This window comes from Ipomoea nil, unplaced genomic scaffold (genome assembly GCF_001879475.1).
Source record: "Ipomoea nil cultivar Tokyo-kokei standard unplaced genomic scaffold, Asagao_1.1 scaffold0805, whole genome shotgun sequence".
Classification (NCBI taxonomy): domain Eukaryota; kingdom Viridiplantae; phylum Streptophyta; class Magnoliopsida; order Solanales; family Convolvulaceae; genus Ipomoea; species Ipomoea nil.
In genome coordinates this window covers 1,559,627-1,702,259 of record NW_017617233.1, presented here as the reverse complement: position 1 = coordinate 1,702,259, position 142,633 = coordinate 1,559,627, and the positions used below count along the sequence as shown (strand labels likewise).

The 142,633-nt window shown below is 34.4% G+C and overlaps 16 protein-coding genes and 1 non-coding gene across 28 annotated transcripts; 10 read left to right on the top strand and 7 right to left on the bottom strand.

Moving 5' to 3' along the window:
* The first annotated feature begins 1,762 nt into the window (after positions 1–1,762).
* On the top strand, positions 1,763–4,820 carry LOC109177902 (protein BASIC PENTACYSTEINE6-like). The gene is made up of 3 exons (XM_019327390.1): positions 1,763–1,885; positions 3,435–3,477; positions 3,580–4,820. The coding sequence occupies exons 2-3, from the start codon at positions 3,472–3,474 to the stop codon at positions 4,474–4,476; spliced, it is 903 nt and encodes a 300-aa protein (XP_019182935.1). The 5' UTR covers positions 1,763–1,885; positions 3,435–3,471; the 3' UTR covers positions 4,477–4,820.
* A 163-nt stretch (positions 4,821–4,983) lies between these two features.
* Positions 4,984–6,990, bottom strand: LOC109177905 (peptidyl-prolyl cis-trans isomerase Pin1-like). Of its 5 annotated transcripts, none has more exons than XM_019327393.1 (3): positions 6,577–6,988; positions 6,335–6,390; positions 5,873–6,201 (listed from the first exon to the last, which is right to left on the bottom strand). In XM_019327393.1, exons 1-2 carry the CDS (start codon positions 6,905–6,907, stop codon positions 6,335–6,337), a joined length of 387 nt encoding a protein of 128 aa, XP_019182938.1. In that variant the 5' UTR covers positions 6,908–6,988; the 3' UTR covers positions 5,873–6,201. The 5 variants fall into 5 exon arrangements, with proteins under 5 accessions (XP_019182937.1, XP_019182938.1, XP_019182939.1 ...); XM_019327394.1 differs by having other exon boundaries at positions 5,873–6,161; XM_019327392.1 differs by lacking the exons at positions 5,873–6,201; positions 6,335–6,390 and adding an exon at positions 4,984–5,241 and having other exon boundaries at positions 6,577–6,984.
* A 2,320-nt stretch (positions 6,991–9,310) lies between these two features.
* Positions 9,311–12,213, top strand: LOC109177505 (small nuclear ribonucleoprotein SmD3b-like). The gene is made up of 5 exons (XM_019326873.1): positions 9,311–9,586; positions 11,232–11,284; positions 11,361–11,427; positions 11,504–11,560; positions 11,903–12,213. Exons 1-5 carry the CDS (start codon positions 9,428–9,430, stop codon positions 11,963–11,965), a joined length of 399 nt encoding a protein of 132 aa, XP_019182418.1. The 5' UTR covers positions 9,311–9,427; the 3' UTR covers positions 11,966–12,213.
* A 9,193-nt stretch (positions 12,214–21,406) lies between these two features.
* On the bottom strand, positions 21,407–22,461 carry LOC109177631 (auxin-responsive protein SAUR50-like). Its single transcript, XM_019327047.1, has one exon. The coding sequence runs from the start codon at positions 22,122–22,124 to the stop codon at positions 21,807–21,809; it is 318 nt and encodes a 105-aa protein (XP_019182592.1). The 5' UTR covers positions 22,125–22,461; the 3' UTR covers positions 21,407–21,806.
* A 7,115-nt stretch (positions 22,462–29,576) lies between these two features.
* LOC109177953 (golgin candidate 5-like) lies at positions 29,577–32,557 on the bottom strand. 2 transcript variants are annotated; one of them, XM_019327467.1, is made up of 3 exons: positions 32,427–32,557; positions 30,638–31,507; positions 29,577–30,003 (listed from the first exon to the last, which is right to left on the bottom strand). In XM_019327467.1, exons 2-3 carry the CDS (start codon positions 31,495–31,497, stop codon positions 29,829–29,831), a joined length of 1,035 nt encoding a protein of 344 aa, XP_019183012.1. In that variant the 5' UTR covers positions 31,498–31,507; positions 32,427–32,557; the 3' UTR covers positions 29,577–29,828. The 2 variants fall into 2 exon arrangements, with proteins under 2 accessions (XP_019183012.1, XP_019183011.1); XM_019327466.1 differs by having other exon boundaries at positions 30,638–31,511; positions 32,427–32,556.
* Positions 32,558–33,034: 477 nt separating this feature from the next.
* Positions 33,035–34,541, top strand: LOC109177561. Its single transcript, XM_019326948.1, has 2 exons — positions 33,035–33,400; positions 34,407–34,541. Exons 1-2 carry the CDS (start codon positions 33,035–33,037, stop codon positions 34,539–34,541), a joined length of 501 nt encoding a protein of 166 aa, XP_019182493.1.
* Positions 34,542–38,668: 4,127 nt separating this feature from the next.
* On the bottom strand, positions 38,669–39,661 carry LOC109177560. The gene has a single exon (XM_019326947.1). The coding sequence runs from the start codon at positions 39,659–39,661 to the stop codon at positions 38,669–38,671; it is 993 nt and encodes a 330-aa protein (XP_019182492.1).
* A 2,708-nt stretch (positions 39,662–42,369) lies between these two features.
* LOC109177943 (uncharacterized RNA-binding protein C17H9.04c) lies at positions 42,370–45,738 on the top strand. 2 transcript variants are annotated; one of them, XM_019327449.1, is made up of 7 exons: positions 42,370–42,713; positions 43,346–43,770; positions 43,880–43,946; positions 44,218–44,288; positions 44,376–44,545; positions 44,989–45,069; positions 45,349–45,738. In XM_019327449.1, exons 1-7 carry the CDS (start codon positions 42,503–42,505, stop codon positions 45,395–45,397), a joined length of 1,074 nt encoding a protein of 357 aa, XP_019182994.1. In that variant the 5' UTR covers positions 42,370–42,502; the 3' UTR covers positions 45,398–45,738. The 2 variants fall into 2 exon arrangements, with proteins under 2 accessions (XP_019182994.1, XP_019182995.1); XM_019327450.1 differs by having other exon boundaries at positions 42,387–42,713; positions 43,015–43,770.
* Positions 45,739–47,018: 1,280 nt separating this feature from the next.
* On the top strand, positions 47,019–50,623 carry LOC109177939. Of its 4 annotated transcripts, XM_019327446.1 has the most exons (7): positions 47,019–47,487; positions 47,655–47,706; positions 47,863–48,494; positions 49,110–49,195; positions 49,458–49,768; positions 49,856–49,927; positions 50,002–50,623. In XM_019327446.1, exons 1-7 carry the CDS (start codon positions 47,301–47,303, stop codon positions 50,321–50,323), a joined length of 1,662 nt encoding a protein of 553 aa, XP_019182991.1. In that variant the 5' UTR covers positions 47,019–47,300; the 3' UTR covers positions 50,324–50,623. The 4 variants fall into 4 exon arrangements, with proteins under 4 accessions (XP_019182991.1, XP_019182990.1, XP_019182988.1 ...); XM_019327445.1 differs by having other exon boundaries at positions 47,019–47,472; positions 47,655–48,494; XM_019327443.1 differs by having other exon boundaries at positions 47,655–48,494.
* Positions 50,624–60,863: 10,240 nt separating this feature from the next.
* LOC109177776 (WD repeat-containing protein 82-B) lies at positions 60,864–72,787 on the bottom strand. 2 transcript variants are annotated; one of them, XM_019327230.1, is made up of 12 exons: positions 72,634–72,787; positions 72,451–72,542; positions 71,872–71,972; positions 71,518–71,618; positions 71,379–71,445; positions 71,183–71,282; positions 70,995–71,108; positions 70,751–70,888; positions 70,564–70,648; positions 68,530–68,579; positions 68,338–68,453; positions 60,864–60,926 (listed from the first exon to the last, which is right to left on the bottom strand). In XM_019327230.1, the coding sequence occupies exons 1-12, from the start codon at positions 72,638–72,640 to the stop codon at positions 60,899–60,901; spliced, it is 999 nt and encodes a 332-aa protein (XP_019182775.1). In that variant the 5' UTR covers positions 72,641–72,787; the 3' UTR covers positions 60,864–60,898. The 2 variants fall into 2 exon arrangements, with proteins under 2 accessions (XP_019182775.1, XP_019182774.1); XM_019327229.1 differs by lacking the exon at positions 60,864–60,926 and having other exon boundaries at positions 67,855–68,453; positions 72,634–72,783.
* LOC109177778 lies at positions 65,411–66,613 on the top strand. Of its 2 annotated transcripts, none has more exons than XR_002053634.1 (2): positions 65,411–65,708; positions 66,208–66,613. XR_002053634.1 is itself a non-coding variant. In XM_019327233.1 (2 exons), exons 1-2 carry the CDS (start codon positions 65,507–65,509, stop codon positions 66,458–66,460), a joined length of 423 nt encoding a protein of 140 aa, XP_019182778.1. In that variant the 5' UTR covers positions 65,411–65,506; the 3' UTR covers positions 66,461–66,613. The 2 variants fall into 2 exon arrangements, 1 of the variants encoding a protein (XP_019182778.1); XM_019327233.1 differs by having other exon boundaries at positions 65,411–65,676.
* A 3,244-nt stretch (positions 72,788–76,031) lies between the features above and the next one.
* Positions 76,032–77,647, bottom strand: LOC109177775. The gene is made up of 3 exons (XM_019327228.1): positions 77,439–77,647; positions 76,837–77,243; positions 76,032–76,736 (listed from the first exon to the last, which is right to left on the bottom strand). Exons 1-3 carry the CDS (start codon positions 77,533–77,535, stop codon positions 76,203–76,205), a joined length of 1,038 nt encoding a protein of 345 aa, XP_019182773.1. The 5' UTR covers positions 77,536–77,647; the 3' UTR covers positions 76,032–76,202.
* Positions 77,648–80,228: 2,581 nt separating this feature from the next.
* LOC109177773 (naringenin,2-oxoglutarate 3-dioxygenase-like) lies at positions 80,229–83,251 on the top strand. Its single transcript, XM_019327227.1, has 3 exons — positions 80,229–80,646; positions 81,713–82,141; positions 82,864–83,251. The coding sequence occupies exons 1-3, from the start codon at positions 80,281–80,283 to the stop codon at positions 83,152–83,154; spliced, it is 1,086 nt and encodes a 361-aa protein (XP_019182772.1). The 5' UTR covers positions 80,229–80,280; the 3' UTR covers positions 83,155–83,251.
* A 10,467-nt stretch (positions 83,252–93,718) lies between these two features.
* LOC109177772 (calcium-dependent protein kinase 28-like) lies at positions 93,719–99,301 on the top strand. Its single transcript, XM_019327226.1, has 12 exons — positions 93,719–94,493; positions 95,174–95,304; positions 95,404–95,445; positions 95,573–95,684; positions 95,763–95,841; positions 96,031–96,200; positions 96,363–96,489; positions 96,868–96,983; positions 97,107–97,214; positions 97,356–97,418; positions 98,089–98,262; positions 98,729–99,301. Exons 1-12 carry the CDS (start codon positions 94,074–94,076, stop codon positions 98,888–98,890), a joined length of 1,704 nt encoding a protein of 567 aa, XP_019182771.1. The 5' UTR covers positions 93,719–94,073; the 3' UTR covers positions 98,891–99,301.
* A 262-nt stretch (positions 99,302–99,563) lies between these two features.
* Positions 99,564–99,636, bottom strand: TRNAE-CUC. The gene has a single exon. It is a non-coding gene; the product is annotated as a tRNA-Glu (tRNA).
* A 6,611-nt stretch (positions 99,637–106,247) lies between these two features.
* On the top strand, positions 106,248–107,075 carry LOC109177777 (chaperone protein dnaJ 11, chloroplastic-like). The gene has a single exon (XM_019327231.1). The coding sequence runs from the start codon at positions 106,412–106,414 to the stop codon at positions 106,955–106,957; it is 546 nt and encodes a 181-aa protein (XP_019182776.1). The 5' UTR covers positions 106,248–106,411; the 3' UTR covers positions 106,958–107,075.
* A 30,120-nt stretch (positions 107,076–137,195) lies between these two features.
* On the top strand, positions 137,196–139,659 carry LOC109177921. The gene has a single exon (XM_019327416.1). It carries the CDS (start codon positions 137,394–137,396, stop codon positions 139,248–139,250), a length of 1,857 nt encoding a protein of 618 aa, XP_019182961.1. The 5' UTR covers positions 137,196–137,393; the 3' UTR covers positions 139,251–139,659.
* Positions 139,660–142,633: the final 2,974 nt, after the last annotated feature.

Below are 142,633 nucleotides of genomic sequence, written 5' to 3'. Positions count from 1 at the left end.
CGAACCCCCTTTCAAAAGAAACAAAAATGAACTTTAAATTTGAAACAGGGATATACCTACGGGCATGCACACGCTCGTGTCTAGAGATGGGCAGTCTTATGGGCGTGGCGCAACCCATGTATAGAGGCGGGCAAGCAGTCTCATGCCCGTGGGACTACTTGTCCGATCCGGATTCCTTCCCTACTGCTTTGAGGCGCTCCTAGCCTTCTCTGATGGGTTCCTTAGCTCCAAACTCAACTAGAAATGCTCAAAACTCTTCAATTCCTTATTTGTGAGTGAATGCGCCTAGGAACAATAATCACACAAATAAGCTTCAATCCATACATGTGTTGGGGCATTTCATGCACAAAATGTGTTAAGTAAGGGGGTAAAATTATGGATAATAAAGCACTTATCATCCATAATTCTCCAAGGACAAACACTGCTAGGGTCATTAGCTTCCTCTCATAATGTCGAGCGCCTCTTTCGGCCACTGAACGAAAGGTCTTCCATTATGCACCATCCTAGAACAAGGGGATAACCTCCACACATTCCGAGCGATTGAGCACCACACCAAGGCATGGTCTATCGTCTCGCCCACCTCCTAGCAACATGGGCATCCCGTGTCAACCTCAACTACTCTGGAGCGAAGGTTCAACTTAACCGAGAGAATACACCTCGTCGACCCTCCATAAGAAGATCTTCAACCTTAGCGGAATCTCCAAGTTCCAGGGCATACTCCAATCATTGAAAACACCACAAAATGGACTACAGTTATCCCATGGGGTGCTTGTAGTCATCTTTGACTGAATATTGGCCTCTGGGATATGTTTCTTAGTACCAAACATTCTCTTGCATAGGGTTGATTGGGATCTTCAATATCTGCTCGATTTCCCGTGACTCCAACATGTCTCTCAAGAGGTCGATATCCTAGGTCTCACCATATGGCCCAAAGAAGGAGGCCACCGAAACATCCTCGAGCTGGGCATGCGTCACAATTTCCACCCACGGATTTGCAACATCAAGTAACCACGGCGTCCCCCACACTCGAGTCGTTGTTCCCTTACCAATACGTCTTTCCAGCATGTCGCACAGAAGCTGTTGCCCTACCATGACACTCCTCTAATAGTAGTTGGGGTCACTGCCAATGGAGACCTTCAGAAAGGTTGTGTTGGCATAGTATTTGGCCTTGAGAACTCTTGCCACTAGAGCGTTGGGTGCGTCAAGAAGTCGCCAGCTTTGTTTGGCAACGAAAGTAATGTTGAAGTTGTGTATGTCCTTGAAACCCAACCCACCCACCTTTTTCGGAGTGCATAACTGATCCCCAAGCAAACCAATGAATGCCCTCGTTACCAGTTCCCCCACCCTCTACCAATAATTGTTTATAATCCTTTCGGGGTCCTATTATAAAATTAAATATTATTAAAGTGTATTGCTATATGCATTTAGTGCATACAGCAGACAAATATTCAAGTATTGAACCATCTGTCTGTATCTCATCTCTCGTGGAGGACCAATCCAAAGTACTGGATTCTCATTTCGTCGGAGCCTAACAACGGATCCACTGCCCTAAACACATTCACTGGACATCGTTTTATCTCATTTAGAAAAAAATAAAAATAAACACTTTACTTCTTACTTGGGTCGGGTGCTTCTTATTTGGGTCGACCACTCGGCCCGATACAAACATGCAGTATAGTATAGACTTAAAGATAATATTATAATTAGGGTTTAATCACAACACGTGGTGTTATTTAAAATTTAAAAAAAATAATAAAAAAAATCCAGCGTCTTTCAGACAAAAAATACGCTTCTCTCGCATCGAATCTCTCGACTCTGCTTTGCTTCTAATCCAAAGTCCAAACTCTCTCTCGCTGAGCTCCCTTCAGCTCTCTCCTCCCTCTCGGTAAGCTCTGTATCCTTCACTCTGAAACGGCATTTTCCCGATCCGTGTTTGCTCCTTTTCATTTTTTTCCGATTTCGGTCTGGATTTGAGTATGTACGAATGTGTTTGTGTTCGTATGTAATTTGTTTTGTCCGGTTTATAGACACTAGATTCCGATCGATCTCGCATGCTTACCTGAAATGATCTCTGTTGGCTTGGTCTGTTCCGATCTCCGATTACTCTTCTTCTTAACACCAAGGTTTTGAGAATTTGAGCTAAAACGAGAAGAAATGAGTTTTGTTAGTGAAGGTTAATCTTAAACTTGGTAGATGTGAAAATGTGTGTTTGGATTCAGCTCCATAGCTCTTAGAAGTGGGGAGAACTACTATTTCCCCTTTTCTTCTTGCTCTTAATTTGCTTGGTTCTGTCTTTTTGGCAAATGAAGTTGTTGCTGCTGCTTGGAACAATGGACATAATATGGGTAAAGCTCATAATTGCTTGTGTGTAAGTGTACACTAGTTATTATTTGTGCAGATATGGTAGATTAAGGTATCTAAGTAATGAAGAGTAACTTCATCTCTAGCCAAATTTAGTGCAAAGCCATAGCATAGATTCAGGTCAGCCACAGCATAGATTCGGGTTTTTAAGTAATTGATATTTGTTTGATATCTTGCCAAATTTAGAGTAAAGCCTTATCTTGAACGGTTGAGGATCAAACATCAGCTTTCTAACCAAGTTTAAGTCTTGCCGGCACAGTCAGCCTTGTATTAGATGCCTACTGGGAAATCGGGAAATGGAGATAGCTGGTTTGGGTGAGATCTGATAGAGGTTCACATGATGAGAGTTGGGTAGAAGAACCGAAGGAGAGTAGTCTACTTGTCTATTCTACTAAAGTTTCAGTGAAATCAATGTTAGCTATTGACTACTTCTCTATGATTACTGAACTGGGAAAAAATGGTGTGAAGCATGACATAATTGTCCATGCTTTACGAACACAACTGATTCTTACAGCCCAAATGACAGATGTGGATGACTTAATAATGGCAATGGCGAAATATCTTTCATTTTCCATCCATTGATATTTCTGGTATCGTCATACTTTTGTGCTTGAAATATGGAGATCTCTCCAGTTTCAACTGAAAAGGTGGAGACTAAAATCCCTGAAGAGAAAAGAAGCCATAGGTCCAATGAAGTAGTTTAGAATGCTTAGGAATGTTGGGTGCTAAGATCGGTGCCTGTTAGCTGTGTCCTCCATTACTCGTTATTGGTACAGAAGGAAAGATTCATTTTTTATCATCCAATAGTTGAGTTTGCTTCATCTAATTATTTCCACAAATCTTGTGCCTCCTGAGTAGTAATCAAGAACAATTGGTTGAATTCAGTGCTCAGTGTTATACGGTGAATTGTTTGTAAAAGGTTGTTAAATGTTCAAGATCGTGCTACTTTACTTGTAACATAAAAGAAGTCTGGTGTGCATTCCTAAGTGGACCAAGTTTCTATTCTAATCATATGGAGCTGGGAGCTATAATTTAAGGAGTATTTAAAATGTTTTTTTTTTCTTCTTCTGCAGGAACAGCCAAATCTTAGATGGATTTCCCATCCCATTAATGATGGTATAACCTTGTCCTTCTTTTTACTATGTGAAACTCAAACTCTTAATTTTATTTTATTTTATTTAACACCTGAAATACACTAACTTTTTGCTTTAATCAAAGGACCACAACAACTTGACTATAAAGGCATATATGGCCATCATGGCCGAGAGGGATGCTGCCATCCGAGAGCGGAACATGGCTCTTGAGGAGAGGAAGAGGGCTTTTGCTGAGAGAGACATGGCAATGCTGCAGAGGGATGCTGCAATTGCAGAGTGCAATGCAGCAATACAGGAACGCGATGAGGCCATTTCTGCCCTTCATTTGCAAGAGAGCTCGATGAATGAACACAATTTTGTTCCCGAGTCACCAGGAAATAGAATAGTAAGTGAAGCAAAGCATATTCATTACCAGCAGCAGATGCATCACATGATTGACAGTACTGCTTACGATCCAGCTGAAACTCTCGCAATTGACCCCGCAAGAGTTGCTGATCTTACTAATGAAAATGCCAAGCCTAGGAGGGTAAGACAAACAAAAGAAAGCAAACCAATGTCAGCCAAGAGGCCAAGGGCTGGTAAAAGAACAGCAGAGAGTTTGAATAGGCAGGTAATTTCTACATCTGATGATTGCAGTAATGGGAATGATTTGGACAATGATGAGGAAAGGAATAAGCAGCATGAGACATGGAAAGAGAATTTGGGTTTGAACCAAATTAATTTTGACGAGTCTGCAATGCCAGTTCCTGTTTGCTCCTGTACTGGAACACCCCAGCCATGCTACAAATGGGGAAGTGGTGGGTGGCAATCAGCTTGTTGCACGACTTCCATATCCATGTACCCACTACCACTAGTATCAAACAAGCGCTATTCCCGAGTTGGTGGCAGAAAGATGAGTGGTGGTGCCTTCAGTAAATTGCTGAATCGCCTTGCTGCTGAGGGTTATGACCTCTCTGTTCCTCTTGATCTGAAGGACCACTGGGCTAAGCATGGCACTAATCGGTACAGCACAATAAAATAGCACATGAACAACAGATTATGGCATTGTGCTGGAAGAATCCATAGATTGTCTGGTGCAAAGAAACTATACTGCTTATAGATGATGATGATGATGATGATAAGCTGCAAAGAATTTTTGAGATTTTCTGTGCTCCAAAGACAAGGTTGGCCTCTCAGAACACTTACATTTGATATTCTCCTGGTATTGTTGTATTTTATTTCGGGCATACTGAATACTGTAAAAATATAACCTTGATAGTATATCAAGTAATTAAAGAAATGAACATGGAGATATTCCTGATATGTTATAATTACAGAATATGAATATAGAGATACTCTCTATGAACTTCAAAATGTACCTTTGAAGAGTATAACTAGCTTAGTCTCTGCTGCCCTGTGCTTTTTATTATTATTATTATTTTATATTTTAATATGGAGTATTATTTTTATAGAATTTTAGCTTACGACATTTATTATAATCGTGTAGCTATAAACTAAAATAAATAATTGACATTTAGTAATATAGCTGTTAGTGTAGGCATAAAACTTAGAAGGTTTCCTGTATTAAAATCAAATATCATATCTATGTCTTTCTTAATGTGTTTGATAAATGATAAACAAACTATTACTTCACCATGTCACTGAAGCATATGGCTCATCCATCAACCTGTTCTCATGATAATGTGAGAACCGCTATCAGTATCCACAATGTCACTTATCTCACCAACCTTTAGCGCATATGTTGCAGCTTCAAAAGGTTTCTGCATCTGACCCCTCCCAAATTTACCTGCATAGAAATAGTGAAGAATGTTATGCGTGAATCATTAATGATGAAGACCACTTGGTCTCTACAATTCTGCAAATTATGAATGTCATACAAATATATATATGTATGCAAACTAAATCGTCTGAGGACCTAATGGAAGGCATTTGACTTAAGAAATTCGATTATACTTACTGCGTGATCGGTATATAATACTGAAAGCAAAAAAGGATTTAAGTGGTAACAACATTCAGCATCCAAAGATGAAAAATACATTGATACAAACACAGACATATGCACACATGACATGTGTTAAGTTGCCAACTCAGAAAATATATGAATTGAATGTTCTTTGTTTTTTTCCTAGAGGACATTTAACTAGATGAGTTTAGTCTTGCTATAAAATCCCTCTAGATTGTGTATTATGCTCCATACCTTACTTTTCACTGTCATGCACAGGGCTGAAATCAGCATCTTAGATGCGAAATATAGTTCAGCATCAAATAAACCAAATGAGCATTCAAGATTCACCTTTACTTTTCGAAGTATTGTTCTTGAAAAAAAAAACAGTAAATAAAGGAGCCTGCTCAATAGCTTATCTTCTAAAATTAAGACAGGAGTCTTTAAAAACATTGGCAACAATTCTTTTATACAATAAGAACATTGCATAATAGCTTCATTGTTATTAAGTCACAAGATAACTGCACCCTATACAATAGTATTCTTTCCTTTGGTTACACCAAATACTGATTCAACAATGCCAATAAGAATGACTAAGTTGGGGTGAGCCACTGTAATGCTCCAGAGTGAATTATCTAGGTGCTGAAGTGGAGAGTGTGTGAATTAAGCGGGAAGAATTTGAAGAAGGAAAGAGCCACTGAGAGAAATTGCTAGCAATGACTAATGCATTTGTTGATTGTCCTTTGATTTTATTTTGGCAGTTTCTGAAAGGCAAATATCCCATTTTAGCAATGTTTAGAACATCTGAACATGGATTCTCCAAAAAAAAAAAAAAGAACATCTGAACATGGCATAACATCTTTCAACACAATAGTAGTATAGGCAACAAGCAGTATAGGCAAAAAGCAATTCCAGGAAGGTTTCAGCATTTTATTACCTAAGAGATGTACAAAAAGCAACAGCATAAATCAAGTTCGACAATCATAAATTTGTCTGCAGTTTCCAGAAGATTATACACGCAATCCAGCTTACAGCTCCTAATTTCGCTAATTTATTCGCTCTTCTGAGTATAAACACACACATAATGCGCGAATGAAAAGACAGAGCATGTGCATAAAAAGAAGCGAAATTCATGCAGATATTGAAAGCGATTGGAGTAAGTTAGTGAAGGTTACAGACCGAGATCGCCGCCGCGCTTGGCGGAACTGCAATCGGAGTAGCGGGAGGCTATGTCCTTGAAGTCGGCCTTGCCGGAGACGAGGTCTTCGCGAAGGGATTTGAGCTGAGCAACGGCGTCTTCTCTGGTCCTTTTGCAGATGGCGTGTCCTTCCGGATCTTTCCACGACGCCTTGCGACGCGAGCCCTGATGCTTTATCAGTACGTGCGAAGCCCTAACCTTGTCGCCGGAACCGGAGGACGACGACATCTCGGTCTTCCTCTTGACCTTCTCCGCTCGATCCGTAGACGTCACCGAATCATTCTTCCTCTTCCGATCTGAATCCGTTTTCATAGATGGTGTTGAGTTTTTGAGCGTTCACTTCGTCTGAGGCAGTCTTCTTTTTTCCCTCCACAAAATGACGCTGTTAGTTGAGTTCCTTTACCTTCAGCACTACGGAATTACGGATTACTGGAAACAATTCTTTTCTTTTGCTTCCCTTATTCATTCTCAAGCACTACTATTAATAATCATTTCCATTCCACCCTAGTATCAAATATATTAAATACTTTCATCAAAACCCATTACAATTATCAAGTATTTGATATCCATTCCGATTCCGATTCCGATTCCGATTCCGATTCTTATATGCGAACCAAACACACCCTTATTTTCACCTAGAAATTAGGAATTAAGTCAATAGAATATGATTTTCTTCTTTTTCTAAATATTGCCTACTAAATTATTGAGTTAAGTATATGTAGAATATGATTCTTCTCCCAAATGTAAAATATGATTCTTGATTTTATAATTGATAGAGAATATTCTTCAAGTACATCTCTTTCTACACACCGTACATATGCTCGATATACGGTCAGGTCACAGATAGAAACTAGGACCGACCTTTCCCTGACCTTAGGCATGATATTCCCGACCTAAGCGCTATAACCAATCTAGCTAAAGATTGCAGTAACGTTCCGTTACTTAGGGACCGACCCCGATCAGTTCAGATCGGAACAACCATCTCGAACAAGGCTACTTGAGAATTTGGACTTTGATTTCATGTTTTAACCCAGTTTCATCTTAGTGAACGATTAGAAATCTAAGCGCATATGGCTACCTAGGCGTTGTTCCCGAGCCCACCAGCTACATGTGCGACATTTGGCAATCATGCTGAGAGCTCGGCATGTGTCTCCTTCCCACCGCTATAAATACCATTTAATGCTAATTTGGGGGGGGGGGGGGGGGGGGGGGGGTGTTACTTTTGGCCTCTTTCACCTACTACATTATAGCTCGTAACTCTCTGATCTTGTGCTATTAACCGAGCTAGGGATTAAAACCAACAAGCTGACTAATTTAGGATCTCCTTACAATCCGACCCTAATATTCATACGTATTAGTGAATACCTCTGTATTTGCCACATCAATAATTTATCAAGTCATTTGGTATTATGCATTGGAATGGCTCAAACCAATAAGGTTAATAAACAGCTCTTACGGGAAGTCAAACTTAAAACATTATGGTTTTAAATTATCAATTTGGTGTTTTCAATTTTTTTTTTTATCAATTTGGTTATAATTGTCCGATTTTTTTATATAATAAATGACATTTAATTATCTATTACTTTTTAAATCATACTCCTTACCACAAAATGTGAAATTTCCTTGGCCCAAGGTTCTCACACCCCGGACGACAAGATCTAAAGTAAATCACATTGACTCAACTGCTCGTTAGGTGAAATTACCAAGTGCCCACAAAACCTTACATTAGGTTAAACTCTCATATTGTGATTGTAAAGGATTGATCTAGTGATCTTATATCATTGTCTACAATTTACTACTCATTATAAACCAATTGAACTACATGTATGGGCTAGTAAATCATACTCATATTTGGCTATTGTGATATTTATTACACACGGGACGGACTCATAAAATCTAATGAGTATAGGTGAAGTTTAAATGACATTAGAAATGTCCATGACAAAATATAAAAAAAACACTCATAATAATGTTCAAATGCAAAATACATTATAAATTATAACATAATGTTTTTGATAGACTAAATGATAGTTAGGAGCGAAAAACATTTTAAAATGCTATAAAAATATTTATAACAAAATATGAAACATAATCAATTAGATAAAACAATTTGAATAGAAAAGACACTATATTCATAAATATTTTTTAATTTTAATTTCTTTTAATTAGATAAACTTTAAATTTTTCTAAATTAATTTGAACACAATGAAGTTTAATATAAATTTATATACTACATTAATTAAATGATATGATTCATCAAAAGTAGAGTAAAAAATATTTAATTTATCTTGTGAAGAAATGAAAGAAGTAAAGTAAAAAGGAAAAGCTAAGGGCAAGTGCTACTAGCAGGTAAGATTCAAACCTATGACATAGGTTATTTAACATTAAGTTTAGAATTTCAACCAACTAAACTACTCAAATATTTGATAATTTATACATAAATATAGATTAATATATATAAGTTAATGTTATATGTGCATATATATACATATTATATATACATATATATATAAGGGGGTGGGATAGATGAAGGGGGCAGCTGTTCCCACTCGGGTCCGCCCTTGCTTTCATGATGTATAGTTTATTAGGGGTTATTATGTTAATTTTCAGACTCGAGAGATTTAAACATAATTAAACCCAAAACAAGGGGTGTTGTGTAATTTTCAATAATTCATGTGCAAAATTATAAATTAAGAAAATAGAAAACAGTTCGATAAATTTATCCATCGGTAAAACGGCGCAAATTGACGTCGTCCCTGACTTGCTCGCTCACAGGCTTACAGCACTAGGTTTTTCTCTCGGAGTAAAAGTCCCGGCGAAAGAGCAGTGACGATGAGTAGGAGCTTGGGGATCCCGGTGAAGCTTCTCCACGAGGCGACGGGGCACATTGTGACGGTGGAGATGAAGAGCGGCGAGCTCTACAGAGGAAGCATGGTGGAGTGCGAGGACAACTGGAATTGCCAGCTCGAGAGCATCACTTACACAGCTAAAGTACACTTCCATCTTATCTGCTTTTAATCTTTCGATATTTATTCTGTTATTGCCTTTCAATGAGTGCTTCTTGTTTGATGGAGTATTCTTAAACCCTAAACCCTACATAATTTTTTATTTTATTTTTTGTTTGTAATTTGTGAGCTTCGAATTCTGCATCATTTCCGATATCAGCTTAATATGTTCTGTTTGGAATGCGGATGTTAGAAACTAAATTACTATACATTATCTGTAATTTTGATTTTTGAATAAAAGTTTACAAGTCAGATATAAGAAGCTTTAAGGGATAAAGTCTAACTGTAATTGCTCCATATGAGTGTCGGGACTAAATTTTAATATCATGCAGAATACTAGTGGAATTGCTCAACCACAAACAACCTTAGGGTGCTACAAGTTTCAACCTTGTTAGAGATTGAAAAATAAATGAATTCAGTTACTAACAAAGAAGCAGAGCTTAGGGATAACAAATTCTCTTATCAAAAGTTTAGGGAAAACATTATAATTCCACAGTTTTTAATCCAGGGGTGTCTGGCACAAGGATTTTAGTTGGAAAAGATTTTTAATGTTATGAGGAAATATCTGTGAAGTTTCTAGTGTATGTCTCAGATCATTGTTTGTGTGGACAATCTACATTCTTAGGGTTTTAAAACCGTTGCTGATGGGATAGAAAAAATGTAATTCATCAAGTGCTTGTTTTGTTGATTGTAATTTATAGTTTTATAACTTGGTTTTGGATGCAAACCCCTAGGATAGTTATCAATGACCTAGCACCTTTTTTAGGAACAACCTTGTCTCCCACAAATCAAAGGAGAAGAACAATATACCAAGCAATCAACAATGGAGTTTGCATGAGATAGGCAAGAAGAGATGGGTGTTTTAAGGCAAATTAAAAAGAAACAAAATCTTTATTCATCATTCAATAAGCCAAAAGATCCAAAAACAATACAAATTTAGGGTATTTATAGGCATACTTACCCTAGTTAGGAATAAATAAATAAGCTAATTACTAACAAAGCAACTTAAACACTCACTGTGCATGAGCAGAAACTTTACACTTGGTTTTGACCATGATAACTTGTGAATCTTTTCAAACTCAAAACATGAAAGTCATAGAGGATTCTCCAAGCTTTTCTATAGAGTTTTGAATCACCTCAATCCGACTTCACATGAGAGAGATATGACCAAAATATTGACACGTGCAAATTTTCTTTCAAATTTGGCAAGTAGCAGGTCTAAACTCTTCCATTTTAGCAAGTGTTGTCTTTTAGAGATTTTGCACCTCTAACCATGGTTGGACAGCATCTCCTTCTATTAAATTCTCTTCCTTCAAGCCCAATTGCACATTTGCACATAATTAAATTATACAACTGGTTCTTCATTGGGCTTACTAGACTTGTTTTCCACTTGGGCCAAGTCTTTGGGCTCTTCTTTAATAATTTTTTATCCAAGAGAATCCATCTTGAATATAAAAGAACTTGATCCAACTTGGGCTACTTGCCCCTCATCAGTAAACTGGTCTGTTATGTAGCCTGAGTGGATTAATCCCTTAAGTTTCGTTCACATAGTGAACTTTCATGACTTGCAAAGATGTTTGATATGTAGTATCTATCTAAATGTAAAGTAATCCTTGGATTCAAAATTGCAGGATGGAAGAGTTTCACAACTTGAGCATGTTTTTATTCGAGGCAGCAAAGTCAGGTGATAATCATTATTTTCCAGACTTGTTTAATTGCGCTTAAGAGAATTTATTCTTAATGGTATTGATGTTTACCAGGTTCATGATAATTCCTGATATGCTTAAGAATGCTCCTATGTTCAAGCGTCTAGAAGCTAAAATCAAGGTACTTTCATCATCAACCTTGTTTACTTGCCTTTTTTTTTACCGGGTTGCTAATGTTTGGTTTTCCTCTTTTGCAGGGCAAAGGTACATCACTTGGAGTTGGACGGGGACGTGCTATTGCTATGCGGGCCAAAGTGAGTGATGAATTTTTTTAGTCTTTTCTAATTAGTACTATGACTGTGTTGTTTTCATGGGTAACTATGTGATTATATGAAACAATCCCTTTAGTGTGAAACTAGATAAAATAGTCACATCGGATACTAGCAGTTTCTAATGACCCTTTATGGCCTGATTGGCTGGTGCTAGTTATAATGAGTTGACTCTAAAACTGTTTGTTAGCATGAAGCTGAAATAATGTAACTTAAAAAATTAGAGGTGGTATATTCTTGCTAAAATAATTGTTGCATTTAGATCTCTTTTCATCAGACCTTTCTTCTCTACCCAATGTGGCTTACAATTTTGCTTCTTGTTTCCAGGCACAGGCCGCTGGTCGTGGTGCTGCACCTGGCAGAGGTGTTGTGCCACCTGTAAGGAGGTGACCGCACTAAAGTGGATTTGATTTGCTCTGTTTTTAGTGTTGTGTATCTACTGTAATCTTTGTGTTGGAATTTACTTAGTTTTGTTGTTATGTGAACATAAAAAAGTTAGATATACAGTTCTAACTGATTTTCTAGTTCTAGTAACAATTGAGATATCTGGTGTGTGAGTTTTTGGATTCCTCAACCTTGACTTTTAAACGTGTAGGTTTCATTCAATTTGCAAACATCTTACATTTGCCCTCTGGTTATTCCACCATGGATTACTTCCTTTCCTTGTAAATATCTGTGATGTCATCATCTACTGAGTGAATCGTGTGAATATGTTATGTGCTAAGGTTGTAGAACATTGATCAGTTGAGCAATAAGCTAAATTATAAATATGCTCAAGCATCTATGGGTATTCAGGCTTTAGTGCCTTTTTACCACTGTAGCAGTCTGATTATATTATGTTTGAATTGGTTTCTTAGTCAAGATGCAGGAGCCATTGTCCAAGAGTTGTCAATTCAGTGCAATAGTTCATTGCTAGCTGTAGATGTTTTGCAATTAAATGAGCTCACCCTTTGACCCACTTTGCTTTATCTGGACATGCATGTAGAAGAACCAGGTAAGTGGAAAAGCTATTAATATTACTAAACATACAACATTCGGTACGAGGATCAACCCTCTCCGGGGTTTAAAGATTTGATCATTTGTCAAAAGGATCAGGTTAGTAGTGGGATGGTCGGTTCAGATTGTGTGGTGAGAACACACGAAAGCCTAGTAATAGTTCTGACTACTACAATTCAATCCACTTAATGTGCTTCATAGATTGTGTTCCTTGCCTAACGTAGGATCGCAGAGACAAAGTAGAGCAGAGAAAGGGACTGGTAGCAGTTGGTGTGGTCAAGGTGAACAGTTTCCGCCATACACAGGTATGAACCAATGCTGGATTTACATTATATGTGTTGATCATTCTTAGGCCCAATAGCGCCATGTGGAGGTTGGCAAGGGTTAAACATTTAGCATTGATTAGTGGTTATCAAGGTGTGCTAAAAAGTACCACACTGTCTTGTCTCCCTCTCCCTATTGTGCTGTAACAATCAGATAATTGAGTAATGATATACGTACTAAGGTACCCACTCCCTGTACTAGCCATTTACTCGTATTTTTCTTCAAGGTTGTTGAGTATTAGGTACCAATCAGTAGTCTACGGACTACGGTTGAGTTGGGTACATGTACATCATAAATAAACGTTGTAATTTGATGTACTGTGGGAAAATAGGATTAAGTAGTAGTACTAGAATATAGGATTAAGTAGCACTTGAAAATGAATGAATTAACTGTATGGGATTGAATGAAATTGCTTTGTTCTTCGATGGCTTAGAAGATGGTGGAGAAGGCAAGAATGCCATTTGGTATACTCCAATGAATTTTCAGCATTACACGGTTGAATATTTAACTTAAACTCAATGAGTATTGTAGTGATGATGGGATAATACTATTCGTACTTAGCGAATAAGTGACATAGCCGCGCAATCATCTTGCGTTCATGGCAGAGCAATTGGTTTGCATTTTGTTGTTGTTGATAATCCAGATTTTTCGGTGTCATCAGACTATATTCTAGATTCCATGAACTTGTCCTAGGTTCATGATAAGGTAAATCAAGTTTATCTAGCTTTGAAACTCAACACCAAACTTTACACTTTTACGCACAGAGAGTTTAATCTAAATCCAAACCCAAACTCTCAATGTTCGTGGCAGGAATCAAACTCCTTGTTTTTGGAAGTAAATTTTAAGTGAAACTTTTTATCTATTAGATTAAAGTCTTAGAGGCATTGTCTTTGCATTTTTGTGAGGCTAACTAGTACTCCATAATTGGTACTTGAATCAACCTTTGATCTAGTGGTTGAGATGAGATCTCAAAGGTTAGGAGTTGGAATGGAGCAATTTGATGCATGGTATTTTAGTCTATGCCTACAATCTTGTACCATGATAAAAGCAATTCACTATGAGATATATTAGTCATTCTTATGAAGTGACCTTTGAACTAGCAGTTGGGTTAAGATCTCATAACATCATACTTTTGAACTTCACCAAGAGTAACTATATATAAGATACATAGTACTTTTTTACAATTTAAATTTATTCCCTATTACCCCATTTGTATATTTAGATAAGTTGCTATTAATTGGTGATTTTGGTTGGTACTTCAAAGATTTAAAAAAAAAAAAAAACTAGTACTTTGTACTTGAAAAGTACAAGTAATAGAAATAAAAATACTAGATTATTTACTATTACTTTCATTCTCACTCTGATGTGATGAAACAAGGGTAGATGTAATAGTTGTTGCAACTACCCTTTGCCACCTCAAGAGTCGAAGTACAAGTGTGAGTTTTTTTTGATAATAATATACAAGTGTGAGTTAAAATATGGATTTCTTAAATAATAATAATAATAATAATAATAATTATTATTATTATTATTATTATTAATTATTATTGTTGTGGATTTTTCTGTGGTATTGATCAACATTAATACTGAAAATATATGTATAATTGTATAAACATATATGATATACCTAATTGTATCAGTATTATTAGCACATGTGCTGAAAGTATTCGGTATAACAAGAAATGTATATATGATTATATTCGGTAATCAGTAATATTGACATCTTAAAAATTCTTTTATTAAATTATTATTATTATTATTATTATTATTATTATTATTATTATTATTATCCATTGCATTTGTCTAGGCACGGAATCATATTTTCATAATTATCATCATTATGGAGAGTGATACTTTATAAAATGTGATTTGTGACAGATAATAATACATAACAATTGTCTTAATGCGGACCAGATAATTAGATTCCATTACTCAATAATACAAATTAAAGAAGGATTAGACAAAAACTACCTACGTCAATGGACACAAATAAAGTTCCTTAATCTGTTGGATTTGCATCTAATCCTACTTTTTATGATGAATTATGATCCTATGATTCTAGCTTGAGTGATTAAGCCCTCTCTGGTGCTTAATTAATCAAAATTCAAACCCCTTCACATGTGATGTTTCTCCCTATTCTAATCCATTTTTGTCTTGACCAAATATAATATTGCCCTTCAAAATACAATTATTATTATTATTTTTAATTAAAAAAGAGATAATGACTTTTTTTTTATGGCCATAAGTTATGATTACGATATATATATATATATATATATATATATATATATATATATATATATATATATAAAATCTCTTAATTATTCACGATAAAGATTTGATTTTTTAATATTTTTTTTGTTTGACTACAATTTTTTTATTTTCGAATCTCACACATCGTGACTTGAGCATAAGTGATCTTTGCTTAAGTTGGAAGAGACTCACATAATTTCATCTCCACCTCATGGCTTTAGCTGCCTAGTTGTTAAGTGATGAGTTTGGTCCTTAGAGATTAAATATGCTACTTTGTTAAGTCAGGGCCGTATTTTAAGTTTTGGTGGCCCTGTTCTAGTAAATAAATGTGGCCCTACCAAAATCATAATTTTTAAAACTAATACATGCAAGTTTCGAACCTTTGACCTCCAAGTTAAATTACAATAAATACACATTCTTACCATCTCTTCATAAAACCTTTAAAGTTTAATTGAAAACTTTTTAATTTTTATTTTTAAACTAGCTAGGTAAAAATTAAATATTGAACCTCTAAATTTTGGGGCCCCTCTAAAATTAGGGGCCCTGTGCGGTAGCCCAGCTTGCACAGCCTAAAATCCGGCCCTGTGTTAAGTATATTTCTATGACAGATTTAACCCCACAAAGACCAACTCCATTCCTTTGATATTAAACGAAAGATTAATTTTATATCTCAAATAATTTACATGACAATCACAATTAAAATATTAAATGTGGCATTTTCTCAAAAATAAAAATAAAAATCAACAAATTAAAGATGGAACCCATTTGTGTGTGAATTGTGTGGAAACCCAAAGCCATATTTGGAGGAGTTGAGTGCAATGCTCAAGGAATATACTAAAGTGGGACCCATCTTGCATGTGAAATTGAGAATTTTGTGGATCCTCATCTGGTCAATTTACTAAACCCTCACAGTATTTTCATACTCATAGATGTGTGCCTAGTTTAGTCCTATCAATGTACTTTTTTCATTTTTTTTTAAAAGTTTTTTTTAAAGTTTTTTTTTTTTTTTTTTTTTTAATTTAATGATCGAAGTTTCTCAGTTTTGACAGATTATATCTCGGACTTTATGAACCCCACCCCCTAGACCCATGAGGATAAATTGAGAGATTCAACCAGCTCTGAATTCTGAATACATTCTATACACTCTTACACATAAGAGAACCTTTTAAAAATATATAATTTTTAGTGGATAGATGAGTAATGTAGTAGTGTGTATTAATATTAATTATTGAATCTTTAATATAATTTGTTGATTAAATATCTTTTATTCCGGAGATCGATTTAAGATATTCCATTTGAAATGGATATAATAAAAGTCGACCTGGCCTCATGTCAAATAATTCTCAAGATTTACTAATTAGATAAAATTTTCATCAGCAACTAATAGATGTCAATGGGGAAGGAGGCCGGATTTTGTGAATGTGTAGAATATGCATTTGATTTGTGTCAATTACTAAAGGGAAGGCATAATAGTAAGGAGGAAATTAAACAGTGATATATATATTTTTTATGAAACTTTGGGTATATAATGTATTGGATTGTATAATCAAGTAATTAGTGAATATTTCTATTACTATTGATGAGTAAGTCCGCCATAACATTAAATTTCAAGAATATAATTAAGTACCCTATCTTATAATAAATAAAGAAAAAAGAAGCTCTCTCAAATAGATACAACCATCTTAGCATGAATGACTGTATATATTTACGGTTGGGGTTCAACCTTTTGCAAGAATGAATGACTGTATATACAACTGTAAAAGCGGAGATTAGCTATTTAATTTGATAGTTTTGAAAGTTCAAACTTTGACAATTATAAAAAGTAAGAAAGTTATTATTATCGAACTTATGACTTTCTCATTCGGGAAAGCCACTTCGTGTCACTAGATCACAAGATCATTGACTCTTGAAAAGTTTAGACAAAAACCAAATTAAATGTTTGAAATCAATTGTCAAGTTGTTATGTTTCATTCCAGGGTAATACTGAGCATGTTAACTAATTTTTCTAACATAGTTGTTCTCAACAAGCACATTTACTAGAGTTACTTTGTCCGGTGAGAAAATACCCAACAACTTTTGAATTAAGGTTGCAATGCATGACTAAGGGTTTAAAAACAAAAATTAAAATAATGTTTTTTTTTTTTTGGTCTAACTACGAGTTAAAAATTCATGACTTTGAACATAAAACTCTTGCTTGAATTGAAACGAACTCGTTCACGTCATCTCATTGAGACTCTATGTATAAATTAGAATAATGAGCTAGCGTGCCCAGTATCACTTTACTTTCTACCATACGCCGCATATATAAAACATGTTGAACGGAACAAGTTAAATTTGGTCCCCAGAGCCATAAAAATTACCATACAAAAAAACAGGTCATATATATGCATGGTCGGCTTAGGTTATGTCAGTTACTTGGCAGTGGGTGAAAAGGCATATGGGACCATCTGCCTAACGTAATAAAAATGTGTCATTTATATTGTCGTTCAAGAATACTCAAAACTTTAATTAATTTAATGCTCTTTAATAAATTTACATTACGTATTAAATTTGAACTCCAATTTCACTTGCGTACCAGCTTATACGTACTGAGCTCGTTGCTCTTTCACCTCCACTTTCTTATCTCCACATGAACAAAAAAGAAATTCAAAAAATTTAATTTTTTTTGATCGAAATTAAAAGCATATCTATATATGTGGTGGCATTGAAAAATATTAAAATGCATGCATCTGTCAACTGTCCATTGTACTACCTACGTACCTGTCAAAATGTCAAATGATTCTTTATTTATTATTATTTGTTCATGACATGTTCATGTGAATTATACGTGTTTTTACTAATGAAAAATGATATATATATATATATATATATATATATATATATATATATATATATATATATATATATATATATATATAGAGAGAGAGAGAGAGAGAGAGAGAGTAAGGTTCAAGTGCGGCGATGTCCTTAGGTGCGGCGTCACCAATAGTTCAACAAATATACACCATTAATATTAGGAAAATGCACCATAAAAATACACAAAAATTAAGTACGCGTCGCCTAAAACACACCATTAGGTGTGAGTAAAAACAACATACAGTGTTCGGAAATACACCATTGGGGTGTGATGAGTTTTTTTTTTTTTTTTTTTTTTTTTTTTTTTTTTGCATTTCATTATGGTGTGTTTTCCTTACACTGTTGGTGTATTCTGAAATTCCGTCGCACCTAAGGACATCGCCGCATTTGAACTTTTTCCTATATATATATATATATATATATATATATATATATATATATATATATATATATATATATATATATATATATATATATATATATATATATATATATATCATGATATGATAATGATGATGTCAGCGCCATGTAACCTAAGTTAACGATAATATTAACTATTGTTTTTAATTGCACCACTTTTTAAAGTACATAACTAAATTAAATAAAATAAAGATATATAAGGATTAAATTGAACAAAACACTATAATACATAAATCTCATAGATACTTTGACCGACTGCATCTTGTAAAACGAGTATATTTTACTTTGGTTGGCGTGGTGGTTCAGCACCTTGTCCCTTAAGCATGAGGTTGGGGCAACCAAAAAATATATAGGAATAAGAGTCAAATAGGCCACCCAACTGCACACCAACATGCAATTAGGCCATCCAACTCAAAAAGAATGCAATTGGGTCCTTGAACAACAAACTTATGTAATTTGACCCAAAATTTACTTGTTTACCTGAATAGAATGTTACTAATTTAAAAATAATTTTTGTAACAATAATTTTTAATAAAAATAAATATTTAAAATTAAAATAATAAAAATAAAAATTAAAAAAAAAAACCGCCGGAGACGAAGAAGTCTTCATCTCCTGGCCGGAGACGAAGTTACCTTCGTCGTCTCCGACCATGGAGACGAAGGGACCTTCGTCCCCAGGCCATGGAGGCGAAGGTCTCTTCGTCTCCATGGCCGGAGACGAAGGTACCCCATAGCCGACGATGAAGGTACCTTCGTCTCCGGTCATGGAGACGAAGAGACCTTCGCCTCCATAGCTTGGGGACGAAGGTCCCTTCGTCTCCATGGCCGGAGACGACAAAGGTAACTTCGTCTCCGGCCAGGAGACAAAGGGACCCGTCGGAGACGTAGAAGTACGGTTTCTTTCTTCTTTTTTTTTTTTTTTAATTTTTTTTAAATATTTATTTTAATTAAAATTATTGTAAAAAAAATTATTTTAAAATTTAGTAACCTCCTATTCAGGTGAACAAGTAATTTTGGGTCAAATTACATAAATTTGTGTTGTTCAGGGACCCAATTGTATTTTTTTTGAGTTGGATGGCCTAATTGCATGCTGGTGTACAGTTGAGTGGCCTATTTGACCCTTATTCCAAATATATATAAACTTTTTATGGGATGTGATTATTATGGTCCATCTATCTTACTACTAGCTAGCTAGAGTCAAGATTTTATTCTTCTTTGGTAGTTGGATCTGAGCTTCTTTTTATGGGCATAATATTTCCACAAGATTATATCATAATAGTGCATCACTTTTCCTCATAAAAGCCAAAAAAAAAAAAAAAAATCAATGACTTTTTTTTTTATTATTTATTTCTCTAATTTTCCGCTTTTTATTTTCTATTTTTAATTATTTTTCAAAATTTCTGTTTTAAATTTTTTTTTTCAATTAGTAACCGTGCTCTAATCTCTTAGTTATGACTATAGTGTAGATATTCTCTCTTAATTATTTGTGATATAAATTTAGTCACAAAGATATTAATAGAGTGATAGATTTGATCCTTATGATTCTTAATAAAACTCTTCACATTTTCACAACTAATGCTGAGGATAAAAAAAAATGGTGAGGATCAAATCCTTCACGTTACTAAGAACTTCATGCCTGAATTGATACCACAATCATAAGTGAGGAATTAAAAATAGAATAAATCAAAGCTAATTAAGTCATGAAATTTTTTTGAATATGCTGCTATATATAAGAGGTATCGAAATGGAATAAACTATTCATAAATATGTAACTAGATATTATTATTATTATTAAATGTTTAATTGTATTTTTTGTAAAAGAATTCTTTTATTAAAAAAATTAAATGTCATTTCTCAGATAAAATAACATCTAGTAGATTAATACTCCTTTCGTCCTATTTTATATGTCTGAATCAATTAACATGGATATTGAAAATGGTAAAGAAAGTATTGCAATTGATGTAAAGACATGTACCAAAAAACATATTGGTGTAGAGACACCAAACCTGGAAAGCATGCTTTCCAGTATTCTAATAATATATTAATATAATGGGATTAATGGCTAGCTCCCTTAAATCAAGTTTGGTGGTCAATTTTCATTCAAAACAATTATATATATACATAGTTAGTGAAATCTTTTGGTACCACCTTCTTAAAATGGAAAGAGTGAGTATTTTAAACGTATCAAATAGTTGAAGAAAAAGGAAACTAAAAGAAATGATTTCTTTCAAACTTGTTCTATTTTTATCATCTTTTTGCTTAATGAAACCTGAGTATGTAGGAGAAACAAAAGTTTTTTTTTTTTTTTTATAAAGGTGGAGAAACAAAAGTTTATTTTCTTTATATATCATTTTCCCTACCGTACCGATCAACACATGTGTCGTCCAACAATACATAATACAAGTATGCATGGTGAGCATGAGTATGTGCTAATAAGGCCTGATACAACCAGACATATATATCAAACACCGTCTATCTTTAAAAATATATGATTTTTTCTATGATACTGATCATCACAAGTACCAGCAGTATCTAGTACAACTATAAACAGTAAGTATGAATAATGGTCATAGAGTCTAATAGAACCAAACATATATACTATACATAGTTATACAGTGTGTGTGTGCGCGTGCGTGTGTGTATGTATATATATATATGGTCAGGTTTCTGTGCAGATCAGTCAGTACTTCCGATGCAGGCACTCACCATTAGGTACGCATAAATGCACTACAAAGCGTCGAGAAATGCACCATTAGGTGTGGTGCATTTTTTGTGTGCGGTGTATTTTGTACATTGGTGCATTTCTGAACACTGTGTGGTACATTCTTGCATATTTAATGGTAAATCTGGCTCGACTGCACGGAAAGCACTGTCCGCATTTGAACAAGTATATATATAGTCAATTATTGAAATCAATATTAGAAAAGAGAGAGAGAAAGAAGCACATGTTGATATGATGAAGCAGAGATAGAGACATAATTGTGAAAAAGGAGAGAGATGAGAATTAGTAGGATTGATAAAAGTAGGAGGTGAGAAAGGTAAGGAATTTTCGACGGGTGCAAGACAGCCACACCACTGATTGAAAACATCCTTAATCGGTACAACATAAGAGATAACATACAGAGATAGAGAAATATACAAATTTTCCGATCGGTCGGCCCCAATTAATGGGGGGTTAATTAACAAAAAATTAATTAGAAGACCATATATATATATCCACCTCTCATCGATCTTCATCCCTTAATTTGTCATATATAATGGCCGCCGTTTATCGCCATATATATTCATGGTCTCCCTGTCGTCGTCGTCGCAATGATATGATAATCCTAGCTATCTAGCTTAGAGAATTGAAGAAGCTAGATATATAGATGTTGGATCATCATCATGATCTGATGATGGAGACGACGGAGCAGAAATCGTGTTCGTCGCAGGGGATAGTGAGGCCCATATCGTGGCTGAAGCCGAACTCCTCCGCCGCTCTGTGGAGCAAGGACTGGAACTCCGGGTGGCTCAGCCACGAAATGGGGATTACGTATCGGCTCCGGTTCTCTCCGACGTAAACCACGAAGTGGCCTTTGGGGACATCATGCGGCAGCCCGGTGCCGTCGTCGTACCCATGTTGTTTCTTCCCGAAACTGGAACACCTCTTGATGATCTGCTTGATGGCCGCTGTCTGGGCCGCTGTTTTCTTCAGAGCCATTATATTATATTATATTCTGGGTTTGATAGAAGATAGATGAAAGTGGAAGAAGAAGAAGAGGAGAGTGTAAAGGTGGTGGTGGAAATGGTGGAGGTCGGAGAGGGTATTTATGAGGAGTTCTTGAAGAACAAAAACATGTGCAGTGTGGGGTTTGAGGAAGTGATTGGCTATGGATGTTTTTGGGTTAGTCATGGGTATTAGGGCATCAAGGCTCATATACCCTACTTTGTCACCTCTCCTAAAGACATTCATATGGACCACCTTAATACTTTCTCTCTCTAAAATTACCCCCCTCCCCCCTTTCAATTCACAAAATATTTGATTCATAGACAGTTCAGTTGGTTCCTGCCTCCCACCAACAGCCGACAACTAGAAGACCAATCCCTCATCCCAACAGTCAGCGCACTAAGAGGCTAGGTAGGGTTCCTGCCTCCCGCCGACAGCCAACAGCTAGAAGACTAATTCCTCATCCCAACAGTCAGCGCACTAAGAGACCAGGTAGGGGACTGGCCAAATGGTTTCTGTCTTTCTACATGGTATATTATCATATCATAATGTTGGAGTTACACCCAATGTGTGGTGGACACCACGTACAAGTCCTTACACTTAATGAATATTGAGTCGCTGTGATTTATCCTTTTTACTATCCTGTTGGGGTGGACTATGACTTGTGAGGGCCCCGAGAGCAAGAATTTTGCCTTTGGGCAGTGGGCAATTCACAAAATATTTTTAAAATCTAGTCATATCTTTGTCAATATGTAATGTATTTATTATACTTCAAATGTATGTTTAATTAATTAAGTTGGGGGCAGGTAGTTATAATTTTCTGTCTTCATTGTTATTTAAAAATGTTTCAGCCAACATGTTCAGGTGCATACATAACTTCTTTTTTAATTTCCTTTTTTTTTTTAGTATTTCTACTTTAATAATGTTTGTTAGTTGTTAACCTATGATATATTATTTTAGATTAAATCAAATTAAATATTAAAATAGAGAAAAGTACAATTTTACAAGTCACAAAATATGATCATCGAATTAGCACTCATGAAACATTATAGTATCTCTTCCTTGATTTTTGATTTTGGTATATTACAGATTGAGGGTGAAAAAGACTTTTCGTACACAAGGTTCTAAGTTTGAAAGGCCATGAGAACTGTCGATTGAGCTTCTTGGCTAGAACTAGTCAACAATCGATAATCTAGACTGATTTACAAAGGTTTTATATATATATATATATATATATATATATATATATATATATATATATATATATATATATATGTTGCATAACTGCTATAAGTGGGGGATGTGTGGCTCTTGAGCAGGTCAAAATGGGTTTAAAAATTATGGGCAGCTCTTCAATCTATCTAAATGAATTTTGTACTATATTAAATTATTAATTGATTAATTGAATGAGTGAAGATCACTAGATCAGGCTCCAGTGTGGGCTAGTCAGATATGTCATTTCATTTTGACTTGCTATTAAATTTTAATGATTTATCTTAAAAATGAATTATTATTTATACACATTCATTATTTAAATATCATCATAAAGTAAAATATGGAGTATATGATTTTTTTAAGTAAAAAATTAATATCCAATATATGATATAAAAAAAATTTCAAGTCAGGTATCTCGTGGTCATTTTTTAAAAAGAAGCTAGGTAGCAAAACTATTCTCCTTGCTAGAACTTAGAAGTGTGATTCCGATCCTCTAATTTCTAAGCATTATAAACCAACCGTTAGCAATAATTAATTGGGAAATTGTTAGATGATTGGTTTGTGGGTGAGGTTTTAGATCTAATCAATCTAATTAAATAATTAAATAAATAAAAACACATGTACTTGAAATGTCCATCCAAAGAAGTTTATATGATTACATACATTTGGTGAAACATTTTATAATATCAAGTACTAAAAATATCAACTATTATAAATAAAAAGGAAAGTGATATTTTATAATGCAATTGTAATTTTATTTTCACTATATAGATAGAGAGAGATAACGCTTATATGGGAAAGATTGATTAAGTGAAAAATAGGATTTAATCTTATTTATTGATTCAGTCCGGATCAAGAATCTAGAATGAAGATATTTAATAATAATAAAAAATGCGATGACATTATGATAATTTTATGTAAGTTAATTTTTAATTTTTTTTGTCTTTCAGTGCATTTATTTCTTCCGGTGTAAATTTTTCTTTCTTCGAGTGCACATTGTTGTGCCTTCCAGAGCACAATGGCACAATTTTGCCATGTACAAAGGATTTATGAGGATAATTACTTCAATTACACTGAAATTGAATAACTTCCCTTTTTGGTATCATAATTGCTTCGATTGCACATCTTTGTGTCTTGTAGTGCACATTGTTGCCTTCCAGAGTTCCAGTGCACATTGTTGTGTCTTCCTGTGCACAATTTTTGCCTTCGCTGATTGAATTTAGTCTTTTAATAACTATATTTCTAATGAATTTTGTGAGTTAGACATATCAAAATATACAAAGGATTTGTGAGGGTACATAATTACTTTAATAACACTAAAGTTGAATAAGTCCTTTTTTGGTATCATAATTGTTTCGATTGCACATTTTTGTGCTTTGTAGTGCACATTGTTGCCTTCTAGTGCACATCGTTGGGCCTTTCAGTACGTGTACTTTGGTGTGCCTTCTAGTGCACATTTTTTAAGATCGTAGATGTCAAATTTTATTTTAAAGAGCAGTTGATCTTGACTAAATGAATGGCTGAGATTTATGCGCATTTTTCACCTAAGAAATCTTTGCACCTGATCCTAAATAAACCATTAAACTGCACACAAAAATACAATTAGATTTTGAACTAAAAACAAAGTGTAATTTACCCCTCAAACAAGTCAAAATCGTGTATTTGACTAATTGTATCAAATAGCCATTCAACTCCTTGTAATTTAATACCCTACCTAATACGTTGAGTTGTAAGTTCAAAGATAATATATCATCTTACATGTCAACTTAAATTTAATTTTTTTTTTTCAGTATAGCTAATGAGTTATTTTTTGTATGACTTATTTGTTAAAAAAATTCAAACTACTTTTTGTTTTTGTTTTTTTTTTTCATTTTTTTCTTGCCCACCATCACCGTCTAACACCTTTGCTCCTCTAGCAAACCTTAGATTAAGTTTCGTCACAAGCAACCAGAGAAACTTCATCTCAAGTGATTGAAACGGAGTTCATCTTAAATCCGAATCAAATTTAATTGTCTATTTAACATTTTTTTCAAAATATTTAAAAAACATAAAAATAACTAAATTAAATAAACCAACACAAAAGAACATTAGAACTGACTACAAACCTATAGTCTAAGTCTTCAGATATCTGCCTTGACAACATCCAACTGAAGTTGATGTCTCATCATCACATCTAAAGGTTGGCCAAGAATAAGCCTATTACCCCATTGTCCTTTTCCATTCATAATAATAAATATTATTACTATTTCACTATGATAATAATATTTTCTTTTATTACATATAAACCCACAATAATTTTACATATATCTTTTAATTAATTCCATAAATAAAGAAGGAAAAAAAAAACTCTTAACAATAATTGAGATTAAGTGGCGGGTGGGCAGTAGTGGGCAGCGTTGGATTATGGAGAAGAAAACGAAACAGAAAACGTCGGAAACATGTCGGAAAAAGCAACCACTTTTAGTGATTCAAGTTGGTTCGTGCTCAACATTGGTTGATTTGTTTTGTTATTATTAATATTATTACTATTTATTTATTTTTTTTGAAAAAAGAACGAACTTAATTCATTGAATCCAAAACGAGAACATCATGAATAAACGGTGGAGCGGCATACGATCAGATTAAATCTTTGACCCCCAAGACCTCACTTGTATAGTCGTTGGAAGACGTAAATTGCAAGCGGTGCAGACAGTCCTCTAGTCAAACCCTAGCTGTCGTTGGAAGACGTAAATTGCGAGCAGTGCAAACAATCATTTAGTCAAACCCTAGCTTGTACACTACTACGAACAATGAGCACTCCACCTACTGACCATCTGAGCTAACCCTGAGGCTATTATTACTATTTTTCTCCCTCATGGTTCTTAACCTTAATGATCCGTTATCAACTCATCAATCATTATACTTGGATCATAAATTATATCGTAAAATAGACTAATGATATACAAGTTCATTTTTAGTGTATTATATGTTATTTTGAAAATTTTAATTTTTGTGTATTATAACTTTATTTTTAGTATACAACTAAAATGAATTTTTAGTATACTGAAAAATAAAAATTTATCCATGCTTACTGAATAATTTGCAGTCAACTCATTGTTTTGATCCACTATTTGAAATCGTACAATTGTTCCCCACCATCACAAGCTAAGATTAATTATTGTACGTACAATTTGGTTGCTTTTTGGATGGGATTATTTGAGATATTTATATTATTACTCCTAATAATAATTCTCAACTCCTATACATAAGCCACTAATTTATCATCAACCTAGCTATATGTAGGTCAAACCACCTTAATCTTCCTAAAATAATTTTTTAATATTGTAAATAGATTAATAGAATAATATAGATATCAAGAGCAAACACCAAAGTTAGGGCTCGATCAATTGTAGTAGTAGTAGTAATAATAATCTTAGTTGAGTTGGTTAAATTATTGTTAATTTGATAATTATAAGATTTTATCTAGTGGGACAATGTACTAACCTTCTTAGTTTGAGCGGTCAGTATGAACAACTTAGTCTGATTTAGGATCCTTTGCCAGTTAAAATTATAAGGCGAGCCTGACTTTTTTATAGTCATTTACCGATTAGGGTTATAAGGTGAATTTTATCAGGACATATATTTCAGTAGTGATTGTGTATTTTTTTAGTAAAATAAAAGTAATTATTAATAATTTAGTAATAAATTACATAGAGTTGAATGTAGGCTAAAAGGGTTGGGACCACTAATGATGTAAAATTTGACATGCAGCGAGTCGTAAACAATGAGTGGATCGTATTTAAAAAGTGGGTTAACAAAGTCAATGACATTAGAATATCACTAAACTAATCATGATTAAGTTTGTGGTAAAAGTCAAGTTGTATGGTTCATGTTCAATTGTTCATGGACCCTTCACCCTTTCAACGTTGCATCACTTTCGCCCTCTTCAATTTATTTTTATTTTTTATTTTTAAATTTTCATGAACTCTACCTTTCTTTTTCCACCTTTTCAGACTTCATATCAGCTAGTACACACATTTTTGGAGTCAAACATTTTTAACTTGCAGAAAGAGGGTAGAAAATCTTGGGAGGTGGCCTGGTCATATTTATTTACGCTCTAGGGATGAAAAGTGAATACGATCAACAATTAGAAATCAAACAAACTGTAAGTATATTACACTTTTAAATTAGCAAAAAATACATTGTATAGTATTTGAAAGTGCACTTTAAATGTTAAAAAAGATTACCAAAATATCACTGTAAATTTATTTTCTCTTTAGTCGTTCTATTAGGTTTGATAAAATAGACGGCGAAAATTAATTTTTAGTTTTTCTTATCATATGAACATTATATATTTAAATATTTTATTTATATAGAATTTCAGCATGATATAAAATTTCAAGTACTAAGTGTATAACCGTATATTTCAAGTACATATACGTAACATATCTACGTACCACCTTCCCTTTCTTAATCATATCATTTTTTTTCATAAAAAACCTAACCTTATCCGTTAAGGTTTAGGCTTTCTTCTTAAAACAACCAACTTGATAGGGCAGCTGCCCCGGGACGGCGGCCGACCTAGGGGAGGTGGTGGGTTGGGTGGTCCGGCCGTTTGGGGTGGGGGGGGGGGGTCTTATGTTGCAATATATAATGTAATATAAGAAGATAAATATGATTGTCTAAAATTTGAAGAACCTGCCATGTGGCCAGGCGCCAGCAAGTCAAAATCCAACAACATAAAATAAAAAATAAAAATTATAATAAATACAGATAACCCTAATCAAGTTGGTTAGACTATTGGCGTGATAATTACAAGAGTTACAAGTTTGACTCCCTTTTTTTTGAGTACTACTAACTCTGTTACAATACAGTATCTGTTTATAAACTGCATCCACTGAGGCTCGAACACACCCACAATCTCCCATATAGGAGAACAACTTAGTGCCACTAGATCACAGGGTCCTTTGGCAAACCAATTAGTTATGAACAACCTAAACTGATTTATCTCCTTGTAATTCTTTGTTGACCAGAATCACAAGACGAGATTAACACACTCTCGAGTAATAGCTGCTGGTTTCCCACGTCACCGAAAAGAAAAAAAAAGAACAATAAATATGAAAGCAGGACAAAGCAGACATATAGCAAGCAAGCTGAAAGATGAAAGAGGAATGTGTTGTTAAGTAGACAGGCTATTACTAAAAGAGAACAAGCACCACAAGAGTTGCGGCTTGACCTCTCTGGTGTCAGATGACAGGTTAAAAAAAGAATGGCATTCCCATGTTCTAAGGCCAGGAGAGCTGCCTTCTTGTGTTCTACTTTCCCTTCCCAACAACAAGTTCAGCACATCTTAGCTATATATGTCAAGAACCCACAAAAAAAAAAAAAAAAAAAAAAAAAAAAAAAAAAAAAAAAAAAAAAAAAAAAAAAAAACACAGAATATAATGAAAAAAGCAACATGGAGACTTGTACAGTTGTACAGCTCATCCATCCAGCACACCTAAACATGGTACATAGATTTTTCTCAATTCCAGTCAAGACTTCATGTTTGGTTGGCTTCATTGGGCATGCTAGAAATGGAAAGAATGGTTTAGACTGGGAAAAGTAAATGAGTGAAGAAGACAATTGGATAAGAATGTCCTCTTGTCACTGGCCTTCAATGGAATAAATGGCGTTTTCACAAGTTGATAAACCACCATTTATCTTGAACTAGCATGTGAAACCATGTTACTCTCGCTTTCACAAACTGTGTGCTGAAGAGTGAAGGCCATACAAGAATACTTGCGTCTCTATCTAGATGATAATGCATTAATGCACTAACAACGAAAGGATAGTATACGGTAATACAATGTCCTTTCAACAACGTTCAAGCAGTAGTTTACTTCGTGAAACCATTTCGGTCACTGATTAGGACAGGAAACAATTATGCAGTTTCATAGGATCCTGGTCAAGGTTTAACATCATACGGGATTCAGGGAATTAAGATGAATGCAGGCCTATCAATGTTCCAAAACGGGTTCAAGGAGGTGAATAAGTTTATTTTCACTAAAGAACTACATATTAAACAGACAGACATTCAAACTGTTACAAACTATCAAGTCTGAATATTCTAATATTTTTATAGAGCATGAAACATGATAAAAGCGAGGCGCTGAACAATCAAGCCATGCAGTCAGGGAGACTTTGCATGCAAAATCACTATTAGTGTAAGAGAATTTCAAATCAAACGTGTGCCCAAAGATGCCAAAATGATGACTTGAAACCAAACTTGATGCAACAACATTTTCTATTAGATTTAAGTACAATTGTGTCTAGTTAATGGGATTACTTCGCTCAATGAGCCAATACAGCACAATTACAGGCAATGGGTTCTCTTGGATTGTAGTCAAGAACAGAAGCCAAAACAGAATTCATCTGCTAAACTCACCTTAATCTTCTGGAAGGATAACAGGTGTTAAGGTGAGGTCAATGTGATAAAGATGGCATCTGTATAAGCATGTCAAACTAGATATTAGAAGCACTCAGTGCCATAACCTTGCATTGTTCATTCATTGCTAGGAGTTGGGCCTCTTTCTTGTCAAGTAAAGCAGTTAACTTCACATTCTCTTCCATAAGCTTCTGTACTTCGGCCTCTTTTTGCATCTTCTCACTCTCCAACTGAGTTGTTTTCTCAACCAGCCTGATTCACATCAAGCAAAAGAAACCACAAATTCGCAGAATTTGCTATCAAGAACGACATTTAAGTGACAATTGCAATTATGCTTTGTTAAAATTTTGCAAGAGAGCAAGTTGCATGCAACTAATTCTAAAGTTATCACAAGATCTGTACTAAATAATTATTCCAGAAGTAATTTTCTCTTTAGATCATTGGAAAATGCAAACACTAGCCAGTAGAATGCTATCAATATTTATTTATTTCTTCAAGCATTTCAATTGATAATGGTTACCCAACTAAAAACATAGGGAGTATGCGATAATGTGGAAATTCTACAAATAGAGTTTCCAAGGAAAAAAAGGTTATTTTAGGGCGGCTATCACATATTTCAAGTGAATATATGGCTACATCTACTCTATGCTCTATACAGATCCACTGGGAATACGATGACCCAATAATTGAATTAACTTTAAGTTCCTTAAGCTATGCATCTACTTAGTTTGTGTATCCAAGAACTACCATTAGGATACAACTTTTAACATTATGCTTTGGTTTCAGAATCAATCACACTGATTGATACTAATAAAACATAATGATATTATTAGTCAATGGTTCATGATAGACATAAATGCGTATGTGAGTGTGTGTTATAACTAACCGTTCAAAGAGCCTTTCAATTGTCTGAAACTGCTTTTCTGATGAGAGGAGTGTTTCTCTCACACTAATAAGACTATTAACATACGTCTTCAGAGATTCAAAGTCTCGCTTAACACGACAAAGCTCTTGCTCATTTTCTGCAGCTCTTTGCCTCTGTTGAGATGTTTCTTCAACTAAATCTTCAACTCTCTGGCGCATCTCATTTAAGATACAGTTTGTACCCATTGCAAATCTTTCCATCTCTTCTAACTTAATAGACATGTTTTCAATTTCGAGTGCCTTCTTTCTAATCTCTTCCTCACCTACAGTCACCTTCTTCTTCTCAACAGCAGTCTCCGATTCAGCCAGTATAACCCTCTTAACAAGATTTTCCATAACGTCTGTAACTGTCTGTACACACCTCAGTAATTCAGTAATATAAGCTCCATCTTGATCATGGAGAGAACCTTGTTCACTAGAATGTTTAATCCATGCTTCCTCATCTGAATCATCAAAAGCGGGTAGATCTACATCCCTAGACCAGCCCGGCAATGGAATGCCATTTCTGTCAACAAGTCCCGTTCCATCTAGTTGTTTGATACCACATATCATATGGGCCAAATGAGGAACAGCAAGGACTCTAGCTTTTACTTTCAAGTGTGTCATCAATGTTGCAGCAGTTCTGACTCTTCGCCAGAGAACATCTAACTCCTTCTTTCCATCTTCTTCTGAATCCTTTGTGCAATCTTTTACCTCGAAAAGTTTTGCTTGCAATGCATCCACCTCGCACTGGCTCTTTTCCATTTCTTGTTTCCAATTAATATCAGTTTCGGTCAATTCGGACTTCAGAGCTGACATATCAATACCATCCTCTCCCGCCATCCCAGCTTTTCTAGCTACAAACATGAACTTAGTAAGTTAGAATGGGCAACGAGGATAACTAGAATTACTGACAACAACAAAAACAACCAAATGAATCCAACTCGTGTGGTACTTTGAATTGCCTGGAAATTAAACTGATACAAAGTGACTCTTTAAGGTTCAAATAAAAGCTTAAAGTTCAGACCTTTAGTGCGTAATGACTTTCACATGGTATCCAACTATCCATATAATTGACATAAGAAACCGGAAAGCAATATCAGGAAAATCATCTAAGGAAGAAAATGCTCTTTACCAGATACTGATATCAACGATTTTGAAGTTTAATTCAGCAACTTCATATTTAAAGATCCAATTTCATGAGCCAGCCCGGTTATCAATATTCACTATTCGAGACTTGACCCTTTCAGTGATAATCTAACTCATACAAAACCTCAATTGTATATACAACCATCATACACATGATAAAGAAAAATGATGAAATATTACCAGTATGCTACAAGTATATAACTAGAGATGCAAATATACTACTTTCTCCTGCTGGGAAGCACACATTATGCCCAACAGCCCAAGAAACCTTTTTTAGTCCAAAGCCAACTGTGAAATTGGTCTTTAGCAGATCAAATACCAAAATTCTATGTTTAATTACTAGGAAAAAACACCAAAGCAGAAGATCATCTTTATTCTTTAGCAAATGAATGCAGGAAAAGCAACATTTAGCAGAAAATCATATCAATATTACAGTCAAAACATCAATAATAAACAATTCACACCAGAGCTTAAGCGCAATTGCAATGCCACTAGAATTGATTGAATCTCAACTATAAAAAGTAATTACAACAGGAAAAGGGAATTGATCTTGGAATAAACCGAATTAGCAACACAAGAAGAAATTTTACGAGGAAAAATGCAAATGAGAGACAGAGGGGAACCTTGTAATCTTGGATGAAACTTGGAAGCTTCCGATCGAGAAAAAGGGTATAAGAAATCCACGACGACACTGCGAGTCCAACACCGGTCGTTTGTAGAGAGAGCTCCCTAGGAGAATGATTCAAAGAAGCAGGAATTTGGTAAAGGCATGTTCTCCGATCTTTTAGGTCAGTACTTCTTCTTTTTGGATATTATATTTTACACCACATTACTTCTGTGATATTTTCAGTTTCACCCCGATAGGATTTTGGATTTGTTTGTTTATTGATCAACGTATATATTTTTTAAATGATGAAACCCATAACTATTATTAGAGTGTGCATTAAATTTTGTCAATCTTAATTAATAAAGGGCCACAAAGAGATAAATTTGCCGTAGGCTGTCCATAGTTAACTAGCTCAAACTAAGACTATATGATTTATGGAAAAGTACGGAAGATATCGATACACCCTCCATGTTCACGACTGTATTATGATGGATATGGAGATAGCGCAACAATAGCATTTTTAAAGGGGAGGTCATCAACTCTAATAGGAAGATTGCATGGGTTCTGGAAGCGGGCAAGAAAATTCAACGAGCTTTTGATCATCTGCATGATAAGAGTTCCAACATGTACAAGCGTAACACCATTAACCCTCATTGGTCCCTATCTAATGGGCATGAGTGGACACTGAACGTGGATGCTAGTGTCAAGCCTTCATCTCATAAAGCTGGTTATGGCGGCATCCTTAGAAAAGCTTATGGTGGATGGATGAGAGGTTTTATTGGAAAATCTAGCCACGGAGACGCTACTCCTGTGGAAGCCGAAGCCATTTCCAAAGGTCTCACCTGGGCTTCGAGAAACGGAATAATAGATATTGAAATCCAGTCGGATGCTGAGCGAGTCATTAACTGGGTCTTGGGTGATTTTGAGTTGAGAGACCCCATATGTGAACACGTTGAGAACATTCGTAAATGGTTGAAGGAAAGCTGGAAGGTATCCATCCGGAAGATCATTCGCGTAGCAAAACGAGTGTGCAGATGCCCTTGCAAATATATATGGGCGTGAATATGAACGTGGAATGGCGCGAGCTTGAGTGGTGCCCACATGGTATGAAAGAGATCATTGCCAACGACCGCCTTTGTGCTACTTGGTCTCGAAGTGAAAGGAACTAGTTTTCCTTCTCGGGGTATCCCACCTCCTTGTCGATAAAAAAACTAGCTCAAACTAAGGCTACATGACTTAAAGTCATCACTCTAGTGGAGGGTAATGATTCGACTCCCACCAACATCTTGGAGTTATGGTTTCTCATACTAGAGTTTTGGCCATTGGACTTTCAAAATCGGAGATTGAGCTTCATAAGTTGGTGGAAGTGCGGAGATGATTAGATGAATAACTTATGTGCAAAGTCAATGACGAAGACGAACTAGAATCTGCTTAGACAACTCGCGATATACCTGCTCTAGGGATTCTAATCCCAAAAGGTTGAATCTCTAATCTCAATGGCTCCCCACACTCAATGAGCATGTAGGATGGTGTAAATCACGGTAACTCAATGACTCAAAATATATGGCCAAATTCCAATGCGCACAAGGGGTTTGCCCATTTTAAACATAATCCACATGTTGCCGCTGTCGATTTTAAACATTGATATGTTCTCACAAAAATTGTCTACTGAACTCACATAAGATTTTTGAATGCTTAAGATTAATCTAGCGTAAGCAAGATTGCATAAATCGATAGGCATTCCTTGGGCGCGCAAGAGGCGCTTAGCACCTAGTCACCCATTTTTAAAATAATTTTTTAAAAATTTGATAATTATAAATTATTTAATACTTTAATATTTAATATTAAAATATTAACCTAAAAAATATCTAGAATTGTAAATTGTATAAAGATTTAAAGAATCAAAACATAATTCTACAAAGGCACAACTCATAAAGTTTTAATATTAAAGTAGTTGATTTTTGTTGTATTGCAAGTTTGTTATTAACCTTTGCAGACCTTAGCTCGCAGGAACAGTGAAACAAAGAGCAGTATGAAGAAGATAAAGAAAAGTGAGAAGAACAATTTTATTGCCTTGCTATGTCTCTCACTTCTGTACATGAATACAATAATATATAGAGTACAAATGTAACCTTCTCATTAAGTACAAAAACTGTTTCAGCTGTTACAAATTATCATAATAATGTCCATTAAGATTTTGATTTATAACACTCCCCCTTGGATATTATTTTGCCATAATCATGCCTCGTTAAAAACTCGCTAGAAAAACCCTGTGGGAAAAACCTAGTCGAGAAAAGAGTACACGATTTATGGATAATGCATGTGTTGCTTCGGTTGCCTCATTAAAAACCTTACACTGAGAAAACCCTGTGGGAAAAAACTCAGTTAAGGGAAAAAGAGTACAACCGTAAACCTTCTGGGTTTAGGTATAAATCATAAGAGTATGTCTTTGATCTTCTGGATCGAAGTGAATGAGTTAATCTTCTGGACTAACAATTTCATTACTTTGAAGATGTTGTTGCTCCCCCTGAAGACAACAACCTTCCTAATCTACGCATACCAATTTTATATACATACTTTTCAAAAGTAGATGTAGGTAAGGACTTAGTGAATAAATCTGCTAGATTTTCACTTGATTGGATCTTTTGGACTCGTATTTCGCCACTCTTCTGGAGTTCATGTGGATAAAAGAATTTTGGTGTAATATGTTTAGTGAGATTACCTTTAACATATCCATTACTCATTTGTGCAACACATGCTGCATTGTCCTCGTACAGGACAGTGGGGATCTTTCCATTATTCATTATTCCACATGAGTCTTGAATATTGTGTATTAATGACCTCAACCATACACATTCTTTGGAGGTCTCGTATAAGGCAATAATCTCAGAATGGTTTGAGGAGGTAGCTACTAATGTTTGTTTAACTGATTTCCATGAAATAGCAGTACCTCCAGAAAGAAACACATATCCAGTCTGAGATCTAGCATTATGCTGATTAGACATAAAGCCAGCATCCGCGTATCCCACTAATGTGGTGTCTTGGTTTCTTTTAAATAGAAGGCCAAGATCCTTTGTACCTTGCAAATATCTGAGGATATGTTTTATGCCATTCCAATGCCTTCTGGTTGGAGCAGCACTAAAACGAGCTAGCATGTTTACTGAAAATGCAATATCAGGTCTAGTGTAGTTGGCAAGGTATAGAAGTGCTCCAATGGCACTTAAGTAAGGAACTTCTGGTCCCAGAATATCCTCATTATCCTCTTTAGGTCTGTACGGGTCCTTATCAACTTCAAGTGATTGGACTACCATTGGAGTACTAAGTGGATGGGACTTATCCATGTAGAATTTTTCCAATAACTTGTCTGTGTATTTGGATTGGTGTATGAATATTCCTTCAGGGAGGTGCTCGATCTGCAGGCCGAGACAGAACTTGGTTTTTCCCAAGTCTTTCATTTCGAATTCCTCCTTAAGGCACAAGCATGCCCTCTTGACGTCCTTGCTCGTCCCTATGATGTTTATATCATCTACATAGATTGATATAATACAGAAATCATCAGTTGATTTCTTTGTAAAGATACAAGGACTAATATCTTTATTTTCATATCCTTGTTTTAAGAGGAATTCACTCAATCGACAATACCACATTCTTCCTTATTGTTTTAAGCCATATAATGACTTTTGTAGCTTTACGCTGAACATATTTTTATTTGTATTTCCTTTACATAAAGGATTTTGGATGCCCTCAGGTATTTTCATATATATGTCAGCGTCTAGTGACCCATATAAATATGCGGTCACAACATCCATTAACTGCATTTCTAAATTCATTTTTACTGCCAGCGATATTAGATAACGGAACGATGTGTCATCTAAGACAGGAGAGTAAGTTTGTTCAAAATCTATTCCGGGTCTCTGTGAGAACCCTTGAGCTACCAGTCTCGCTTTGTATCTGACCACCTCATTTTGTTCATTCCTCTTTCGTACAAATACCCATTTGGATCCTACTGGGATCACGCCTTTAGGGGTAAGTACAGGAGGACTAAACACTTTTCTTTTATTTAGCGAGTTGAGCTCAGCCTCAATTGCTTCTTTCCATTTCAACCAATCGGAGCGCTTCCGGCACTCCATTATAGTTTTTGGTTCTGGATCCAGATTATTGAAAGAAATGTGAAGAGCAATTGTAGAGGCGAATTGGTCGTCGACGACTGTTACATTTCTATTAAGATTTTCTCCTGTTTCGAAAAAGTTTATGGCAGATTCTATATTTACTTCAACCAAATCTTTCTCATTTGCTATCAAATCTTGGTGAAGGTGTTCCGTATTCCCAGTGTTAGATTTATTTGTAGCACGTGCATTTACACTAGGTATTTCGTCTTCAGGACGATTTTGGAGTAACTGTGATTGTTTATTGTTTTTAATTTTCCGCGGATTTACATCTTTTGCACCAACTGGTCTTCCACGCTTCTGGCGTCGGATAGTGTCGGTGTTATTATTTGGTCCTTTGGGGACAATTATCCTTGATGGAGCATTTTCTGCAGGAATATAGGACCTAGTTACTCTTTTATAATCAGTAAACGCATCTGGCAGATTATTTGCTAGTTTTTGCAAATTTATTATTTTCTGAACTTCAAGTTCAGTTTGACTAGTACGTGGGTCAAGATATTGAAGATCTTTTTCATCCCATGAAATTTCGTGGCATTTTTTCAAAACTGGGCTTTTCTCTCCCCCTAATGCCGGGAAATGATCTTCATCAAAAATGCAGTCAGCAAACCGTGCAGTAAACTGATCTGCTGTCATAGGCTCGAGGTATTTAATGATAGAAGGGGATTCATACCCAACATAAATACCTAATCGACGTTGCGAGCCCATTGAAGAACGATGCGGAGGTGGTATAGGTACGTAAACCACACAGCCAAAGACACGCAAATGAGAAATGTCTGGCTCATTACCACGTACAAGTTGTAGAGGGGAATAATCGTGATATGCAGTTGGCCGGAGTTGAATTAGGTTTGCAGCATGCAGCACTGCGTGTCCCCAACAATTTACTGGTAGACTGGACCGTTGCAGTAATGGTCTAGCTATTAGTTTAATTCTTTTGATAAGAGATTCAGCTAAACCATTCTGGGTGTGGACATATGGTACAGGATGTTCCACCTTAATTCCCATGGCCATACAATAATCGTCAAAAGCTGACGAAGTGAATTCACCAGCATTATCCATTCTTATGTTCTTAATAGGATAATCGGGAAATTGGGCATTCAACTTAATGATTTGGCTCATGAATTTTGCGAATGCCATATTTCGAGTGGACAACAAACACACATGTGTCCATCGGGTGGAAGCATCAATAAGGACCATAAAATATCGAAATGGTCCGGATGAAGGATTAATTGGTCCACAAATATCACCCTGTAGCCTCTGCAGGAAGACAGGTGACTCAAAATCAATCTTAGGACGTGAGGGACGAACAATAAGTTTTCCCTGTGCACATGGAACACATGTGTAATTTTTTGTAGAAAGAATGCTTGTCCTAAGAAGGTTATGTCCAGTTGAATTTGAAAGAATCCGGCCTATCATTGTTTGCCCAGGGTGACCTAAACGGTCATGCCATAGACTGAAAGAATGTGTATCTTTAAACTTCACTGCGAGTGCAACGCAGGAGTGCTGGGGCCTGATATATGAATAATACAGGCCTGAAGAAAAGGAAGGAAGTTCTTTAATTTCCTTTTTCTGGTTATTGACCGTTTTGGTCAAAACAAGGAATTCGGTATTGTTTTTAGTTTTAGTTTCTATGTGGAAACCGTTGGACCGAATATCCCTGAAACTGAGCAAAGTTCTTTTTGATTGAGGATATAGGAGGGCTGAATCAATGATCAACTTTGTTCCATTAGGAAGAATAAGTGAAGCTCTGCCGGAGCCCACAATAGGAATGTCATCATTCGCTATGGTTGAAAGGTTGCCTTTGTGTTCCTTGAACGTTTGAAAAAATCTCCGGTCTGTCAGAATAGTGTGCGTAGTCGCACAATCAACCAAGCATAGGGCTGATTCGTCTCCCATATCTCTAAAGAAAAGAATGGGTATCAAGATAATGTCTAAGAATGATCCATTGTATTTATTCAAATAGAACAGAAGTGTTCAAAGATAAAGGATCCGTTATTCATATAGGACAAAAGAGTTCAAATATAAACATGCACGCAGGCATGAAGTAAAATGGATGTTCATAAGGGAAAGAGAGAGAGAGAAAAAAATAGGAGTATCACTCCTGATCTCCATAATCAGCTAGTTCATCGCCTAGCAGGTCATCATTCCCTAAGATGAGGGCATTTGCTTCAGGCAAAGATGATTGCCCAGAATCTTTCTTCTTTTGTCCTCCTTCCTGCTGGAGCATCTTTTGGTAAGCCTCGACCAGATGCTTAGGAGTCCTGCATGTCCTAGACCAATGTCCTTTGCAACCACATTTATAACATGGCTGCGACTGACCGGAGTTCTGTTGTGACTTGTTTGGTCTATTTCTTTGAGTTTGCTTGTTCTGAGGACGGTAGTCACTACCGCTAGCTCCCCCTCTGCCACCTCGCTTTGGGCCCCTGCCACGACCTCTCCCCCTACCCCGGCCTCGACCCCGCCGATTGTTGCTCTGCTGGGTAACAGTGTGTGCTTCAGGCACAGGAGCAGCGCCAGTTGGACGCGCATTGTGATTTTGCATCAATAACTGGCTATGCTTTTCCGCCACTAGTAAATCCGTAATGAGCTCTGGATGCGTATCATATTTTGTATTCCTGTACTGCTTCTGGAGCACAAGGTCATTTGGATGGAACGTGGATAGAGTTTTTTCAATCAGATCCTCGTCCGTAATTGTTTGCTTACAGAGCTTCAATTGTGACACAATTTTGTGTAGGGCGGAGTTGTATTCAGTCACAGACTTAAAGTCTTGAAATCGGAGGTTAAGCCAATCATGTTGGGCCTGGGGGTGGACCAATGACGTCTGTTGGTCAAAGCGTGCCTTAAGAGATTTCCAGAGGACATAGGGGTCTTTTTCTGTTAAGTATTCATTCTTGAGGTCGTGGTTAAGATGGTGGCGGAGGAAAATGAGCGCTTTCGCCTTCTGGGCTGCAGTGCTCGTAGATGTCTCTTCAATGGTGTCCAGCAGTTCTGTAGATTGGAGATATATCTCAACATCAAGTGCCCAAGTGAGGAAATTGTTTCCATCGAGGGCGAGTTCAGCGAATTCTCGTTTTGCGAGAGCAGCCATTTCTACAGAAAATATTTGAATGAGGACCATAAAAAAAATGGAATGTGTGGCCTAGTTTATTTCAATAAACAAAAGGCCCAAAGAAAATATTATATATCATGCCCCAAAAAAAAATGGTCCAAATAAATTAGGGGCTTGAATGAGAAGAAAAAAAAAACGCATCTGCGTTAGGGATGGCAATTGAACCCGCCCCCGATGGGGAAAACCGTTCCCCGCCCCGACGGGGATGGGTTCGGGGATTTATTTCGGGGAACGGGGGCGGGGATGGGGGGAATTTTCCAATCCCCGCCGGGGACGGGGACGGGGACGGGGAGGGCATTTCCCGCCCCGGCCCCGACCCCGATCCCCGATCCCCGCCCCGTCCCCGAATCCCTGACTAATAATATTAATATTATATATAAATTAATATCTCTCTTGTATATATTTAATCATATTCTTGAATTTCCATGTAATTAGTATTCTAGTTTAGGTACATACATTTTATGTTCATTGTTACCGTAATACCGTACATATATCTTGTATAAATAGGCTATGTTTATTTGTTTAAATTATTATTGAACATCAATGTATTATATTCTTCATTCTCTATCTCTGCATATTCTCATGGTATTAGTAGATGATTTTTTTTTTCATCTTTGCGATTTAAGATTTTTCCTTAACAAAACTGTGTTTCTCTAGTTTTGTTAAGAATGCATATTATATTATGTGTGTTTTTTAAAATTAAAAAAAAAAAAAAAGTAAGCATGAATCAAAACGGGGCGGGGATTCCCCGTCCCCGAAAAATCCCCGCGGGGACGGGGATGGGGAATAATTCCCCATCCCCGCCGGGGAACGGGGCGGGGACGGGGAATGGGGGGACATTTCGGGGACGGGGACGGGGACCCCATTCCCCGCCCCCGCCCCGCCCCGTTGCCATCCCTAATCTGCGTTTATTTATATTGAAAAGGGAGGGGAAACCACCGCCGATTAATTAGGCAATAAAATAAAAGCCTTATTTTTCGATTAAATCGAAGGGGAAGGGTAAGCGACGAAGGGAAACGACAAAGCCTCCGCCAAGCGCCACCGTCGATCGCCATTACCGCCGGAGCGTCGAAGAACTACCGTCGGCCACCATACGAGGAGCGTCGGCCATCAAGAAACAACGCCCACTGCCGTTGATCGTTACCGCGGCCATCGTCTCCACAACATATCACCGGTCGCCGCTACCACGGAGGAAACAGCTTCGCGATCCACCGCCGATCTCCGAGAGGATCGCCGCCGCCGCGAACAAACGTCACCGCAACCAGGTATTAAGTCCGAAAAGAAAACCATATATTATCGTTTTTGGTTGATGAAAATTTCGATTTTGTTTGTAGTTCGAGAAAACAATTAAGGTTCTGAATCTATTCTCTTATTCAGCAAATCCATTCTCATATTATGGATTTTGTTTGTACTCCAATCCAAGGTTTTCCCAAAAAAATTTTTAATACGAAACATATACATATACGCAATATGTAAAAGAAATACCGAAAAAAAATATATTTTTGAGAAAATCGTAAGCATATGAGATAATATAAATACCATTTTTTGTGTGTGTATTTCGAAAAGCAGATCAAGTCAATGTAGCAGGTATCTAGACAACTATGATTAATACGGGAAAGAAAAATGTATATCATGCATTCATACCATACGAATTGTCTAAAAAGCATATAATTCAAGAAATATATCCACTGATCATAAAAATGATAGTATATGCAGTTGCATGTAGCATTTCAGGATAATGATAAAAGTTTCTAGAATGCTTTAAACGAGTATAACGTGCATTTGAATAACATAAAATTACCGTTCACCAAGTTTGAGCGTGCCGATAACGTGTTGTATTGCAAGTTTGTTATTAACCTTTGCAGACCTTAGCTCGCAGGAACAGTGAAACAAAGAGCAGTATGAAGAAGATAAAGAAAAGTGAGAAGAACAATTTTATTGCCTTGCTATGTCTCTCACTTCTGTACATGAATACAATAATATATAGAGTACAAATGTAACCTTCTCATTAAGTACAAAAACTGTTTCAGCTGTTACAAATTATCATAATAATGTCCATTAAGATTTTGATTTATAACAATTTTGAATGAAATAACTCATTTAAAAAAAAAAACCAACTAATTAGTCGCCTAGAACATTGATTACAGTGAAATTATAGCCGGATGCCCAGCGCCTAGGTGCAATTTTTGCAATAGTGACCGTAAACTTATAATATATATATAATGAATTCTATTTTTGATCATAGATTTATAGGTGGCAGTCCACTTTAAGTCTTTTTTTATCGGAACATATACTTTTTGTCCTAATATTATTGTGGCATGTTCATTTTTGATCATTTTATCAACAAAACAGTTTAAATACCATTAAATACAAGGACATCTCGATCTTCAATTATGAATTTTTCAAAAAAATAAACACAAAAAATATAGTGTGTAAACTTACTTTGTATAAGAAAGATTAAAATATATTTGTATTTAACAACATTTCAACGCCAAAAACCTTGTGATCAAGCGGCATAAAGTGATTCTCGCAATTTTAATAATTTTGTTGACGAGGGATTAAATTAATGTGTTACTTTTAAATCTAGGACAAAAATGAAATTAAGTAAAAAGAAAAAAAAAACTTTGGATAAAAAACAAACAGTTTGTCTAACTTAATTGGGTGGTTTTTGTATTTTTATAATCATTAAAAATCTGGGGCATTAGTGCATTACTGGCGAATCCCAACCCGAACCGCCCCGTCAGAGTTACATTTGGAAACCCGGCTAATACCATACAAAAACACTTCAGTTTCGTCGGAGATAGCGATAGAATACGGTTGATGGGAGGCGGCGGCGGTGGAGGTGGTAGTGGGGGAGGAGGAGGAGGAGGAGGAGGTAGAGAAGGAGATTGGGAGTGTAGCGGATGCGGGAACAGAAACTACGCCTTCAGAAGCTTCTGCAACCGATGTAAGCAGCCTCGCCTCCTGGTAGACAACAAAACTCCTCCCGATTCCAAGTGGCTCCCTCGAATTGGCGATTGGATCTGTACCGGTACTTTTCGTGCTTGTATTCATTCTTATCTTCTTCTTTTGGTATAGTTTTTGATAATTTCCGTGTCTCTCTGCACGAATTAGGGTTTAGCTCAGTAGATGATGCTATCTGCGTTTGCCATATGTGTTTTCTCAGCTCAATTTAAACCTATCGATGATATTGTGATGAACTTACTGTTATTGTGAACTTTAGTTTAATAATCCATGCGAATTATACGAAACCAATTAGAAATTATTCATCCTACTACAGTTGTCCTCCATGTTGAGTAGCAACGTGATTGGAGGTTTTATGTGTTCTGCAGATAGCAGATATATGAGAGTCCAAGAGATGAACCATTCTTGATTGGCGATATTGAAAATGTTCTCATATCCTGTTTTGGGAATATAGCTAAACTTGTTTAATGTGTAGTGAACTAAACTCTGAAGCGGGAATTAATTTCTTCATTTTAAGCCCCCGTGTTTGAGACTTTTTTTAAAATGCAAATGTCATTAGAAACTTGATTTCTGTAGGTTGAGGTTTTTCACTTTTTTCTGTGTATTGTCATATTGGATGCGGGTTGGCGTGCGTATTCTTGGATTGTTTGCTCTTCTGGCTGGGTTGTGCATGGTGTGTGTGGGGAAATGATCCAATAGGTTGCACTAACAACAACTATGCATCAAGAGAAAAGTGCAAGAAATGTGGACAACCAAAGGAGGTAGCAGCAATGCCAGCAATTTCAATCCCTGGTGCAACTCTCCCTACTCATTCGAATTATTTTTCGGGGGTACAAGGAGCATTGCAGCAAAATACACACATTGGCTTCATAGGAAATGGAGCAATCCAACAGTCACTGCCTTTGACCTCCCACTGGTCTTTAGGAGCTGGTGATAAATTTGGAAGTCAACCTGCTGATCATTATGGGGTGCATCCAGCTTCTAGATGGCCTTTGGTTGGGAATAACATTTCTGGAGTTCCATATGCAGACCAGGCCAACCAACTTCTTGCAGTTCCAAAAGGATGGCGTCATGGTGACTGGATTTGCAAATGTGGGTTCCACAATTATTCTTCTCGAGCACAGGTAAGTTAGTAAGTATATATTGATAATTATGTTGAGTTGTGGCCTACAGAAAACGTTCTGTTAGTTGTGGTTTCATAAGGTAGTGGATCTTATTCTCATTCTCTTGCAGTGTAAAAGGTGCAATGCTTCTATGCCACCAGCATCATCCTCTTCTTTTGGCAGCCCGGCAGTTACAGGTTTGGGTTCAAGTGCCTTATTCCTTTCCACTAACGCTTGTGCAAAACCTGTTCTTTTTTGGTTTTGTTTGAAACCAGAAAATTCAAAGATAGGACCTTTTCCCTCTTTGAACTTCTTGCTTCCTTCTGTTTTATTTTTTATTTTTGTATTAGTTTTCTTTCATTTACAAAATTCTATATTATAATTTTTCTATCTGCATTTCTGGAAGGACTCATCCAAGCGTTAACTGATGTCAAATGCTGTTCTCTTTTTAATTTTCTCATTGTGAAGCTCTTGGGACAAAACGTTTAGCGTCAGAAGAACTTCATGACTTGGAAAACAAGAGGCTAAATGCCGGACATGTGAGACACAGTAGTTTGGCATGACATTCGAATTGATTATGCTCAGATTCCTTTTCCTTTGACCTTTTTCTTATTTTGAACTTGTAGACATTTGGGCTGCAGCCATCATATCCAGGACTTCAGTCAATAGGGAGTTCTGGTGGAAGTCAAGTATCTGGAATGTATTCAACCTTTGGAAGTGGAAACCCAATGGTGCTTCCAAATTTGCAGGCCAACCTACAGATACTGCCTGCAGCACCCACACTCCTCGGGAAGGGGTAAAATGGGAGGCCTTTCTTATTTTAGTTTTTATGTGAACACTACCATGGAAGACCATTTAGAAACAGGAGTTTTTATTTGTATGTATGCATTTAGAATGCTTAGTTCTCTAAACATTGAATTACTTAAGAAGCAAAAGCAAGTAAAATACTTAAACTTCCCTTTTTCCTGTGTGTTGAAATATGTTTAACCAAAACTATAATTCTACTATATATGGCCAAATGCAATTTCTAAAAGAATTAAAAAAAAAAAAAAGAATTCTGTTATGGCAAACCAAAGAAGCATTTGTAACGAATAGGGATTTCTCTGAAATTATCATGTATTCATTACATGGAGAATATATGAGGACAGAATAATGCTCTCCTATGTGGCTATGTGCAGATAATATTACTAGGCATCAGTCTTTCATACTTTGGAATTAATACAGTTAATGCATTTGCAGGGCTAAGCAATGGCGTGATGGGGATTGGATGTGCACAAACTGCAATAATCACAATTATGCATCTCGATCACATTGTAATAGGTATTTCACTATGTCGAGAACCTATTTCATCTGTATATCACTGTTAAATTTCCAGGACCCCTCTAGCAACCAGAACAACTTAGGATGTAAATGACAAGATGTCAAGACATCACAGAAATACCTTGTTTATTGTTTTTGAATATGTTGTTTTCTGTTTGGATCCTTTGTCTGTTTGCTGTGTAGGCTTGTATGCTGTAATGATAGATGGAGAAGGTCCAGACCGTTTGTTTCTGGGGCGCAAGAAATTGCTGAATTTATTTATATGCTTTTTGTGTGCAGGTGCAAGACACAGAGAGACACAATCACTCAACCAGTCAGTGTTGCATAGTTCTCAGCTTTAGAATGCACTTCGTTATCTTGTGGCTTCAGGGCATATTGAGTTTTTTGCCCTCCCTTTTTCGTGTGACGCTGGAATTCAGGTTTGCGTGATTTAGGACGGAGGTAAAGGTTTTCAACCCTCGTTGTGTGATGACAGCTAGATAGGTTTTATTTCGTTGAAGAGTGAGACCCAGATTATACTGTGAGCCAGGTACAAGTATGTTATTGTTATTGTTATCAAACTACTATGTTTCAGCAATACAATATTTGCGCACTGTTGCGCTCTATTGACATGCATTCTGATTATTGTAGTTTCAATGGAAATTTATGATAAGACCTCATTTTCTTGCACAAGACAACTTGCATTTCTATTTTCTACTGCATACATATTTATTGGAACTTTGATGATACTTATTTGCATTTAAAAGTAAACAATTTAATTCTTATATTAGAATATTTGCATTATATTTATTATGAAATTTGAGTTTTAATTTGTGCATTTAGTTTCATTGTTTTGATTTTTTTTTTTTTTGAGATAGAAAATGGTATGTATCTGCAATGAGTAAATGTGATTGGTCGAGCAGGTATGTAATTGTTATATGGTGGATCAGGTTCCACCATGCGCATGATGATATAATTTGCGGCGAATATTAGTTTTGAAAAAGTCTACAGATTGTTTTGGGGGAGGGGTAGGAAAGGAGTGAAAAGGAGTGAGTTTTGGTTTATAAGGATGGGTTGAATATAGTTACTCTCAACTCATGTCCATCCTTAAATACGATATCCTATATGAATATTTTTTTTTTTTTAGCATGTTTCACTTTTAATTCTACTATTTTGACATTATCACATTTAGTTATATTTTTTTAATTTTGTCCTTATTACATTTTTTTTTATTTCTTTTTATTGCAATTAGATTTTCATTTAAAGAGGGGAAAACAATTACATGTTGAAGTAAGATGCTCGGGATGAATTTGTGAAGAACACATAAAAGTTAAGGATGTAATTAGACAAAATTTTAGAAGTAAGACTAAATGTGACAATGTAAATAAAGTATTGTCATATTATTGCTTATTCACATACTATTTTTACGTCGTTATATTTACTTCATACTCTCGACAACACAAAATCATATATGATTATTAATAAGAATTAAATTCATGCTATTTAAATAATGTTTTTGAAAGTTATCCATTTTGGCATTAATTTTTGTATTAATTATTTAATAGGAAAAATGGTTAAATAAGTGAACTTTATGTGAAAAATTAATTATATATTTAAAATTTAAAAAGTTATAATTAAATATATTAACTTGTTATTCACTGTGAATTTGGATTTTGAAGGTTAAATCAGTGACGGTAGCTATAACCCTAATTACCTAGTATCATTGATTGATAATCAGTTATTGCTTATTGAATCCAAATATATAAAGTGGTAAGTTAATGTATTTAATGACTAAATGTATAAAATGACTAGTTAATGTATTTAATTACTAAATAAATGATAAAGTTAATGTATTTAATTATAAATTTTAAAGTACACATGCTTATTTAACACTTTCTCTGTTAATTAGGAAAAGAATTCATATATCAGAGTAAAATATTTAACCCCAAAAAAAAAAAAAAAGAATTACTATAAATAAAACTTGCTATTTTAAAAAACATAACTCGAAAGGCGAAAAAAAAACCTTTGATGGCAAACATTTCCTTACCACCGACCACGATCTTTGGGTAGTTGTCTGTAAGTGTAAGCTACTTCCTGATCTACCCCTACGCCTTCCACTTAATTACGATAACATCTATCTGCCTTCCTCACTTCCTGTCTCAACAAACCTCACTTCCCTTCTGCTTACACAGTAGTAGTATCTATTTATTCGGCGACTCGCCGCCGCTTCACTGAGTGACTCATCCCCCGCCATGGCCGAGCAGTGGAGAGCCCGGAACGACGACGCTTTCTTGCTCGCCTACAGCGACGATGACCTCCGCACTGCCTGTGAGTTTCTCACTAATTGGATTCCCTTTCTCTCCCGAGGGCTGTGCCAGCCCTGTGTTCGCACTCTCTCCGATCGCATCCGATCTCTCGACCGCGGTACTTTCTCCTTCTGTATCGGGATATGTGTGAATGCGTTGATTTATCCATGCGTCCGTAAAATTTGTACGCCTATGAATACTGCACATACTTTGCTGGCTTTTGCTTGTTTTTCTTTTTGCTTTTGTAAATTAGGGTTCCTGAGAATTATTTATGTGAGTTTGTTGTGATTATTGTAGAAGATGGTGGAGGGGTAGTGCTCCCCAAGCAGCAAGAGGATGTTGCGGTTTCGACATCAGAAAATAGGGGATTGAATGGGTGTTATGATGAAAACTGTGATACTCATTCTATTGGGAGTTGGAAGGATGGTGCGGATTTCAATGATACTGTTGATATACATTCACTGGGGATTTGGAAGGACAAGCAGCAAGAGGATGTTGCGGTTTCAACATCAGAAAATAGGGGATTGAATGGGTGTTATGAAAACTGTGATACTCATTCTATTGGGAGTTGGAAGGATGGTGGGGATTGTGCGGATTTCAATGATAATGTTGATACACATTCCCTGGGGAGTTGGAAGGACGAGGCAGATGGGTCTCCAGAGCCAGTGTCTGAGGTTTCTATACAGGGAAACTCGACAGGGAGCTGGAAAGATGGGCCATCGCAGAGTTCTGGTAGGGCGTTGATGAGAGAAAAATTCGGTACCCCTGTGTTGGTTGGCAGGCGAGGAGGGGTGAAGATGTCGTGGGCTGATATGGCTCAGGAGGACGAGCTTGAGGTGGGTGAGGAGACTGTTTCAAGTTTGCAGTTGGATAATGGGAGTGGTTTGTCTTGGGAGGGAGCATCCGAGGATGAGTTCAAGCCAAAATCGAAGCTGTCAAGGGAGCAAAGAGAGTACATCCGGTTTAGTAATGTGAAGAGGAAGAAAGATTTTATATGCTTGGAGAGGATCAATGGGAAAATTGTAAACATACTCGACGGCTTGGAGCTACATACGGGTGTTTTCAGTGCTGCAGAGCAAATTAGGATAGTTGATTACGTGGAAACACTCAAAGATATGGGAAAGAACGGCCAGCTAAAAGGTTTCTTGTTCAACAATGACATTAATTTCCACATAATTGCGTTTCTAATTCTTTCCAAAAGTTTCTAATGTTCTGCATTATTAAATGCTTGAGCTTTTGTGTTGCCAAATGGTTGAAAGTCTAGTTTTATGATATGAGCATATAGTTGGTGTGCTGATGCCATTTTCAAAGATGCAAGTATCTTAATTCTTCCTTTCCGTTTATAGGTGGTCTAACTTTGCTACATTAGTGTTTATTTATTTATTTATTTATTTTACTTTTAAATTGTCTAGAAAAGTTTATTATCCTGATATAATTCCTAGGTATTAGATGATTAAAGAAATAATTTGAAACCTTGTACCAAAAGTTCATTTTGAGATTGTCAAACTGCTGAATGAGTTACAATGATCAAGTGTAACTAATACATTTATTAATTTTGATCATATTGTAACATTCTGTTTATTCACTATATTATGGAGTAGACGGTTGCTAATTGAGTAATTGTACATATGATTTTTTTTTTTTTTTTTTTTTTCTGAGGACCTGTTTGTTATTAATACAGAGTAACCCGTGTGGAGCCTTCTTCTCCTGTAAGTTTTAGTTCTGTTTCTTCACTCCAAATGTTGTTTGTCACAGATAGAACTTATACTGCACTGCATAAGGGGATAAGGGGCAAGGGGCGAGTGACTATTCAGTTTGGTTGCTGCTATGACTATGCAACGGTAAGTAATTCATCATCTGCTATTTTTTTGAGTCACGGGCTGAAATTGTGTGCCTGCAGTGACAAGAACATTACCACATGAATGTTTTGTGCTAACTTTTTCCGTTGTTTTAGTTTCCTTATCATCATTCTTTATGTGTATATTTTCTGGAAGAGGGGGAGGTGGGGATGGTGGTTTTGGTGATAGAAGGCTTTGGATTGGACTAATCACTAAAAAGAAGTTGAACATAGGTGATCCAATGATTGAATTCTGTTGATGGCAGGATCGAAATGGCAATCCCTCGGGTATCCTCAAAGACGATATTGTTGATCCTATACCTCAACTTCTGAAAGTGATGATCAAAAGGCTTGTTAAGTGGCATGTGATACCTCCAAACTGCATTCCCGACAGTTGTATTGTGAATATTTATGAAGAGGGAGATTGCATGCCACCTCATATTGAGAATCATGATTTTCTTCGCCCTTTTTGTACTGTTTCGTTCCTTAGTGAATTTGACGTGCTTTTTGGATCAAACTTAAAAGTCGTGGGTCCTGATGAATTTGACGGTCCAACTGCAATCTCCTTGCCAGTGGGGTAAGTGGTTATTCTGTGCTCTTTTTCTTGACCTCCCAAGAAATGAAAGCTCGTGAATTGGTCACTAATGGCATAATGTTCCTCCAGATCTGTTCTTGTCTTTAATGGAAAAGGAGCTGATGTGGCTAAACATTGTGTTCCAGCAGTTCCTACCAAAAGGTGCAAATTTGAACTCTTTATACCGCTATTTCAATCTTTTCACGTTTTAACCAACAAGCCAAAATTCTACACAGGATCTCAATTACTTTTAGGAGAATGGACGGATCCAAACGACCAGTTGGATATGTTCCTGATCCTGATTTGCAAGGTCTTCAGCCTCTATCATATGAAGTAGACAAATATAAGAAACCAAAGACAGTGAAACCAAGGCGTTCTATGAAGAAACAGGTGGTCAGACAAGAGGAGAGCGCAGGCAAAATAAGAAGATCAATAGAAAGGAGCTTAGAGCCCCGACACTCGGGCCAAACCCAACAATGGCATGCAAGTAGGCACAGGGTGAGGGTGGATTTGGAAAGGTCAGCCGACAATTCTTATACTCGAACAGTAAAATTTTAACCCGTCATCTCTTACAGTGAAGAGGTTATGGTGCAGTGTTGCATTAGTTTTAGGTTTGTGGTGTGGGTTGCATACTTTGCCACTGCATCATTTACATGTATACTCCATAGACATTTGGCATATTTTTTCATTGCATTCTTGCATATTATCACTGGCTGTGGCTTGCCAGTTTGATAAAAGAATGCGAAGCCACGGAAAAGGGTAATTGAAGCCTTTTGATTGATTCAGACCAATACATTGTATGAGTGTTCATCCTTCTCATTGATAATTTGAGTGCATTTTCAGTTTTTCACTGATAAACCCAAATTGTTGACATAAAACTACTGGAGACACAGATGGTGAATAGTGAGCAGTTTTGATATGTTTACTCTATCATGCCTAAGAAGCAGTATATGTTGCTAGAGTAAGTCTTGTGTGAGTGAGACTTTCTCACGTGAGACATGTAATATTTTTCTATAGGTTTATAAAAGTATTACTCCATATATTTTAATTAAGGGTCCGTTTGGAAAGTTGGAAAATGATTTCTGGAAAATGTTTTTTGGAGAATGAGTCATTTTTCAGAAAACATTTTCCTTTCCAGTGTTTGGTTGCATTTTGGAAAATTTGGTGTGTTTAGTTTATTTTCTGAAAAAATGAGTAGAATTGTATGTTTAAACATTCTGGCGGAAAATGACTTCCCCCAAATTTTGGCGGAAGTCATTTTCTGCCAAAATGGCTTCATTTTCCTTCGTTAACGGAAAACATTTTCTGTTGACTGGATTTTCCTGTTGCATCCAAACACTGAAAACTCGAAAAACATTTTTCAGAAGTCATTTTTCGAGTTTCCAAACGGATCCTAAAAGTATTTCACGTTTCATGGTGAGATGATTTTATATAAGACTTATTTTGGGGTTTCATTGTTAGAAAAGAAACTAGGAACAATGAATTTTGCATTCTTGCAACTTGCAAGGGGATATATATGTAGAAGGATTTCTTAACGTTCAAATGGTGTGCATAAGATCATATGCTTATATAAGAATCATAGATTTGTGAGCTTGAATTCCAACACCCATCTCTCAAATCCACCAATAATCTCCTCACGAGTGGCATAATTTAATTTTTAAATATCTATCTTCGACGCATCCGCCTCTTCCTATATTACACTATAGCTCATATAAAAAATTCATCACACCATTGTTGATAGGCAATTGCTTTTCACCAGTCTCTTTCCTATATTATATTGTTGTTTCGGATTTAATTTAGAAGAATTATACATTTGAGAGGTCGAAAGTAAGAATCATTGTGGGCTATAGCGAAATAAGAAAAAGAAAAAGAAAAAGAAAAACTATGTTAGTGTGTGTTTTGATGCAAATTCCGTGCAACCGTGTGCACCATGCAAAACGACGTCGTTTTGATTAAAAACGACGCCATTTGACTTTTTTAAAAGTATATATATTTTTTATTGTTGTTAATGGTGTTATGCTGTGTATAATTTGAACTATATATTCCGAATTAATAAATTATATATTCAGAATTAATAAATTATATATTTAGAATTAGTGAACTATATATCCACACCGATTACTGGTACTCTGTTTTGGCTTATGGCAGTTCGTTGCGTTTATGTATTCAGAATGAATGAACTATATATTCAAAATTAATGAACTATAATTCAGAATTAGTGAACTATATATTCAGAATTAATGAATTATATATCCAGAATTAAAGAACTATATATCCAGAATTAGTGAACTATATATCTACACCGGTTACTGGTACTATGTTTTGGCTTATGGCAGTTCACGAAAATGGTGGAAATTTCGTCGATTGGAGTTAAAAAAAAAAAAAAAAAAAAAACTATATATTCAGAATTATTAGTAAGCTATATATCCAGAATTAATTTTTTCAAAAAAATATATATCCAGAATTAATGAACTATATATCCAAAATTAGTAAACTATATATCTACACTGGTTACTGGTGCTATATGTATTCCAATCATATTATAACTCTGGTATTGTATTTATTCTGTTGTATTTTATTAATTCAAAATATTTAGTTCTCATCGTAATTACAACTATGACTGCAACGAACCCATCAAAATTTGCAGCACCTTCAAAGGAAATGATACTAAAAGAGTAAGAGCATCTCCAATCCATGACAATTTATATTCTACATCACGGCGCGTATTGCACTGTGCGCCCAGATAAAAAACGACGTCGTTTCAAAATTATTATTATTTTTTGAAATTTCGCTTACGCAGTGTTTGGTAGTTAATTTTCCTTAAAAAAATCTCATGTTTAAAAATGTACATAATGTTATACATGAATGTACATAATTATATATATGAATGTACATAATTGTATAACAAAATATACATATTGTTTTTTAAAAGATAATACACATAATCTAACATAATACATAATAAACACAAACTTTTAACATAATACACATCAACTCTTAACATAATACACAAAAATTTCCTGGTTCGGATGCACATAATTGTATAAAAAAATGTACATAATTGTATAAAAAATGTACATAATTTTATGAACAAATATACATAATTGTATGAACAAATATACATAATCACAGCAACTTCCTACCGCGCCTCCCAAAGCGACGTCGTTTTGGGAGGCGCGCGGCGCGCCGTGGTGTAGGGTATAACGATTGCCAACCCATCCAACTCCAAAACACTAAATTTTTTCAGCAAATATCACATCAGAAGGAATATTCTCACACCAAATTTTATTCATCGCCAACCCATTTACACCAAAACATCAAACTTTTACACTAAAATAATTTTATTTTTCCATTATTAGTTCAAATTTATTTAGTTTAATATAATTTAGTTCGAACTTAATTAGTTTAATATAAAATATAAATTGTAATGTAAATAATAATTTTTATTAACATTAATTTTTTTATAAAATTAATTATTTTAAAAATTGAATGTAATAATATTTTTAAAAGTTTAATTTATTCCACAATAATAATATAATATAAAACATCTAATACATTTAATTATCATAAATTATTAATTTTATTTTAATTAATATATATTCAATATTAGTCTTGTTTCGATCGTCTCAGTGAGATATTTAAAATGGTATAATTTATATTTAATAATACAAATTTTAAATATAAGTATTTAACAAAATAATAAAATTCTATATAAACAAATAACGGTCAAATTTGAAATTGTCGTTGATGAACCGTGATGCGCAGCACTGTTCATTAACGCCAAAACAAAAGGCGTTATGGCGTTTTACAGCTACACATTGGAGCAATATATTTTGTAGGGATGGAGATTTGGTGTTGAAATATGCCGTTTTGCAGCTCCGTTGGAGATGCTCTACAAAGCACCAACTCTATATGGTAAACAAAAGTACAAAACCAAAACAAGACTTAAATTAGGTGTAAATATTATTTCAAAATAAGAGTTTATTACACTAAGTTAGCTTTATTGGTGGGAAGAAATTAAACTATTTATTTTTGTAAAAATTAAATTGGATTATATCATCCAAAAACTTACCTAAACTAACTTTTCTGAGTCAAATGTAATATTAGTTGACACATAAATTATTTTTAAAACAATATTTAATCACCTACATCATTTCCCACATAATAATAATAATAATAATAATAATAATAATAATAATAATAATAATAATAATAATAATAATAATTAAACCTTTAGACATTGTAATTAGCATAAAAAGTTTATTTCAGCATAAAAATACTTCACAATTAATAAAAGATCTCATTCGGCAACAGTTTGCAGCGAGGCGAGATGGATTGGAGGTTTCTTGGCCAACTAAGATGGCAGGTTATGGGGTATGTTTGGAAAACTTAGCTGAAAGTTGAAAAGTAGCTAAAAAGCTATAGGCTAGAAGTTGAAAACTGAAAAGCTGTTAAGTTAGCTGATTATGCTTAAAAATGTTTGGTAAAATTAGCTTTTTGATATTTTGATAAATGTAAAAAGATTAAAAATGACATCTTCATAAAATTTAAATAATTTTAAATTTAAATAGGTTTGTTTACATATTAAAATTTAACATTTTGAAATGAAACTATTAGTATAATCATGATCTAGCATATCATAATAAAGTAGCAATATTGTTGTGAATCTCCTTCATCTCAAGAGAGGTCTCAGTTATATATATATATATATATATATATATATATATATATATATATATATATATATATATATATATATATATATATATATATATATATATATATGTATGTATGTATGTATGTATAAAATTAGGTTCTGGTGCGGTTAGGTTGCTCAGGTGCGGTTGTGCGGTTTAATCTGGACCATTCATCTCGCTTAGATCAACGTCCAGGATTACCAAAATTTAAAAAAAAAACACGGTGGCAATTTTGTAATTTTTGTATTTAGGTCAACATTAATGTGAGCGGTTCTGTGATTAATGTGCGTGAGTTTTGTATACAATATGCGTGAGTCTTGTGCATAAGGTGCGTGAGTTTGTGCTTAATGTGCGTGGGGTTGTGCTTAATGTGAGTAGTTAGTAAAACTTAAAGTGTGGACTTTTGTGTTTAAGGTGCGTGAGATTTGTTCTTAATGTGAGTGGAGTTTGTGCTTAATTTGCGTAGGATTTGTGCTTAATGTGCATGAGATTGTGCTTAATGTGTGTTGGATGAAGAAGCATGCAGCACGTCTAAATGACCAAAAGCGTCTACCAAAACTAAAAGCGTCTACCAAAAACGCGTCTTCTTGTCCAACAATGTGCGCGGATTTTGTACTTAATGTGCGTGAGTTTGTACTTAATGTGCGTGAGTTTTGTACTTAATGTGCGTGAGTTTGTGCTTAAGATCTAACACTTAAGGTGCGTGGCTTTCTTCCAAACACGCATTTTTTTTTAAATTTTCATTGATGTTTTTTTTTTTTAATTTTCATTGATTTGAGCCGTTGATTTAGATTTGATCTACGGCTCAGATCTAATCGCACAACCGCACGGGAAGCTATATCCGCACATGAACCCTTCCATATATATATATATATATATATATATATATATATATATATATATATATATATATATATATATATATATATATATATATATATATATATATATATATATATATATATATATATATATATATATATATATATATATATATATATATATATATATATATATATATATATATATGGGTGATCACATGTGGCCATGTTGTTAGGTGTGGTCATATGGTCAATTACAAACCATTAGATTAGATAGATCCAATGAATCACATTAATCAAGATTCTTACAGTATTTTCGCTCACATTCTCCTTCCAGTATATAGAAGAGCGCTCATATGTGGTCATGTCATTAGGTGTGACGGTGTGGTCGTATCTGTGTCGTTGAATCAATTTAATCTAATAGCAATAACTAATTCTGAGGATTAAATTGATTCAACGACACAGACACGACCACACTAAAATTCTATATATTAGTAGTGTAGAGATTTATAAAATCTTATAAAACAATAAAATCATATAAAATATTATAGAACTCATATTATTGTATAGAATTTTAGAGAAGATTTTAGAGATATATAATCATAGTTATACGATCAAGTAGATCTTTCACCGTTTATTGAAGATGTGGAATAAATATAAATAACCTCATAGACCTCATTTTGTAACAATCTAAGTGATTCAGTTACTCAAATAAAAATGAAGGAGTCACAATGATGAATAAAAAAAAAAAAATTGGAGAAGAAAAAAGGTCAAAAGGGTTTATCTTTGAAACATTACCAAATAAAATTTATAATTTATTAGCAGTTTAAAATAAAATATAAACTTCTAAATAAGTTTTTCTAAATAGAACCATGAACTAGCCCACTAAACTAGCTTGTTTTAACAACACTACCTAGTTAATATCAAAATTTTATCCACCTGTGAAGGTCCTGTAGGTTCTTTTCTTTTAATGAAGAGTGATAGAGTTGGAGGGCAACTGAGACCGTGAGTGGCAGCAGCGCTGGTTCTCTGGGAACGGCGGAAGGTACTTGCCATCATTCCATACACTACCATTGTAGATGACTGTTAATCTTCAATCAGCTGCTTTATATGCTAAATTGTGTGAATATCCTCAATCGAGAAAAGGGAAAAGACGCTGTGTACTTCTAGTCTTCTACGGTGATAGCCAAATCGAGAAAAGGGAAAAGACGTTGTGTACTAGACTATTCGCGGCAACTTGTTTAAGTTTTGATATTTAAATTAGTTCGGATAAAAAAAAGATATTGATATCTAATTAAATATGATTTATATTTTGTTTTAAATATTTTTTAATCTTGATGTATTGTGATTTAGTCAACAATATTTATAACTCGATTTTTAGGTGTTTCATTTATTTATTTATTTTACTTTTAAATTCTCTAGAAAAGTGTATTATCCTGATATAATTGCTAGGTATTAGATGGTTAAAGAAATAATTTGAAACTTTGTACCAAAAGTTCATTTTGAGATTGTCAGACTGCTGAATGAGTTACAATGATCAAGTGTAACTAATACATTTATTATTTTTGATCATATATATTGTAACATTCTGTTTATTTTAATTAAAAGTGATTGGCAGGACCCATCACTTCTTAAATTTAAATGATAAGAATTATAGATAATCCACCAATAACCTTCTCCCCAGTGGCTTAAATTTTAAATATCTTCCCTCAATTCATCCGCCTCCTATTTTAGTATAGCTCATATAAAAACTCATCACAGTATTGATGATAGAGAATTGATTTTAACTAGGCTCTTTCCGCTATTATATTGGTTTTATGATTTAACCTAGAAAAATTTTAGATTTGAGAGGCCTAAAGTAAGAATTATTGCGGGCAATACGCGAAAAAAAAAAAAGAAGAAGAAGAAAAGAAGCAAAAGAACAAAGAAATAACTCCAAGATATACAGATGAGCAATTTCCTAATCATGTTTGCTTGTTGAAATATAATGTTTTCTGTATGGTCTAAAGCAAGCGCTTAGGGCTTGGTTTAATCATTTACTTGCTTTCTTATTGTCAGTTGGTTTCATGGTATCGTAGACATATGTTTCTTTATTTTATTACTTACATTATTCTGCTTATGTTTATCGGTTGGTATATCTTTTTTAATTTTGAAAAATGCACCAATAGTGTTAGGAAAGTGCACAACAATGAAATGCACAAATACACCAAAAAAAACACAACACCCAAAATAATGCACCCTAACTCCCCACACCTAATTGTGCATTTCCGAGCACTGTGTGGTGCTTTTATGCATACATAATGGTATTTTTTTGGGTGTTGTGTACCTGATGGTGCATATTTGTGTTGTCCATAGCCATTTCCTACCATTGTTGGTGCATATTTGCATAACTATTGGTGCGGCCGCATTGACCGCACATTAAGGTGCTGTCGCATCCGAACTCTACTATATATATATATATATATATATATATATATATATATATATATATATATATATATATAGTAGTTTAGAGATTTATAAAATAATAAAATATTATAGAACTCATATTATTGTATAGAATTTTAGAGAGGATTTTAGAGATATAATCATAGTTATACGATCAAGTAGATCATATCTTCACCGTCCATTGAAGATGTGGAATAAGTATAAATAACCTCATAGACCCATTTTGTAGCAATCTAAGTGATCCACTTGCTCAAATGAAAATGAAAGAGTCGCAATGATGAATAAAAAAAAAAAAAGAATGAAAAAATGTCAAAAAGATTTATTTGTGAAACATTACCAAACAAAACTTATACTTATTAGTAACTAAAAATAAGATATAAACTTCTAAATAAGTTCTTACCAAATAGAACCATGAACTAGCACAGTAAACTAACTTGTTTTAACAATACTACCTAGTTCATATCAAGATGGCCTCCAACTCACCTCTATATATATATATATATATATATATATATATATAGAGGATAATCAACTACGATCCCGATTGATTTGTTTGTAACTTACAGCTTCAAGAGTTGAAGGCTAATCCTCCTCACAGAAATGCCTTGTTTGTAACTTTAATAATAATAGGACATAGGTTAATACATTCATTACATTCAAAAACAAAAAGGGAAAACAAAGCTATACCCAATTTCTGTGAATTTTCTTGAGCTCCATTTCACTCGGATTCATTTCATCTTTCCAGTCGCGCTTGCCTTCACCATCGTCGTCTAACTCCCTGATGAGTGATGACGTGTTCCGAGTCGCGCTTGCCTTCACCATCGTCGTCTAACTCCCTGATGAGTGATGACGTCGTCACGGCCCACACTAACCGCTTCTCCGCCCTCCAAATCTTCTTGCTCTAGGGCGTAGGACACGCGCAAAGATCTTCGTGGTGGGGCGTAGGCCACACGCAAAGACACTATTTTGAATTCTGTTTGATAATTATTAGAAAGAGAATAGCACAATGAGATAAACTAAGTTTTCATCAGATGTTCAAATGCTGATTGAGAGGATATCACCATCATGGTCCTTAGTCAAAAGTTTCCTTATATGTTATCTCTTCATCTTTTTGGTGATCCTTGGTCAATGATTCTGAGTACTCACACAAAAGATTGATGAACTCCATGGACTACATGAAAGTAATCTAAACCAAATGTAATAAACTTTCATTTTGCAAATGTATAAATTCTTTTTTTGGTTCATGATTTTTATTTAGAAATAAGGTGTATATATGTGTTTTGAATCCAATTGTATTTTGCTACTGTGGAATCCAATTGTATTATATTCAAATAGGGGCTAGAAGTGCTATAGAAACCTCGCAAATTATGCTGTGCTACACGGTACACACGGTTGCAAAAATGACGTTGTTTTGACTAAAAACGCGCATCCCACTAAAAAAAAAAAATCTGGTTCGATTCCCGGCAATAGCATTTTTTTGTGCATAATTTAAATTATATATCCACAAATTCATAACTATATATCCACAAATTTATAACTATATATCCATAGTGAATGAATAATACAAAATTCAGAATGAATGAACTAAATATCCACAATGAATAAACTAAATATCCACAATGAATGAACTAAAAATCCACAATAAATGAACAACATAATGCTGTTGAGGAAAATCGAAACTTAATTATTATTTCTTTGTGTTTTTAGTCAAAACGACGTCGTTTTGCAACCGTGTGCACCATGCATGGTGCACACGGTTGCACAGCATAACTATTGTAGAAACCTAAATTACCCAGGTTCCTCAGCTCCAAAATCCAAACCCTTTTAATTAAAGGACTCAATTTTTTTTATTTTCATTTTAGATTTAATGGTTCAATTACATTATTGCGTACAATTCAATAACTTATTTAACCCTCATTTCAAATTTAAAAATTAACCCATTTACATTAATAAATATAAATTTAAAACTTTATTAAACACAATGGCCCATTCAATTTTGAGGTTAGCATAAACCACACAAGTAAATTACAAATATTGGTTAGCATAAAACAAGTAAATTACAAATATTTATAACCGTATCATCATTATCCTTTGTTTTTTTTAAAAAATGACACCTTTCAAAAAAAAAAACATTACTAATATAATTAATAACTGAAAAAATATAATGTAACTTTTTTTTTTTTGAAAGTTACCGGCTCTATTACATTGTAGTATCTGTTCATATACTTTCTCAACCTACTGAAACACAAAGAACCAATAACGCCTCCACTGAGGCAATGAAAGTCCAACCCGGATACCATTAGACCACATAGTCTTAGTAAATATAATGTAACTTAATCCTTTATTTTTTAAAAAAAATGCATGACACTCTTTTCTTAAAAAAAAAAAAAAAAAAAAACTAATATAATTAATGCACGAAATATGTAATTCCTCCTCATCATGGATCATCCTTAGATTATATTCCTGGTTCAATATACAAATGCAAGCGTGTGAATGTGTTTGGAGGTGAAGTAGCCCCTGTAGCTGTTGGGTTGGATTTCATTACAACTCTCTAACAAGTTGTGTGATGCTCATATCGTGCAAGCGCCACAATATGACTTTGCCATTAGGGAGTGAAATCACCAGCCCTTCTCCTCCTTCTTCTTCATCACCACCTGTAAGTAGAAAATTTATGGAAAATCTATACCAATCACTATCCCTATCCATCAGAGGGTAAAATCTTGCCACATAACCCAAATCAACTCGATACTTGAAAACCCACTGAGAATAGTCATAATAACACATTGATTGGTGGTGAGGTTGTACACATAATATTCGCTTTTCACAAATAACACATTCTCATCTGATAACCCTATGCATAACAATCCGTTGCAAGAACTGAGACTTACCACAAACCTGCCATCGCACACCTCCATTAGGCGGTTTGCGATTGTTATATGTTGCCGTTTTTCATTTGGCGGCAGAGCTACAAGCTGCGGCACGACGGGGAATGGAATCTGCATTGGAGGGGGGGAACAAGAGTCCCGTGACGACGGCGGAAGAGCGACGGGAATGGAGGCGCCGGAATTTGGGGTTGGATAGGATGGAAAGCCACTGCTTGGAGACGCATTGGAGGCGCAGAAGAGACCCAGGGAAAAAAATAATAGGGGAGCATTCAGGAGAAGCTCCTATTTCCTTCCCACATAAGCAGCCAATTTTGATAAGTATGGAACCCAAAATGCATGAGGCTTTGTGCTTAAAGTGCATGAGGTTGTGTTCTTAGGGGGCGTTTGGTTCAGGTTATATAAGATAATCAAGGGAATGTGACATTCCAAAGCTCACATTCCGGTGTTTGGTTCATATTATCTCAGGGAATGTAACATTCCCAAGGAATGTCACATTCCCTCCACATAGGATTTTGAAGGGAATGTGATTCCCTTCAAAATCTTAGGTAATCTAAGATAACCTTGGTTATGTTAGTTAGTTATATATATATTTATTTATTTTTATTATGTTATGTTAGTTTATAAAATAATTTTGTTTCTCAAGTTCAAGATTTTAGTTAATATTTTAAAATCATGTGATTATATATGATACCGTTATCTTATTTATTTATTTTAATTTTTAAATTTATTAAAATATATGAAAATATGTTAAGGATATGATAGTGTGTATAAAAGATAACCCTAAACCAAACATCATTATATTACATACCCCAATTTTAACCAAACACAGGAATCTAACATTCCCAGTAATCTAACATTCCTAGCAATCTAACATTCCTTAAGGTAATCTTACATTCCGTGAACCAAACGACCCCTTAAGGTGTTTTGTTTGTGTGCTTAATGTACGTGTGTTTTGTACTTTTAAGTGCGTTAGATTAATGCTTAATGTGAGTCCACTCGCACCTGATCCCTTCTCTCTCTCTCTCTCTCTCTCTCTCTATATATATATATATATATATATATATATATATATATATATATATATATATATATATATATATATAAGTCTGCTCAAATGCGGTCGTGCTTTTCCGTGCGATCGCTTGAAAAATGCACCAATAGTGTTAACAAAAGACACAAATAGTGTTAGAAAAATGCACAACAATAAAATGCACAAATACACCCAACAAACGCACAACACACCCAAAATAATGCACCATAACTCCCCACACCTAATTGTGCATTTTCGAACACTGTGTGGTGCTTTTATGCATACTTAATAGTGTTTTTTTGGGTGATGTGTACCTAATGGTGCATATTTGTGTTGTCTATTTCCTACCATTGTTGGTGCATATTTTCATAACTATTGGTGCGACCGCACTGATCGCACATTATTTGTAGTGTAGAGATTTATAAAATCTTATAAAACAATAAAATCATATAAAATAGGGAAAATGGCACTTTTTACCCCTGAGTTATATACTTATAGCACTTTTTCCCCCTCAATTATTTAGGTAAGCACATTAGCCCCCTCAGTTATTCTAAAAGTGGTGCTTTTTCCCCCTGATATATTCAATTGACATTTATACCCTTAAAGTAAATATTTTATTTATTTTACTTCTCCAACAAATTATTGCGTATACGTAGGGATGACCACGGTTCGCTTTGAATTGAATCGGATACTATAGTAATCGAATTAATAGTTTTTGGTTATAATTCAGATCTAGAATCCAATATTTAAATGTCAATTTATTAAAATTATGTATCAAAAAAATTGAATCTTGAACCGTGAATCGGCGGTTCTGGATCCGATTCGCGATTTTGAACCGTCTTTATTTTAAAATTTTATTTTTTATTTTAAAATAGTATAAATTCAACAATATATGTATTTTATTTTTTCAGTTCGGAACATGAACCGTCCATTCTGGTTCACGATTTTAATAAACTCTAAATATCGGATTTCGATTCTAAATTGTAATTGGAATATTTCGGTTTGGTTGCTATAGTGTTTGTTTGGTTTGAACCAAATTATGGTCATAATTTGTTGGAGAAAAAAAATAAATTAAATATTTAGTTGAATGGGTAAATATGTCCATTTAACATTTCAGGGGGGAAAACAACCACTTCAATAATTTAGGGGGCAAAAATGCTATAGGTATATAACTCAGGGGGAAAAAGTGTCATTTTCCCTATAAAATATTATAGAACTCATATTATTGTATAGAATTTTAGAGAAGATTTTAGAGATATATAATCATAGTTATACGATCAAGTAGATCTTTCACCGTTTATTGAAGATGTGGAATAAGTATAAATAACTTTATAGACCTCATTTTGTAACAATCTAAGTGATCCAGTTACTCAAATAAAAATGAAGGAGTCACAATGATGAATAAAAAAAATGGAGATGAAAAAAGATCAAAAAGGTTTATTTTTGAAACATTATCAAATATAATTTATAATTTATTAGTAGTTTAAAATAAAATATAAATTTCTAAATAAGTTTGGTGAAATAGAACCATGAACTAGCCCACTAAACCATTAATATAGAGTATATCGTCGTCTATACTCTATATAGTGGAAGAAGAGGCTCTCTCTTTTCTTCAATTCCTTCTTTTCTTTTTCTTTAATTTTCAGTTTTCAGAATGCGCATCACAGCCGAAGTTCATACTGTATTTTCCCTTTCCTCCATTGAGGAGATACACACTTTTCAAGGCATACAGTTGCTCGAAGATCGCACTGGAATTTAGGCAGGAAATCAAACTGTTATATTCAATGGTAGGGTTTGGGACGATTAAATGTTTATTCGTCATATTGACGTGTTCTTGAACAGCACAGAACGAGGAATACCTGCAGCCGTTCCCGGCGCCCTTTCCCGGAGGAGGGGAACCAGCGCTCACCGTCTCAGCTCCCCCTCCAAGTCCTCCAAGAGTACCACTCACCATTAAACCAAGATTAGCTGCTGCAGGACCTTCGACCGAGGGGAATAGCTTGATTGCATATGTTAACAGAGACATGACTGTAAGACATTTTAGGGCATTCGTAGAAACGCTATATGGGCTCCGGTTGCGTTTATTCGCAGGCGATTTGGAGATGGCTGAGGATGACAGACCCATTGCAGATTATGGAGTGTTCAGAAAGAGTTCATTGTAATCTCAATGTCTACCCATTGCAGATTATGGAGTGTTCAGAAAGAGTTCATTGTAATCTCAATGTCCTTCACCCTTTGGGAATAAGAAATACGCACAATGTTAAAGCACTGTATTAATTTAAGGGACATCAATTTATGAATATTGTGTTAGTATTAATTAGGGATTGTGTCTCATAATCATGAATCCAACTCTCTTATAAAAATAATAGTAATATTTTCTTATTTTTCAAGTCACTTGACGTGCTTTCTAGAAATTTTTTTAGACAATAACTACTATTAGTAATTTTGTTTCATTTAATTGTGCAAGTTGTTTGTAAATCCATATGCTTACATTATTGTTCCATTGTAATTGTAATGCCATAACCAACTTTTCTACCCAATTGGTGAACAAGTAGTTGAAGGTTTATTGACAAACGCAAAGAAATATCAATGAATTTTGTATTTTCTCATATTCTTTGTTGCTTCACTACAATTTGACTCTTGCACAGAAGTGTACAATTTGATGTTGAGTTTTGAAATTAAATTAACTCGATTTATCCCATTGGCCTTGGAGCAAGTCCATATATAAGGGGCATTCTTAATAGTGGGCTTTTGATTTGATTTTGTAAGTTTGATTAAGAAAGAAAAAATAAGATGAAATAACAATTGTCACACAAATAGATTACAAACATTTATAACCTTATCATCATTATCCTTTTTTTTTTAAATATGACACTTTTCAACATAACCCAAATCAACTCGATACTTGAAAACCCACTGAGAATAGTCATTCTGCATTTCAAAAACATTCAACAACTGCTCATGCCTACCTATGAAATGCAAATGCCCTCCACACTCACCCAAATACTTGCACCCTCCCGGCTCATTATTTACACATGAAATACAAGGCATTGGCCTAAGCTCACAACTATCAATATTGAAGCACACAAACTCGTTCTTATAAAGATACCAATGAATTGCCCCATTCAAATAGGGGTTACAAGTGCTATACAAATCTAAACCTAAACTCCGGGGTAGTGGCGTACCCGTGTTCCTCCAAACCCTTGATTCCGAGGAAAACACCCACGCTAGATAATATCCACAAACGCACACCGGCTTGTAGTGATTGGACTTGGAAGGATCAAAAGCTATGGCAACGGTACTAACATATTTGCCCTCACTCTCTACTCCTGGAATACGATGTTGGGTTGGGGCTTCCCTCCTATGTGGTAAATAGCTCATTTTGGACCAAGCCTATTCCACCGCAATATTTGTTAGCTTGATGGAAAAGTTTGCTGACAATTGTTTGGGTTAGAGAATGGGTTATTGGGTAGAAGTCAAAGAGTGGATGTTGGGATGAAGTTGTTGGGCAAAAGTTTGCTTTGGATGAACTTGGGAAGAAATTTCCTAAGGGAACTTGGGAAGAGGTTTCCTAAGGTTTATGGGAGGAGATTTCCTAAAGATTATGGGAAGAGGTTTCCTAAGGTTGTTGGGAGGAGATTTCCTAAGGTTTATGGGAGGAAATTGATGAATTAATTAGCTTTCTTCATTTCCAATGTGGCTGCCTGCATCTATAAAAGGAGGGAAAATTCATTGTTTCCTCACCACTACATCAGACACTTCTACACATTACACATTTATTCCTTTTCTTTTCGGCAGAAGCAGTAGGCCAAAAAGAAAGAAAAAATTCAGTTTTTCTTTCTTTCTCTTTTCACGATCGTATGCAGCAGTTGAAGGAGCAACGTCTATTTCTTCTTCTTTTTGTGCTACTTTATCGTGGATTTGGGACGGCGGCGGCGTGTGTCGGCAGGTTTTGTCGCACATCTGATGAATTTGCCGTGAGTTTGCCGGAGATCTTTGGGGTACTTTTCTTCATCAAATATTTGGAGAGGTCAGTGTTTGTTCTAGGCATCATCGTTTTGGGTAAGCTCGTAATATTTGTATTTGTATTCTTTTCACCTTGTTCGTGGTGGTTGAATATTCTGAGTACGAGTTGGTATCCCTTTTAGGCCTGTGAACGTGATATATTGTATTTGGCCTAGTTGTTGTATTTGATGATTTTTATGGTGTTTGGCTCGGGTGGTAGCCAGCAACTTTGTACTCAAGATTTGGCCTAGTTGTTGTATTTGATGATTTTTAGGGTGTTTGGCTCGAGTGGTACCCAGCAACTTTGTACCCAAGATTTGTTATAGTGGAATATTGTGTTGGTGGTGGTCCGTGGTTTTTCCCCGTGGTTTTGGAGTTTTGCACGTAAATCTTGTGTCCCTTGTGTCTGTTATTTATTTTGGTTGGTTTGCACCATATCGTATTTGCGCTCTTGTCGGTCCTGTGATTTTATTTGTCACAGGTGGTGGGATTTTTCCCAACATACGATTACTACGTTGACGATTGTTATATGTTGCCGTTTTTCATTTGGCGGCAGAGCTACAAGCTGCGGCACGGCGGGGAAGGGAATCTGCATTGGAGGGGGGCAAAAGAGTCCGTCGCCGGGGAAGGGAATCTGCATTGGAGGGGGGCAAAAGAGTCCCGTGACGATGGAGGCGCCAGAATTTGGGGCTGGACTGATAGTTGGATTGCACATTAATCGCTATATGCTCACAGGATGGAAAGCCACTGCTTGGAGACGCATTGGAGGCGCAGAACAGATCTGGGGGCAATCCAAGCAGAATTTGTAATAACAAATCTTCGGCGTCCAACATCTTCATTAGAATTAGAATTCCTCAACAAAGACAAATCCTTCTAACTACAACCTTTTAATCACTCAATTAAGGTTGAAATAAGAATCCTAATTCAAATTAAATACTTGTCAAAGTCTGCCAAATGGGCCGGCTCGCAAATTATTTTATGGACTCGAATCTATAGTACACAATTTATATATAGTATTTGTGCTCAAGTGATAGCACGCCCCGAGGATCAGGCCTAAAATGGCGTGGCCCAAATACAAAGAACAAAGTCCACGAGTGAAGCTAGACGGTAGTGTTGGTCGTGTCTGTGTTGCCCCCTTTGAAGGGAGAGAATGATGCCTTATATGGTGTGCAGGGCCTTCTAGATTGTCGACAAGTGTACGACATCAACCCGCCTTCCGCATCTATCTTCCACGTGTCCCATGCATACCTCATGCCTTCACTCACGTCTCCACCCTCTCTCCCACCTTTACCACCCCTCCTTACCTCTCACTACCACCCCCAGTCAGTGAGGGCCCGATGGTGCGCCGGAGGCGCATGGTCCTCGCTAGTCACGTCATTCCATGGGGATCGGAGTCCGCTGGGTTTGTATCACTGGCCATGCGCTAGCCGGAAGGGTCAATTACTAACCCCCATGTCATACCTTATCCCACCATGCCATACCGCACCATTCCGAACACTGCAACGCACCGTCTCGCACCCCCTCGGGAGTCGGGAAGGGGGGGGGGGTGGGGGGCGCCGTTGACATGCCCGGGGGCACACCACCCCCGCTAGCCGTGCTATGGCCTGAGATGGACGGGGGGACCCGCCGCCAGCCAATGGCTGGCGGTCAAGGCTGCCCCGCCCGAAGATATCGGACTAATATATTGGCTGCCAACGGTTCTGCCCCGGAAACTTCTTTTTTCTCCTCTTTTGTACCTTTTTGGACCACCATGCCCCGGAAACTTCTTTTTTCTCCTCTTTTGTACCTTTTTGGACCACCATGCCCCTGTCTTCTTAGTCCAATAAGACTTGGGCCAACCTCCTTCCTTCACCACACCCACTTGGGTCAATACTTTACCAATAAAATGGACCCCGGAATCTCATATCCCCATCAACAATTTACATACTGATTCAAATTGTGAATATTCAATATATAAATTGTGTATTTTAACCTGAATCTACCTTGTAAGGTAGATCTGAGTCCATGGCATAGCTGTTAGTTCTTGCCAGTTAAATTTTTAAATGTGTATATCCGTATTTAATTAAAATTACGCAGTACAAATTAGATAAGAAAAATAATATATTATTTTTAGTTTCACAATTGTTTCTTACTAGTTATTTTACACATGCAATTCATAATTTATGCATTTCATGGATGTTTGACCCTAAGAGCCCAACAAGTATGTCATTGCGCAAGTGTGTAAGTGTTCACAATGTGCCTTGAGTGTTTTGAATAATTACAATCACAAGTTAATGCAGATAGTAATTGGAATAGTATAATTTAGAAACTAAACTAGCTAGAATCCTAAATATACAATCAACAAGGTAAAAGAGCTGTATTACATGACATTTTAGTACCCAAAGACTGGCTGATGAGCATATTTAGTCTCATCCATTAACCAGAGCAAATGTGCAGATGAAACTTCAAGAGTTGACTTCCAGGGGGTAAAGATCCAAGGAAAGTTGCAGCAAGAAAGGCATGTCGAAAGTCCAGCACTGTTCTCTGATGCACCATGTACTAACTATAATGGAAAGGAATATTTCTGCCATGCGCATGAGTGGTTAATGCTCGATAAAGTACCTCTCAAAAGCTGAGACCCAGGGAAAAAAATAATAGGGGAGCATTTAGGAGAAGCTCCTATTTCCTTCCCACATAAGCAGCCAATTTTGATAAGTCTGGAACCCAAAATGATAGTTCAGAAGAACCAGTAACATACATCAAGCTTCCTGGAGCCCATCTTATAACCGGAGGTTCAGAATCTGTACTCATCCAACAAGCAACCTGATAGACATGATAAACAAATATGAGCCAGAGGTTGAATATATTTATCTAAATGTCTAGGACACTGGACACGTACTTCTTTGCCACTCCGAACACTCCAAGCATAGACACTGCCATCCCCTGAACCTGTCAAGTATCAAGGGAAAAAAACTAATGTGATTTAGGGGTCTGAAAGGAATATTCTTTATTAATTTCATATTTTAAAATATAAATACTTGTGGAGATATGTGTCTGTGTGAGGAAGTTTAAGGAACCATGAAACAATCACAGACATTCAGAACCATAGTATCATACAAGGCCAACATTAGATTATATTAGTTTTCCTTTATTTCCTGGGTCCTAAGTTCCTAACCAATTTAAACAGCAAGTACAAGGTGCCAGAAACAATTGTCAATTCATCACTATATCTAGAATGGTTAGCTTATCCTGGAAAAATAACAGGTGCCTTTATCCTGGAATTGGTCATTTAAGTAATCCTTTTAAGTACAAATTTCCTAGTTTGCACACCAAATTGAATAAATGTCAAGGTTTCCTAGTAACCTTCAAACTATTACATTTATTCATAACAGATGTGTGCTTTTGATAATATTTTTGTTGCAATCAGCCAATTACATTATTTATAATATCATGTTTGTAACAGACATTGAAAAGAAATTGGAAACACATAACCTATTGGTATAACTGATTGATTAACTCTTTCTCTTTACTCTATTTCTTTTTACAATTGGCAACTCTGAGTGAGAGAATGGGTTGGCTAGTAGAATTGTCACTCGGACATAACAAGCTGGTCGGACCACTTCTTGATTTCAGGTCATTTTCTTCTTTTTTGTTCCAACATAACAAGCTAGCTGGTCTCAAATCAATGCCTTTCTTTTTTTGTTCGGCTTTGAAAGAAATGCGGACCCTTCTTCTTTTGTTCGGCTTGAAAGAAATGCGCGGCTACAGGGGCAAATACCTGAGTTGGACCCCATGTCATCCCTAACCACAGTAGGGGTCTGTCATCCAGATCTGCCGCGAATAACCCTCATCCGGAACCTAAAGGGTTTCTATATAGCCCCTTAAATATATAGCCCCTTAAATTTCTGACAGTTAAGTTCCGGTCAACCGCCACAATCAAGCAAGTTCTGTTTAGTAATGTTTTAAAAATAAACCCTTTTGACCTTTTTTCTTCTCCTATTTTCTTCATTTGCGACTCCTTCATTTTTATTTCAACTATTTTCTTTTTATTCATCATTGCGACTCCTTCATTTTCATTTTAGCAACTGGATAACTTAGATTGTTACAAAATGAGGCCTATGAGGGTATTTATACTTATTCCACATCTATTGTTACAAAATGAGGCCTATGAGGTTATTTATACTTATTCCACATCTTCAATGGACCGTGAAGATCTACTTGATTGTATGACTATGATTATATCTCTAAAATTCTATACAATAATATGAGTTCTATAATATTTTATAAGATTTTATTATTTTATAAGATTTTATAAATCTCTACACTACTAATATATATATAGAATGATTAGCTTATCCTGGAAAAATTCCAGGTGCCTTTTATCCTGGAATTAGTCATTTAAGTAATCCTTGAGTACTAATTTCCTTATTTGCACTCCTAATTCAATATATATCAAGGTTTCCTTGTATGTCCTTCTCCTGTCTTCCTCCTATCAATTTCTTGGACAACATATGGTTTCAAATATCAGCCTGCATTTTGTCTTATTTAAAAATCTTAGCTTAGAGCGAAATATTTGGCACATGATTCCCTCCTCCACTCTCTCCCTAACCCTCAATTCTAAGGGCATAATGTGACAAAGCCAAGCTGCAGAGCAAATGCACATAGGTTCATTTACTTGTACTTAAACAATGCCTTCTCAATTTCAAGGAATACATATACAAGTGCCTTTGCAGCTAATCATCATATTCATCAACACACTCAGGCTGAAGGAGGGGGAGGAGGACAAAAGGATATTCTGTATGTATGAAGATAGAGTGCCTTGACAAAAGATAGAGCAGCAACCATATGCCATATGTAGCATCACATCATATATTTAATTCGCAGAAGCAACATACATAACTGCAACCTGCAGATAAAGAAAACTGTGTATTACCTGATATAACAAACATTCCTTCTGGACTAAAAGTTGCATCCAAGGTTGAATCGGATGACACAGGCTTGACATTATATGTTGACAACTGGAACATATTTATCACTAATAAGACTCAGAAAAAGAATTGATTTCATAAAACCCACTAATGTCTAAAAGCATTTCCAAGGATTTGGAGGAAACAACTCACAAGTGTGCCACGGAATGAATCAAGGACATGAATTTTTCCGTCCGAAGTTGTCAAAAGCATAAGTTTGCCATCACTACTGAACTTGACAACATTTGCATCAGATACATCTCCACCAACTGAAAATATTTCGAATGGGCCCTTCAAGGATGTAACTTTTGACAAATTAATGAATGCTAAGAGTTCAGGTTCAGAAGCAAAATAATGTACTAGAAAATGTGAATCATTTTCGGGTTTAGTTGCAAACCTTTTCATACTTGCGTGAATCAAACATTCTTATGTATCCACCAAAAGCAATTGCAAAAACAAGCCCTTGCTCATCATAAGCAGTAGCTGGTCTTCCTTGTGTACGTAGAAGGCCCTAAGAGCAGAGAGAACATCATTTATAAGTCTCAATGTGAAAGAAGCATGGATAAGCGCTTGCTTAGTTTTTACCTGGCATTTTTCAGCTCTTTGGTCCCAGAGCATAACAGTTCGATCAAGTGAGCCAGAAATAAAGCACTCCTTTCTGGAGCACATACTAAGTGAGGCAACCCTGCAAGTCAAAGATATAGCATCCCAATTATGGTGCCTGTGTTATGTGGAGTAAATTGAAGGTTGATATACATTAATAGTTTTGTAATTCCTGCACCTGTCATGATGACCCTTGAAATACCGCAAATATTTGTTATCATGCAACGAGAGAAGCCGCAGAGATTCTGAAATCATTTTAAAATGAAGTGATTTTTGGTTTTCTACAACTTGTATACAAGACATCTAATATAACTTACCATCCCACCCATTCTTTGAAGAGTATATTACAGTTGTTGGATGGGAAGTAAAGCTAACCAGATCAACACCATACTTTTTGCTATTAATTGTCTTCAAACACCTGGCAATATAATTGAAACGAACTGAAGAATATTACACATTCGAAAAATATCAATCATCAATCACACCCAATAAAGTCAAACCACATAGTTCTCCACGTCCCGCTAATTTTAAATAAAGTTGTAAAACCTTAATAAAAATTTTGAAGCCAGACTAAAGTTTGAATTACTAAACCTATCAAACAAAATGCAGGACCAGTAGATGACAGGTAATGGTAACTTAACTTGATCAAAGCCAAAATGTAAAATTCTTACGCTGCTGTTGCAACATCATACAAACGAATGGATTCATCATCACTGGCAGTGACCAGGTAAGGTGATGTCTTATGAAAATCCATTGAACTGATTCTTCCATTCTGCATAGGGTAAGATATATCACTGGTTGCGTTAGCACTTAGCAGACATCCATAGTTCAGTAGCTCTCTTGGCATTAAAAAAACATGTCCCCCCTGTTCCATTCTATTCCTTTCCCATTATACAATGGACGCCTGGTTCCTAAATTAAGCGTATTGTTTCCCCACAACTTCAATTGTAGAGGGAAGAAAGAATCTTTGTACCATGGAGGTCCCAATAAATGCAAATTTTACACTTAAAAAAGCATAGCAAAAAGCTAAAGTTTTACTAACCAACTGAACACAAATAAACCAACATTATTACTACAATTTGAACTCAGGTGGCATTTATCTAGGGTTTCAGAAGCTAATACCAACCAGAAACTATCTATTAGAATAGCTAAATCTTTGAAATGCTAAAAGAAATAGATAAGTTTTCCGACTTCAGAATAGCTTCTTTTCTATATTGATTGATATACAAATAAATATAGAGAAAACATACATAATCGCGAAAGGTGACGCCGACTTCCATGCTCTGTAGAATCTCTTCGGTTAGTTCCAGCGAAACCTTGTCTTCCCTCTCCGGTTGTCCACCTGAGTTGCAACTCAATCACGCGTGAGGAATTAATGCTGAGATGAAACTCAAAACAGAAATTGACAGCGAAAATGTAATGTATTACAGTACCCGCCATTGCTGTTGTAGGAGGATTTTAGCAAAGATTAAGCGGGTGGAGAAGGGCAAATTATTCGTCAAGCTCCTCTTCCAGTCTTCCCTTCTAATTAACGTGAAAGCATTGAAATCAAATATTCGTTAAACCCCAAACCGTGCTGGAACATTGTGGGTCGGGTTGGGAAAATATCCTAATCCAATATTCGGGCCATGAGACATATGGAGTAAATAAATAAAATTTATCAATAATAAAATAAGAGAAAATGTTTGCACTCCAAATTTTTTTCTAATATTATCTCATGAGACTTATACTCATTGAATGTCGTAAATTGACAGACTACACATATTTTTAATTAAACACTAAAGTAATCAATTAGATAGCGCCACGTTAATAGGAAAATTAAAAAGAAATTTTAGGGCGATTATTTAGCATTACTACAAAATAAGGCATTAAATTTAATAAAAATGAACTATATATAATGGGCCAAAAAATATTTTTAAGCTGTCATTATTATTAGGTCAGGGATGGAGCCATGTCTCTTGGATTGTATCCTATTCCTATTAGTAATAGACTAATATTATTCTATATATATATTCACGAATGAGTAGAGTATTCTATTCTTGTCTTCTTCTCCACAAATTATCTACTGAACGGTGGAGTTTTCTATTCTGCTAGATTGCTAGATATGGAGGACGATTACATGCACGTGGGTCCTTTTTATTTCCTCATTATAGTGGTAGGCGTTTGTTTGTGGTTTGTATGTCTGTGTTGGTGTCTCGTCAGCAGGCCACCTACAACTGCGGCGGCGCAACCGCGCAACAGACGGGCGGGAGGGAGCACTGGCGGCAACAACGTTAATGTGGAAGCACAAGTAATTCCAGAAGTAAGGTTAAATATTAAAAGTTTCGAGGAAGGGAGCGTAAAAGGAGAAGAGAGAGGGAATGAATGCGTTATTTGTATCACTGGTTTCCAGAAAGGCGACATCTCCACCGTTCTCTGCCCATGCAACCATAAATTTCATTCAGATTGCATTACTATTTGGTTGGTACTTCATCAGACTTGCCCCATATGTAGAACTAGTACTGTTCAGCCTGTTTCATGATCTCTATCGATCACCCTATTTCTTGGACCTTTTTTGTCATTTTTTTTTTATCTATACATACTAATCAAGATTCTTTATTCCTTATTTTTAAAATTTGGAAATGTATAATTATTCCTGTCTCATTATTGATTATGTTGTGACGATTAAATGTGTTGTCGGTGTTGAACTGTTGATAATATATGTGGTTGAATAATATATTATGGTTAAATAGACTTGGCAATTATGAATACAACACGTTAACACAATACGAAATCGGACACAAAAATAACAGATTAGTGTTTAGCCTTAACATGTCCCGAGTCATTAACGGATTAACACCCTGACCCGTTTTGTTTCGTGTTTTAACGGGTCAACTCGTTTAACTCGTTAATATTATCGTGTTAACCCATTTACACAAATTTGTCATGAATGAGATTACAAAAAAAAAAAATATCATGAACATGACTAAGGATGAATTTCTTTTTTTATATATAACTTAACTTTTTTTTTTTAATATATTAATAGGGTTAATGGGTTTAAACGAGTTTTGTGTCATGTCGTGTCGATACGACCTGAACCCGAAACCTATTAACAAAATGTGTATATTGTATCAACCTATTTAATCCGTTAACAAATCATGTTCGTGTTCGTATTAAAAATTTGAACGCGTTAATGATTGAATTTAAGAGATTAACATATGTGAATTAAATAAAAATAGATTTGTGATTGTGGTAATTGGTTTGAAATTTGGAACAGTACAATTATATGGATATGGTAATACATTGATCTCTTATATGGCAATTTATAAATTTAGTGTAAGTCCAGCAGTTCATTGATTGGCGTTACATAGAAGAAGAAATAGCAAACACAAACTCCTTAATGTTCTTGTCGGAGCTTTCACCTTCATCAACAGCTTCTTTAGCCAATTGTTTCCACTTTGTAGCAGAACCCCTCTCTCCCCCTTCAATCACTTCTACCAACGATATCAGTCCTTTAGATATTTTGTTCAGTGCTCATTTAGTTAAACCATTATTGTTGAATAAATTATTATGGATAAATAAATTTATAATTTAAGGAATTTAGATGAAATAGTAAAAATTTAAAATTTTTAATTATAATGTAACCCAAGATATTAGACGATTGGTAAATACGACGTAAATATAAACTTAATATTTGAAATAAAATTTATTTATATTTTCTTCTTATATACCAAGAAAAATCAATACATCACATGCTAATATTAATGGAAATTTATATTAATTTCTACAATACAATTTCTTCAATTCTCTCTTTTGGCACACTTGCAGAGTTACAGGGAAATGGATTTACGATTCAGTGGAACTAACTGAATTCTCAGACTAAGAATCAGCCGGCCGTCAGCCCGATAAGCCGGAGCAGAACATCAGTCTGCCGGGGCTGACAACCTCCGCCGCCGTCGCCGTGGCAGCGTCATCATCATCTCCGCCGCCTCTCTCTTGATGAGCAGTGGCGGCGGACTTCTTGAAGAACTCTATGCAATCAGCTACTGCTTCACTGTGGTGAGGCTCGTAAGGGCCGTAATAATAGGCCGCCGCCAGCGGGCTCTGCTCGTAAACCGACGAGGACGACGACCTGCCGCCGCATTCCTGCTTATTGTTAGCGGCCTTGGAGAGAGCAGACAGCATGATGAGCCGTAACACGGCGTCCCGAAACCGATCGAGCAACGAGACGCGGGTTTTCCGGGTGCAGCAGCCGCCGCCGCCGCCGTTTATCCTCGACGACATGCGGCAGAAAGGGCTGCTAATCATTCTCGTCCTCGGACCTCTAGACCTCCTCGTTTCTTTGCTTTTCTCCATGATCATATGTAGTTAGTTGATATAATATGATGGGTATATATATAAATAAAGCCTGGGAATCTATAACCAAAACCTGCTGTTATTTTATTGGCGTTAAATAACTACAATCTAACCTATCTATAGTATCAAGCTCAACACGAACTTGTCACCTTCCATTTACAACAGTAACAGTGATGTTATCAAACCACACTGTACTTGCGTGAGTTAGACAATGAGTTTCATAATTATATATAAAGTCTGATTTATATTTTAGAATCTTATTGAAGTCGCAAAGTAGGATTTATTACGTGGGCACAATCAGAGATAATAATTGTGGGTTTTCATTGTCACTGAAAAGAATATTGAGAGGGTATGTGGAATTGGAGATTAGAAAATTTTGTCTGGATTGAAAGAGATACACATGCATACATGTGCCCAGTTTCAATCACCATATATATCTTAATCCATGACAACAATTACATAGTAGTTTAATGTGTAAAAGTATTGAGAAGATTCCTTGATTATAATGGTTCTTTTAATTGAGAATATAACATTTATACCAAAAGGATGGTATGCAGTAACTAAAAGTAACTAAAAGCAGACACCCCATAGAGAGGGGAGAGGAGTCACAGACAACAATCAAACAAACAAACAACAAAAAATAGGTTCTTAATAAGGGAGTTTGATTTCAGTTTTCTTCCTCAGGGAAACGGAGGTGCTTTCCTTTTGGCGTCGGCAAGCCCTTCAACCGCAGCGGTGAGGGGGCGGCCACCGCTCCATCACCGTCAGCACTCTCATCCTCCTCCTCCTCGCCTTCAAGCTCACCGTCGCTGTTGTACACGAATCGTGTATGCTTCCCTGCAAATTTAGCATTAATGCCAATCTTACTGATTCCTCTGCAAAGCTCTTCAACCAGTCCATCATCATCATCATCATCTTCTCCTCCCACCTCTTCATCATCACATTCCTCATCAACTTCTTCAACACATTCATCCTCCTCATCCTCATCATCATCTACAGTACTTGCATTCGCCTGAATCGACCAAACGGATGAAACATCATCCTCACCTGCATTTTTACTTCCTCTAATGTCCCCCTCGTATGTCAGCATTGAAGAACAATCCGATGAAACATCATCTGTTGATTTCTCAGAAAAATCCAGCAGGAGTGACCTTGTCACATTACTCTCCTCAGTTTCAGATTCTTTCTTCCCAATAATCATCTAATTTTCAAAAAGAATCAAACTTTATAACCAATAATTCAATAAAGATAGAACAAACAAACAAACAAACAAACATCTTTTCTTCAAGATTTTAGAATACCTGAGAGATGATGATTGTTTCTTCAACTGGGGAAGGGGTTACAGAAGGGAGGCCATTTTCAGAGGGGTTGAGATGAGGGGTGTTTGCAGGAGTTGGGGCAAGAAGGCACAAGGGAGAGTTAACAAAGCCTTGAAGATGAATGAGAGGCCTGTTGTGGTCCAATGAGACTTTACAGAAATCATCAGCCTCTTCTTCAACCTTCTGCAACAAGTTCTTGACTTGCCCCCTCAACAGTGCCTCCCCTGACCCAGGAGTTATCTGCCCAATGATCACCCTCTTCTTGGACACGCCTGATGATGGTGTCACCATTGCCAGCCCTATGATGGGTGAATCGTTGGTGATGTCAAACAGGGCCGACCTTTCTTTCTGCTTCCCATTCCCCTTCTTCTCAGATTCTTCAAATCTCTCTGAACCCAAAAAAAACAAGAAAGAAATTTGTAAACGAATTCAAGAATTCCCAGGAAAATCGCAAACCAAATCAAGAACTTCCCAAGTTAGAGTCTAGATTTAAGACTCTTAGACACGAATTCTAAGGTTTAGGATTAGTCTAAACTAAATTAAAAACCTAATGTATAAAAAAAGATTAAATGAAAGATACTGACTTGAAATGGGGATGGTGTTGATGGTGGTGGCAGAAGCGGCGGCGGCAGCCTTGGTCTGCGATCTGGTTACTCTTCTGGTTGATGATGGAGTCTCCATTAGAACAAACCCTTGCTTTCAGATCAAGAAGGCGACAGAAAACCAAAATTTCTAGGCCAATTTCTGACAGAAACAATAAGCGGAGAGATATGAAATGGTGAATCGAGATTGAGACGAAGGTTTTATAGGACTGATAATAGGGTTTGATTGTGCCCAAAAAAAATGACCGTTAGAGCGTGTTGGAGCCGTAAACGTCACTAGCCGTTGGAATTTGGAACGGCATAATCTTTCTAAATGGGCTTTTCATGATTGATTATGGATTAGGCCCGATATCTTGGCAAGGTTCCCCCATAAGTCAAAAATGATGGATAACAAAAATTACAATCCTTATACCGTGGACTAGGATCTACATTGCATTGTAGACTCTGATCATGTACGACGTTGTTTTTGAACTTTCATTTTGACGGCGATCATTTGTTTGTCCTTACATTTTTTTTAAACTATAAATCATGTATATTATCTTGTGTTTTGAGTTTTTGTGTCTTTGTGTTATTAAATTTTGTACCTTGAGTATGAATTACACAAGACACAAGCTATCGTTGTGAACCCACTTCGCGACTTCTGTTATGAAATTCTGTACATTAAGAGTATGAATTCTGTACTTGGAATAGATTAGTAGTTGTGTAACACACAACATATTGTGTGTTATATGTTATGAGTTTATGTCTTGTGTTGTGAAATTATGTGTCTGTAGAACATAAATTCTTTACCTAAATCAAATTTGAAAATAAATAAATATATAACATGTGTATGTGCCTTGTGTTGTGAGTTTTTGTGTTATGAAATTATACACCTTAAAATTATGAATTATGTACTTGAAATAGATTAATAGTTGTGTAATGACATGAAGAACGGGAAACTACATAATAATTTGTTAAAATCTAACACAAAGACATCGTTTCGATCCAAGGTCTGTAATGTTATGTGGACCTTGATCCACGATATAAATTGCCCACAAATTATATTGTTGATAAGAGTTTATCTAGTATTGTAGAGTTGGTCTAAAATGACGTCTTTTTATTTAAATTGGCTCTGCATTGTTTTTCTTTAATTTCGTTTAATCAACACTCAATTTTGCAATAGGTATATAATCTATTAGGAATATGTTTCTTACCCCTCCTAAATTTCCTCCATGACATGTCTTATGATTATTGGGGGCCATGAATTGGCTGATTCCACCACTTTTTAATAAAAAAAATTAAAATTAAAGTAACTAATCAAATAGTGTCATGTCATGAGAAAAATTATGAAAATTAAAAAAAAAAAGATAAATAGCATTACTCAATCTATTATTTCATTTATTTGTAAGTATATAAACTCTCAAATCTATAAATTGTCTAAAAAGAAATTCTAAATTTTCAACCATAAATGGTCGAAAACAAAAAATGAAAAGAAAATATTGTAACCATGATTGCTAGAAAGTAGAAAGTAGAAACCATGGCTTTTTGGCCAAAAAAAGTGTGAACCGGGAAAAAAAGAGTTAAAAACAAATAAATGTAAAAGTACCTCATAAGAGAAGCAAACCAAAAGAAAAAGTCTTTTTTTTTTTTTTTTCCTTTTTTCTTTTTTTCCTTCCATTTTCTTCTTTATCATTGTCTACCTTCCCAACATAAGAGAAGCAAACATTTCCAAATTTTGAATTGACTGCTAAAATTTTGCGATCACTGAAAAAGTAGTCAAAATGTCTATCCAATTTAGTGATTGGAAATTAAATTCTTGATCTTTAAGATTTTCAATTTAACTATAAATAAATTTATTGATTTCTACCTATTTTAGGCAATATACCTTCTAGAAGAGTAGACTATATCAATATATCATAATCATAATGATGGATACTCAAGTAGGGTACCTAGTCGGGACCGTCCGCTAGGCAATCGGGAAGAGAGTAGTTGATAATCAACGAAGGAGTGACTTAATTATGAAGAATAACACCTCGGGATCCACTTTAGATTTTTGGATTGATTTCCTTTTCAAATACTCCGTATTAAGAAAGATAGATAAGATCTCCTCAACTAGGAAATAAATCCTAAATTAGTTTAGAAAGGTTTCTTAAGTCCCAATTTGTTAATCTTTTCCTTTTTTTTTTTCCAACCGTCTGACTATGTATAAATACCCTTGGGGTCACACTTGTAAAGAGTTCATTTTTTACTCTAGCAATAATACTACTTCCGTGACATTCTTGCTCTCTAGCATTGTTTTTCGGGTGTGTTGGCCTGCCGACCGATTATCTCGTAGCCGTAAATCCAACACATAACAATGGAGGTATACTATACGGTTCAAAAATATTGATCTAGTAAATGAGAAATCTTATTAAAGACTTACTTCCTCTGGTAAGATGGAGTTCGATTCATGTCACAATAGGATCAATAGTGGTTTTGGGTTGGACTTTTTGTGTAAAAAATGTACCGTTTGATATTGAGTTTACTAGATTGACTTAATTTATTTACTTATAAACTTGAGGTAGGTTGATGTGATCTATGATATATTCTAGCAAAATCAATAAACTTAAATTATCCAAAAAACAATAAACAAAACAAAAGAAACAATTGTCACATCCATCTCATATTACTCGACGAGTAACACACGTGTAGGTACGTGGCTAGCAAGCTTGAAAGGTGGTTGGAGCTGCCAGTCGTCACTATAAGTAGGACCGAATTGAAACCTTAACTCCATGCTACCTAGGATTACGCATTTCCACTCCCAGGAAAAAACTACACAACACAAAAATAAAAACAATATAATATAATGAAGCCTTCAACCTTGACAGGTCTTGCGGGGGAGAAAACGCTGGGATCGAGCTTCATCCGGGACGAAGACGAGCGTCCCAAAGTGGCTTATAATCGTTTTAGCGACGAAATTCCTGTCATTTCGTTGAAGGGCATCGACGACGGCGGCGTTAATGGACGACGGAGAGGGATTTGTGCGCAGATCGTCAAGGCTTGTGAAGAATGGGGGATATTTCAGGTGGTCGATCATGGCGTTGATGCTGATTTGATCTCCCAAATGACAAGCCTTGCCACGGCGTTTTTCGCAATGCCGCCGGAGGAAAAGCTCCGTTTTGATATGTCCGGTGGCAAGAAAGGAGGCTTTGTTGTGTCCAGCCACCTACAGGTATATATGCATTCTTTATCCACATCTTTATATATATGAAAAATTCAAATGCAGCGATGTCCTTAGGTGTGGTGCTGCGGCGGAATTTTAGAATACACCAGTGTTAACAACATACATCAACAGTGTAAGGGAAACATACCACAATGAAATGTAAAAAATATCAAAAAATACACAACATATCCAAAAAAAATACATCATATAACACACCACACTCTAATGGTGTATTTCTGAACACTGATAGTGTTTTTACTCATACCTAATGATGTGTTTTTGTAGTGTATTTTCTTAACGTTGATGGTGTATATTTTTTGAACTGACGCCGCACCACTACAGCTAAGGACATCGCCGCACTTGAACCTTAATATATATATATATATATATATATATATATACTATGAAAACAAGACTTCCCGTAATGAGAATTATATATATTGTGCACAAATACTAACAATAATCAATTTAGTATATCTAAATTCATCTCCAATGAAGACACTAAGAGCATCTCCAACTAACACGGTAAAATGTCGAAGATAACAAACATGCAGACGACGCTTTCTGTGTCAACTTGCACTTTGTCCATTCAATTATATACTTTTATATAACACGTTTGGTTCATGAAATAAATTTGGAGGAAATAAGAATGTTACTCCATAGGTAATAAAATAGGCAATGAATAGAACATGAATTATATTCTATATATTCAGATCATATGAGAACCCTTTCTTTAAGTGAGAACATGCGAACTGAATTAATGCACAACAACTATTCCAGACAGTTTCGTCAAAGGTCTCCGTCCGTCATCCAAACACAGTAATAGCACGTTTTGTTTCACCTAAGACATGATTTTCATGTGAGCCAGACACACTACACACACAAGAGATTCCCCAACCTTAGAGTTGCATTAACATCTTGCTTATCAATTGTGAATGAGTTAAGTGATGACTTACGTATGTTTTTTAAGTTACCATTTCAGTAAATTGTAAATAGAACTTATGATTTTTATTTTTATTTTTGTAATGATAATGTTATATATACAAAGTGTAGTGTAAGAAATGAACATTTGTAGGGTGAGGCGGTGCAAAATTGGCGAGAAATGGTGACATATTTTTCGTACCCAAAGCAGAAGAGGGACTATTCAAGATGGCCAGACAAGCCAGAAGGGTGGACAGGTGTGACTGAGAAGTACAGTGAGAAGTTGATGGAGGTTGCAAGCAAATTGCTAGAGGTTTTATCAGAGGCAATGGGGTTAGAGAAGGAAGGGTTGAGCAAGGCATGTGTGGATATGGACCAAAAGATTGTGGTCAATTTCTATCCAAAATGCCCACAGCCTGATCTGACCTTAGGGCTAAAACGCCACACAGATCCAGGAACCATCACACTTTTGCTGCAAGATCAAGTTGGGGGTCTCCAAGCTACTAAAGATGGTGGCAAGACTTGGATCACTGTTCAGCCCATCAATGGTGCCTTTGTTGTTAACCTTGGTGACCATGGCCATGTAAGTTAATTCCCTTTTCTCAACACTAAACAATATGAAACGTGTATATTAAATAACTCTTGAATCACTAAACGGGCAACCCTAGTTAAGTTGATCAAACTGTTGTCTTATAATCACATCAGTTACAAATTCTACTCCTAACAAGAGCGACTTATTGACATTTTCAATTTGCGTCGATCAACTATTAACCACCGAAGCTGATTTACCTCCTTGTGCATCCTTTTTTTGCCCAACTACGTACCTATTCCCCTTCTTTTATTATTGGTTAGACATAAGCTTCAAATCATGTGGTTAATTGTTGTGTGTGAACAAATAATGAGGGTGTTTGGTAAATAGTTGTTAGCTGATTGGATTAGTGGGTTTGATTCATTGATAACATCAGCTGATTGTAGAAAAATGTTTGGTAAATGAGTTGTTGGTTATAGCTGATTACATGTAAAATGACTTTTTTTTTTCAAAAAACTAATTGAAAAAGCTACTTTGAACAGCTTTTAACATTTTGAAGCAATAAGTTGTCACAAAAAGCTAATTAATTAAACACTCTTATTGATTGTTTAACCAATTCAAACAGCTAATAGCTGATAAGCTAACTATATTACCAGGGTCAATATATTCATTTTGAAAAAAATGAACTGAAAAATGTAATTTCTTAACTTCAGCTAAATAGTAAACCGGAAGAAAAATGGGAGATGGACTATAAAGTAAGTTAATTGTGATCACAGTTATTGAGCAACGGAAGATTCAAGAGTGCAGATCATCAAGCTGTGGTGAACTCAAAGAGCAGCCGGTTATCGATAGCGGCGTTCCAGATTCCGGCGCCGGAGGCGAGTGTATACCCATTGAAAGTGAGGGAAGGCGAGAAGCCAATAATGGAAGAAGCAATCACATTTGCAGAGATGTATAGGAGGAAGATGAGTAAAGACATCGAGCTTGCCAGGCTAAAGAAGCAGAAAATGCTGGGTATTGGGAAACCCCACTTTCAACCCAAGCCCATTGACCAACTTCTTGTCTAGCCCTAGCCCTAGCCCGCTCCATAATTTCTCAATCGTTATATCCTACACCACGGCGCACATAGCACTGTGCGCCACGCGCCTCCCAAAATGACGTCGTTTTGGGATAGTGTTGGGAGGCGCGGTAGGAAGTTGCTGAGATTATGTGTATTTATTCACAACGTTATGTGTATTTGTTCACAACGTTATGTGTATTGGTTCATACAGTTATGTGTATTTTTTATACAATTATGTACATCTGAATCAGAAAATTTGTGTGTATTATGTTAAGAGTTGATGTTATTATGTTAAAAGTTTATGTTTATTATGTATTATGTTAGATTATGTGTATTATCTTTTAAAAAGAGTATGTATATTTTGTTATATAATTATGTACATTCATGTATAACATTATGTGTATTCTAGTATAACATTATGTACATTATTGAACAGCGGGTTTTTTTTTAAAGAAAAATTACTGCCATTCACTGGGGCGGGAAATTTCAAAAAAAAAAAATAATTAAAACGACGTCGTTTTGCATCTGGGCGCATAGTGCAACGTCCGCCGTGGTGTAGGATATAAATTGCCATAATTTCTCAATCATTATTGTGTGGATTATGTCCGTACAAATTGTATAAATCATATTTTGTATAGTGTAAAATACTGTACATAGAGTACAAAAATAATGTATATTTAATATATTAAAAATGTATTTTTTGTTATAGGCTACATAACATTGTGTGGACCTAATTTGCCATAATTTCTTTTTACTTCCTATATTCAAATATATATTTTATTTAGATATTCGGTGTTAAAATTTTATTCATATTTAATATTTTATTATAAATTGTATTATATTATTATATATTAAAATATTTTATGATAACACTATTCCAAATTTTCCTAATTCTCCTGGACTTCTCTTCTTGTTTGGCTTGTTTCCTTGAATCGTGTAATACCTCCACCAAATATATTTTTAAAAAAAAATATTTTAAAAAAAAAAATATGACCTTTTTTATATATATATATATATATATATAAATATATTTTAGTTATCATTCCCCATAAGTGTTTACCAAATAGGCAAGATCTCGAATCTTCTTAGTTCTTAGTTCTTACCAGGCCAGTTTTATTCTTCAATTCTGCTGCCACTCAATAATTCATAAAGCCTGACTAAGTTGATTTAGAAAAATTCTAGAAATTTTACTAAGTTTTGTACTCTGTAGAAACCTAATCATAGACCAGAAATCTTTAAAACATTTATAATACAGAACTAATCATTCATTACAAAACTATTTGTATAGAGATTGTATAAAGTATATATATAATATTATTACTAAATCTATGTACAAATGAGGGTTTGTAAGGCCGGGATATGGATGACACTAGGAGGTCACAACTTTGGTTAATTTGCTATATGCAATAATAATATAATATAATAATAATAATAATAATAATAATAATAATAATAATAATAATAATAATAATAATATAAATAGTACAAGTACTAAATTAGATATGAGATAATCTAAAATGACAGGGTACTATATACTAGCAAATGTAATACTAAATTATGAATAAAATGTTTATTACTTATAAGGAAACGTAACAATTTTGAGGACAACTGTAATACTTTTATATTTTGAAGTAAAAGTATTACTTTTTTCATCAAAAGTATTATATTTTCCCTTATAAGTAATGCTACACTTAAATGTAATACTTTTGAAGAAAAAAAAAATGTAATACTTTTACATTTTTCATATAAGTAATAAATATTTTATTAATGATTTAATATTACATTTGGTAGTATAATTATTACGTTTCATCTTGACATGAACCATCTCACAGACAATGATTCATGAGACGGTCTCACACAAATTTTTACCACTTATTATAGGTACCAAACATACAAAAATATAGTTATTATTCTTATTCTTATTATTGTGTACAAAATATAATGGTCAATCTAACTCATAATATGTGTGTATGCATGCTTACAAATTTACACTTGACGTTTCTTTATAATTATATAAAACCCAACATCCATTACATATATTTGTATATACTGACAATTTTTTCACTCATAAAGTAGATCACAATCCCTTTATAACTATAAAATCATGATGTTACTTCAATTAACGGGCGGGAAAGTTTACAATTACTATTTAAATGTGCATTTTGAGTAAAACTTATATTGTGATTTTAATTGACAAAGGACCACAATAAAATAACTAGTCAACTAAAAATCATGATGTTGGTTTTGATACTTTGATTAGCGGTACGATTGATGTCAAATATGAATTAATTTTGCAGTGGTAAAAGTACCAAATGTATAAAAAAAAAATGGAAACTTGGAGAGGGAGAGACGTTAATCATTATATTGTGGACCATGAATCACATTGTAATGTAGACATTAACATACATGTTTATTTTTAATATACTATTTAAAAATGAACATTTAATATATTAAAAATAATTTTATAGTATACTAAAAATGAATATTTATTAATAATTCATCTAGTAATATGAATCATGGTCCACGATATAATTTGCGGATGAAGTGGGAGTGGGGGTTGCACAAAAATCAAGAAGTTGATGGGACTATTTTAACTAACCTTGGCACCTTGCTTTGTCTTGTCTAACTCTCGTGAAAGTTGTGGTGCACTAGTCACCTTCTTTAAAGTGGGCAGCCAAATAATTAAATTAAAGTTGTATAGTAAACTATTTATTTATACATGTCGATCCATTAGTTTTTGGTTTTGTTATTAGTCAAGCTATTCAGATTCAGAGAACTCAATGTAAACCATGCTACTTAAATATATCTAAAGATATGGGCATCGAGTGTGTAACACTTAAGCCACTAGTCATGCTAATATTTATAAGTGGTGGTTGAATTTTTGTGTTAATCAATGCAATTTGTCGATGTGATCGCTTTATTTGATTTTTTTTTTTTTTAATATTGATTGTGTAATTGTGTTATTAGGTGAAAATTTTGAGAGTCAAGTCTATTATTAATCCGTTCGAAAGAATTGTCTTAAGTTTTCACTATTTGTTATAACTTTTTTTTTTTTTGGATGAAGAGAGAAATTACAAGTCTACAATCACTAGCCGACAAAAGATCATATGGAAGTAAACCAATCTAGGTTGTTCATAGTTTGTTGGAACTTTTTTTTTAAAGCAAAAATGACATTTTAAGTGTTCATTTTGCTGTACAAATATATGTGGGTCAACTTCCGACATGGGTCAAGTCAAATCGGGTTCTTTGAAGTGAGGTGAAGAAATTAATATATTGTACGCTTAAAACGGATAATTGGTAAATGAAAAATTGATTTTTAAAGTAGACCCGTTTGACTTAAAATAAGTATATATAAAATTGCCTTTCAAAATGAGTTTAAATTGTATAACATAAATATTCTCTTTTGCGTGCAAGGGGTGCAAATCAAATCCTAGAATGAAATTGCGAAATTTTTATTTCTTATTTCGGTTCACCTTGAGATTGTTTTGTAGCTAATTTAATTTCAAACAAATCAAAACTTTTGAGTTACTTCTCTTTCTCTTCGAAATTTTCTTCCAACACTTTCGATAAATTTCGAAGTGCGTGTTCTCTTGTTGTTCTAGCTCATTGAGAGTAATATAGCTTAAGTACTCAACTATATTACTATATATAATCCATTTATTTATCATGGGAGACTGACGCTACATTACTCCTAGCACCCTAAGAATATACCGAATTAATTTTAAAGAGAGTATGTGTTCACACAACTTGGATTCCTCTGTCTTCTTTCTTTCGTTCGTTGTGATTTATTTTTCTAAAAAGTAGAATCTCATTTTATTTATATATATATATATATATTTGCATTACCTACTTATTTATTCATACACAGTTGACCGACTCAAACCAAAAAGGTTAATAGATAATTCACACAAAGAGTTAAATTTAGAACCTGTGATTATCAAGTCAACCGTTTGATTAACTTAGAGTTAATTGATCTCTACCTATTATAGCTTTTAACATGTTAATAAATGTTTTTAAAGGTGGCCGATGAGTAAATACCTGAATGGTTAAATTTGACATGAAATTAATCAATTTATAAATAATTAATAAATATACAGAATTTATTGTCACGTAATAAAAGATGGACATAGGTAGTGAAAAGCTAAGAATAAGTTAGAAAAGGTTATGCAAACCGCGTGAACTTTTCTTGCAAGAAATCCAATTGGCAATAGGTGTTTATTGTTCATAATCTCTTTAGTTTACCCAGTCAAACCTCTCGAATAATATTATCTAAGTCCTCATTCGTTACACTTCATGCCAACGTAACATCCCTAATTAATTTCTTTAATATTTTTCTTTTTAAAGATAAATATTAATACGGATTCTAACCCTAATATTATAGGAATGAATTTACAAAACACAACTATTTTAAAGATCAAATTAAAAGTATTTTGATCGAGAGCAACCAGTTAAGTTGGTTAAGTTGTTGACTTTATAATTATAATGTTACAAATTCGACTGCCAACGAGAATGACCTATTAGCATTCTTGGTTTGAGCCGGTCAATTATAGGCAACCTAAGTTGATTTAATTTACTTGTGATCTTTCGCCATCTAGGGGTCACTCGGGTAGTGGCTATGAGCAACGTACCTAGGTTCGTTTATTTAGTGCATACTCTCATGTAGTATTTTTCTCCTGAAATGAGTGATCAAGTGGTTAGAGCATGATTATCGTTTCAAACGTATATAAGTCGTCCAACCCTAATTTTTAACATTCACTACTCAAAAATTAGTTAATTATGCCAAAGACATTGTGGTCAAGTGACATAGTTATAGCTTTCCCAAATGGAAGGTCACAGGTTCAAATCCTAGTAGATAAACTGCACAAAAAGCTCTATGCGACTAGCTAAATTGAGAAGATATATTTAATATCAGTAAAAATCGAACTCATAATTTTTAATACGATAATCATATTTTATCCACTCCATCACCTCTTTCGAGCGAACCTTTGTTATTTTAGCAACAGTCGACAGAGGTCAAAACTCAATATATATACATTTTACTTTAATTTTATGTGTTTACCCACATCTATGATCTATCCTTTTGATTAGCAAATGGAGGTGTGAAGGGTTTGGTCGTGCAGGGTCTTTTATAAACACCGACGGAACAAAGCAGTGGCCCACACATGAATGGAGGAGAAGTACGGACACGTTTCTTTACTTTCAATTCCCAACAACGTAGGCAACAGTACTGTGTGTGTGTCTGCATGTGTTTGTCTCTCATTTATCAGTGTATGTGTATAGTTGGCAAGTACGAGTAGAATATAATGTTCACATAATTTTAACCTAATTATGTTGGGCACATATGTAGCGGAATTAATGAAATGAATTATCTTTTTATTGGTTGCAAATAATGATTAAAGTCTAGAGAGAGACACCTACCTAAAGATTTGAATTTCGCAAAAAAATATATATAGTGTTTAAAATTATTGTATTTTGGTCTCACAATTATTGATCATTAGTTAATATAACGTGTTTAATTTTTTTTTTTTTTTGTTTTAATAAATGTTATCTTCTAATTGTCACTATTTTAAGCTAACAAAACGTAAAAGTACCATATGTAATTAGGATTTTTTGATCGTTTTGATAATTTCTTGTTTGTCATTTATCTGCATATTTGCAATTTTAATTGATTCAAACTATATATATTTTGCAAAAGTGAGGGGTGACCTCAGGTGGCGTACGTCTATCCCTGAGGCCGCCCTTTCCTTCTTTGCCGTATATTTAAGCCCTAATTGAGCTTTATTTTCATGGTTGAGCCTTAGCCAATTTTTACTCATTCGTTTCATATTTTAGGGTTGGATTAGTCTTAGATTTAGGTTCCTTAGCACTTTTGAAACTTGTAATCTTGAATTTGAAGCTTGGATTTCAAGATTTCTGTCTCATTTTCAGTAGATAAGTTATCATTTTTGTCATCTCTTCCTTTTGCAATATTTATGTTTATTACTTGTGCTTTTGTGTTCTTTTGTGATATTTATGTTTCTTTTCTCTGTCTATATTGATGCTTTATTTGTGATTAATGCAGAATGGGTAGGATTCTAACCTAGGGTTCATGTGTTTATGATGGTGTTGTGTTTATATCTTGTTAGTGTTTGATATACACATTTATTAACATGTTTTTGTAGAATTCTTGGTTACAACAAGAATTCGATCAAGGATTTGAGTCACCCCTTGCATAAACCCGATTTGTTCCTATGAAAATAGGGGAAATTGGAGGCTTTAGATGTTTTCTGTGCTTGATGGACTTAGAATTGATACATCATGAGAGTGGGGAAATTCCTTCGTCTAATCGTTGTTTATTTGCTCAAGGAAGTAGCTTTATACTAGAATACCTACGTGCAATCTCACTTGATTCTTTGATTATTTGTTCTCCCTAATCACATAGGTTATTGAATTGAAGCATCTAGAAGATAATGTTCCCTAGCTAGCTTGTGTGTCCTATTTCTTTATTTTGTGTTTATAACTTGTTAATATGTGTTTGTGTTATTTTGTTTAGTTGTCGTTGCCTTAACCTCGTTATGAATTACTTAGTTTTTTGTTGATTTTCTAATGCTGATGTCTAGTTACTTGTTTTTGCATATTAATTACGTGCTATATCTCCCAACATGTGGTTAAATAGGAGACTGAAGTCATACATACTTGGGCATTCCATATTTCTGTTATTAGTGAATACCATTTTATAATTCTAGCCAGTAAAATATTATAATGAGATAAATCAACTTAAAGACTAATAGATAACCTTTGTGTTGTGTTACGTAACTTCGTTACAATGTAAACATTTGACGGGCAGAACACGTTTTTTTTAGTCAAAGCTAATCGGTCCAAATTTTCAAATGCTGACGAAATTTTGTTTTAAAAAATTCCATATTAAACTGATTTGTTGCTCAGGTCAAATGCTTGCTAACTTACACCTAATTTATTTGTCGCAAAATTCCCATCTGAATGAAATTTCAAGGATCTATCAGACCAGTTTTACTGATCAGTTGCATATGGTTGATGAGTTATTACATCATAAATATATACAAACATTTTACGATGTTCTATACATATGGAAACTTCAACAGTGTCTCACATAATAACCGTGTTTTTTTTTTTTTTTTTTTTTTTTTTTTTTTTTTTTGGGTGTGTGTGTGTGTTAATAGGAAGGATATGGATATTTAGGTCAAATCAATTGGATAGAAAATATGAAGAAAAAAAGTTTCAGTGAACACAAATGGCCACTATTTGTCATTTTGGCAAGTTGGTGCACTTGTTAGTGGTATTAAAATCATTCTCATACAAACACGGGACTATTTGTATCTTAGTTAGATAATTATTTTATTACAAATATTTTCTTAATTATTTTAAGCAAATCAAGAGAAAATTTCTTATTTTATATTACTATACAGGACTATGACACAACATGACAAAAAGTTCATTTATTAATATAATAAAATCAATCAGTCACCCCTGAAGCTTAGCGTAGTTCGCAGTGTAAAAGTTCAAATTCCACTGAAAACATGTATAAAAGCATATGAAACCGGTGGGCTGATTGCGCGACTTGCGATTCGTAGAGGCCGAAGAAGAAAATCAATATAGGAAGGAGCTTAGAATTTTCATATATAGAGGAATTATTAAAACTAATTCCATATAATTTTGTGTAGTAAACAGGTCCAAAAATTAAAATTCCAAGTAAGTTTCAAAGGTAATTGTAAGAGGAGACTTGGACTGGCTACACAAAGACCTTTGAAGTCTTCAGAAAGACCAGTTCAACACTAGTGTACAGACAAGGACTTTGAGCAATGCAAGTGTTGCTGTGAATTATTCCTGCTCACTGAAAGTGACGCTTGTGATTATATTTAGTCCCAATCTTTGAATCCTCTCAACTTCTCCAATCCCATCAAATTTATACACCCCGTTATGAATAAAGCGAGTCCTAAATTAACAATAGTTAATCAGCTTGAATTAAGGTCACATGGGAACACCCCACGAGGAGGGGTACGTTTTGAGTGAAATCTAGACATCCAGTCCTAGTCGGTAAAGGGTTTGATAGCAGACAAATAATGAACATAAAGATGAGGTAAACTTGTTTAGGTTATCCATATATTTGATTAACTAAAATTCTTCCAAAAGGTTGAATTCCAACCCTAAGGGCTCCCCACACCCCGGCCCGACAGAGGGATGTAAAAAACCAATAGATAGTTTTTATGAAGAGTGAAATTTATAATTATCAAAATAACTATTTGATCAATTTGATTAAGGTTGTCCCTAATTGTCGGGTAGGGAGACACAATAATTTAACGTGAAAATGGGGTTGGTGTTTTAGACTTTTAGTATGACATGATTTGTTCAAGTAGGTTGGCTAGCTACTACTTGAGTGTTGTGCCTGGTTTTGGTTGGACCAAGTGTTGGATGATGATGTGTTGGTGAATGGTGAGCCTATCATATTAGGCCAAATTTTATACATAAACAAGTATCACTAAAATAATAATTCTAACTTTTTTTCCAAAAAAAAAAAAAAAAAAAAAAAGCCAACCCCAGACGCAAAATTTTGTTTAGGCCAAACTTTTTTTGTTTTATGAATCTGTAATAGCTAGAAAGTAATTAATTTAAATATAAAATTTACTAATAATAATAATCATTCAAGATTGAGTAACTCCTGATGCCATACGCCAGTCGCCCAGTCATGTAGTGTGATGAAGAAGGATTATTTGGTTAGGTGTTGAAATCATCATCACTTTTGCAAGTAAACATTTAAGAAGGTGTTAGTAAGAAATTTGAGGTTAGTTTGGTAATTATGGGGTTCTAAATTTGATTTTATATGTAAGTTACGGAGTATTTATTGGTCTTTTGATTTGAGTCAGTCAACTATCTATGACAACTTAAATTCTTCCAAAAGGTTGAACCCCAACCCCCACTGAACATGAACCACAAAGGCTAGACCGGTGCTCACTGCGCACAAGCTAAGGAGCCCCCCTCACTTTGAAAGGTTACTCCTACACTATTGCTGGTGAGACTCGATCCCTGGTCATTTGGTTGAACTACCCATGCGGGCACTATGACAACTTAAATTTTTTTTTTTTTTTGAAAGTTATGACAACTTAAATTGATTTACCTTTTTGTAATCCTTTACCAGCTAGAGTTACAAGGTGGACTTCACTCAGAGCGCACATTCAAATATCGAAGAATAATTCTCATGAATATAATTATCTGTTTAGTTGACATGGTCAAATGTCGGTGCGAGGGATCTGCCCACTTCGGACATAGTTCCCTAATCCTCACACTACCACCCATCAAGATTCGAATATTGGTCTCTTCTCTCAAATACTGCTTACTGAACTATTGAGCTAATTCCGTATCGCAAAAATAAAAAATAAAAAAATTATCTGAACCAGTGGGAAAGGAGGAGTGCTTTTAGTGGTTAACGTGTACAGCCAATTCCAATGTGTTGATGTAACCTCCATGCATGCTAAGAATAACATTAAAAAATTCCCTGAAGAAAATTCAAAGAGAAGACTACTGCATCTTTTATAATCTTCTAATTTTTGACTTCCTCACACCCCTAGCACCAATATTTTGCATATTCACATTTTCTTCCTTCTTAACTTTGTTATTCTTTTTTTGTCCAACCACATATTTTCTTATAATCACACACTAAGTCTAAAGTCTAATCATATTTATGCAGGGTTAGGATATTAAGAGTAGGAAATCATTTCCTCATTGGCTTTAAGATAATTGTATTTTTAGGGCTCAAATATGGTTTTTGTTATTTGTTTGTATGGTATTCACACGTGATGATCGATACCAATTAGTTTATAAGTAATGTAGATAATATCATGTTAAGTAATTAAGTTTAGAGATAATATTATATTAAGAGTGCCCACACAAGCTTAGTTGTTTTAGTAGGCAGTATTTGGAAGAACATATCAATGTCTTCGGTGGCATCGATGTAGAAATTATGCTTAAAGTGAGTAGATCTCTTGTGTGTACAGATATATCATGTTAGGCAATTAAGTTTAGAGATAATATTACATTGAGAGTGTCCGCACAAGCTTAGTTCAATGTTTCAGTAGGCAGTATTTGGGATAACATATCAATGTCTTCGGTGGCATCAATGTAGAAATTATGCCTAAAGTGGGTAGATACTTTGTGCGTACATGCATTTGGCCCTTTCTGCTGAGTCATTGAGTCACCGTAATTTACATCATCCTAAATATTATGTCGGATTGAGTGTGGGTGACCCTTAAAATTGAAGATTCAACATTTTAGGAGAAGATTATATTGAGAGAATCATCTATGTTTTTTTAAATTAAACTTTTTTATCAAAATAAAAGAATTTTCCAAATAATAGATGCACGAGTGAATATTTTTAAGGTGTAAGTGAATAAGTAATTCTTTATCAATTAGAGTCATGAGACAGACTTCACTTAGAAGTGACGAATGTAGGATTTTCCGTAAATCTGAGTAATTACACATAAATTGAGGGAAGAAGGTAGAAATAGAAAGGCAAAGAAAAGTTCAAAAGATGGCATCAAGACAGAAAAAAAAAAAGAGAAAGAAAAGAAAGAAATTGGGGATTGGGGATTGGGGATTGGGGAAGAAAGAGGTTTCTTGCACCCCCTAGCCCGCACCCCGGGCACCGGGTGGGTTTTCTCTGTCTTCCAAAAATCTCCTTTGACCACCATCGCCACAACCACCTTCTTCCCTTCTTCCTCCCTCCTGCTCCAAACTTTCCTCCCAAAATCTCATAATTGTCTGCCATTATATATTTATTCCAGTCTCCCTTCCATTTCGATCCCTGCATGTATCATTTCTGCTAATTTTTCTCTGTTCATCTAATGATTTTGAATCTCCCAATCCCTCTCTGAACAACATCAAACAAACCCTGGGTTTTCATCCGTTTTTGAAGATATGGGTAGCTGCTTTTCCAGCTCAAAAGTCAGTGGCTCTAACAGCAACGCCGCTTCTTCCGGCGCCACCGCCGCCGCCGCCGCGAACACCCGCAAGGCCATCACAAAGCCGCCGGCCTTCACCACTGCGAAGCGAGAGGCGCCGCATTGCTCTCAGCAGAAGGCTAAAGAAACCGCTCACAAAGGGCATCAGCAGCAGCAGCAGCAACAGCAACCGAGGAATTCCAATGTGAAGGCCAGTTCCAGGAAAGGTGGGGTTATCCCTTGCGGGAAAAGAACGGATTTTGGATACGATAAGGATTTCGGGCAGAGGTATACTCTTGGGAAGCTGTTAGGGCATGGCCAATTCGGGTACACCTATGTTGGCACGGACAAGTCAAATGGAGATCGGGTTGCTGTTAAGAGAATTGAGAAGAGCAAGGTTAGTCCTCTCCCTTCTTCTTTTTTCTTTGATTTGCTTTCACCTTGTTATGTAGGGTTTGTTTGTTGTGAAATCTTTGAGCTCATAGTGAGTGAAATTCATATAGTTGGGGGAATTTCATCTTTATTCCTAATTCCCAATCAAGTTTCCTGGTTTTCAACTCTTGGATTTGACAAGGATAAACTTCTCAATTCTCATATTTCTGACCACTGGTTTCATGGTTGGGATAAAGTTTTGATTTTGCTGTGACTGTGTCTTGATTTCATAACTTTGTTATCTACTTATTACTGATATAATCACTTGAAATCTATTAATTATAGATGCATTAGGAAGTTAATTGCCACTGGTTAAGCAATGATGGATAGTATCTCTAATCTCTATGCTGAACTAGTGGTTTTATCCTCTAACTCTTTAAGTGATCAATTTCTGGAGGGAGTCTAAACAGAACATCTGACCATATGTAGTCACTAAAACAAATACTATTGTGTTTGATCCACATCCTTCCAAGTTGGTTTGATGTAGAACCATTTGAACGAGCCTCTAATGCTTGAATGTTGGATTTTGAGTATCATGTGTGAATTGTGATTAGTTACTCTGCAATCGAAGTTTGCAGTTTTTTTTAAAAAAATTTCTCCTGTATTTTAGTGGCAATTCTCCTAACAAATCCAGAGTTATGGCAGATGCTTCTTCCTATAGCTGTTGAGGATGTCAGGCGTGAAGTGAAAATATTGAAGGCCTTAGCTGGTCATGAGAATGTGGTTCAGTTTCATAACGCGTTTGATGATGAAAATTATGTGTATATTGTAATGGAGTAAGTTTCTTTGTTTGGAGTTTGGACCTTCATTCTCTTATAGATCCATTGCCCCTATTGAGTCACAATGGTTTATTCACAAATCTCTTATTCTTTTAGATTATGTGAAGGTGGAGAATTACTGGACCGTATTTTGGCGAAGTAAGTATTCTCGACTCACTTTGTTTAATTATTCACTGGTCAGGTTGCAATGTGTGCTCTATCATATGAATACCTGATTAAAATGTATAAAACTATATAGGACTTACGAATAGTTTCCTGTAATTAGAAAAGACAGCCGTTATAGCGAGAAGGATGCAGCAATAGTTGTGCGGCAGATGCTAAAAGTTGCAGCAGAATGTCATTTACATGGTTTGGTGCATCGTGATATGAAACCGGAGGTATTAGGAATATATGGGTTCAATAAGAGGGGTCGTGCTTCGTATTCTGCTTTTCTCACACGTTTTTCTTTAATGTAGAATTTTCTTTTCAAGTCACCAAAAGCGGATTCTCCATTGAAGGCCACTGATTTTGGTCTTTCAGACTTCATAAGACCAGGTATTTATATGTTCTATGCAATGTTATGGTCTTTCGAACCCATAACCTTTGGTCTGGCTCTTATACCAAATTGAAGCATGTGCCCCATCTCAACTAAAAGCCTAAGCTGATAGTTAGATTGCACATTAATGATTATATGCTCAACACTACTTATAAACTTCTCACGGGAAAAAAAAACATAAAATGCAGGGAAGAAATTTCAAGATATTGTTGGTAGTGCATATTATGTTGCCCCGGAGGTATTGAAGCGTAGATCAGGCCCTGAATCAGATGTTTGGAGTATCGGAGTAATAACTTATATTTTGCTCTGTGGTCGGCGGCCCTTTTGGGACAAAACCGAAGATGGTATATTCAAGGAGGTGCGCTACCGAGGGTTTCTTTTAATTTCTATGCTATTCATAAATTTTCGATTGTTCCTTTTCCTTTCTGCGACCCTAAATAGTGGGGGCCGTTCCCTTCTCCCTCCCTTTTATGTTTGTATGGACATTCGTATCCTAACATTTACATTCACTTATACTTAGGTTCTAAGAAATAAGCCCGATTTCCGTCGCAAGCCATGGCCAACCATAAGCAACAGCGCTAAAGATTTTGTTAAGAAATTATTGGTGAAGGATCCTCGTGTCAGACTCACTGCCGCTCAGGCCCTATGTAAGTACTATGTTACTGCAAATTTTAAAATTTTTTCGCTCTTTTACTGGAATATGTCTTGGTTAATCATTCTACCAAATCAGATTATAAAACCATGTTTTGGTTGTTCTTTTTATAGTTGAAATTGGTTGTTGTTTGCTTCATTAATACAGCTCAAATGTGTTATGGTGGACCAAAATAAAATATATCAATATATCATTATTCTACCAAATCCAGATTATAAAACCATATTCTTGTTTTTCTTTCTATAGTTGAAAATGATTGCTGTTTGTGTCCTTAATACACCTCGAATGTTCTATAGTGGACCAATTTTTTTTTAAGATTTTGGTGCCGGATTCTTGGATTATTTTTATACTTACACACTCAAAATGTTTGCAGCACATCCATGGGTCCGGGAAGGTGGTAATGCATCCGACATCCCATTAGACATTTCTGTACTATCCAACATGCGACAATTTGTTAAGTACGGCCATCTAAAGCAGTTTGCATTAAGGGTAACCTCATATCTTTTACTTCCATTTAAACTTTTCGTTATAACAACTGAAATGCTCGTTCTGATCTAATCATTGTTCTCTTCCGTTTTTTCTATTTATTAATGTTTGTTCACAATCTTGCAGGCCCTAGCGACGACACTTCAAGAGGAGGAGTTGGCCGATCTCAAAGATCAATTTGCTGCCATTGATGTGGATAAAAATGGTGTCATTAGTCTTGAAGAAATGAGACAGGTATATTTCTTCCATATGTCGCACAATGCTTTACTTATTAGATTTGCGTTCCTTATTGATCAATATTTGCTGCACGGGTGTGTTTGTGATCCTTCTGTTGCTTGTTTTTTGGGATGTATAATATAGTCACTTTTATTGCAGGCTCTTGCTAAGGATCTTCCATGGAAGATGAAAGAATCACGTGTTCTTGAGATTCTTCAAGCGGTACCTTTTCCTTCCCCTTCTAAATAATAACATTGAAATGAAGTGTCAAAATTGAGAATAGATGGAGCAATCCCAACTAAGTTGGTTGGGCTGTTGACTTGGTAACCACAAGGTTTTGAGTTCGACTCCCAGTGGGAGCGGCCTATTGGCCTTCTTGGTTTGAGCCGGTCATCTATGGGCACTAAAATCGGCCTAGGCGCCTAACTCGGCCGAGTTAGCCAAGTTAACTCGGCCTTACTAATATTATATATATATATATATATGACATACACCCACACATGTGCACTAGGCGTTACTCTACTGTCCGACTAGCGCCTAGCGCCTACTGCAACTATGACTATGGGCAACTTAGGTTAGTTTACTTCCTTGTGATCCTTGCCAGCTAGGGTCACACGGCGGGGTTTACACAGTGCACACCCTTAGGTAGTGGTTGCAGGTTTCTCTCGTCACCCAAAAAAAACTGGGACTAGATCAGACTTGACGAGTGACAAGTAGCAAATGTCCATATTATGCATCATACATCCCTGTGGTTCTTGATCATTAAATTTCGATATTTTACATCGAAGTCATGAAGAATCGTTTTCTGCAGCTTAACATCTCTTGATATTCAAAGCTATTTCCATCTCCTCTGTACTCAATCCCTGATTTGCATTCGTTGTTTGCTTGACAGATTGACAGCAATACAGACGGACTTGTGGATTTCCAAGAGTTCGTTGCTGCCACGTTACATGTCAACCAGATGGAGGAACATAATTCGGAAAATTGGCAACAAAGATCGCAAGCTGCTTTTGAGAAATTTGACATCGACAAAGATGGATATATAACTCAAGAAGAACTTAAATTGGTCAGTATTTCTTCATTCCCTGCTTTCTAGCTTGCATGCCTAGTACCATTTTCGGTCTGAACCACAAATGTTACGAAGAATGCTGGCACACAATCACCTCTCCCCGCAATATAATTTCTCTCGACCCGCATGGGCAGCTCAACTGGTCATAGAGGTGAAACTTTGGAAGAATGACCAGGGATCGAGTCTCACCAGCGGCAGTGTGGGAGCTACCTCTCAAAGTGAGGGGGGTTCCTTGTGCGCAGTGAGCAAAGGTCTAGCCTCTGTGGTTCATGTTCAGTTGAGTTACCATGATTTACATCCTCCCAAATGCTCTGTCGGGTCGGGGTGTGGGGGGAGGGCCTTAGGGTTGGGGTTCAACCTTTTGGAAGAATATAATTTCTCTCGTAAACTTTTGAGGGTGTAGACGTGTAGTTATGCAATTGAACAAACACCTTTTTACTTACGAGATACTAAATTCTTGCAGCATACCGGATTAAGAGGCTCCATAGACCCACTCCTAGAGGAAGCAGACATCGACAAAGATGGGAAGATAAGCTTATCAGAGTTCCGCAAGCTTCTAAGAACAGCAAGCATGGGCTCACGGACAGTCTCTAGTCCATCTACAAGGCGAGGCTCAAGACTTTAAGGTCGAGTAAGTTGTATAGAAGCGTGTGTGTGCACGAGTGGAACTTTCTTTCGGTTGGAAGATCATTATACATGTATGGTGGCTATTGGCCCGTCGATCTGATCTCTGTCATCAAACACAGGACCGCTGCATTGGCTTCAAGAGTGGCTGTCATACATCTGTAATGGCATATTTTGTGGTGCTTTTGCCCTCCATAGAAAAGCGTTTAGAGCGCGAATTTCGCTACTCCCAATCAAGGAAAAAAAAAGGTCTGTATCATGTACAGTTTTCGTCGAAATGTTACCAGTCATGAGTGGTTGGTTCTCATGTTTTTATGTGGTACAGATTTCAATCCCAGATTGTGTGCTTTACAGTGTAAAAATGTGTATAATTTAATGGAAATATGGGCATCAGTTTCTCCATTTTGTTCAACATTATGTAACCTTCAACGTTGATCATCATCCATTATAGTTTATAATCCAAATGGATACCAAAAAACTACCAATTTATTTCACTTTTTACAACTTTTCGATTTAAAATTACGTGGAAAAAAAAAAAAAGCTGAAAAACAGCACAATGTATCGTCAAAATTCTATTTCGTGTACGACAGGACATGTATGAATTTAAATTTTAATACTGGGAATAAAGAACGTGTGAAGTGTGAACAACGGGAATGGGGAAAAATAAAATAAAATTCCGTTGCCAAGAATCGAACCCAGGTCTTTCGGGTGAGAACCAAATATCCTAACCAACTAGACTACAACGGATTTGTATTTTGTTTTCCATCAAAAATAATTAATCGTCCGTTTAAAAAGCAGGAAAATGACTTTTGAAAAATGTTTTCTGAAAAATGAGTTATTTTCCGGAAAACGTTTTCCTTTCTCGTGTTTGGCTTCAAAGCGGAAAACTGTCTTTTGTGTGTTTAGTTCATTTTCGGGAAAATGAGGTAAAATTATATAATTAAACAGTTTATATAATTAATTATTTTGTTTAAAATATAAAAATATTTATGTTTTTAAAATCAAATGATATTATTATCTATTAAAAAGTTATAAAAAAGTTAAAAAAAAAAAAAGAGACGGCAGAAACCAAAGAGTAGTACTCTCTGGTTTCCGACCGTGTTCTTTGATTTCGGCCGAAAACCAGAGAGTACTGCTCTCTGGTGTCCGACCGGACACCAGAGCCAGTAGAGAACAATATCTGCTCGCCGAAAATGTACTGTCACAAATCGGAGAATCAAATTCGAAGAGGAGAGAACAGTGCGCAATAAGTGTTGGTGAAGTCGCGGAAATTTTTTAGCCAGAAGATGAGAGAACAAAGAATGGAAAATGACTTCCCAAAAAAAAAAAAGGGGAAGTCATTTTCCGGAAAAAAAAACCTCATTTTCTATTGACTATGTGGCATTTTCCTTTGACTTTCATTTTCCTTGCACAGCCATACACCAAAAATCCGGAAAGAAATCATTTCCCGGGTTTCCAAACACACCCTAAGTTATGTGTTCAGGACTCTCTGCCATCCCAGCACTGTTTTTTGTTTTGTTTTTTTTTTGTTTTTTGTTTTGTTTTTTTTTTTTTTTAATACAGTCAGATTTTCCCATTTTTGTCGGAGTATATTTAAACCTCATGAGTAGGTAAATCGAGTCAATTGTTTGGTAGCGGTTTAGAGAGTCGAGTCTAACATTCTATCGTCTACGAAATAAAATTATGCATTCACTACTAGCTTAACTTTTGGCGTAATGGTAAGCGCTTATCATGACCATCCCTACTAGCTAAAGCTTGATCTTGACACTAATATAGTTTCGAGACTCAACACAAAATTGTACACTTTTTTACACATAAAGAGCCTATCCGAAACTCAAACCCCCAATGTTCGTGACAGAATCGATCATATGTGAGTTTATACACTAATCTCTATATATAACTATATAAGTAACTTGACACTTTAGAGTTTCATATTTGACCAGTATCATACTTACTCTTAATAATAAAAAAGCTCATTCGACATTGTATATTATTTGGCTATAATAGTTTCTCGATCAAAACGTGTCACGTCAAGTGTGATTTTCACTCGAAGGAATTTTCAATAGGACACACATAATTTGTCAAAGTGATTGCTGGGAGCTCCGGTAGGCAAGTTGGAAATATGGTGATGATGAATGCAATTTAATGTTGTTTTCAAAATTCCCAAGTTGAATGGAAATCTTGTGGTGTAGAAACGAGATAAGGATGTTTTGGATCCTATGTGAAATTGTCAAAAGTCTATATGCATATGTTGCGACTTTTTTCGCAACTAGCTACGCACTTCTCTTCTTTGGAATGGATCGGAGTTTCTTGTCCAGGTGTTCTGATCTTCACAATTGCCAATTTTCTATTTATTAGTTCTAGAAGGTTTCTTCTTAGTCTAAAAAATAATACTAATTGATATTTATAATATTTGAATGTTAAATAAAAATTGTTTTTTTTAAAAAAAAATAAAATAAAATTCAACATTCTTTACATAGTTATTGGATTTGCTTTTTTAAATTAAATAAGATTTTGAAATAAAAAATTTGTTTATATGTTCAGATGAGGAAAATCGACAATATATTCTAGATTTAATTAATGTTCTCAATATACTTCACACGCTCTCTTAAATTTGTGTAGTATTTTACTACACGTAGAGAATAATTTTATTTTTCATTGCTAATAAAAAGAATCCTTTTAAAGTGTTTTATTTTTTGATATGATACAAAAGTTTATTAAAAAGAGGAAGAAAAACTATATGAAGTGTGACAAATCAAACTGATCAATTATATGAGAACCAATATCTCCAATCTCTATTTAGGACGTATATTCTTAATCTCAAAATTTCTATAGCATTTGCTCTAAAACAGAAGAAACTCACGATAAATCATCGATAATTATAGAATTAGGTTTACTAACATCTGTGTATAATATAAAGGCTCAGTTGATTTTCTCCCAAGACTTTTTCAGGCGAAATTTTTTGTACTTTGTGCATGGATGGTTGTTTCTCGAAAATTGTTTTGTCTATTTTGTCCTTGTTGGCTTCCCGTCGTTCAAATTCCGGCTTCCGGCGGTATAAAGTAGAACACTAAAAGTCAAAAAGTATTTAAGTTAGGTGGCTTGGAATGATTTTCTTACTGTATTGTACTGTTGCTTTAGAGGCTGCAATACTGTACTTCATAGACTTCATCCCTTTTATTTGTACTTCTTTCAATTTTTCTTTATCATTTTATGTCTATTCTTTGTACCGAGACTTCATAGACTTCCCACGCGGGTACTCCCTAAAGTCATACTCCTGACATGTAATTTTATTTTATTAAAAAAAATAATTATGTGACTTAGATTGTTCCATCATTTTTTCTCTTGTTTCTTCTCCCTCTCTCTCTTGGCCATTTTTTCTCGTTTCTTCTCTGTGGCTTACCCTTTCTCTCTCTCCGTTATTTTTTTTTCTAGTTTGTTTCTTTCCTTCACATCTGTTTCTTAGCTTCTCCACCTTTCCCTCTACAATTGACTGTTATTTGTAATTCATCATGTCTTAACTATATGCAAAATGATTACCCAAGTATTCAACACATTTGATTTTTTTAATTTGTGAAGTTTACTGATATTACTGTTTATAGGTTTAGGGTTTTGTCATTTGTATAGATTCGCTGACACTCAATTGCAGTTTTTTATTGTTTTATTGATTTGATTTTACTTTTTCAACCTATTGATTGGTGAAAAATAAGAAAAAAAAATTTCCATAATATTTTGTCATTTGTATAGATTTTTTTAATTATTTTTTACTATTTGACTTCATACACTTCATCTGTTTTATTTTATTTGTATTTGTATTCTTTTAATTTGATATTTCTATGAATTTGTCTTTTAATGTCATAAGGTGATTAGGGGAATGAATATGACCAAAATAATTTTTTTTCTTCAGATTTACATAATTAATTTTTTTTTTTAATTATTATTGCCTGCCATGGCAGCTTGGTAGCCAACCTGCTGGAAGAAGCCAGTGAAACAAAAGTGAGAGTGGCTCTAACATAGGACTAACCAAATCCGGTTTGAAGTTGATTTTTAACAAAACATAATTTCAGTACGTTAAACTCACATACTTAATTTTTTATTTTAAAAAGTTAATGTATCAATTCACGCAAAAAAGATGTACGTAGGTAACAAATCAGTAATAAAACTATTTAAAACAAATTTAGTTGGATTGAGGAAATAAATCTATGGTTCTGATGTTATTCACTGAAGAGTATACACAATATTTATATAAATAAGCTAGCACATGGAAGAACCTAAAGAGAAGCACCGTTATGCATGAGAAACTAAGCGCCTGATAGGTTGGTCCATGGTTTTGCTACAACGATACGCCCATAAGACCCCACCAGTCCTATAAATTCTTTTGTAATGCAAGTGGTATCTTTTAAACGCCAGGATTTTATGGGTATTGTTTCAATAATATTAATTAATTTAGATTATTTATTTATTTATTATAATTGATACTTCATTTTGTATCAATAATATCATCCAATGTGAATGAATGTACTCTATATATATGAAACTTGGATTACTTGGACTATGAAATGATTAGATTGTTGAGGATGGTTACAAATGAGTCCTTGAGGGTATTTATACTCATTCCACCTTTTTAATGGATGGTGGATATCTACTAGATTGTACGCTAAAAATTAAACTTTAGAACCTTCCGTAAATCTCTACACAAACCTATGGACTTATATAGATTTTAGAATATTCTATAAACCTCTACACAAACCTATGTACATGCTTATAGAAAATTTTACAAACAATGGGAAGCTATATAAAAGTGTAAGAATGATCTAGAATGATGTAGCAAACCTCGAAAATATGTAGCAAAGAATCACGGGTGCTACACTATTTCCTTATTAGTTTGTGTTTTCAATTTACCCTTATTAGAGTGTGTTTCCAATTTACCCTTATTAGATTGTGTTTTTGTCAGTTCCAATTTGAAGTCCTTAGGTTTTAAAGTTTTGGTACACTTTGTATGGTTCTATTTATATCTCGAATTTTGTCAAGTGTAAAACATGTTTGAATGAGCATTATAAACCAATGCCCATGTGAACGTGAAATAGTTTCAATGAGCATATGTTGCCTTCTTCCAGTCCGGAAGCGGCCATTATTTTTCTCTTGTTTGTTTTTTTCCTTAGCCTATGTTTCTTCTCCCTCTTTTCTTCCACAACTCTGGACTGTTATTTGTAATTCATCATACATTAATTATATACAAATTACTTAGGTATTCAAAACATTTGTTTTTTTTTTGGTGAAGTTTATTTTTCGTCTAAATAAACATTCATATGCCAATGTTATTTTTCAATTTGTGTTGGACTTTGCATAACGCGCATGGCGCGTGCCGCTAGTTTACTATAAAGTAGGACAGTACAGATTGAAATAAGATATACCACACAATTAACCTTTTAAAATTGCCACATATATTCAGCTAAAGTTATATATTTTTTAAAACTAATTAAATAATGATTATTTGTGGGCAAGAACATATTGTCTAGAAGGCTTGTCATCCATGGTCTAATCTACAGTCTCCTTTTTGTTTTGGATAAGATGTCAGATTTCACCATCGAAACTACGTTTAGACGATTCATCGGACAATAGGACATGTAAATCCGATGATGTGTATATATCATATTATCCGTACTCATTATCCACTTTAGCTACCGTGATAAGATCATATCCTATCAAGTACACTATTACACCCTCCATAAAGCATATACTATGTTGTGGAGTTTAAGGTAAGGTTCATGTGTCATTAAAAATTAGGGAGTTTATCAGATGATTATTGAGAAAGATTCGGAGGCTGTGGTAGTGTCATCAGAATAATGCAAGGCGGGATCTTCCTTAAAGATTGTGCGATAGGACTTATACCGGATTGCAAGCACCTGGCGATGGGCTTAATCATCTTCAGGTTTCTCATGTGTTGCGAGAAGGGAACAAATGTGCTGACTTCATAGTTAATTTAGACCAGACTGCGGAGTGGGGGAGTAATCTCATGACGGACCCCCTCCCCCCCCCCCCCTGGGAGGACCTCTCAATGCTCCTCCTGCAGGCCGATGCTGGAGGCACAAGCACTAGAAGAATAAGTTAAATCTCACTACTTTGGGCAATACCGGTCTCACAAAAAAGTTATAATTAAACATTTAATTTACTCTATTTTATGTGTCTTGATTCGATTAACGAAATTTGACTGAAATTATTTTTAATTCAAGTTTTTATAATATTAAGTTTAGTATTAGTATATAAATTTATAAATAATTTAGAAATTACATTAAAAGTACTACTAAACACAATTTCAAAATAATTTTTAAAGAGAGTATAAAAATGAAAAAGTTGATCAATTTACTTTGTAACGGTATACTTTGACGGGTTCAAGCCAAAGCTTGATTGAGAGAATGTTGAAAGTTGAATTGTGTCATTTTTTAATGTGTTTACTAAGAAAATAATATAAATATGTCATACACGGAAAATGTGAAAAACCCAAATTAAATTATTTGGTTAAAATATACTTTTTCTTTATATTTACTTCAAAAATCTTTTCTATTTTAAAAGTTACACATAGTCAACAATGTTCAATTCTTAAAAATTAAATAAAAACTCATAATCTTTTAATACAAAATCAAGACCTTTGCTGCTTACCGTTACTTATCTTAGCTTGTTTATTTATTTTTTATTTTTTTAAAAGATATCTTAGCTTGTTTATTAATACACATTATACATACTAAACTTAAATACAAAATTGGGACTTTTGCTTCTTACAATTTCTTATCTCGTTTATTAATACACATTACACTTACCGTAAATACAAAATCAATAACTTTACTTTTATCTCGCTATTTTGTGGGCCCAACTCTTCCACATTACCAAATAATCTTTTTCGTATTTTCTCTCCAATCTTTTTCTATTGTTCTCTCCTTTTTTTGTGGATTCGCCTTACTCTTATACACTCTTACACATCACTTATTATATTATAGGTCACACGTGTATCTGACCGTCTAACGGATCTTTATCTGTGAAATGAATCGATCGAATCAAATCAATATGTAAATTATATGTAACAACTATCTGAATATATGTTAAGAATAAAACCTATTTCGTGATCATAATTGACAAAAAGATTATAATAAGATAAAGTAAGCTAAATTATCTATAATTAATTTAGCTAAAAGTCAGAAACTCAATAGACGGCTTAGCATTAGTGCACCATTATTGAGTGAGACACATAAATCTATTAATCAATAATTGACCGACACCTCATACCTCGGCCAATCATATATGGTCGACATATATGATAATAACGAATTTGCTGACTCAGCAAAAAAAATGGATAAGCATTCCAATTAAAGTAAACTCCACTCGCTCTCTTTAACTTAACCATGGTTAAATTCCTCCGATCCCACTTTCTGTATATATCTCCACCCCAAACAGACCCTTATTTGACTCAACTTTCAAGATAAGCTCCGCGTCTCATTATTCAACTTGAATTTACCAAATCGCCACCATGATTTCCTTCTCCGCTTCTTCCAACTTCCTCCTCCAATCGCCGCCGCCCAGAGCCACCGCCTTCGCCGCCGACAATTCTCCTTCTCCGCCGTCGCCGTCGGTTGTTAAGTTCCGGCAGCCGCGGAGTTCGCCCGTCTGCGCGGTCGCAACCGCGGCTTACGCCGAGGAGGAGACGGAAGCCGCCGCTTTTTCGTCGTCGCCGCCGTTGCATCCGGAGATAAAATCGCCCTCCTCCGCGACGTCGTTTTACGAGATTCTCGGGATTCCGGTGGGAGCGACGAGCGAGGTGATCAAAGCGGCGTACCGGAGACTCGCTCGTGTCTGCCACCCCGACGTGGCGGGGAGTCGCCGTAAGGACGCCTCCGCCGACGAGTTCATGAAGATTCATACTGCCTACTCCACGCTGTCGGATCCCGATAAACGCGCGGACTATGATCGGCAACTCTTCCTCCGTCGACGGAGTGTCAACTTATACTCGCCTACAATGTCATCGAGATTCACCGGAAATACTCGCCGGAATTGGGAGACCGATCAGTGCTGGTAGTGCCTTATAGAATTGAAGTGAATTAGGATTAGAATTGTACAGTGTACACTTGTGAGGCTACGACATAGCCAGAAAAAAAATTAAAATAAATAAATAAATTAATGTATATTTCAGTATAGTATTTTTGGGTAATGGATATAGGCATCGAGATAATACTACGGAGTATTAATTAAATACAATTCACTATATTTGTATATTCATGCGGATACACCATTGTACTCGATAGGGATATACCACCGGAATATTACACTATCCAGGTGTATACTATTCGACCCGACGTAAACACGTGTTCTTTGCTCTTATGACATGTGCGGACTTACATATTGTTACCGATCTAAATAAACCAAACTTAGAACCCATCAAGTGTCTTTAATTACCATGTCCCATCATGCATTCAATTAGGTGCATGTACAAACGACACTTGGCATAATTGATATGACGACTGTATGACAAAGGGACACATGGAGGCCATGTTGAAACTCCGGCATGTGCCTTAAATCTTCTATATAAGTATGGTAGCATTAAATGTGCATATATAATGGGGAAGAGAGATCGACACACTCTGAAATACTTAGTACTTTAATTTCTAACCCAATACTACACACTTAGCAATTTCTGTCATCATTTGGAGAAGTAATCGATGACTACGATCACAAATCATTTCTGACCAAACAGTTGCAGAAACGACCCCACGATACCCACACTCCACCAAGCAAAAGGTACCGAGGTACTTACCAGTTTGAATTGAAATATGTTGCTAGTCGACCAGGCTTTTTTTGCAAACGCATGGCAAGCCTCACGTGACCTGACATACCTATCACAATCCAACTGATCGAATTGAAGACCAATAATATTCGAGTAGAAAGATTTTTCGGGCTAATAATCGAGAACCTTGATGGAAAAAGCAAATTAAACCTCATCGTGTAGCTCTTTCATTACAAACTAATCCTCAAAATTGGATAAGCACTTTTGCAATGGCCCCCATACAACTGTTTGTACAGTTCTTCATCAACCACATATCATTAATAAAATTTAAAATACTAATTTGTCGTTTAATAATTTATCTTCTTGACTTTTTTTGATTCTTTGTAGGCAAAAATCACATGATAAATTTTACAACAATATATATTCAGATAGTGATGACAATGAATTTATTGCAAATAAAATAAAATCTTATCATTTTATCAATCAACCATTGATTTCACTATGTAAAATGTTTTTTGGGGATATGATATATATTTTTGTGACAATAGGTGGATAAGTATTTACATGCGGCAATTAAGGTTTGACAACTCATTGTGTATTCAGACAGTTTGGCGGCATTCAGTATGTGCGTACGTGGCGCGCTGTTACAACAGTTGTGACAGTTGAAAGGTATGCATTAAAATAATAATCCAATGTCCTGAAAGAGCTAACCAATTGGTGAAGTATCATACAGTTCTTGTCAATATTTTTTAATCCAGCTAATCACGTAAGACTTTTTTAATACTGAATATAATTTATCTTTTATGTGTGATTTACATTAAATACTCGAATAGTAATTGCGCAAATGTCTCGTCATTAAAAAAATCATAATAGTCTAATCATAATCGTTTGTCTGCAAATGATATTATATTAGGCTAAACAAATAGATAGTGGGATAATAACAATTCATGTGATTGGTGGCCTTTGCCTTATATGTAAGTCCAAACATTTTAGAATAAATAATTTATAAGTTGGATAACAAGTATGGGACATCCGGACATGTATGGTCTATGGCATGGATGCCATTTTCATATACACATATATATTGGAATGATTTCACTCTTCCTCCTTAAAAAAAAAATTATGACTGAAGAAAACTTGTAGCAATTATATATATAAGGTAAACTGCACTAGAAAAGTCGCATGTGATAGGCTTAATCAAAAGTTGTACACTTTTGCTCAAAAAAAATTTAACACAAGTTCAAACCCCCCAATACTCGTGGCAGATATCAAATTTCTATTTTATCGCCTGAAGTGTGACCTCTCATTTACTAAATGTGGAAAATTTTAGTTAAAATGACAATTTTGAGTGGTTATTTTGTAGTACAAATATATGTGGAGTCTACTTCCGATTTGGATCGGGTCAACGTGAATTTAGGTTCTTCATAGTGAAATGGAGAAATTGATAAGTACCTTCAAAATGGATAATGGGTGAATGAGAAATTAATTTTCAAACTAGACCTATTTTAGTTGAAAAATTAAGTTTGGAAAGGCTTGATGGTATGCAAACACGACCTGTGTACACGAATATCGTCGAAATATTGATTGGCCTTGCATATGCCAAATTTCTGAAATAATTTTCTAACTTGTACAAACGAAGTCAAATTTTATGATATTCTCAAAAAAAATAAAAAAATTAAAAATTAAAAAAAAAATACAATTACCTTTCGGTGGACAACCAAAAAGTGCTAATTAAATATACCTCCAAAAAGGTGTTAGGAATCACCTCTCGTAAAGGTGCTAATGTAGCACCTCCCATAAAGATGCCACGAAGAGTTGCAAATTAATTGCACATTAATGTGCTAATTAATATTAAGGTTCTAATTAAATGACCTAACGAAATGTGCTGTAATCAGTGAAATACCTTTTCGGTAATTATCGAAAGGTAATAACTTTTCGGACTACACCAACTTCTCGACCACTCAAGTACTTTTAAAACAAGTTATTAATGATCAATACAAATTAATTGTACTTAATTTCGTAATCGCAGATATTATTTTAATTTTTAGTATAACTGTTTCAAATGTTATAATTCGATTATTAAATTAGATTTATGTGTCGCTAGTAAGATTTAATTCATCATATATATAAAGCCTTGGTGCATGGGCAGATTTTAAAAGATTAATTATATTGAAAAATCATTTTCTACTCCTACAGTCCTACGTTGTCTTTTTCTTCCAAAATTCTCCTCCCATACATTCCGTGAAAAGCTTGTGTGTCAAGCCTTTGTTCTAGTTCGTCGATGGTACTATAGTTTGAGTGCTCAAACTATAGTATCGTTAATATACTGGGAGACCGACGCTAGCACTCACAGGAAGTAGCAAATCGATTTTAAGGACAGTGTGGATATTCATAGGACCAGTGTTGCAAAAATCGCGTCTAGGCGCCGATTAATCGGCGCTTAGGCGCTAGGCAGTCGGCTTCCTAGGCACCCTAGGTGTTCTAGGCGCCCTAAGCGGTCCCCAGACGCCTAGCGATTTTTTCAACATTGCATAGGACTTGGATCTCTTTTCCTTCGTTCTCCTTTTCTTTGGTTCGTGAAATTATATTATAAATTTAAATCTCTTTGTTTATATATTTTAAAAATATTTATTAATATATATATTTCGTGTGTATATATATTAATTAAAGAGTTTTGTTTTGGTTGAGAAGTAGGTTAAACCAATAACATGATGGAGCACATGGGATGGCGTTGACATCTCAACAATATTCGAGTCTTCAAACGATAAAATAGACGAAAATAGTGAACTAATGAGAGTGATGCACAACGTAATTAACAACGTTGAAATATGTCCCCAGCCAGGTGTCACTATGTAATATGTTCACGTACCCTCAAAACTAATTACAACAGGGCGACCTTAATTTTTAATTATAATATATAAACAACTATTTGGAAAATAAATAAAAAATAAAAAAGTCAAACTCCAAATTGCTATACTTATAACTGCAATATATATATATATATATATATATATATATATATATATATATATATATATATATATTTTAGAAAGTGAAGATGTGCACAGGGTAATATATACGTGTGCATATTATAATATAGAAGTGTACATATGATTTCAGTGACATTCAATGGTGCGCATGGTGTTTTGTGTATGAGTGTGCATAGTTGTCCAGAGCACCACACAACACCCTTCTCTATTGTTCTCTACTTGTGTTTGTATCGCTTAAATAAAGCACTGTACATTACCCAAACAATTATATTTTTATATTTGATGGTTTTGTCAAGACCGAATCCACCGTAAATCGGGAATAGAAGTACAAAACGGAGGAGGAGAATAGTAATTTTATTGTTCGGGGCGCTAGGCCCAAAAGAGCGCATACAAAGTCCGAGATACTGGCCCAAAATGACAGCCCAAATAATAAATAGATAATAGGAATAAGGGCCAAATTGGCCACTGAACATAACGCGATAGTGCAATCAGGCCACCCAACCTAAAAAACGTTCAATTAGCCCATTTAACATGCAAATGTCTCCAATTTCACCACATAGCCGGTATCCACCTCTTGTTTCCGGTTGAGTGATGACATGGTTGTTTACCTGGCACTATTACCCCCACTTGGTTTATTTTGTTTATTTCCAGCGTGTCGCTACAAGTTGCAGACTCCGCAATGCGATGCCGTCGGATCCACCGCCGTAGTCGCTGTGGTAACACCGGAAAGTATCGTTGTGTCCAATTGCGGCGATTCTCGCACCGTTCTTGCCGGAATGGAGCCGCCATCCCACTCTCCGTCGATCACAAGATAAATACAAATTCCAACTGCACTGTGACCACCCACTCTCCGTTCTGCGCTTAATCGTCGTTTTTTTTTTTCACAGATTCACAGACGGCGGTCACCCCTTCCGCGACCTCCGTGGTCTCCGCCACGCCCGCGCCCTCCAAAACCACGGCCAAAGCCCCCTCTCTCAGCCATGAAACTAACAGAAGCAAAATCGAAAAAAGCCCCCTCTCTCAGCCATGTTCTCCCACGTCGCATCCGGGCTCCTTCCGGTGTAGTTTGCACAAGAACGTGAACCACGCGCCGTCGATTTCGTACTCCCCCAGTCGGCTGAACGCTCGAAGGTCGGCAATGACGAATTCGCTTGTCCGTATTGGTACAGTAGAAGGTGATTTAGTGAAGTGAGCTTTGGCGGCTTTGATTCGTCCATCGTCGCATCACCATAGGCGCATAGGCGATTTCCAGCATAGGCCGAGCCGGCTTTCGAGAATGTCGAAAGCAGAGGATCTATGAGATTTATTTGTTTTACAGCTTTGTGATTTAGATGATACTGTTTGAAGATTGTGCATTTTCGGCTTTGCGGTTGAAGATTGCGAATCAAACCCCTTTTTTTTTTTTTTGAAGAGGCGAATCAAAACCCAAGCTAACGATGAGATGCAATTTTGGTGTTTACAGGACAGTGAAATTTTCACTTTGTACATACGATTTGCAGCAAATTGATTGTAATCGAAGGACATTTCAGACATTCAATAAAAAAGAAAAAAAGAAAATACTAAACATTGCCATGTAATCATCCAAGTCACCAATTAACCGGAAACAAGGGGTGGATACAGGCTATGTGGTGAAATTGGAGACATTTACATTGTTAAATGGGCTAATTGAATGTTTTTTAGGTTGGGTGGCCTGATTGCACTTTCGCGTTACGTTCAGTGGCTAATTTGACCCTTATTCTTAAATAATACAAACTATAGCCCCAAATATGGGCAAATAATTATACCATGGACCAAGGTCTACCTTGCATACCAGGGTCTACCTTGCATTGTAGATCTTGGTCCAAAATAACCTTCAAATTCGTACATGTACCTATAGCTATAATTTGACTGTAGGTATAGAGTGACCGAAGGTACGGGACTATAAATAATAATGCTATCGCTAAGAATGGAATCATGATGTATGGGTTAAAAGTTAAGGTCACAAACCACTAGACCATGAGGGAGGTTGTGAACCAAGGGTGATGATTTAAGTAGTGGCAATGATGCCTTATATAGTGTGGAGGACCTTCCAGATGGTTGACAAATGTACGGTATGGGATAAATAGAGCGTTCTACCTTCTTTGTACACAAGATGTATGGTAGCTCGGTGGTCTAGAACTTGTGTTGTTAAGTGGAAGGTTGTGGCCCCCATGTCCCTATCAATATTTAATACGGAATAATAATTACAATAATTTATTATTTAAATGAAGTGTTTAATACTAATATAAAAACTCTTACTTTTTCTATGCCTTAACCATTTTTGAAGGAATGTTAAAATTTTGCTTACAGATCAGATTAATTTGCCCCTTAATTGATATTTAAGGGTGATTTGAATTGTTAATTAAGGGTATGAATTTAGGGTGGTTAATTTTTAATCGTATCCATTGATCAATTATATTTTTTATGATTACGAGTTCTCATGACTACGATTTGTTCATAGTTCTCATGTAGGAGGCTGTGCCGCCAATAGACTGGAAGGGATGGAGGAGGGAAACTAGAAAACCAAGAAAATGTCACATTGTATAACGGGATTACAACAAGTTCCTCTCCATCCCAGTCTAGCTAGCTCCTCGGGCATGAAACAAGTTTGCAGATTGCATGTATGTCCTAAAATGAAGAAACAATTAAGAACCTCTAAGGAAGCTTTTAGCAGTAAAAGTATGTGTAGAAGTTGTAGGTATGGTCTATATATACATCATGAAAATTAAACATACTAGCTAGATAGCTAAGCTAGCTATAAAATCATATCAAATTAAAACTGTTAGTTTCTAATGATCGATGATCATCACTAAGCTAGCTGATCCAAAGGGACAATGTTTTCAAAAAAATTGTAGAAAAGAGGATCCATGTAGGTTCCAAAAGTATGCGACGGAAGTTGAGAGCTTAAAGAAAGATCGTCGTTGGTGGCCGGGAAAATTGTCTTTATTTGTTCGGCCGAGAACGAGAAGCAGGCGAACAGAAGGTGCGATGAGGCGTCGGAGCGATGAGTTCGAGCGTGATTCAAGTGAGACTCTGCGAAGGAAGAGTCGCGTATTAGGTTAAGCCAATATTTCGAAACGCACTTCAATTTCATCAGGGTTTTTGCTTGGAGCCTTTTCAGAATTTCCGGGAGCATATCGGCAGGCAAATTTGACAGTGAAGGTGGATCAGAAACCATGGCCGTCAACCTCCCCTCCGTCCATGGTTTCAGCCGGAGGAGGATCGGAGCAGAAATTTGGTACGTGGTACTGGTGGCTAGGGCGACGTACGGCGGCAGGAATTGAAGTATATATAGTTATGTACTTCAATTCGTAAGCTAATCGGCACTACTGCGTATATAATGCCCTATATAGATAGTAGTTATCAGATGCTCATTGCCTAGCTCAATGTGTAGCCTAGCTCAATGTGTATTTTTAAATTAATCCGATATCCCAGCCTATATTAATGTAAGATTAATTGATAGCGGAATACTAATTATACCATGAACCCCAATCTAAAATACACAATTTACATACTAAATGTTCACAATTTGAATTGTGAACATTTAATATGTAAATTGTGTAATTTTGTATCCCAAGGTAGACTCCGGTTCACAGTATAATTTGTCATTATGCTAAATAGACTACACTTATAGGCTTGAAGATTAAGCCGGGTATATATAGGTCTAAACCTATTTAACTAAATAAGTTTTGAAATAAACTTAAACCTGACTTTTTACTAATTAAATATGTCAGGCCATATGCCCCTACGAAGGGGCCGGGCCTCCATCACTACTCCTAGAATCCTAGCCTTTTTATATAGGTCTAAACTTATTTAACTAAATAAGTTTAAACCTGACTTTTTACTAAATATGTCAGGCCATATGCCCCTACGAAGGGGCCGGGCCTCCACCACTACTCCTAGAATCCGGGCCTCCATCACTACTCCTAGAATCCTAGCCTTTTTATCAATGTTGCAAAAATCGCGCCTAGGCGCCATTGCGCCGCCGCGAGGAACGGCCTCCGCGGCCGGCCGCCTAGCCGGCCGGCTAGGCGGTCTAGGCGGCCGCCTAACCAGCCGGTTCGGCGGTTTGGCGCTATAATTTTTTTTTTTTTTTTAATGTTGAAAAAGTTTCGGAAGGCATAACTTTTGACTCGGTTGTCCGTTTTGGACAATTTTTTTTTTCAAATCGCGTATTTTTTCGAGATCTATCCACCGCAAACGGCCGAAGGCGGTTTGGTCCACTAATTTCTCAAAAAATGCTTCTTTAGCTCTTAATTTTAATTTTTTATGTATTTAAATGGTTTAAACAATCTTTTGAACACTTTTACAACCACTTTCGTAAATAATTTCTAAGAAATAACTATAGAAACCTTATGTTTTATTACTAAATTTTAAAAAATTTTAATTTTTAATTTTATTTTTAATTTAAAAAAATTAAAAAAATTAAAAAATAAAATAAAAAATCGGCGCCTAGGCGGCATCTAGCGTGTTTTGCAACATTGCTTTTTATATCTTTTCTACCCCAGCATACACAAATATACTACTGACATTTCACAAATTGAATCAGTGTGAGACTACCACACTAAAAAATTAAATTCAACCAATTAACTAGTCTTATCATGACCTTATAAACTCATATGTTCTCTCTCATTCTATCAATGTGGGACTCTTAACATATATAAAGATATATATGCCACATTATCTAGTATAATCAAATTGTTTATGGAGCACTTACAAAATGGGATCAACTCTGGCGAGTACTGGTATGCATAACTGCATAAGGGATGTAGGGCACTTACTTCTATTATGTAATTGCCAGATGTTGGGCAACGAGTGATCTTCATTCTCAGAAATTTGAGGAGCTCATGGTCAAGTGGAGAAAAATAGGGATTGTCTCTACCTATCGTCAACAAATTCCATCTACACCGATTCAATCTGAAATGAATGAGAAATCCATTAACTGTTGTGTGTGGAAAGGAGACAACAAGAAGTACAAAAAGTATAGTCAAGCAACCCTTTTTTTGCATATGTTCTGGTAAGCCATTAAAGTACAAAATGGAAATGCAATAAAATCTACGAAGTTATTATAGTTTTATCTTCATGACCTTTAGATCAAAATTGTTACAAGAGAATATATTTAGTGTTATCATGAATTAGGAATTAAATGAAATTTAATGTTGAAAATCGATAACAAAAGTAAAAATAACCTTACACAGAAAGGAACAAATCTAAGAATCTAAGATAGATATGTGCTTGGCTAATTAAATTAGTATGTAGTACTGTAACTCTGCATTTTGCATTTTGCAAATTCAAGCCTGCAACAAAAACCTTAAGAAATTCATTCCACGACTCAACAACCTCAACTTACTTTATGTAATTAATCGATATTCTGTATATACACTATGATGATTATAGTTGGGAGCACTGGAAATCAAAAGTTTAAAGTATAGAAAATTTTAAGGCATAAAGAAATCAAATCAAGAATTCAAGAGAACCAGACTAACCAGAGAGAATAGGTGCAGGCAGCAGGGTTGCGGTCTATTTCATTGTTTGGTTTGATTTTTACCGCAATGAATTGAATTCTAGGGAATGAGCTATTCCTTTTGTCATGAGAATAACCATTCTCAAGACCCCCCTTGGTATTAGTTATTCCTAACCCATCATGAATATGTTTTTTTTTTAATTCAAAAATCTATATCTATATAATAATAATAATCTAATAAGAGTCAATAAAGTTAAACTAAAAAATATTGGGTCTATTTGTTTGCTAAAATGAATGGTTCATATTGTTTTGATTTTAGAATTTTTTTTTTCCTACTTTAACATCTATTATATAAAATCATGATCAAATGTGAGTTAAGTTTCTCATGATAAGAAATAAGCAGGAAGTTACCATATCTTTCTTGAAATTTAAGTGCACAGTGTAAGAATTTCAACCCTAGATGAGTTGCCAGAAGTTCTCTAAGCACTGGATTAAAGTCTGCTTACAGTCTATTTCATGAATTAAACATTAGCTTCTAGTTCACCAATTTTTACCATTTCTTTAGTGAAATCAATGCATCAAGAACACAAAAGCGTCAATAAGTTGCATTGCTTTTGGGGTCTGTATATTTAATTCTTCCCCAGTAGTAAAATGGAAAATTTGATGAAGCAAATTAAACTTTCTTGATCCAAAGACCACACACCAAATCTGAAATGTTCAGATTAAATCTTCATATGAGAGCTAAAGAACTGCATAACTAATATAGTGAAAATTTTCATGATTTTATGATTTCATCAAACTTTTGCTGCATAAACTTAGCTTTAATCTACATACAGATTGCCACGGAGCAACATATCCAACATTATGTAGAACAAAAATACTTACTCCATTGAAATTGATGGCATTGTCAAACTCATTTAAGCTTGAAATTTATTCTTTGATGATGAAGTCACCAACTGCATCTAATTGGCCAACAACTAGTGTGAGTTCATCAACCTTGTGGAGCATTGAAGCAAACGTATGAGATGAGGGAGTGGCAACACTTAGGTGAGTCTCACCACCTAGAATCTTTAATTCCTAAGACATTTAATTGGTCTATACTACTTGCATCTTCAACCGATTCCATCACGATAAGTGGTGGCTCTTACTTAATAACAACAATGTTTCGGTTTCAATCCTCGGTTCTTTCAAATGCAAAAAGTTTAGTACAATTGCAGCTTAATACAAGATTTCAAGATTGATTCCTCCAGAGTTGGGGAATTTGTTGTTCCTTTCAAGTTCTTTTTTTTTTTGGGTGAATCAGATTGAAGGTAGTATGCATCATTAGCTACCTTTAGCTTAGCTCTCTCCCGGATATACATGAAAGAGATACACGATGATATGATTCTGCCCCTTCTCTATCACTTCTTTAGGTATATTTCAGCATTCAATTTGTGCAAGTAATGCATACTCAATCTTCTTACGCTATTCATGTTTGCAACTCATACAACAAAGCTAATACCTTCAAATTCAATATAATTATGAAACTGAAACAACAACCACCCAAAAATAACAATAATATTGTTGACCTATTTTAGAATCAAACATGAACTTTTCGCAAACTAGCACCAATAACCCAATTGCACATAAGACACTACCAACCAAAAAAAAAAAAAAAAAAAAAAACGGACAAACAATGAAGACGAAGACAATGACAAACCTATCCAAAAGCGAATTAACAAAACTTAGCTTATAACAATTCCAACCAGAACTAGTATCTGATCTACTAACTAATATCATACCAACTACAATAAGTATTTAGACAATTATTTTTAGAATAGTGCAAACATTAATTTTAATGTCAACTATAATCAATTCTCTTATATAATCTTGCATTGATATAATTGAATTACTTATTTAAATACAAATATTGAGCATTAAATTAGTCGCACAATGCACGTGTAAAAATCAGTACACCTATAAACTTATATAAAAAAATATATTCCTAGATCTCTTTCAATTTACTACGATGAATATGTCGGCTTCCATCATCGTTAAAGTACGATTTTTTCCAATTTCAAATTCTATATGTCCATGTTCGTATATATGTATTTATCTCCAGTTCGTGTACTATATATCTATTGCTAGTCCCATATGTGTATACATACACAAGAAACTGGGTGCAATTTCGTTTGTGTACGTATACACTTATACTATACTTGCAATCATGACTCATTTAACTATATTTGTATGCGTTTTATTTTTAATAGGGACATTTTGAGATATGCCATGGACAGGTTGTTTCTTGGAAACATCCGGCCAATTGTGCAGAAAGAGGATAAGAATGTTAAATGTACTACACCCACAATGTTAAACATCAATCATGCATTATATACCGTGGAACATTGTCCAAGTGGAAAGGTATATTAATAAAATGTATATTTATTTTTAGTATACTAAAAGTTAATTTTTTTTATTTTTGAAAACAAAAGTTTTTAAGAGTTTGTTTAAAAATTTTAAAAAATAATTTATAAAAATAAGTTATTTTTCAAATTTTTTATTTTTATTTTTTAGTATTTGAGTTAATGAAAAAAACAGTCTTTTTCTATTTAATTAGTTGAAAGTAAGAAACTTATACTTATTTTATTTGACCAGGATTATGTGGTCTAATGGTACTCGGGTTGAATTTCCATTTGGAAGGTTGTAAGTTCGAGCCTCAATGAAGGCGTTATTGGTTCTTTGTGTTTCAGTAGGTTGAGAAAGTATATGAACAAATACTACATTGTAATAGAGCCAGTAGCATCCAAAAAAAATACTTGTTTTATTTGGTTCATTTTCTTAAAAGTGAATATAAATCTATTACGGAGTATAAAATATTAATTGTTTTAATGATGATAATTATTATTTATATTAAAATAAAGTTATAAATTAAACTTTATAATATATAGTTATAACAATTAGCAGTAATTATAATTAAAAATGTAAATAAATAACTTTTAACTTGTAACTTATTATAATAAAATAAATACAAAAATTGATAAATATAATAACTATATATAAAATAAAGAAAATGAAGAAAAACAAATCTTGATTTTAATTTTTTTTTTTTTTTTGGGTTGTAGGCTAGGTTAAGTATTTATTGTTTTTTGTCCAACCTAACCCAACTAATATTTAATCAGATATTGCTAAATGTAATAACTCTAAAACTTAAGAAAATAATTAAAAAATTTAAAATTTTAATCTTTTTTCTATGAGTTAAGTTGTGCCAAAAATTTTATTATTTAACTTAGCCCAACATGACTGGTCATATTTTAACTGGGTTAGCTGCTCATCCCAATTTAAATAATTACTAAACATATGGTGAGCCAACCACCAATTTGACACCCCTCACAAAGAGAGATAAAGAAAGAAGTGGGAGGTCGAAATGAGCCAAAATTGCACCCTTTCAGAAAACTAATATATAGGTACTCAAATTCAAAAATTTCATCTTAAAAACCTAGTTTAGTGCCAAAGAGCTTGTGGTCTAGTGACACCAAGTCCCTCCCTTGAGGGATCGAGTCTCGGTGGATGCGATATTGATTCTTTGTGCTTCACGGACCACTCTACAAGAACACCAAAGAATAAGTACACAATTCAATTCAAATGGATGGAAAGCAAATTAAATTTGGTGGCGAAGAGAATTACAGATTACATGCATGCTGGCCAGTGCGTACGTTTGATAGCTAGCTTGAGTTACAAGGATTCTAATGAAAGACCCATCCAAAGATAGACATAATAAATGTTTGTTTGTGTATATATTATGTGTGGATATGGATGCTTCATTATCGTCCCTACCTTAGCTTCTTCTTCGCTGCTCAATAGCAATATGCTCTTTTGTTGCTTAGCCTGACAATATATAACAAACAACCCTGCCTGCCTGCCTTCTTCTCAACATTTATTAGTTAATTTCCAGGAGAGAGATGCCGCGGGGACCAGCTAGATACGCATTTTTGTGCATCCATACATGCTAAGCTATTGCGGGTAAAGGTTTTTGTGGCACTCACAATCTACTATACACCGCAATTACACCCAGACATATCTGAAATAGTTGTCGTGCATTCGTGTAGTAGATTATGTGCACTCATGCAGTTCTAAGTTCTCCAAGACATGGTTCTCTTTTACACGCAACTATATATATATATATATATATATATATATATATATATATGGTCACTAACTAAACTGCCTAGCAATGTTGAGCATATAGCCAGCAATCTAACTATCAGCTTAGACTTTTAGTTGAGATGGAGCACATGCTTTAATTTAGTATCAGAGACCAAAAAGGTCATCTCTATGTTACCCGACCCGATAAGCGACTACAGTCCACGGTCCACGTGTTGCTTGGAACCTACCGCACACGTGACGAGGCGTGTAGAAAAATCATGTGAATTTGAATTTGATATGATTCCGTTTTACCTAACTGACTAACTAGCCCCACCGTGCACGACGGTGCATGCAACACTTTGCTGTCATATGTTTTGACCAAGATTTTCAAAGTATTGAAGTCTTTGTTTAATGTTGTACACTTGTACGTTAATTTATTATTTAGCAGTTGCAAATTGCTAGCAACTTTGTAGCAGTGGAGCTAGTTGACCTCGGACCATTTTATTAATAAGCTACTTGTGTCCGAATATTGAAGGGCTAGGTTAGTTTCTATATGTCTTTAGTTATTTTTCAAGAAATTAATATTTTGTAGCAGTGGAGGTTATGTCCTACAAGTAGAGTCAATGATGGGTCACTAGCTAGCTTGTTGAGTTGAACAGATAGCTTTCTTAGTTTGAGCAGATAAGTTACTATGAGTAACCTACGTTGATTTACTCTTTCTTTTTTTTTTTTTTTTTTTTTTTTTTTTTTTTTGATCATTGATCACAAAGCGTGAAACACGTATACAGATAACAACGTAACGATAGATTTTTACGTAAATCAAAGCTAATTGACTCATATTTGCTCCTACAACACTGAGTTTAATGTTACCAATCAATTTAGTCTCAACTTTAAGTCTTATGATGCGATACATTTTAGTCATAGTGTCTGAAAGTTCAAAGTATAATAAAAACTGTTTTAACTTTATTGCTTCGTCTCTCTGGACTTATCAAATTTCATACGGAGCATCTAATAACGTTTTTTGGGTTCGTGCATGTTTCCAATAAATGAGTGGTTGGAGATTGGATACTTCATCCATCTTTGCGCATCATTTAATGGTTTGCAATTAATTACTAACTTTAGTGATTTTTTTTTTTAAATGACTGGAAACTTACAATCACTAATTAAGAGTGTATATATGTATAAGAGGTAAATTTTGCTTTTATGAAATAATCCACAAATCACATAAGAGAAATAAATTGCACTAAGAAAACCTATATATGCGACAAGCTCGACTGAGATGATATTGATTAGTGTTTCTTTTTCAATTTTAACAGTCTTTTCTTTTCTTTTTTCTTTTTTCTTTTTACAAATTTTTATGTTGGACAATATCATGATGAATTGAGGGCAATCCTAGCCGAGTTGGTTGACCAATTGGTTTGGTGAACCCAAGGTTTCAAGTTCAACTCTTTGGGTGAGTTGCCATTGGCATTCTCGAGATGAGTCGGTTAGATATCAGCAACCTAAGCGAATTTATCTCCTTGTGGTCTTTTATCGAAATAAGGTTACAAAGTGAGCTTTATCCAAAATGCATATCCAGATAGTAATTGTGAATTTTTTTTTATTTTTTTTTATTTTATTTTTTTTGTAAATCAAAAGACTGAGGAATTACTTAATTGGTTTGTTCAACTCTAGCTCAAATAATTGTTTTAGGTTTACATTGAAATGTGAGAAACATACAAATAGGATATAAGGAAACACATGCTACAAATTACCTCCCGCGATTTATCTCATCTCACAATTCTTAGGGCAGGGGGTGAAGGGTCCTCAAGTTTATGATTTAAACCTATGATACAAACTAGATATTAAATGCTTACCAATAATTTAATTTTAAGAAATGCATATTTATTTATTTTTAAAAAAAAATTAGCAAAATTACTCTAAAGTGTTTTATGGCATATGTTTTTCATGTAAATGGTACTAAAATCTTGTGAGTGTGGTAAGAACTCAAGTAATAACCTTTAAATATTGTTTTTTTTTAAAAGAAAATCATGTTCTACCTACTCAAGCACTCATTTTAAGGACTCATCATCATTATTTATTTATTTATTTTTGATATCCAAAATTTCCAATTTCGTCATCAAATTATATAAACTTTATAAATTTGCTCACATTCCTATGAGAATGTAAATCGTGTCAATCTAATTTCAAGATTATTGTACACTACAATGCACCCAACTGAAACTCAAATCCTCAATATTTGTAACATAAATCAAACCCCATCACATTACTACAAGCAAATCTTAACTGAAACTTCTTATTTACTAAATCAATGCATAAAGACTCGTCCTAATATATTTGCCTAGCTAGCATGTTGATATATAGTTTTCTTTCACCCATAATAATTGTTTCACAAGGGAACAGTGTGGCTTTTTCCATCCAAAAAGCATTGAACAAATCTGAACATTTATGCTTCTTTTTAAAGTATTATTTGTTGGAATGATGTGACCTTTGTTTGAAATTCATGCCTAAGCTAGCTATGTATGGTGTCTTCAATAATTCTTGTCAAAGGTATGTGTGAGAGTGCCATTTGCCAGCTATTATATATGATGACTATATATATGTCCTTTTACATCATTAGCTTAAAGCTTTAAATATGGTAGATCAAAGATCATTTCAATAATTGATGACAAGTCCCTACCTAGAACATGAATAAATGTATTTAAGTCATAAGATCAATCTCAATTTATAATTCTCATTCTCATCATCCTATCTTAATTTGAAGAGAATTACGAATTGAGATTGATCTTAAGGCTTAAATTCATTTATTCATACTCAAATTGGGATCTTAATTTGAAAAGAACAAAAATACTCTTAATAATTTCATATTTCAACATGTTTTAAATGAATGGGCGACCAACGTGATGAATTTTAGCACTACACCAATAGTGGTGAATGAAAATTAGTATTAAAACTATACTTGTGAAAAAAAAAAATTTGTAAGAATTAAATATGTGAACTAAAATTGTCATTTTGTTAATACTCACGAGACTCAAATTGATATTTGTTCAATTTAAAATTCTCCTTGACTAGAGTAAAACCAATCGCATACTTAACTAGCTCAAAATGGATACATATACATTAACCTACACGTTTGATTCATGTTATAAAATTGGAATAAAATCGATTCATCTAAAATAAAAAATAATAATTAAAAAAATAGTTCACCTTCCCCAACTAACCTTATTTATTAGAAATAAATAGATGTAGTCCTGTAATTATTCATTTATTTGTAGTTTGTACCCACGCCTGAAAAAGACTTCACCTTTGTCTTCTAATGTGGACATATGTTAGTTAAAAAACTGAAAGCAATAGCAGTTATGAAATTTGTACTATGTACATGACATGCATCACAAACAAAGAAAATGTAATTTTTCTTTTGAACATAAAATGTAATGTAATATTATTATTTTAGAATATATAACACGGAGTACTTTATAAGTTAAAATTAAATATTTATTTCTTGTCAACATCTTTTTGATCGTACTCGTTGCACATAGTTTTTCTAATACAGTTTATCTCTTTTGTGTAATTTATGGACTATTATACAAAAATTATATTTATTTAGTACATATCATCAAGTAGTAGCTATGTGTTTCCTTCTTTATCCAAAATAAATAAATAAATATTTTTGTGTCCAAGCATAAAATTTTTGGCTTAAATAATGAGTAACTTTATAATAATATTGCATAATCTTTCTTATACTAATTTTTTATATTCCTGCTTATCTATATTCTATACTATATATAATAATAAAATCCTGGAATTTTACTTTCCCGCCCAATTCCTAAAAAATCTCTTTTCCCAATAAAATATATTGATTTCTACTTTCCAATTCGTACAATAATTCTGGGTAAAAATTCTGTTCTAAAATTTTAAAATAGTGTAATACAATTCCCTTTGTACATTTATACTATATATAATCAAAAAATCCTGGAATTTTAATTTCACGCCCAATTCCTAAAAAATCACTCTTCCCAATAAAATATATTGATTCCTACTTTCCCATTCGTACAATAATTCTGGGTAAAAATTCTATTCTAAAATTTTAAAATAGTGTAATACAATTCCCTTTGTACATCTATACTATATATAATAACAAAATCCTGTAATTTTAATTTCCCGTCCAATTCCTAAAAAATATCTCTTCCCAATAAAATATATTGATTCTGACTTTCCCATTCGTATAATAATTCTGGGTAAAAATTCATATTCTAAAATTTTAAAAAAGTGTAATATAATATCCTTTGTACATCTATCTATACTATATATAATAACAAAATCCTGAAATTTTACTTTCCTGCCCAATTCCTTAAAAAAATATCTCTTCCCAATAAAATATATTGATTCCTACTTTCCCATTCGTACAATAACTCTGGGTAAAAATTCTATTCTAAAATTTTAAAATAGTGTAATACAATTCCCTTTGTACATCTATACTATATATAATAACAAAATCCTGGAATTTTATTTTCCCACCCAATTCATAAAAAATCTGTCTTCCCAATAAAATATATTAATTTCTACTTTCCCATTCGTACAATAATTCTGGGTAAAAATTCTATTGTAAAATTTTAAAATAGTGTAATACAATTCCCTTTGTACATCTATACTATATATAATAACAAAATCCTGAAATTTTAATTCCCCGCCCAATTCCTAAAAAATCTCTCTTCCCAATAAAATATATTGATTCCTACTTTCTCATTCGTATAATAATTCTGGGTAAAAATTCTATTCTAAAATTTTAAAATAGTGTAATGCAATATCCTTTGTACATCTATACTATATATAATAACAAAATCCTGGAATTTTACTTTCCCGCCCAATTTCTAAAAAATCTCTCTTCCCAATAAAATATATTGATTCCTACTTTCCCATTCGTATAATAATTCTGGGTAAATATTCTATTCTAAAATTTTAAAATAGTGTAATACAATATCCTTTGTACATCTATATCTATACTATATATAATAACAAAATCCTGTAATTTTAATTTCCCGTCCAATTCCTAAAAAATATATTGATTCCTACTTTCACATTCGTATAATAATTCTGGGTAAAAATTCTATTCTAAAATTTTAAAATAGTTTAATACAATATCCTTTGTACATCTATACTATATATAATAACAAAATTCTGTAATTTTAATTTCCCGTCCAATTCCTAAAAAATCTCTCTTCCCAATAAAATATATTGATTCCGACTTTCCCATTTGTATAATAATTCTTGGTTAAAATTCTATTCTAAAATTTTAAAAAAGTGTAATACAATATCCTTTGTACATCTATCTATACTATATATAATAACAAAATCCTGGAATTTTACTTTCCCGCCCAATTCCTAAAAAATCTCTCTTCCCAATAAAATATATTGATTCCTACTTTCCCATTTGTACAATAATTCTGGCTAAAAATTTTATTCTAAAATTTTAAAATAATGTAATACAATATCCTTTTTACATCTATACTATATATAATAACAAAATCCTTGAATTTTACTTTCCCGCCCAATTCCTAAAAAATCTCTCTTCCCAATAAAATGTATTGATTCCTACTTTCTCTTTCGTACAATAATTCTGGGTAAAAATTCATTCTAAAATTTTAAAATAGTGTAATACAATATTCTTTGTACATCTATACTATATATAATAACAAAATCCTGGAATTTTACTTTCCCACCCAATTCCTAAAAAATCTGTCTTCCCAATAAAATATATTGATTTCTACTTTCCCATTCGTACAATAATTCTGGGTAAAAATTCTATTCTAAAATTTTAAAATAGTGTAATATAATTCCCTTTGTACATCTATCTATACTATATATAATAACAAAATCCTGGAATTTTAATTTCCCGCCCAATTTCTAAAAAATTTCGCTTCCCAGTAAAATATATTGATTCCTACTTTCCCATTCGTATAATAATTCTGGGTAAAAATTCTATTCTAAAATTTTAAAATAGTGTAATGCAATATCCTTTGTACATCTATACTATATATAATAACAAAATCCTGGAATTTTTACTTTCCCGCCCAATTCCTAAAAAATCTCTCTTCCCAATAAAATATATTGATTCCTACTTTCCCATTCGTATAATAATTCTGGGTAAAAATTCTATTCTAAAATTTTAAAATAGTGTAATACAATATCCTTTGTACATCTATACTATATATAATAACAAAATCCTGGAATTTTACTTTCCCGCCCAATTCCTAAAAAATCTCTCTTCCCAATAAAATATATTGATTTCTCCTTTCCTATTCGTACTATAATTCTGGGTAAAAGTTCTATCTAAAATTTTAAATTAGTGTAATACAATATCCTTTGTACATCTATACTTCTATACTATATATAATAACAAAATCTTGGAATTTTACTTTCCCATCCAATTCCTAAAAAATCTCTCTTCCCAATAAAATGTATTGATTCCTACTTTCCCATTCGTATAATAATTCTGGGTAAAAATTCTAATAATAATAATAATAATAATAATAATATAAGTGGTAAAAATTATATTTAAAAGTAATTAAGTGTTAATAATAATAGTAAGAATATTAACGTAAGAAGTATAACATAGAATATATCGTAATAATTAATAACTATAGTCTAGGATTAAATTTGGAATTGTTAGGAAAGATAAGTGACCTCTGGTGAAATTAACTTTTTGTCGATTTAAATATTCTTAATATATTACAACAATTCCATTCCGTGCATCGCACGGGTGAAAATACTAGTATATATAAAAGTAAAATCCTCCTAGCCAAATTTTCCCCCCAAAACTTAGGGACAATTATGTAAATTTATAAATATTCTGTATGTGAAGTTTATGGAAAGAATATTATGGTAATCTATATATAATTAATAATTAAATTCATAAACATTCCTGTGAAATGTAGTTGTAATTGTTAGGGTATGCATATGGAAATTATATATACACGTACTCCTTTTAATGGTAAGGAATATTCCATCAAAATTATAATTAATCTATAATATAATAATAATAATAATAATAATAATAATAATAATAATAATAATAATAATAATAATAATAATAATAATAATAATAATAATAATAATAATGTTATTACCTTAATTACAAATTATTATACTTTCCTTTTGAATTAGTATTTTTCACCTATAAATACAAATTATACTTTCATTTGCACTCTATATTGTTCTCCGGTTCTGAATGCAGCCTGCAAAGCTAGGTGCTCAGATCTCATAGTTCATTTCAAGGTAATATTATGATTTCGATAGGTGTAAACTATGTTCACGTTTTCATCTTTATTTTGATTTGTTAGGGGTTTGTATATCATGATATGTTGTTACAGTGTGTCCAAGTGTATGTTCAGTTACTGGTGTAAATGTATGTATACTTGGGGTATATGTTATTTGATTTTGACATTTTTTCTTTAAATACCCTGAGATTAAAGTGTTGCATTCTGCATGTTGGATTGGTTGTTTTCATCAATTTATTGTGATTTTTTGTGTTCAGTTACTTGATTAAAAAGTAGGACCTCTAGCCTACTGTGAATGGATTTCAACAAAAAGAGATTGAGGAGGAGGGGGCTTGGTAACAGAACCCTAATGTTTTAGTTTTTATGGAAGAGCATAGAGATGCGATCGAGGATGATAACGACGGTGATTTTGATAATGTTGTAAGATTTTATGAAACTTAGAGTTAGTATGTTGACTTCGAGATTTGTACATGTCATTCAAGTTTCTATGTCTTTTTTTTTTTTTTAAACAAGCAGCGTTAAGTGTTTACGTGGTTCTTGGGCAAAACAACAATCAAGCAAAATCAAAATCGAATTGAAGGGTGTAGACGTTGTAGATAGAGGCCATTTCTCATCTAACTTTGCCTTTTTCTAAAGAGAGTGGGAATGTGAGGGTGAGGAAAGAGAAAAATGAAATGGATGGATTTTTTTTTTTTTACCCGAAGTTTCTATGTTTTCCTTATACAAATTTATAATTGTAAATTTATATTAATAAATGATTATTGTAAATTTATATTAATACAATGTAATAGAGTCAATAGCATTAAAAAAAATAATTTTTAAGACAAGTATAATTTATTTTATATTGTGGATACATTACTTTTAATAATATTATACCTTAATTATAAAAATTCTACCTAATAATTTTAGTATTAAATGTTATACAATAATTACCATAAACAATGTTTAATAATTGCCAAATTCTATTAGGCAATAAAAAATTACTATTATAAAATCTTTTATAATATGGACACATTATTTTTAATTATTTTGATTTAATAATATTATATTTTATGTATAAAAATTCAAAATAATACTTTTAGTACTATTGAATATTGATTGACTAACAATTATTTTAATTATTAAGGCAATTAATAGCTATTTAGATTTAAAAAAATTTCAAATATATGAATTATACATAGTAGCATGGAATCAATTAGTAAGACAATTATATTAGGTGATCTAATAAATAATTTATTTTTTAAATTATATATCCCCTCTTTAATAATGAATATTTTCTTAAAGTATATTCATAGACTATGGTTATCAATATAAAATTAAAAGTATATAATGTATAATATTATTAGTACAAAATAAATTATACTTACCTTAATAATTAATTATTAATATTATTGCCTAATAATTATATATATTGTTACCTTTTTCGGTGTAATTATTATGGTAATTTATATACACATATATTTTTATACTTAATGTATAATATTATTGGCATGAAATAAATTATACTTACCTTATTATGGTAATTCTATACAATATTTGGAAAGCTCGAAATGGTGCAGTTTGGGAGGCGTTTTTACCACGCCCGGGGTCCCTACTCAGAGCCGCAGCGGCAGCCAAGACCGCATGGACTCAGTCCCGCCCAGCCGTGGCTGCCACTGCCACTGCTACGCTGCCGACAGAAAACCGCCACGCTGCCCAGGCGAGTCCCACCGCCGGCCGCGGTGCTGCCGACGCCGCCGGATCCTCTGTGCCGCCAGTGAGAAGATGCAGGGTCGATGCGGGATATCTACACGAGACAGGGAATGCAACTGTAGGGGCCGTTTTATTAGATGGAGATGGAGCCTATATCTCGGCACTAACCGCGCCGCTACCGGCCTGTACGTCACCACTTATGGCTGAGGCTTTGGCGTGTAAGGAAGTTTTATCATGGCTAAAGGATCGAGGTGAACAGAATATTGAGATCTACACGGATTGTTTGACACTACAACGCTACCTTACATCATCAACCACTGCGTTTCGCTCTTACGTTGGCTATGCCATTGATAGCTGCAGGCAAATTGCCGTTTATTTTCACTCATGTTCTTTTAATTATATTTCTAGATCGGACAATTATTTAGCTCATGCTTTAGCCACTACGGCTTATCAGCAACCTGATACTATGTACTGGGATACTCACCCACCAGACATTATTTCAGCATTTTTCTAATGAAGCACCGCAGAAAATTTTCAAAAAAAAATTATACTTACCTTAATATATAATTAATTTTTAATATAATTTCCTTATTTTTATTAAAGATAATTATTCTACTAATTTTTCTTTCATTCTTTTGTGTGATTATTATGATAATGTATTTAAATTTGGAAGATATTAATACAAATATTATAATTAATATAATTAATAAAATTATTATGGTAATTGCCACAATATTTGGTACTTATAATTAATATAATTAATGAAATTGAGAAATATAAGATTTCTTCCATAGAAATATTTGTGACAATTTCATTAAATTACAAATAATAAAATATGAAATATAATTAAAGAAATAAAATTATTAAATTAACAAAAATGAATATTTCTAATCATACATACACTTATGCACTAAAATAATCATGCAAAATTTAAATGCTAATTTTTAAAATTTTAAATGTAATTTTTTAATTATAAATCTATCAATATAAATTATAATTAATGAAATTATATTATAGAACTTTCCTATATACATATTAATAAATATTATGTGTATATACAATGAATTATACAATTATATAAGAAAATGCGTCGAATTAGAGTTTATATTTATTCATACAAAATTTAGAATTTATATTTTTTTATAAAACTAATCAAATGTTAATGTTAATAATAATAATAATAAGAATTTTATAATTAGAATTATAAATTAAGTATTAGGGTAATAATTAATCTATATATATATATATATATATATATATATATATATATATATATATATATATATATATATTATATAAAAACAAAATCATCCCTTTAAAAAAAAACAACAACAAAATCATCATATTTCATTTTTCCACCCAAACTTTTATAGTAAAGCTTATTTGGTAAGTAAATGTTAAATGAAAATTAAATAAAATCTATTAATTGGTAATATTGCATAATTGGTAATATTATGAATGGTATTATATTCTATAATATAATTGATAATATTATTGTTCAAGTATAATAAAAATCCTATGTAATAATGTAATAATAAAATAAAATAAAATAAAATTAAAATTAAAATTAAAATAATAACAATAATAATAATAATAATAATAATAATAATAATAATAATAATAATAATAATAATAATAATAATAATAATAATAACAACAACAACAATAACAACAACAACAAATGTAATAATCCAAACAAAATTATATACAAAATAAAATTAAAATTAAAAAAAAAAAATAGGAAGAAGACAAAGGTGGCTCCCCTTTGTAAATGATGTTGGATCATTTTGATTCCACATTGAAAATGTTTGGAAAGATGAGCTCAAACTCCTCTATATAAGAGGAGCATTTACAAACATATAATTGTTTACCCATCAATGTGGGCAAGTATTGAGAAGTCCAAAGGCTTTTTATTTTTATTTATTTTAGTACTATTGACCTGACAAATTATGCAGTGAATCTGTGTCCACCTTGCAAAGTAGACACGGTTCAAAAATTGTTCATAATTATTAATATATAGTTCAAAAATTATGAATATACAGTTCTATAATTATAAACATAATGTTGTGAACATAATTATGAACATATAGTTATGTAATTACGAATATAGAGATTCAATAATTGTGAATATGAAGTTAAACAATTATGCATATATATCTTTATAATTATGAACATATAGTTCAGTAACTATGAACATAGAATTCTGTAATTATGAATATAGAGTTCAATACTTATGAAATATGAAGTTCAAAAATTATGAATATATAGCTTTATAATAATGAACATATAGTTTAGTAATTATAAACATAGAATTCGATTGACCCTGTTACATGTAAACTTTCTCAACCTATTGAAGCCCAACGTGTCAAAATGCTCTTATTTTAGAAACATTATCTTAATGGCTTCTTATTATTATTTTTAAATTTATTGGGGTGTTTGAGAAAGATTAACCCAAAATGTATATGAGTTGTTTTAGTTTTAAGCAGTTTGGAGCAAATTGCGAAGTTATTAAATAATATTTTTGGTGTTTTGAATAAATATAAAATGTTAAACAGACGAATTTCTTAAAATTTTGATGAATTTGACAAATAATCAAATTACAATAACAACAACAACAACAATAATAATAATCCATAAAAAAAAAAACTATATACAAAATAAAATATAAATTAACAAAAAAAAAAGAAAAAAAAAAAGACAAAAGCGAGCCACCAGCACCCTTTGTAAATGATGTGGGATCATTTTGATCCCACATTTAAAATGTTTGAAAAGAGAGAGCTCCTTTATATAAGAGGAGCAATGATCCTCTTATAAACATAATTGCTTGCCCATCAATGTGGGCAAGTATTGAGAAGTCAAAATGTTCTTATTTAAGAAGCTTTAATTCTGTCTTCTTATTTTAGTTTTTATTTATTTATTTATTTATTTATTTATTATTAGTGGGGGTTGTGGAATATTAACCCAAAATGTATGTGTTGTATTAGTTTTTAGCAGTTTGGAGCAAATTACTAAGTTATTATATAATATATTTTGGTGTTTTGATTAAAGTTGAAATGTTAAAATGACGAATTTATTAAAATTTTGGTGAATTTATCAATAATCAAATTACAAATAATAATAATAATAATAATAATAATAATAATAATAATAATAATAATAATAATCCAAACAAAACAATATACAAAATAAAATAAAATTTAAAATTAAAAATAATAAGAAGAAGGCAAAAGGGAGCCACGGGCTCCCTTTGTAAATGATGCTGGATAATTTTGATCCACATTGAAAATGTTTGGAAAGATGAGCTCTTGAGCTCCTCTATATAAGAGGAGCAATGCCCCTCTTACAAACATAATTGTTTGACCATCAATGTGGGCAAGTATTGAGAAGTCCCAAGGCTCCTATTTTATTGTTGAGTACTATTGACGTGACAAATTATGCTGTGAAACTGTGTCCACCTTGCATGGTAGACACGGTTCCAAAATTGTTCATAATTATGAATATATAGTTCTATAATTATGAACACAGTGTTGTGAACATAATTATGAACATATAGTTATGTAATTATGCATATAGAGATTCAATAATTGTGAATATGAAGTTCAAAAATTATGAATATATAACTTTATAATTATGAACATATAATTAAGTAATTATGAACATATAGTTTTGTAATTGTGAATATAGAGTTCAATAATTATGAATATATAGCTTTATAATTATGAACATATAGTTCAATAATTATTAACATAGAATTGTGTCCACCTTGCAAGGTGGACACGGTTCTACAACATAACTATTCGATAGACCATGTTACATATAAAATATCTATTCGTATAAACTTTCTCAACCTATTGAAGTCCAACGAGTCAAAAGGCTCTTATTTAATAAACCTTATCTTAGTGGCTTATTATTATTATTATTATTATTTAAAATTTATTAGGGGGTTTGGGAAAGATTAACCCAAAATGTATTTGTATTGTTTTAGTTTTTAACAGTTTGGAGCAAATTGCTAAGTTATTAAATAATATTTTTTATGTTTTGATTAAATATAAAATGTTAAACATGTGAATTTGTTAAAATTTTGTCAAATTTGCCAAATAATCAAATTACAACAACAACAACAACAACAACAACAACAACAATAATAATAATAATAATAATAATAATCCAAATAAAACTATATACAAAATAAAATTAAATTAAAACAAAAAAAAAGAATAAGACAAAGGGGAGCCACGAGCTCCCTTTGTAAATGATATGAGATTATTTTGATCCCACATTGAAAATGTTTGAAAAGATGAGCTTTTGAGCTCCTCTATATAAGAGGTACAAATATAATTGTTTGTCCATTAATGTTGTAAGTATCGAGAAGTTAAAAGGTTCTTATTTAAGAAACCTTAGCTTTGTCTTCTTATTTTAGTTTTTATTTATTTATTCATTATTTGATATTAGTGGGTTGGGAAAGATTAACCCAAAATGTATGTGTTGTTTTAGTTTTTAGCAATTTAGAGCAAATTACTGAGTTATTAAATAATATTTTTGGTATTTTGATTAAAGATAAATTGTTAAAATGGCGAATTTGTTAAAATTTTGGTGAATGTGTCAATCTCAATTTTTTTTTTAAATCGTCAATAATAATAATAATAATAATAATAATTATAATAATAATAATAATAATAATAATAATAATAATAATAATAATAATAATAATAATAATCCAAACAAAACAATATACAAAATAAAATTAAAATTAGAAAAAAATAAGAAGAATGATGTGGGATCATTTTAATCTCACATTGAAAATGTTTGGAAAGATTAGCTCTTGAAAATGTTTACAAACATAATTGCTTGCCCATCAATGTGTGCAAGTAGTGAGAAGTCCAAAGTTTTTTTTTTCTTTTTTGTTTAGAAGTAAAGGAAAATTAAGAATAGAAAGAAAATATTTCAATAATAATATTTTACATCATCAAGTAGTAAAGACATATTTTAAAAAATAGTAAATGTAAATTAAAAATGGAACGAAAATATTTCATTAATAATATTCTACATCATCAAATTAAAATGTAACGGAAATTAGGTAAAAATATCAATACATCTATATTCTAATTGACTGAAAATAAAAAAAAAATAATTGACTGAAAATGAATCTAATATTACTAATTGACTGAAAATATAAAAGAAAATGAATATTAATAATTGACTGCAAATAAAAAATGCTCCATAATTGACTAAAAAAAAAGAAATTGTCAGATCATTGCATTTTAATTAAAAATGGAATGAAAATTAAAAATTAGAGAAAAATATTTCAATAATAATATTCTACATTATCAATAGTAAATGCATATTTTAAACAATAGTAAAGGTAAATTAAAAATGAAACAAAAATATTTCAATAATAATATCTACATCATCAATTAAAAATTATCACTGCATTTGATATTCTAATTGATTAATTGACTGAAAATAAAAAAGAATAATTGGGTGAAAATGAATCTGATATCACTAATTGACTGAAAATATAAAAGGATAACTAATTGAGTAATATTCTACCATTATATATTTTAATCCAAGTAATCCGTCCTGATGGATTGAAGGTGAACTCTGGACGAAGATGAACAAGATTGTGTTGTCACTACCAATGTCGTCTACAAAGAGGTTTCAATAATGTGTAAATATAATCGGTGATATTAAGTTTTTCTTTTTAAATGAAAAAATTGTTATATATCTAGACAAAAAATATATATATTCCATACAAATGAATAAGGATACCAATTCATTTCTATAACTCAGTTGTTAGAGAATGAGCACATTTGCGTAATTTATGAAAATTCTAAATAATGATAAATAAAATCTTCAAAGTTATAGCACCGTATGCGTACATCTAGACATTAGCTATTAATTTGACCAATTATTTGCACAAATTCAAGCAATGATAACATCAAAATATACAAACGATCCAAACCATATCTTTAATTGCACTATATAATATTTGATGTTCTAATTTAAATAATTATATATCGATTCATATATTCTTAATATATTACAACAAATTCATTCCGTGCATCGCACGGGTGCAAATACTAGTATATTCATATGGCAAATTATGTTGTGAAAACGTGGCCACCTTGTAACTTGGGCACAATTCCAAAACGACACCGTTCTAATTTTTTTAAAAAAATATTGTTTTTCACGGCTGTTAACGGCGTTTCTCTTTTCGCAATCGCACAGTTTAGAAATTATGAATCTATTGTATTTAAATTAGAAATCTACAGTATAGAAATTATGAATCTACAGTATTAGGTTTGTGAACATGTGCTAGAGATGTTCATAATTTCCAATGTTCATATTCGCAATTGTTGAACTCTATATTCACAAATCATAGAACTATATGTTCATAATTTGATAACTATAGAGTTTAGAAATTATGAATCTACACTACAGAAATTATGAATCTACAGTACATATATTATGAATCTGCAGTATATAAATTATGAATCTACTGTATAGAAATTATGAATCTATTATACGGTTTAGAAATTATGAATCTACAATATATATTTTATAAATTTACAGTATAGAAATTATGGAGAATAACAATGCCACTAACGACACCGTTACTCAACCACATGAATATAGCGTCGTTTGGAACCGTACCCACCTTACAAAGTAGACACGATTCCACAGCATAACGATCCATATTCACATTTGCATGATGTAATGTAATTTCATCAAATCATTTTATAATAAAACTTGTTACATTATCATATTTATTTTAAGGTCTCCTGAAAAAAATCATATATAATTATCAACCCTATGGGATCAAATTAATAAGTAATATGACATACCAAGTGGCTTATGGTCCACTGGTATTCGATTATTCTTTTATGCGATTATTCCTTTATGTGGGAGGTCTAAGGTTCAAGCCCCGATTTAGGCGTAGATTGAATTTGTGGGTATCCATCTCCTTTTGTAAAAAAAAAAAAAAAAAAGTAATATGACATTTGATTGATCATAGTTACGTTGTTTAAATTATAACGGGGACCACATTTCATAATTTTAAATAATTAATAAATTAAAAATGTAAAATGGTTTAGAATTAATAATTACTTAATAACAATTAATTTTATCAAACACTTATATTTAATTGATCAAATAAATTAATATTATCATTAGAGTTAATACCCAAAATGATCATTGGATCGACTATAGTGATTTTTTCTCAATTTCATCCTAAACAACTTTGGTGACCTAATGTAGTCTTAGACATTTGTGTTTTTGCTCAATGTAGTTCTCCGTTTGTTATTCCGTCAAATTGATGATAAACAGATGGACAATTCAGTAATATCAATACTGACATCTCTTTTAATTTATTTATAATGATTAAATAAATCACTCATTTTTTATGATTTGTCCTATTAATTTCAATATTACCCTTTTACATATTACGAATTATCCCAGTAATTTCAATATTTACTTATTACTAGGACATTTCGTAAAAGATAGGTGATTTATTTAATCATTATAAATAAATTAAAAGAGATGCTTATATTGAAATTATTAAATTGTTCCTCCATTTAACATCAATTTGACGGAATAACAAATGAATGACTACATTGAAAAAAAAAAAAACACAAAAGTCTGCGATTACATTATGTCACCAAAATCGTCTAGGACGAAATTGAGAAAAAAAACTATAGTCAATGACTATTTTGGATATTAACTTTTACCATTACATTGATACTATTTTGTTTTACAGAAAAACCCGTAAGTTCATAACTACTATTGAATTATGCGTTTAAAACATACTTTGTAACTCTAATCAGTAAATGGTCACAATTAAATAAATCAGTCTCAATTATTCATAATTGATCAATTCAAACAAAAAAGATCGAACCTAGTCGAGGTCTCATAAAGGGTTGAACATTGGTGCTATTAAGTATACTCAAAAATTCAATGGATGGAATTAGAACACCAAACAAACTTTTCAAACGCAGCATGCTACCACAGCATTAAATTCCCCAATGGAGTAAGAGAAACGCGTTTGACCTTGTCCCCGACGACCTCCATTGACGACCTTCCTTTAGCTTATTATCAATGTAGATCCATTTCCCAGTTTTCTACCTTGCTTTCTTCAAGCATTTTAATTTTCACAGATAATCGTAGCTTTAATGGCGGATAAAGTGAAGCAGATCCTTGCGAAGCCGATTCAATTGGCGGACCAGGTGACTAAGGCGGCGGACGAGGCTAGCTATTCGTTCAAGCAGGAATGCGCGGAGTTGAAGACGAAGACGGAGAAGCTGGCGGCGCTGCTGCGGCAGGCGGCGCGTGCCAGCAACGACCTGTACGAGCGGCCGACGCGGCGGATCGTGGAGGACACGGAGCAGGTTCTGGAGAAGGCGTTAGTGTTGGTGGTGAAGTGCCGCACGCACGGGCTGGTGAAGCGCGTGTTCACCATCGTTCCCGCGGCGGCGTTCCGGAAGATGCAATCCCAGCTGGATAACTCGATCGGGGATGTGTCGTGGCTCCTCCGCGTCTCCGCCTCCGCCGACGCACGCGACGACGAGTACCTCGGCCTCCCGCCGATCGCCGCCAACGAGCCCATCCTCTGCCTCATATGGGAACAGATTGCGATTCTCTACACCGGATCCCTCGACGACCGCTCCGACGCCGCCGCCTCCCTGGTTTCCCTGGCCAGGGACAATGATCGCTACGGGAAGCTAATCATCGAGGAAGGCGGAGTCCCGCCATTGCTCAAACTCCTCAAGGACGGCAAACCAGAAGGCCAGGAAAACGCCGCCAGAGCAATCGGATTGCTCGGCCGCGACCCCGAAACCGTCGAACAAATGCTCCACGCCGGCGTCTGCCAAGTGTTTGCGAAAATGCTCAAAGAAGCTCCAATGAAAGTCCAGGCTGTAGTCGCCTGGGCTACCTCCGAGCTCGCCAAACATTTCCCCAAATCCCAAGATCCTTTCGCTCAGAACAATATAATCCGGTTACTAGTCAAACATCTCGCCTTTGAAACAGTCCAAGAACACAGCAAATACGCCATTGCTAGCAAGGCAACCTCGATTCACGCCCTAGTTTTAGCCAGCAATAACAATGCCAATCCCAATTCCAATCAGAAAAATGAAGATGAAGAGAAACGCAGCAGTATCCCCCATCCAATGGAGACCAAGAAGCCTACCCAAATGCACAATGTGGTTACTAACACAATGGCAATGAAGAATCAGAATCCCATGAATCATCACAATCATGGCAAGGAAATGGAGGATCCTGCAACAAAAGCTTACATGAAGGCAATGGCGGCAAGAGCGCTTTGCTATCTTGCCAAAGACAATCCGGGGATTTGCCGTAGCATTACAGAATCAAGCGCCCTGCTCTGCTTCGCGGTGCTGCTCGAGAAAGGAACTGAAGATGTGCAGTACAATTCCGCCATGGCAGTGATGGAGATCACAGCCGTAGCAGAAAAGGACCCCGAGCTGAGACGATCAGCATTCAAGCCGAATTCCCCCGCCTGCAAGGCGGTTGCCGATCAACTCCTGAGGATCATCGAGAGTGCCCGTCCTGATTTACTCATCCCTTGCATTACAACAATCGGGAATCTGGCCAGGACTTTCCGGGCAACCGAAACAAGAATGATATGTCCACTAGTAGCCCTGCTTGATGACCAAGAACCAGAGATTACCAAAGAAGCTGCAATTGCTCTCACCAAGTTCGCCTGCAGTGACAACTATCTTCACCTGGATCACTGCAAGGCGATTATCAGCGCTGGCGGGGCGAAACACTTAGTTCAGCTTGTGTACTTTGGAGAACAGATGGTTCAGAGCTCTGCACTCACTCTCCTGTGTTACATTGCCCTGCACGTCCCGGATAGCGAAGAGCTTGGCCGGTCTGAAGTGCTCACAGTGCTTGAATGGGCATCAAAGCAGGGATTCCTGAACCAAGATGACAAAATGGCGACACTCTTGCTAGAAGCCAAACGCGGTATGGAAGTCTTTCAATCCAGAGGGCATCGGAGATGCTGAGCGACCAGATTCGAGCTCTATCAATGTGTACAACTTTTGCAATATGGTGCTTCTTGGATGACCAGAGAAACCTGCAACCATTATTCGAAGATTTGTGTACGGGTAATTGGGTAAACCTGCTTTGTGACCAAACCCGAAACCGCAATATGGTACTGCTTCTTGTCATTTGGAGTGTACATAAGATAGGCCTCTTCAGTCTTGCCAATAATTTACTAGAGAATAGAGGGAAGAAGTGAAAAAAAACACTGATTACCATTGTTCCTCATTATAGTTTTGTTTTTTGGAATTTGAATCCACAGTCTGTATTTCATCTTTAGAACTAGAATTCTTTGCATTTGGGATATATGATCACCCGCTCTACATACTGGTTTTGTTCATCATTTCTACAAGTCAAAAGTTACATGGCAAATGAGATCAAAGCTCTGACTTAAACCAATAGTGTTTTGAATCGAGCTCGAATACAAAAGATTAAAGTTGAGTTTCAAGTTTCGACTATATGAGCTCGACTTGTCTCAATTACACCCTAACTCGGGAATTCACAGAGAAACCGAAAGACATGTGATAGTGAATCCTACTCATTGGTACCATGGTGACAGGTTTGACCGTTAGGCAAACAGAAACTGTGAGTGTTGGGTTGACCAGTCCACGCGTCACTCATCCGTGGTACTGGGTGGTCAAAAAGCAGAAAAGTCCAAGTTCCCAGCTGGACACGAAACTGGACATGACAGTGCACTTGTTTCTGACGAGATTGGTTCATCAATAAACAATACTTTTTTTTTTTTTTGAGCAAATCAATAAACAATACTTAAAAGTTGATCTTTCAAAAGATCAAAGAACCATTATTTTTCATGTCGACTTTATAAAAAAAATGTAAAATGATAATTAAATTCGACTCCAAGAGTTTTCGACCTACTTAACTAGTCTTTTGACTACCTATTAATGGTGTTCTCAGCTCGTAGAGATTAAAGCCACTGTTACAAAAATCAGCTAAGGCGAATTACCTCCTAGGCAGTCGGTCGGCTGCCATCTAAGCGCCCAACTCTGCCGAGTTAGTTAAATTAACTCGGCCGAGTTGACTTGCTAATTTTTTTAATTTTAGGGTCCGTTTGGAAAGCAGGAAAATGATTTCTGGAAAATGTTTTCTGGAAAATGAGTCATTTTCCGGAAAACATTTTCCTTTCCCGTGTTTGGTTGCATTCTGGAAAACTGTTTTTGTGTGTTTGGTTCATTTTCTGGAAAATGAGTAGAATTGTATAATTAAACATTTTAATTATTTTATTTAGAATATTACAACATGTATAATAATATAATAATAATTTTAAATATAATAAAATAATAACTAATAATATATCAAAAATATTATGGTGGTGGTGGGTGTAGTGGTAGTGGTGTTATTTGTTATATAATAATAATAATAATAATAATAATAATAATAATAATAATAACTGGTGGTGGTGGTGGTGGTGGTGGTGTGGTGGCGGTGATTGCAGTGGTATGGTGGCGGCGACGGTGGTGGCGGTGATATGGTGGTTGCGGTGGTATGGTGGTGGTGGTGGCGGCGGTGGTATGGTCGTGGTGGTGGCAGCGGTGGTGTGATGCTGGTGGTGTGGTGGTGGTGGCGGCGGCGGCGGTGGTTGCGGTGGTATGGTGGTGATGGCGGTGGTGGTATGGTCGTGGTGGTGGCGACAGTGGTGTGATGCTGCTGGTGGTGGTTGCGGTGGTATGGTGGTGGTGGCAGCAACAGTGGTATGGTGGTGGTGGTGGTGGCGGCGACGGTAGTTGCGGTGGTATGGTGGTGGTGGTGGTATGGTATTGATGATGTTGGTGATAGTGTGATGTTGGTGTAAAAGTTGGAAAATGACTTCCCCCCAAAAAAAGGGGAAGTCATTTTCCTCCAAAACAAGCCTATTTTCCAAAGTCAACGGAAAATGATTTCCGTTGACTTGATTTTCCAGGCACATCCAAACAGTGAAAACTTGGAAAATGATTTCCAGAACTCATTTTCCAGGTTTCCAAACACACCCTTATATATATATATATAATATGACATACACCCACACACGTGCACTGTTTTTTTAGGTGCTAGGTGCTACTCTGCTGCTCGACTAGCGTCTAGCGTCTACTGCAATCATGATCAAAGCTACTGGGAGTAGATAATTACAAGGGTGGACAAATAACAAAGAATCTGTTACATTTTAAATGGCTTGTCAGCTAGGTTGCAACAACCAATCTGGTATAATGAAAAGAAAGGTACCTGAAAGAAGGATTGAGATGGTAGCTTCGCTGGCTGTATGGTGAGGCCAATCTCTGCATTATTATGGTGTAACCAAAACGAAGTGCATGCAGCGGCAACACTATCCACTTTTATGGCTAATGTGAGCCAGACATTGTTTCCAGCTACTGACAGGACTATAATAATTGTCCCATGTTATAGAGTTTTGTCAATTAAAACTCATCATGTTGTGATAAATGATTAGGATTAGTGTCTAGGCAAGATTATTAGTTAGTGTTTTTATTGCTCTCCCATGCCTTGCACATCCTTATCATATCATAAGAAGAAGGTATATATATATATAGTTGCGGGCAACCCCAGTCAAGATGTTACAAACAATTGATTTGATAATAACAAGGTTTCAAGTTCAATTGTACTGTCCATGGGAACGTTGGTTGGGCTAGGAAGGAAAGAGCGAGGCTGTGTGCCTCGTGTGGTAAGGTTCTGTCATTCAGCATCTACACTAGGGTAGTGCCTTCCCATTTAGAAAAACCACAAAGGTATCATTGAGTTACAAGTTACTCCGTACTTGGCAACATTAAATTAATATTAAACTCAACTGAAATGAAAAATGAAAAAAATAAAAAAACAAAACAAAACAAAACAACAACCGCATTGTTAAATATAAATATTCTTAGCCTTTGTGATTCATATTCAGTTGAGTTACCATGATTTACATCCTCCCAAATGCTTTGTCGGATCGGGCTGTGGAGGGCCTTTAGGGTTGGGGTTCAGCCTTTTGAAAGAATATAAATATTCCAATAGGGTAACATGCCTAAGATTCTCAAAGTGCAATACCCCTATACCAGCTAGCCTAAGTCCACAATAAATAAAGATACCATTTTTATCAGTAATGATAGAGCGGAGAAGAGATGTAAGCCCAAATGGCCATAACAAGCTATTGTGATTGGGCTGAATGTATGAGGATTTTACGGATAAGATATACTTGAAAGAAAAAAAAAAAGATCTCCTTTTCTGCTTTTTGATCTTTATTTTCTGCTTTATGCAAATCGGACTAAAAATGGACGGAGGTTTACATAGGATATTAGGATGAACTCATCAAAAAGGTGCCAAGTTTCTTCAACTTTTTGCATTGGTTCATAGCTACCTA

What these genes read in the sequence shown, in the direction of transcription:
- LOC109177905 (XM_019327391.1), bottom strand. Translation starts at nt 6,907, where the DNA reads ATGAAAACGGATTCAGATCGGAAGAGGAAGAATGATTCGGTGACGTCT. An exon ending in CAAGCGCGGCGGCGATCTCG is followed by an intron (nt 6,202 to 6,576) that starts GTCTGTAACCTT and finishes ATCCATGTTCAG; the next exon opens with ATGTTCTAAACATTGCTAAA.
- LOC109177505 (XM_019326873.1), top strand. Translation starts at nt 9,428, where the DNA reads ATGAGTAGGAGCTTGGGGATCCCGGTGAAGCTTCTCCACGAGGCGACG. An exon ending in GCATCACTTACACAGCTAAA is followed by an intron (nt 9,587 to 11,231) that starts GTACACTTCCAT and finishes TCAAAATTGCAG; the next exon opens with GATGGAAGAGTTTCACAACT. An exon ending in CTATTGCTATGCGGGCCAAA is followed by an intron (nt 11,561 to 11,902) that starts GTGAGTGATGAA and finishes TCTTGTTTCCAG; the next exon opens with GCACAGGCCGCTGGTCGTGG.
- LOC109177631 (XM_019327047.1), bottom strand. Translation starts at nt 22,124, where the DNA reads ATGGCTCTGAAGAAAACAGCGGCCCAGACAGCGGCCATCAAGCAGATC.
- LOC109177953 (XM_019327467.1), bottom strand. Translation starts at nt 31,497, where the DNA reads ATGGCGGGAGAGGATGGTATTGATATGTCAGCTCTGAAGTCCGAATTG. An exon ending in ATTGAAAGGCTCTTTGAACG is followed by an intron (nt 30,004 to 30,637) that starts GTTAGTTATAAC and finishes GATGTGAATCAG; the next exon opens with GCTGGTTGAGAAAACAACTC.
- LOC109177561 (XM_019326948.1), top strand. Translation starts at nt 33,035, where the DNA reads ATGTACAAGCGTAACACCATTAACCCTCATTGGTCCCTATCTAATGGG. An exon ending in GGTTGAAGGAAAGCTGGAAG is followed by an intron (nt 33,401 to 34,406) that starts GTATCCATCCGG and finishes TAACCTTTGCAG; the next exon opens with ACCTTAGCTCGCAGGAACAG.
- LOC109177560 (XM_019326947.1), bottom strand. Translation starts at nt 39,661, where the DNA reads ATGGCTGCTCTCGCAAAACGAGAATTCGCTGAACTCGCCCTCGATGGA.
- LOC109177943 (XM_019327449.1), top strand. Translation starts at nt 42,503, where the DNA reads ATGGGAGGCGGCGGCGGTGGAGGTGGTAGTGGGGGAGGAGGAGGAGGA. An exon ending in TGGCAGCCCGGCAGTTACAG is followed by an intron (nt 43,947 to 44,217) that starts GTTTGGGTTCAA and finishes CTCATTGTGAAG; the next exon opens with CTCTTGGGACAAAACGTTTA. An exon ending in CCCACACTCCTCGGGAAGGG is followed by an intron (nt 44,546 to 44,988) that starts GTAAAATGGGAG and finishes ATGCATTTGCAG; the next exon opens with GGCTAAGCAATGGCGTGATG.
- LOC109177939 (XM_019327443.1), top strand. Translation starts at nt 47,301, where the DNA reads ATGGCCGAGCAGTGGAGAGCCCGGAACGACGACGCTTTCTTGCTCGCC. An exon ending in AAAGAACGGCCAGCTAAAAG is followed by an intron (nt 48,495 to 49,109) that starts GTTTCTTGTTCA and finishes TGTTTGTCACAG; the next exon opens with ATAGAACTTATACTGCACTG. An exon ending in GCTGCTATGACTATGCAACG is followed by an intron (nt 49,196 to 49,457) that starts GTAAGTAATTCA and finishes TGTTGATGGCAG; the next exon opens with GATCGAAATGGCAATCCCTC.
- LOC109177778 (XM_019327233.1), top strand. Translation starts at nt 65,507, where the DNA reads ATGCAGCAGTTGAAGGAGCAACGTCTATTTCTTCTTCTTTTTGTGCTA. An exon ending in TTCATCAAATATTTGGAGAG is followed by an intron (nt 65,677 to 66,207) that starts GTCAGTGTTTGT and finishes ATTTGGCGGCAG; the next exon opens with AGCTACAAGCTGCGGCACGG.
- LOC109177776 (XM_019327230.1), bottom strand. An exon ending in GCGTCACCTTTCGCGATTAT is followed by an intron (nt 71,973 to 72,450) that starts GTATGTTTTCTC and finishes TACCCTATGCAG; the next exon opens with AATGGAAGAATCAGTTCAAT. An exon ending in ATTCATTCCGTGGCACACTT is followed by an intron (nt 70,649 to 70,750) that starts GTGAGTTGTTTC and finishes AATATGTTCCAG; the next exon opens with TTGTCAACATATAATGTCAA.
- LOC109177775 (XM_019327228.1), bottom strand. Translation starts at nt 77,535, where the DNA reads ATGGAGACTCCATCATCAACCAGAAGAGTAACCAGATCGCAGACCAAG. An exon ending in CAACACCATCCCCATTTCAA is followed by an intron (nt 77,244 to 77,438) that starts GTCAGTATCTTT and finishes TTTTGGGTTCAG; the next exon opens with AGAGATTTGAAGAATCTGAG. An exon ending in AAACAATCATCATCTCTCAG is followed by an intron (nt 76,737 to 76,836) that starts GTATTCTAAAAT and finishes TTTGAAAATTAG; the next exon opens with ATGATTATTGGGAAGAAAGA.
- LOC109177773 (XM_019327227.1), top strand. Translation starts at nt 80,281, where the DNA reads ATGAAGCCTTCAACCTTGACAGGTCTTGCGGGGGAGAAAACGCTGGGA. An exon ending in TTGTGTCCAGCCACCTACAG is followed by an intron (nt 80,647 to 81,712) that starts GTATATATGCAT and finishes GAACATTTGTAG; the next exon opens with GGTGAGGCGGTGCAAAATTG. An exon ending in ACCTTGGTGACCATGGCCAT is followed by an intron (nt 82,142 to 82,863) that starts GTAAGTTAATTC and finishes TTGTGATCACAG; the next exon opens with TTATTGAGCAACGGAAGATT.
- LOC109177772 (XM_019327226.1), top strand. Translation starts at nt 94,074, where the DNA reads ATGGGTAGCTGCTTTTCCAGCTCAAAAGTCAGTGGCTCTAACAGCAAC. An exon ending in ATCGTGATATGAAACCGGAG is followed by an intron (nt 95,685 to 95,762) that starts GTATTAGGAATA and finishes TCTTTAATGTAG; the next exon opens with AATTTTCTTTTCAAGTCACC. An exon ending in CACTGCCGCTCAGGCCCTAT is followed by an intron (nt 96,490 to 96,867) that starts GTAAGTACTATG and finishes AAATGTTTGCAG; the next exon opens with CACATCCATGGGTCCGGGAA.
- LOC109177777 (XM_019327231.1), top strand. Translation starts at nt 106,412, where the DNA reads ATGATTTCCTTCTCCGCTTCTTCCAACTTCCTCCTCCAATCGCCGCCG.
- LOC109177921 (XM_019327416.1), top strand. Translation starts at nt 137,394, where the DNA reads ATGGCGGATAAAGTGAAGCAGATCCTTGCGAAGCCGATTCAATTGGCG.